The following is a 142872-nucleotide window of genomic DNA, read 5'->3' as shown; positions in this document are numbered from 1 at the left end:
ATGTTTGAAATCTTTCATCTCTTTGGACAATCATGTTCCTCACTAGTACACGATCAGCTCAAGCCAACCTCCTGATCTTTCCTCCAGGCAGCCTTGATCATAGTCCTCTCTCTCTCTCTCTCTGTTTGACAAGAACAAGAGCTATCTACTTCAAAACTTATAATATTATTTTAATCTCCACGCAATTCCTCACCACATGAACCACCTTGCAGGTGGGGTAGATCAAGCGAATGTCAGATCAAACAACAGTCCAACTTCATGACAATGACAGTGAAATATATATGCATATACATAACGATAATGAAATGAGGATGAGACTAGGTACTAAAAATAGATTTTTGTGATTAGTTAATTTTAATAAAATGATTATTTATAATTAAAATTAATTGTGAATAATCTTTTAATTGTAATAAATTAGTCACAAAAATTCATTTTTATTATAATAAGGTTACGTTTAAAAGTTGAACTCAATTCAATTTGTTATTATAATTTTTTTAAATTTTAATATAAAATATAATAAATAATTTAATTTTTTTAAATCTTACAAAACTAATAATATTAAAAAATAATATTTTAACAATATTAAATCATCTCAACTCAACTCAATTCAACTCAGTTCAACATCTAAACGCAGGTATCATTTGACGTAATAAGTATCTCATCTCATCTTATCTCATCAATATAATTTTTTAAATTTTTACATAAAATATAATAAATAATTTAATTTTTTTTAAATCTCAATTTAACATTTTCAAATCACAAAATAATAATAATACTAAAAAATAATATTCTAATAATATTTTTTTTAACTTTTATCTTTTATTTAAAATCATTTCATCCCATCTATAAAACCAAACCAACCCTAAATGCATGCACTCATGTCAATTAATTGAAAAGCAATGCTACACAACCTCCACACACCATATTTTTTAAAATTTTTAAATTTTTTAATATTTTTTTTGAGTTTATTTTTTTAAAAACTAATGCAATTCTTCTATTTATTATTCATATATTAAATATTTAATCAAAGAAAAAAAATAATAAAAATTAAAAAAAATATGATGTGCAAGATTATATGAATAATAAAAGATTGCGTATATTTTTTCTTAATTGAGTTCATGGTGACTTTTCTTTCATTCCACTAAAAAGAAACCTAAAGTTTTTCCTTCCAATATTAAATAAAAATGGGCATGCCAAACATCATCATGAGGACTTTAAGGTAGACAAGTCGGGCCAGTCTCTTATGTAAGTAAATGGTTGTGTGCATTGCACAGGAGCTTGTGGCTTAATTTTGGTCGTTGATTTTCAACGTCTAGTACATTTTTTTCCTGGTCTACATTTTACTATGTAAACTAGCTGTATTAATGGCTGGTTCTGTCTCCGGTATTTTGGACGATTAGATTTTTCCGTTGACCCCGTGGCTACTACGGTATGTATGGTACATGCACCCGCTGACTTGGCTAGTATTCGGTCCAATCAAAATTTCACACGACCATGTGGCTCCCCTCTCTCTTTTCCTGTGCCTAGACCCAAATAATGTGAATACATTCTGACCCAAGTCATAATACAACCTTATAAGCTCGAAAAAGAAAACCACCTTGAGCCCAAATAAAAAACAACTCTCTAAGCCCAAGTAAGAGTGAACTCCCTTGTCAAGCTCTTTTGAAATCAAAAACCACCTCCATGAGCCAACCCCAATTTGGCAAAACATAGAGAGGTAGGATCAATGCTCCGACATCATTGGTACAACCTATTGGATATATGCAGACTACATGAAGTTATTGGCCCTGAATTTTAATTCGAGAAGCTCACAAAGAACCAATCTTTTATACATGCTATGTAGGCAAGTTTGGATTGGAGGGGGTTTCGTCTCTATCAAAGATTTTTCTAATCTCATCAGATATTTAGAATTGGGCTTTATTACTTATCATCTCTACGTACTATATATTATACTTATTTTTTCTAATTTTTGTATTTCTCCTAAACTAATTAAGTTCTTCTACTCACATACACTACATATTTGATAAAAAAAAAAATTAAAAATAAAAAAATCATATATAGTGTGTAGTATAAAAATGATGAGTATAATTTTTTTCAAAATTTCATAATCATTGAAAATTCAAAATATAATTTTAAAAAATAATATTTAAACAAAAAAAAGGGCAGGGTGTCCATGACCATCGCGACCTGATATGCGGCTAGATCAGATTGTGGCCATTTTTAGGTTTTGAGGTGTTTGATGAATAGTAAAAAAAATAGTTTTTTTAATAACAAATTATTGATGCTGAAAAAATCACACAAGAAGCCAGGAAGAAAGAATTATTCCCGGCCCACTGAGTCGATTGGACTTTGATTGGTGTTGTTTGGAGCCTCCGACAATATTCCAATGCAACTATACGATCCAAGTGTTCTAGTACGACTGTACGGAGACCGTGCGTTCCGTTGTGGCTTTAATAAACATGCTGATTCGTTTAATTAATTAGAAAGTAAGATGTTAAACGCCAGTAAAGTTGCTGGTCATGTTTAGAAGTCCAATTAGTAATTTCAGTTAACTTGACATCAATTATTTTATTAAGCCTTAGTCATGCATAGTGGTTTTAAACCTCAAAACTCGTTAAAGTTATAAGCTGATTTGTCAAAATGTTTAGTGATATATATAAAAGTAATGCTATATATCACTCTCTCATATCACTTTCATTTTATTATCTAAAATGTGATACATTTATCATCATTAGATAATAAATTAGAATGATCTAATAACTGATCATCCAATAATAATAAATGTATCACAATTTATATAATGGGGTAAAAATAAAATGAGAGCGAGTGTGCACGGTGTATAGAATTTTCATATATATATATATATTTAGTTAATTTCAAATCTTATGATTACTGCATATATATATATATATGTATGTATATATATCATCTTGTGTACACAGCTCATGGTGTGTGCGTAAATTGTAAAACATTAATCGAGTTAAAACATGTGTGTAGGTTAATTAAATCAATGGATCTGCCACCTTTTCACCTGCATGTATGTAACATGTCATCCTTATCACCACCACCCTGAACCCCCCTCCAATATCTCCCGTACTAGTACCACCTCCTCTCCTTCCGGATCCTAGCTACCACCACGACCCCCACGGTGTTATTCATGCCCAGCACTAGCTTCTAGGGTATAGCCTCTTATAACAGGCCGGGTGGACTCGGAATATCATTATGAAAATAATTTTTTGGGCGAAAAATTAGTTTTTTATATAAAGTTTGACTCATATAAACAGTACCACACTACAAGAAACAGCGCCTTTCCCGGTGCCTAAATTCGCTGCTAATAATGCATAAAATCGCTGCAAATGCTTATTTGCAGCGATTTATGCTGCGTCGGCAGTCCGTCGCAGTTGTTGCCCTTTTAAAAAATTTGTCAGCGAAATGAAAAATTCGTCGCCAAAAATTTTTATTCGCAGCGATTTTTTCCCCCGCAAATATACTTAATTTCGCCGCAAATAATGATTGAATTTCACTCTTCTATCGCTGCGAAAAAGTATTTGCAGCACTTTAGATTGTTGCGAATACCCAAATAATCGCCGTAAATAGCGCATATTTTTGTTGCAGCGATTTTACAAACGCTGCAAATAGTGGCCCCAAACTTATTTGCGGCGACTATGTTTCGCTGCTAACACTTATTAGCATCGACTTTTAGGCGCCGCAAAAAACCTCGTCATATGACTTTGTTTTTGGCGTCCAACTATGTTCGCCGCAGATGAGGAATATTTCTTTTTGCAACGAAATAATAATCGCCGCAAAAAATCGTTTTGATTGTTAGATTGCTTTGATGTCCACTCTTGTTCGCTGCAAAAAAACTTTTTTCATTAGATTAAATCTTTTTGCGGCGAATTTTAAATCGCCGCAAAAGAGATTTTGAACCTAAAATATGCAGTATACGTACAGAATGCAAAATTTGTAGTGGGTACCTAATTCCCTGCTCCAACTGATTCACAACATTACCAAATAGTACTTTAATCCAATACTTGTAAGCATAAAATGTTGTACATTAATATATATAAATTCAAGTTCTCATCCAATACATCATCAATACATCATACCCTTTAAGGTTACTATAAACTGGCATATGGTGCATTAATGGAAGGCAATAATGTCTTACAAATGGGAGCAGCTAATGTCTCTTACAATTTTAATCATGAACAAACATATCACTTGCATCCACAATCCAAGTGATACAAGTATAAACAAATATCAAAAATATGCTTGCTTGGGTGGTGTTCATCCGCAACTTCGAGATATCGATCGTTGATGATTTGCGATGACTTGTATATTGAGGGGCAAAGATCGATCCAGCTGTCTGGAACAGGATTATCGCCGCAAATTTAGATTTATGCCTTCTACATTCACTCCACAAAAGAAATATCCATAAAATGAAAATCTGCAATTAATATAAAAACAAATGGTGTACATGAACAAATAATGGGGCAATTAATAGGAAATCTGCAGTGGAGTACACTGCCTTCTACATTATATAATTTTTTTAAAGCATAAAACTCACACGATTTCTTGGTAGAAATTATGTAAAACCTATTAATACATTCTAAACCAAAAGAGGAAAAAATCCATGATTTCTTTTCCATCTAGCTAGCTAGCTACCTAATAGAAATATATATTGTTAATCTAATTAAAAAAGGTATTAAAATGGAAGTATATATATGTATTCAAGATGATTATGATCTGTATTAGATCATGTGGTACATTATATTTGCATATACCACATGCATAAAAAAAAATATGATTCCAAATGTGCACGGGTTGTTTATGAAAACTTATTAAACTATCAAGCTGCCATCTACAATTTGAGTACAAGGCACGAATGAACATCAACTATCAAGCTGCTGAGAGTAATAAAAACTATCAAGCTCTACTCTAAAACAAGTAAACAACATAACTAAATTTAAGAAGAAAAGACTACATGTAGTGATGGTATTACCTATCCAGAAGCCTCGTATGATCTGAAGTTACTTCATGCTTTTGAAGGAATTTCTCCATTAATTCTACGAACATCCTATTAAACATAAACAAAGTTAGGTTTGACACCCACCACACTTATACATCCATCATAAAGTTCCCAACTCTTGAAAACTATAACATAATTTAAGGCCTAATTTGCAATCAAAGTACATATCAATACTCATCCCAAGCATGCTGAGTAAAAACCATCCCAGGCTCAGAGTCTAAGTCAAAACCTCTATATGCGTCTAAATGTCTAGGCTCAACAGGTACGCAATGGGATATGGGGGTAAACGTATAAGTAATTCACCGGTAGATATACAAGTGTTGATGTCTGTTCTGGTAATTTTTTACAGGATACCATCAAGTACCTTAAAATCTATTCGGTGGCGTAGCTCACGTCCAGGATATGTGCATAGTCCGAAGTATGTGTCACCACCATGATCAGTACCCTGTGCACATTTTGCATAATGCAAAATGTTAATGGATCATCTTTTAGCAAGTCTAAAACATACAAAGATACATGCATGACAGATAAGCAGAAGGAAATGGCTTAAAATACACAAACGTTCTGCATATATGATTCGGACTATGCATCTTTCATTTTTCGCTTCTAATTTACAGATGATTGAGTTAAGAAAGTTTGAAGATCTTTTACTTTTTCTTCTTTTAAGTCTTCTTTTCAACCAAAAGAGAAATGATACTTGGACGGTATATAAAATGACAAGTTATTTCGTTATCCCATTTATCATAGACTTTATAACTCAAAATATACTTTTCTGACTAACCTCTTGATATATAAAAGCGGACAAGTGACTGGAACTACTTAAAATAGAATCAGACAAGTGTCCAAAGGACATCAATTATTCTAAAAACTTAAACTTAAATTAACACAACTCCAACAATACATATCAAGCTAACACAAATTGGCACCACCTTGCCTTTATATGTGCAGCCAGAATCTGCACATGGAGCCCAGAAACTGAAACAAATGTTTTGAGTTTCCTAGGACTCAAAACAGATGTTTCATAGGGAAGACAAACTGCTATTTAGAGGTTAAAGAATCAATAATCATAAAAGTTTAAACTTTTATGAACTCAGCCCCTCAAGGTCTATCAAGTTAAGACACTAACCGAACATACGAAAATGGCAGATATGGGCTTCTATTTCTACCATTTGAATACTTTTAAAAAATTGAAACAGGGATTCTAAGTCTTACGGCAGCTCAAGTGGCTGCAAATAGACTAAGGCCTTTAGGAAGTGGTCCTCCAAACAGATTCCCAGAGTTTAAGTCATATTGCAGTATTGTCATTGCAAACTACCAAAAATAGAAGCCCATTCCAAACTACTTATTTTTACAATGTGATAAAACACAAACGGCCTAATTTGAAATTTGTATGTAACCCTTCATACACTAATTTGAAACGGGAACCAAACATACCGTTCATACTACAATCCCCACCTATAGCATACCATAACTAATTTGTGTACATAAAGTAGGCCTATCTATACTTGAGCAGAAGCACAAATTGGGAACTCGTATATAATGTATAAAAATTACATGAAATTCATATCATTTGTATAGAAGTCCATAGTAGAAGTAAATCGCATAGGGGAATGAAGACATCACCTGCTTGTAGACCTTCCGTGAATTTGTAGTTCAAATTCAAATTCTCTAAGTTCATTACTTCTAGCGTAAGACGACCCCACCCATGAGATACCATGTACATCCAATATGGTATGAATTAGCCTGTACAACAAGCAACCAAATGTTGTTAAGCATGCCAGTACTACACCCAATCGATATGTATAGTGAAAGCATTAAAGCGTAGATACTTACATGTTTGACTCATGTAAGTATGAGGCCTAACATCATCTCATAATTTTTGGTACATATTATCATACCTATTCCTTTGGATATAACTTGGGCCAATACATATGCTTTCCCAACCTAGCTTGCTCCCACAAAACATATACATATAACCTCCCATTGGATATATATTCTATATATATCTTGTCAATCCACCATCTTAGGCCAAAAATGCACCACAAAATACCACAAAAAAAATTCCCATATTTTTTTACAAAAAATATCCTCACTGAGTCTCTCGAACAGACTCAATGAGGGACGGGTTCGCAGCTAAGATGGCCCTCAACATACGATCGGTTTCATTTTGTTTCTCCATCATAACCTCCATGTTTGCCTTCATTGACGCCATCTCACTCTTGGAAGCTTCAGCCTCTTTCTTATGTTTTTCAATCAAAGCTATATACTCTTTCTCTCGTGCCAAGGAGTGTTTTCTTGTAGACTCGGGGATCACCATCTCTCCCAGTCCTCTTGCATAACCCGGTCGATGCCCAAGTACCTCTCTGAATACACCCGCTGCTGCTTCATCAGTTCGTTTGTCTGGTTCTAAATTATCCAGCTTTCCTACCATATCCTTCTGCAATATGACATAATGAACCGATTATGAACTTATATGTCCTAATAATGCATTTTTATGATTCAATCTGATAAATATGTATTCCGTCATTGCATTTAACATACAAAATTTATGCTATAATATACTCACATAAATGTCTTCGGTAGTAGGTGTCACAAATTTATCTTTCTTCTTGGACCAGTGGGTTTCCTTGTAGAAGTCCACCAAATTTGCATTTTCAGCACGCTACATGTGTGTGGTACGTGTGCATGTAACATATTCAATCAGATAATATATTACATATGGCATGGAGAGGTTAATCACTACTAAATGACTATCCAAACAAATGCTAAACAAAAATTCTTGATCATATATGAGAGAAAGCATGGGGATATAGCATACCCCTTTCGTGAAAATCTACATCCTAAATTTAACATTATGTTAGTGTGTGGTTGCCATGACATGAGCTTTCAAACCTTGTACCTTTTGTTCTAGCATCCTCACAAAGGATTTGCGACCAGTTGTGTGGTTAATTTTCAGCATCCTTCTATTGTCCCGATTTTTACTTGCTATTTTCTGTCATTGAAAACCAGCATTTTAAGCAAAAGTACATATAGTAATAAATATCCCATGAAAAGTCTGGGTTTAATGATTGAACACGCAGAATGCATACCTGGAAGGCCTCGCTACCCCATCGTTCACAGAGCTTAAACCATACTAGGGGGTGACCAAACTAGTCCCAGTCGCCAATGCCTCGTCATGGCTGCCATATGACATATATATGGCATGTAGTTGGTGGTGGAAGGCATTAAAGCGCTTACGAAGCTGTTTAGTCACAGCCAATTGATGGTTCTCTAAGTCCCAATCCAATTCAAAATCACCCTGCATAGCCCATTAAAATTTAGGGTGATCACTTGTGAATTATATATAGTATAAATTTTTAATGATCAACATCAAAGTATAAAAGTCTTACCCGAACACGATCGATTAATTCATCCTTATGCTCTTGGGGTACATCACTCCATCTTGGGTAGCTCATGTTGCAGTGATGTTTAATGATCCAGCTTAAACGTGTTGTAAACATGTTTGCATTCTCGCAACATGGTGCTGTTTCTCCACTATTTATCTTCAACAACACTTTTCCATGCTTACGTAATTTTTCAAATTCAGTACACTTCGCCGGCCCGCGACCACGTCTCGTATGTGCCTGGTTGGATACAGGCACAAGCGGGACATCCTCACCTGTATGACATAATCACAATAAGGTTGCGTTAGGGGTCTCATTTGTTTAAAGCAATCTTACACAACAACGATATAGCCCATTAAATTCACCTCGTATATCATTGTCAACTATACTGATCTGATTACTTTGAAGAGGATCTGGTTGTTCCCTCGGGGAGGGTTCTCTGTTTGCCTCTGTCTCCAGACATGGGTTCGCACAAGGAGTCTCCAATGGAGGGCTTGGAGGTTGCGTTTCATCATCTGAACTAGCGTCTCCAATGCGGACTCCACGTGGCCTGCGTGCACTACATCTGTACAACATACCAGTCCTGGGACGGGTTCCTCGTACACTGGGCAATGATCTACCTGGGCCGTTTATGCTTCTCATTAACTCCATGGGTTGAGATGAGATTATGATGGATTTTGCCTTGAACACTAACCAAAAGTCTCCTATTTCCGTCTACCTGAGATTCAACAATAGCAAACGTTAATTACATGAAGCTATTTAGAGGAAACATAACCATAGCAACCATGCAATAAGATAATGCATTAAAATGTCAATTTGTGAAACTATATATATTTGCATGAAGTACCCTCATTAATACTGCTATTTCAGGGTCCACGAAAAAACCCAATGAAAAAGTTAGAAAAATTTATAATAAAGTGCAGTTTGCAACCCAGCATACGATCCAATCCATGAAGGCTGCCTCTTTCAACTGATGCGCTGTTCACCTGGTTTCCAATGGTTGGCAGATGCCTATTCTGACTCCGTTTCTTCATCGGTGGATAGGTCCTCTTCATCTGAATATTCCCAATCACCATAACCATCTCCGGAACCAGATGGAACCATTCCATCATCAATAAAGTCTGTTGAATGTCTAGGCTCACCACCAACTGCCATATGGCCTCGTGCATCAATGTGGATAGGTTCTATATCAGTCCTACTAAGTGGAGTAGTTGATACTGGATATGCATCACAATGTAAAAGTGGATAATCATATGATGGCTCATTTTCTTGATATACATCATCCTCACTTGATTCGTCATCAATATCATCTTGAACCCTTGGCATTGGTGGAATGTCATACACATTCCTATTATTATACTTCTGCACAACATACCAGTTCCCCTTCGACCTTATATCTCTAATGTAAAAACACTGGGAAGCCTGGCATGCCAACACAAATGGTTCATTCTTATACCAAGTTCTGTCCATGTTGACACTAGTTATATGATCGTCAACTCGTACCCCACGCTTCTTATCACTAACATCAAACCAATCACAGCTGAACAAGTACACTCGACGACCTCCCATGTAGTGTAACTCCACAACATCATTAAGAACACCATAAAAGTCTAAATTATTAGTATCTTCGTCACCAGTTACCAACACTCCTGAATTTTGTGATCACCGGCGAAGTTCAAGCTGCTTCGTATGGAACCGTTTACCATTTATAATGCAGGCAGCATATGATGCAACCCAAGGGTCAGGACCACAAGCTAACGCATACAAATCAGCGGACACCCGTGGTGGGTTTCCCGTACGTTGGTCTTGAACCTACACAAATAGCGACCCAAAAATTTTGAACTTATACTTTCAAGTACATACTCAAAAGCAAGGTCGGGTTAATTATAAGTAGATAGAATATACCCCAATTGCTAACTTACACGTTGCTTGAACCAAGTTGGAAACTCAGTTTGATGCGTACGATCGACAGAATTTGGATTTGACAACCTACATTTCTCATAGTGCTCCCTGCATTTGGAGAACACAATCAGCCAATCAATATTAGTTAGTTACGTAAAGTCTACGAGATAGTAGTAGGTCGTTTCGAAAAAGCACAAAGGAAGTCATGATTGCTTACTCGAGATAAGGTCCAATCTCGATACAGTTGTTAAGCACGTACCATATGGCTGAGGTGCGGAGTTTATCTTGTAATTGCACATTACGAGCTATACCCAATGGACGAAGTCTTTGGTTGAAAACTTTGAAACCATCTATAGTATCCTCTTCTCCACCATCAATGTTGCGGTCCGCTCGATTAAACTTCGTTTCAACATCTTGGAGATACATGGAGCAAAATGTCAAACACTCGATGTGAATGTAGGCTTCCGCTATTGAACCTTCTGGACGGGCTTTATTCTTAACATACCGCTTGAATTTGCCAAGATATCTTTCGAACGGATACATCCACCGATATTGAATTGGACCCCCGAGTATGGCCTCACCCGGTAAATGGACAGCTAGGTGGACCATAATATCGAAAAAAGAAGGAGGAAATATCATCTCTAATTTGTATAGAATGGTGACGATATCAAGTTGAAGCTGGGATAAGCGATTCACATCCAGGTTTCGGGCGCACAACTCTTTGAAGAAACTGCTAAGTTCAGTCAATGCCAATGCAATATCACTCCTTAAGAACCCCCCAACAACAATAGGAAGCAATCGTTGCAAGAAAACATGATGGTCATGGCTTTTGAGGCCAGTGATTTTGCAATCACGTACAGATACGCAATGTGTGACATTGGAGGCAAACCCATCTGGAAATTTAACCCCAGCGAGCCACTCACAGAATTTATTCCTTTCATCTCCATGTAATGTGTACAATGCACGTGGCATTGTAACACGTCCACCTTCAGACTTAAGATGCAATTCTTTTCTGAAGCCCAAGTTCTCCAAGTCACGCCGAGAATTTATATTATCTTTTGTTTTGCCAGGAATGTCCATTAAAGTGCCCAATAAGCTATCGGAAATGTTCTTCTCAACATGCATAACATCTAGATTATGTCGAAGCCGCAACATTGACCAATAAGGTAGTTTGAAAAATATGCTTTTCTTTGTCCAGTTCAACTGTTCTGCAGGGCGTTTTCTCTTCCCACAAGATTTTCTAAATTGGACATCTCCAAGCATTTGTAGTTGAGTTAAGAGACCTGCTTCTTCAACCCAATTTGGTGGCATGCGATAATCTTCTTTACCGTTGAACAACCCTTTCCTCGTCCTCCAAATGTGACCTGCCGGTAAGAGACGTCGATGTCCCATATAACACTGTTTTCTACCATACTTCAACCAAATAGAATCTGTGCTTGCATTGCAAGAGGGACATGCCAATTTCCCTTTTGTTGACCACCCAGAAAGATTTTCATATGCAGGGAAATCATTAATTGTCCACAATAAGGCAGCATGCAACATGAACATTTCCTTTGTAGAAGCATCATATGTAGGTACCCCATGTTCCCAGAGTTCAAGCAACTCATCAATTAACGGCTGCAAATACACATCAATGTCATTCCCTGGTGATTTTGGACCAGGGATAATGAGTGATGTCATGAAGAACTGGTCTTTCATGCATAACCACGGCGGCAAGTTATACGGGACAAGAATCACTGGCCAAATGCTATACGGTTTTGCTAGGTTGTTGAAGGGATTGAAGCTGTCGCTTGCCAGACCGAGCCTAACATTGCGAGCATCCCTAGCAAACCAACAATGGGCTTGATCAAATGTCTTCCAGGACTGAGAGTCAGCAGGATGTCTCATACTAGTCTCATCGGGTACCCGCTGCTCTTTATGCCATCTCATATCACACGCAATCTTGTCTGTCACAAAGAGACGCTGCAATCTTGGCTTCAAAGGAAAATGCCGAAGCACTTTTTGTGGGATCACTCGTGACCCATGTGTATTTGGCATCCAAAGCGAAGCCTTACATATAGGGCACTCGTTAAGATCAGCATATTCCTTCCAGAATAAAATGCAGTCGTTTGGGCATGCGTGTATTTTGTGGTACTTGAAATCCAACCCTCGCTCCAATGACCTTGCCTCCTCATATGAACTAGGCAATTTAGCATCAGGAAAGGCAGACCGTAGAAGGCTTATGAGCATATCAAAAGACTTGATTGACCATCCACCAAGCGTTTTAATATGTAACAACTTCACAACGAATGAGAGCTTTGAGAATTTAGTGCAGCCGTCGAAAAGAGGACGTCGAGCATCCTGTAATAGTTGGTCAAAAGTTGAGTTTGGGGAGGGATGTGGTATTGATGGCTGAGTTGACGATGTAGTGTTGTCTTCAGGTGCATCTCCGAATGTGCCTGCTCAGATGTCATCTAACATACGGTCCATGTCATCAATGTACTTCTCTTCAACTCCAACCCCGGGATCGGTGTCGTCGTCAATGATGGGGAGTGTTTCCTCCTCCCCATGAAATATCCACTGAGTGTAATTTGGATTGATCCCTTTTATGAATAAGTGAGACTCCACCTCAAATATAGGCAAGAAGTGGTTATTACAGCATATACGGCAGGGACACCGAATGCGATCACTTTCCTCACAATGGTTTTGTGCCATTGTGAGGAAATTTTTAACCCCTTCAGCATATGCAGGTGATACAAGTCTATCACCCAAATTCATCCAGCTTTTGTCCATCTAAATAAAAAGAAGACTCGTCAAATTCTGCTATTCGTCTCGGTGAAGGATGATATGATAGGTTATTACGATATTCTATATACATATGAGATAAGAAAGTGTAAAGAGGGATTTATGAGGTACTGAAAATCACCGCTGGATTTAGCACGAGGAAGTGATCATGAATGTGGCGTTCAGACTTCTTACATCAATACATATTAATATTAATTTATGATATGACACAAATATCAAACCCATAATATTTTTAACAGTCTTGTAACCTAACATGATCATCATGAACTAGTAGATATGCATCAAACTCAACATGACATATAAGTTGATAGATACATATATATAACCACAAGATTAATATTCAGGACCTAGAAAGATAACGCAATCAAACTCACCCACATGATCATCAATATCAATGATCTATATATTAACAATTAATATTATTGGGCTTGATCATCATAGGCATCTAGTACGTACTAGTATTGACATTCGACCCATAATTCATTTTTATAATGGATCGATGAACTTCTCCATGTTCAGACCTTTGCCAGTGATTAAAATATAAATGTGCTTTATTTACATCCTTAATATCGACTATTTTAGTAGTGTTGTCCAAATTTTTGATGATTCTATGCCTATGTATATATATTTTAAGAGAACTTCGAAAAAAATATCCATTTAACTAATTATTATTGAGTTATATTTAATTAGGAGGACAAAATTAAAGAACAGAACGATTAATACTTGAACCCCCACCTCCTTTTCCTATGTACCATTAATCCCTAGCTTTATTGAATCATTTTCCACCCAAAACCTACAAATTAATTTGGGATGAAACCAGAATGATAAGTTTATCTTATCATCTGCTTATACGTAAATCAGATCGGGTTATGTCGCACTGCTAGCTTGAGCTCTTTATTGTATGAGGGGGGGAGGTATTGTGAATGATTAACTATTAATAAGTAGCTTTGGAGTAAGAACACTAGTACTGCATCATACTTACTAAGGTTTTAGGGTCTCATATATATATATATATATATATATATATATATATATATATCAGAGTAAATCCAAACACATGGCACAAAATATTCCGTCTAGAGTTTATTAATATACTTCATTGTTCCTTAAGCATTAATGAGATGCTTAAGGAACAATGAAAAACATAGAAAGCTAGAAAAAGGAAAAGAGGAGGAGGAAATTTTGCTAGAGAAGATCTTCTAAATCTTTCTAAGGTTTTGATGGGCTCATATAGATTTGTTTGGATTTTCTTTACTTTAATTTGGTATCCATATATGGGTAGGCAAATAAATCGTGAAGATTGCTAAATGGTCATCTTGCCATTTTAGTAAATAATGGTTCTTACTTGAATTATTCTATTCTCAAGCTAATTTGGTGTTCCCTAGATCCTTTTTCTACTGAACCCTTAGATCAAAGGACTGTGTAAATTGAAACTCACACAAGATGCAATTAGAGCCATAGATTTGTAGGGTAGGGGAGGTATTGAACTTTATGCAAACTTATATAATGAATGTGTGGCTAATAACTGCATTTTTATGGCTAAATAATAATGAACATTATAAAGAATTGAAAGTCATGGGTGCCATCAGTATGCAGGAAGATGGAGAGAGAAAGAGAGAGAGATGGAGAGAGAGAGAGAGAGAGAGAGATTCGGTGGAGAGATAAAAGTTTCATAACTAGTCCTTTCTTTCTTTCTTTCTTAATCATGAATTGAACCTAAACCCGAAATTCACAAAATATCAATTATTATCAGCAGGTCCATATTAATTAATTAGGATATAATGCTGAAATTTGGATTCATAGCCCATCGAAGAAAAAGATATATAATACATACAGACTAATCAATTTATATACTGCATGTTTGACCATAAATAAAGAAAGTGTGTGGGAACAATGAGACTCCATCAAACATAAAGTTTAAGCAAACATAAATTTTAAAATTGTGATTTAAAATCTTTACAAAATTTTTAGAGAATATTAATGATGACTACAACTAAAAATACTTTATTTATCTTCTTCTATGTTTTAAATGTGTTTAAAAATAAATATTATTTTTCAAATAAACCTCCTTAAGAATTGACATTTTCTCTAGCTAGCAAAATATTATATGAAATAAAATTACATGAAAAATAATATTAGTTTGCTTGAAAATATGAAGTTTTGTTCATAGCCTTGAGGGCCAGGCCGCCCCCCTCGCCTCCCCGGCCCTTGGCTTTGTCGACCATGCTAGCCGGTATATACGCGGTACATAAGATTTAAAAATAAAAAAGGAAAGGACATTGAGTTGCCTCAAGGTGCATTAATGTACGTACAATGTTGTTTTTCTTAAGACATATTTTGTTCATAGTAAATTAATTGTGTGCATCAGGTTACAACAGATCTGATTTGTAGATCTTCTTGATTATATATATAAATCATGAAGCTAATAATATCTTCTCTTATATAGAATACGTACTTTTTAACTACATTTAATTTGCACAAACGAAGTTAGGCAGCTTGAATACTCCAAATTAAATAACTATTAATTAATTACCAATATATTAGAGGAATTAATCTCTTTCTAAAGAAAAACACGTTATACACATTCTAACGATCGATTTTGAAGCAAATAATTATTTGTAGCTTTTCATGTGATTCACAATCATCATGATCATGATCATTAATATTGTTACTAGTAACAGTAGCCTTTTCATGTGACCTCATGAACCTCTCGCTAAAGATAAAGTACTACTGGTACTAAGTTGGTAGTCTGTGATAATGGGCATGAGTTTCATGATGTCCTCATAATTAGCATGATCATGCATAACTTCTTATCTATCATATTACGTATATACTTCTAAGTTATTCTCGCTATTCAAACCCAACTTACAGGCCACCAGCTCATCAGGGCGCTTTGGCAAATATCAAAAGTTGTTAATACATTGTAAAGTTAGGAATAATACTACTAATTATAATAATCATCCATTAATTATCTGATATCATGTAATTAGAGAATGAAGAATAGATGATGTTCATTGAGGATCAGATGATGGACAAAATTTTTCTAAGCACTCTTATTCAAACATTGGCAGCATGAGCATATCAATCATCAAACAATTGTTATTCAATCAAAAACTTGTTATTCACGAATTCGTGAATAACAATTAAATAGAAGTGCAAAAAACAAGTGGTCCATGTATTTGGATTCCTATACTCATCAATTAAATATAAGAAACTTGATCAACAATTTCTAGGTAGTTTTAAAAGAAAGAGAATAAAAAAATAGCACAACCTAAACATCATAATCATGCTTTTTAACTCCACTACAACTCCATTTAATCCCAATACTTCAACGCAATCCATTTCCATCCAAACTTCAAACATTAACACCAAACATCTCATTATAATGCATTTATGTAGCATTTAACAAAGTCAAACATAATTATGCAATTACAAACTATTTCTACGCTCATAAGACAAATACTAGTATAACCAAAGAGTAAATATTAAATCTGTCCATTACAATCTGAAATTACTCTTGAAACCTAGGTTGGAAATTCATCAACAATTCATCATCCATCATCCAACCAAATGTTGGAAATTTTAACCCATTTCATGCAGGCATATCCAAACAAATGCTGCTTTAATAACTAAAAAAAAAAATTCATTGGGTTTAATTTGTTGTGCCCGTAACCCAGGCACTCGGAATGAAGTTTGCCAGAGTCGAAGAAACCCAAACACTTGCTCCCGCTCGGGATTGTCAAATGTGTGTGCAAAAGGAAACCTAAGCATAAATATTATAGCAAAACAACCCCATTTCTAATTGACCCAAACGATTTCATTAAGAACCATGAAGAGCTAGAACAGAGTAAATTACCTTGGGAAATCGACTCCAGCTGAGTGGATCAGGAGATGAATGGGACGGAAAATAGACTCCAACCCACTTTGATTCAGGGTCGACGATGATGAAGAACAAAGCCTTAGGGTGCGAAAAAATGAGACTTTTTTCACTGGTGTCGACTCCGCATAAACTGACAAAGATGCCAATTAGTGGGTTTTCGATGGGGCGGAGTCGCGTACATCGCTTACGCGAGACTCACTGGACTGGAGCAGTGCCGATGTTAGTGGTTTCATTCGGTGGAAGTTGATTAGAGGAAATTTTGTGTGGGCGGTGAGTAATCTGCAGCTAGAGAGAAATGGAGAAGATGAAAGTTGGGGACGATATGTGTGAAATCGGGATTTGGGGGAAATGTTTTACTTTTCTGGGGTGTTGGCGCCGAGGATCTAAAATGACTATTGCAGCGATTATGTTGGACGACAAAAGGTTTTTACCTTTTGCGGCGGTTAAATTCGCTGCTATTATCTTCAAAATCGCAGCATAAAATCCATATTTATTTGCAGCGAATTTTATGCGCTGCAAAAAGTTTAAATTCGCTGCAAAAAATAAAATTAAAACCGCGCCCCTTCGAAGCAGCGTCGAACTGAAAATCGCCGTGAATAAATGATTATTGCGGCGATATTATTTCCAGCAGACAAAAAATCGCCGCAATAGACCTTTTTTCTTGTAGTGCCATAAGTTTTTTCTTTTACGAGTTTCTGAAAATTTTTGGGGCAAACTGTGAGTACTATCACAATATATAGACGATGATGAGGAGCAAGTTCATGAAGTACTTGTTTATTTGTAGGTGTGCGTACCGCTGATTCTGTTCAAATTGGGAACGCTAGGTTATGAACCGGGAGAAATCGGGCCTTCCACTTATTCTCAAGGCCATCAAAATACCAGTTGAGGTAATTGTCATCCCAGACGTTCAACTTCCTAATTAAGTGAGCTTCGCAAGCTCATCATGTGATCATTTGCACACGTCCTATGCACATCTATTGTTTACATGAGCTTGTTAATTATCACATCATGTATACATACATACATACATACATATATAGTTCGGTCATGTGCGATTTTTCATAAATTGTCGTTTGCTCATGTACTGCACGCATGCACTGTAAGTTTAGTGAATTGAAAGCTGATTGCTTGTAACGACTAATTAACGAGTTGAGTTTGTTCAAAATAACTCGACGAGACATTGAGATCAGCTGCATGCATATCTTTGCAATATTATGAAGTAAATAAAGGCCAAGACGCCAAGTATATATATAATTTTGGGTTTACTACACGGCCAGCAGTACTTGTACTATATATATATATATATAAAATATATATATTAATTACGCTTTACTTGTTATTTATTAGTCATGATCATGAAAAGGATGTTTAGTTATAGATAATTGGATAGTGTTTAATTTCGTTGATGAGATATACAGATCTCTTGTTTGACCGTATATAATATATATATATATACCTATATACCTATAGGACTTGCATAAATAAATCAAATGCCATTTAAATTGTTTACCACGACCTACACAACTTATAATTAACAGCTGATCTGTACGTAGATGCCTTAATTTTCACTCAAAATTTGTCATTTTCCAGTCACCATAGGAAGCCATGCGCCATCCATTCACACTCCCGGCCCATGTCCTCGAATCACCACCTCCGCCTCTTTTGACGCCATCCAATGCGGCACATTAATTAATCAAACTTGCTACCCAACTCAACCATATCAATATTGCAAATATGTTCTCTTATTAGTGTCATCTTTTTATGAAACTCCAACCACATCGTCTGATCTTTGCTTTCCATGCTAATATTGCATCCCGCATGAGTCTCTTCTGTTGTTTATCCGAGAGTCATTTGTTTTGTGCCTCCCTCATATATACTCATATTAGAGAAACCTTTTAGTAAACAATTAAGGCACTTCTCATGTTTTTCTCGTCGTTGTTTTAATATGGGAATCATTCCCGCATGAACTTGTAACTCTTACCATTAATTATATACTTTAAAAAGATGTTCCCATCGATAGCGATAGGCAACAAGAAGAAAGATATATATTAAGATAGTGGTCATTCTAGAAGCCCAATATTTATGCTGTATTAAAAAATCTGGGGAGAAAAAAATGTTATCTGCTCTAAATTGCTAAGAAAGGCGTACTTGTGATAAGGAAATAACCAAACCGAGAGAGAGAGAGAGAGAGATCACAACGGTACAAATTATGAAACTTCCAAGAAAATCTTACATCCAAACATATCCTAAGTATTCTCATCTTATTTTACAATATTACATTCAATTATAGGATTTGCAATTGAATTCTTCGATCCAGCGGGATTTGCAGTAGAATGATCACTAGAATAGAGAGAGAGAGAGAGAGAGAGAGAGATCACAATGGTACAAATTATGAAACTTCCAAGAAAATCTTACATCCAAACATACCCTTAAGTTTCTTATCTTATTTTACTCATGACATTACTTCAATTATAGGATTTGCAGTTGAAATATTCTTCGGTACTCCAGCGGGAGTTGCAGTAGAATGATGATTCATTGATGATCAGCATGTGGGCATCATTCAGTTAAGCAAACAATTTAGATTATTGACGTCAAATCTGTACATGTAATTGAATATACATACAAAGCTACACGCCAAAAGAAAACGACTAGTTAATTTTTTTAGTCCACTGTTAATTTCATACGGAGGGAGGCATCAAGCTAGGCGCAAGCTGAGGTTGGCACCTTATCATGCCTTTCTGGGGCCCGGCCTAAGGAGTGTTATTAAAAAAAGAGTGAAACATATAAAAGCATGCAATATAATATCATGTCAACTTGGAATACTGTTGCAAGCTGTAGTAATATATATGTAGGTTAATTGGTTCTTTAAATAGTTCAATGTGGAAAAGGGTTCGAATTACGCAATATGCATGTTTTTCTTTACTTCATCAATACCCATTGACAGATAATTAATTAGGTGAATCTTGAAAACAAAAACAAACAAAAAAAAAACTCATGATTGGGTCATGCCAACCTCATGATCATCAGCTAATTGCCTTGATGCCTTCCCCCGAATGAAATTAGCAGTGGACTAAAAAAAAGTCCTTTTCTTTTGGCGTGTAGTTTTTCTCTTATATATATATATATATATATATAATATTTGAGATCAATCGATGAATCATAATTCTGTTGAATTCAATTCAATTGCGAATCCCGGTGCAGAGGAAGAATTAATCAACTCATGCAAATCCTATCATTGAAGTAATATTGGAAGTGAAATAAGATAAAGAATAATATTACTTAAGGATATGTTTGGATGCAAGATTTTCTTTAAAGTTTTGGAAACTTTTGAGAACAAAAATTTTTAAAGAAAAGTTGTATGCATGGAGTTTTATCAGAGTGATAGAAACCATTAAAATTATGTTTGGATTGAGAAATTAAGTTGTTCGGATATTTTTTTTTATTATTATTGGTATTAAAAAGTGAGGAAGCTTATTGAAAATATGAAGAGAATATTAATTTTTTTGTGAGACGGGCCGGCTTTTTTTCTTTTGGTTCTATAAACATTGGTTTTTTTTTTTTTTTTTTCATCAAAGAAAATGTAAGAAGCTAAGCTAGCTTTGGTAATTGAGATTATTTGCATATATATGACCTTAATTAGTTTCAACCGATGTTCATGAGTAGTAGTTACCGTGTGGTACTACTCTTGGTTGAATAATAACTGCATGATCATCTGACCAATCATCCAATTAGAACCCAGATCAGGAAAAAGATCATAACTTTATGAGAAACGTAATGAATAAAAAGTTCACCACGGAATATATAGAGGTTACAAAATTGGAATCGCATGCGACATGATGTGATAAGGATTCAGTACGTAGTTCTTATTTGGCGGCCTCAAATATTTTAAGGACGACATGAGACTATATGATAAATGATTCTCATTTATCTCTCACAGAAACATATATATGATACTGATAGTAACTCTGATTGTGATCCTTCAGTTTGACTTTATCATGTCTATATATATGCAATTTGGTATTATTTTTTAAGGACTCAAATGAGCTAATTATAATTAGGCTGGAGAGAGATATATATATATATATATATATATATATATATTTTAAACGTGTTCATATATACTTTTTACTTTTTAGATGGGTTGGCGCCACATGGCGGTTGATCAGACCAACCAATAACATGATATCGTACGTATAACAAAATGTCATCAAGTTTTGGAAGGAAATTTAAGATAATTCAGATCGGTTGAAGCATTTTATTCATAATTTTATAAATTATATATAGACATGACATCAATTGCAGTAGTACTATAATTTAAAAATGATCTCTTCCATCCCTTTCAAAAATTAAAAAAAAAAAAGAAAAATTATTATCCATCAGTAGTACTTAATCCTATATATATATATATATATATGTATATATATATATAATAAGTAACATATAATTTATATATACACCGACGAGCACAACTTGAATTGATATTGATAACTTACATGCGTAGTGTCTGAAGTTGGACTAACTAGGAAGCTAAAGAGTCTTGAGCCCGACCAGTACAAATAGTGCCCATCATGCATCTGCTTTGTACGTCCACCTTAAGTAGTACTGATCTCTTCAAAATCTCTTCCCAAACTATCTTTAAAGATGAGTTACCCGTATTACTCTCCACCACCACCATCTACGCCACCCCCTCCACCGCCTTCAGCGGTCCCATGTAACCCCCCGCCACCACCGCCGCCAAGCCCATCACACAATCAGTATGGCCAACCCAAGACACCGCCACCACCTCGCCACCGCCACCACCACCATGGCCATCCCAAGCCACCGCCACCACCTCACCACCACCACCACGGCCATCCCAAGCAGCCACCACCAACTCCAACGGTCAACCAACCTCCGACTCCCAATCAAGCACCGCCACCTCATCCCATAGGTCCTCCAACTCCTACAATCAGTCCGGTTTCACCACCAAGATCACAACCAATTGCACCAGTACCACCTTCACATCATGTATTTCCACCGCCAACACCGAATAATGGCCCAACCCCAACGCCCCCACCAGACGTTGCAGCATCTCCGCCAACAGGCCCAACCCCCTCAAACGGTTCTGTTCCGCCACCAAAACCGCACACTGCTCCAGCTCCAGCACCGCAACGAACTCTAGCTCCTCCAACTCCCAGTACTGTGGCAACGCCCCCGCAGCTTGTATCTCCACCAAGTCCCACCATTAGTCCAGTTTCATCCCCAAACTCACCACCACCGCATAAGCCACCACCATCACCATGGCCAACAAATTATGGTCCAACTCCGCAACCAATATTACCTCCAACTACAGCAGCACCACCACGACCATATTCCCGGCCACCCACTCCCCAACCTGGCGAGTTCCCGCCAGTCTTTGGGCCTTCTCCTTTTAACTCTGTCCCACCGTCGTCAGAAATTGGGTCACCGCCGTCCGGAGGCAACCACACAACTATTATCGTTGCCTGTGTCTCCGTAGGCGGTGTGCTCTTCCTTGCATTCCTCTTAGTTGGTCTCCTCTGCTTGGCAAAAAAGAAGAAGAAGCCAGTGATGGTTCCTACAGCCGCTTATGTTGAAGAACACGAAGAAGTTCGTGAAACCGCCGCAACAGGTCCATTTGGAGAGCAAACTGTAACAATGTCAGTAGAGGACGATGTAGAAATTCATGAAGTAGTGGGTACAGGTGCTGCTATTGGTTTGCATGGAACTGCTGGAGGAGGCCCTATGTATGGAGAAGGGGTGCATGGCCATGGCGTTCCCCCTTATACTCCAAGCTAGTACCAAAAATATTGGCGCTAAAGCTGTCTTCATCGTCTAGTCTTCTCCATTCACCTGTTCGTTTGTCTGTTTATTTGTTTGTTTGTTGGGCTGAGATATCATTCATTTACTTGGCCTCCGAACCCCCTCCCCGCTAAGGAAAGCTCTTTTATTTTATTTTTCTGTATTTTTTTTTTCTTATTAATTCATGTGGAGTACTGGATTGGAATAACGAATGGAGATGTTGAAATTAATGACAGTGCGCGTTATGATACTCACCTCGCAAACTCAGAGACGATTATATGCGCGGAGAGATATTACTTTCTTATTCTTATCTAGCATACTTTCTCATAAAAGATCCATTATATTAATATTAGAATTTGGGATAAAAAAAAAAATTAGAATTCCACGAAAAAATATTAATTTAACGCTATAAAAATTTTCTGCCCGTATTTATTTCTTCCTATATTTTAAAATTGATTTGCATCAGTCCAGTCGCGGCGAGTACACAAAGGCTGCAAACATGACTTTTTGGGGTGGTGATATAGTCTATAATCTCAATTGAGAAATAATAATTGAATTAAAAAAAGGGAATAAATATGGAAAAAATTAATTAATTTTTAAAAATAAATTTTATTTTTTTTCAACTGTATAACATTTTTACACTTTACGATTATTTACTAATCACAATTATCGCGGTCAAGGGGCGAAGCCAAAATCCCAACCCCTCCCGAAAAGTCAAAAAAATTCACGAGCAGCCCCCTCCCAAGAAAAGGAAAAAAAAAAAAGTTTCTGCTGGGTATATTCCTTGCTAGCTGATAATGGCAACGTTCACAAGGTGGCCTCTTTACTTTTTAAATATAAAATCTAAATAATTTAATCTTGTTTTAAAAAATAAATTAGTTTCTACGTGACAGTTTATAATGCTATATGTTTTCGTTTAACGTTGGGACGAAAATAAGTTAACCGAGCGGCGAGAGACTTCTTTGCAATGAACTTTTGGTAGAAAAAAATAAAATTATAAAAATATAATTTTACTGATTTATTGGTAAGATAATTTGACGCTTTTACGAGAGAATACGATCATTGACTAAATGTGGATTCGTGTGGAACTATTGTATGTTTACGGATGTTATTATCTGTCACGCAATTATTTGATTGGTGCGGTCAGTCAATGGAAAATTATTAGTAGAAAAGAAAAGAAAAAGCACATGCGCGACAAATACAGCACTGTATGATCTCGTTTTGCGGGTCATGCTGTACTTTGTTTTTATTTGGCTGTGGGTTCCTACTACCACAGTACCATGAATAGTTAGCGTGGAAATGTGCAAAACTTACGAGAAAAATATTCTCACAACATATATTATAAATATTATAAAATAAAATATTCTTATAAAATAATGTCACTTTTATAAAATATTTTATTAAATTATCTTTCATTTTAAAATATAATTATATAATATATGGTAAAAAAGAACGTGTATTTATAATTTTTTCTATATTTATGGTATCACACATTTATGACAATTATGGGAAGGTTTAGTAATGTTTAAACAATACTAAAATAGTACTACTAACCATTATTGGGTCTCTCGAATTAATAAATTAGAGAAAACCAGGTCCAACATAAAGACACAAGACGTGAGAGTACTTTTAGGGTTTTTATGGACCGCTTCATTTTATTAATAATGGATGGTTGCTATCCTTCTAAGATACTTTCACATTTGATAAATTATATTCTCAAATCCATGTGTAGAACGTATTTAGTAATTTGATTAAAATAAATAAGTTTTAAATTTTTAAATTTTATAAATCAAATATTATAACTTAAAATACGTGATTATTTTCGTACCAAAGGATTGAATGGATTTTAAATACAATTCAATCTCAATTTAGTTCCGAAGGAGTGTAAATGTAAAAATAGTAGCACGTGACTACAAACAGCAACGGACGTTATTATAGTGGCCGCCGCGCCGGGCCGAAGTAATTAGCATTGGGACTAGCGTAGTCATTTAAGTGGGCTGAGAAACAGTAACTGTCCAGTAGGGGCCCAAGTATATACCATCGTAAAGATATCATCATGGGCTTGGTCGTGGGCTATCTAGCTCGCCCTGTAAATTAGAGCGCACTAGATTTCCGAGTTCCAGCCCAATTAAAGGAGCAAGAAAAAGCATTGAACAATAAAAATAAAAACAAAAAAACTTGCTCTCCCTCCCTCGTTGTCTCTTCTTTAAATTTAAAAAATTTCTCGAGATAAGTCTTTTTTTTTTTTTTTTTCTCTGAAAAGTGATTGTTGGGTAACTATTTTTTTGTAATATTTTTACGTATAAAATGCGAATACATCGTTCCACACAATATTATTACACATATATATAGTTTGATGGACCAAAGTATATAGTGCTTCAAATTCAATCTTAATTAATTACGTCAAATTTACAAGACCGGCCATGTGCATGAGTGTTTCTAAAAACAGTTTTATTAATTGGAGAACACAAGTAGCACGCACGTGATGGTCTGATCATGTATATTAATACTGGTGGTCCGAATTTCCATACCGCGTGGTCCATGATCAGTAATCATCAATGCAGAAATGAGAAAGACAGGAAGTATTGTCGTTACCATATGTGTTGTCGAAATATTAATGAGATGCATGCATGTAACGTAGTTGCATTCCTTGATCGTAATAGTGCCCGATTACAACCATTAATAATGCTAATTAGACGAACAAGCTAGGCGGCTACATTGAGTTGTTGCTTTTGCATAATAAATGCACTTATTGATTTCATACTAATCAATATATATCTCCTTATATTTAAAAGCCGTTATAACCGTGAATAATAATGAATAATATAATATAAACAGTGATTCGTATTTTAAGCTTTTCTTCTTACACCTTGCGCGTCCCTCTCTCCATCCTCGTCCCTCCTCAAAGCAAAATCACAGTAAAATCACCACAAAAATACCACAAAATCAAAAAATACCACACAAATCACCAAATCAACGCACACGTTTCACACAAATCAGGATCTTCGGCTGGAGCTTGGGAAGGAAGGAGAGTCCGTGAGAGAGAATGGGCATGCATGAGGGGTAGATCGGGGCCATGGGTGGTTGTGGTAGGTCGATGGTGGCCAGAGGAGGCTCATGACGGTGGTTGGACACCGTGGGTGGCGGCGCACGGAGGTGGAAGTGGGAGAATCCGTGCGTGAGGGAGGTGGACTTCTTGGGGGCAAACGGCAGGGAGATGGAGGCCGAGCTCGCTGGAGGGGGATGCCCGGTGGGAGGAGAGACTACCGTGGAGGTGGTGGTGTCGGAGGATGGCGCACGACGGCGCACCAACATCAAGCCCATTCGGGTTGTGCACAACCGAGAGAGAGGAAGAGAGAGCGTGAGAGAGAGAGACCAGTGTGGGGGGACTCGCCGAAGTGAGGTAGTGTCGGTGGAAGGGGCGGTGAGACTCACCAGCGCATGGCGGCGCCGGGCTGGACAGAGGAAGAATCGGCTTGGAGAGGGGGCAGCATACCGCGTACGCGTGAGCTGAGGGAGGAGAGAGAGAAGGGAGGGAAAAGTGAGGGAGAAGGAAGAGGGTCTGGGTATTTAACCCAATCCCTTCGTCTTTGAGTCTTCAAAACGATCTAACGGTAGAAGATTAAAATATTAATTTAAAAATACGTAAACATTAATTTAATTAAAATACTGAAAAAAATTAAAGTAAAATATTATTTAAACTAACACACGGGAAGATTTAGATTTGATAAAGTGTGGAAAAATGCTGTGAAAAAAATCAGAAAACAGAACCCAAGAGAGCACAACCGTAATAGCAAGTCATACTGGGGCATAAATAATTAAAATTTTTAATATAATTTAAATTTCGTAATATTCTAAATTAATTAAAATGAGTTAAATAAAATAATTTTCTACCATTATAATATTTTTGGAGTTTTCAAAATAGAAGACATATTTTAATGATGAAAAAATGTGAGAATAATATAGAAATAAAATACTGTATTTTTTTAGTACTCCCTAAGTGATTGAGTAGTATGGTTGAATTCTACAATTCATATATTTTGCTAAGAAAACTATTTCTAAAATATCTAAAATCTTTTAATTTTCATATCACTCATATTATTGTAATATTTATTTTTGCAATATTTGTAGGAGTTTTTGTAGCTTTACATATAGACTGCTACTTTGGAGGAATTGACTCATAATTTTATGATTGGGTTCTTTTTCGTTTCCTAACTATAATGTATTTTTCTCTATTGATACATATTCTTTTGCACTCCAATAAAATTAATTCAGAATTTTCTATTCTCTGACTAAGATCATGTTTTGGTTTCGCTATTTTTAAATTTCATTTTACCACTCCCCGTTTTTTATTTTCTTCGATTGGATTGCTTCGATTTTTATAATGAAGTATTATCATTATCACTTAGATTTTTTGCATCTCTTTTTACTTTTTAGGTGTAGAAACTGAGTTCATAAAAGATTTTCTATATATTACTTATTTTGTTTATGATTACGGTTTTTTTTTTTTTTTATATAACACAAAATATATTTATATTTTACAAAACAATTTATTTTTCATTCAACCGGATAAATGTGCCTCTCACATTGCCCAACTGCTAGAATATATATACATATATATCATGCATCGATCGCGCGTCATGAGTAGTACTGATCGATGGATGCATATATATAGGCCGATGAGAGTAATTAATCCCACTAGTACTCTCGTCCATTTCCGTCGATCGGTGATCTTATATATGTGACAAGACATGATCATCAAGTGGCCAAGAAAAAAACAGAGAGGTTTGGAACTTGAAGAGACGTGTTCAATGCATGCTAATTAATTGTTTTCCCACACGTTTCCATTTTGACTATATATATATATACTAGTAAAGGGCAAACACGTGCATTGCACGTGTGCCCAGTTGTGAGAATATAAAAAATATTTTAAAAAATAATATTTATGAAATCTAAAAATATGTAATAATAAAAAATAAGTTAATACATAAAATTATAAAATCTAATTGTTTTGTTTATATCTTATAATTGTTATTCATTATAAAAATAATCATATATATAATTTGTAGAGTATTCATGATTATAATATAAAAATTTATATGAACATATTTATAATTACACAATGTTCTATTGTAGAAAAAAAAGTGATTATTGGAACAAAAGCATTATCATTATAATTACAGATAAAAAGTAAAAGTTATCTCATAATTACATATGAAATTTTTATAGCTATACATTATAATAATTGGAAGTCTAGAAGAAACTCTCTGAAATAGTTATTCTGCTGTCTCAGGTATGTCATTGACAGATAATATGTTAAGTTTGTTTTGACGCAGCTTCCCAAATTCATTCATAGATGCACCTAAAACAATCATTCACTGTTTATTTTGAATCTTATTTGTAATGTTCTCTATGTACGAACGATCGTCCTGTAATGACAAAAACATATAAAAAATAATTTGTTAAATTTATTAAATGTGTCTAAAAGTATAAATCTTACCTGCTCTGCATGTTGTACAATATCTGTTGTTGTACAATCAAGAATTCGTTCCACTGTAGGTTCAAAGGCTACTACTGCGATCGAGCTACTGTCATCAAATGCCTCTAAATAGACACGAGATCTAGGAATAATAAATAAGTTATTATCTCTTGGTATTAGCAAATAGTATTTTATAATTATAATGTAAAATTTGTTAACTTGAAAATATCACGATGAGTATTTACCTTGGTTGTGCAGTTGTTAGTTCTTTACAATTATAGCATAAAAACTCTTTATCTTTCTCGTATCCAATGGTTTTACTACAGTTTGCACATGATAAGTAAAAAAATGGTTGATGCAGATCGGATATTGTAAATTTCCCTTTAACCAGAAATGTTGATCGCTGCATTAAAATTGACAATTAAATATATAAAAAAATTTAATATTATCATGTTAATAGAAACTAATAAATAATTAATATTCTAAGTTCAAACATATGAACTGTTTAAATTGACAACACAAAAATTACAAATGTAAATCACATATCATCAAGCTGACTTCGATCATATATGTATTAAATATATAAATAAAAGTTTAGTATTATTATATTAATTGAATCATAAGAAACAATTAATATTTTAAATTTAATCACATGCATTTTTTCAAATTGACAACATATATTTAAGAAGTTTTTATCTTTTATCTCTACCTAATTCTAAACAATTTTTAATCTTTAAATTCCAAATTCATAATAGTTAATTTAGAAAAATGCACTGTTTGAAATTTACAACACACAATTCAGAAATTCTTATCTTCCATCTCCATTTTATCCCGACCAACTTCCAATCTCCAGATTTTTTTCAAATCCACAATATCTAATATAGAAACATGCATTGTTTCAAATCCATAAGACACAATTGAGAAATTTCTATCTTCCATCTCTATTTCATCTCAACCAACCTTTAATGTCGATATTTTTTTAAATCTATAAGACACAATTGAGAAATTTCTATCTTTCATCTCCATTTCATCCCAACCAACCTCCAATCTCCATATTTTTTCAAATTCACAATACACAGTTTAGAAACATGTACTGTTTGAAATTTACAACACACAAATCATATTAATTGAATCATAAGAAACAACCTCCAATCTCCATATTTTATTCCGGCCAACCTCCAATCTCCATATTTTTTTCAAATCTATAATATCTAATATAGAAACATGCATTGTTTCAAATCCATAAGACACAATTGTGAAATTTCCATCTTTCATCTCAATTTCATCCTAACCAACCTGCAATATTCATATTTTTTGAAATCCATAAGACACAATTGAGAAATTTCTATCCTCCATCTCCATTTCATCCCAACCAACCTCCAATCTCCATATTTTTTCAAATCCACAATACACAATTTAGAAACATGTACTGTTTGAAATTCGTAACACACAAATCAAAACTTCGCATCATGCATCTCTATTTCATCCCGACCAATCTCCAATCTCCAAATTTGAAAAAAACATAAGAAATTTAAAGAAGTGAAAAAGATAATTTTTTATAACAAATAAGATATGATTTTAAGCAATAAAATTATACCGTCATTGCTGGTATGGACTTTAAGGCTTCGGCAATTTCTGATATTTTTATTAATGGATTGGTAGAACTGCCTGAAGTTGACGCGCCTGTTCTATTCAAATTTTTGGCAATTATTTCTTCAAGTAACGAATTGTTTTTTGTTGCCCTGAACATTTGAATTAATAGATAAAGTCAAACATTTAAATAAGAAGAAATATATATTAAATATAATAAATCAAGTTAAGCATATAATTTACCATGTACGTAATGAAATGGCAGATGCAAGAAAGGGTTGAATAGTGAAAACACTTGTAGGTCGCGATGATAATGATAAGCCTACATTATAGACATGTATAAATAAATATATAAATGTAAGATAAATAATTAATAAGAATGTTGATATTAAGAAAAAAATACCATTATACAAAGAGACTCTGATTTTTGTCCCAAGAATAATTGGCTTTTGCATAATAACATTACAAATTTCAGGGCATTCATCATGAATAAATTTGTTCCACATTGCCAAACGTAGAACCTTTAAACTACAAAAAATAAAAACAATGTTAGATTCACAATAATAAGAATATTATAAGATATTAAAGTAAAAATTTTATCAATACAAAATGTATATATTCATACCTTGAATCGATCACATATATGTCTTGTACTAATGATTTTCCATGGCTTGTGTTAACCTCTCTTAGTGCATTTGTGTTAATTGCTATTGCCAAAATATCTAATTTATAAACTTCTCATTATTATTATTTTGTAATAACAGAAACATATAAAGATATTGATATATTTATATAATACGTACCTACTTCGGCATCTGTATCCTTGTACATATCAAGTTGATTTAAAGGAACAATATTATAATCTGGTGGTTTAAGCGATGATTCGTCGTATTCAATATTTTTGACAATGGTTCGAGAATTAATTATCCACTGAAGCTCATATGCCTCCCTTTTATGTCTTGCATCTAATGGTTTGACGAAGGCATTAGCAATGTAGTAGGATTGATATACATTCAGCGTGTCATCACGTAAGTCAATGTCTTTTCCAAAAATGACTGCTTGCACACGATTTCCCTATAAAAATATAAAAATGAAATTTATTTATTTAATTTTAAATCACAATAAAACAATGATAAGTAATGAAATGGACTTTTTTCATACCTCAACATCCATGAGTACCAAATTTTGATATTTTGTAGGAGAATTTTGAGCTGCACGTTTTGGTGACTTCTCAGCAACAATCATTTTTATTTTCCAGTTTCTGGTATTTTGAGTGATATCTTTAACAGATTTATAGATGGTCCGCATGTTTACTGCAAATAAAACTGAGAAAATTAAGAAATGTTAATACATAACATAAAATCTATAATATTAATAAAACAAATGAGCAAGTTTATAAATAATAATGACGTTAAAAGGATATAAACACTTACATTATGTCACAATGAATTTATTAATTTCAAGAAATTTCTATATACAATATTTTTTGTATAATTTATTTCACAAACAGTACTTGATGTTGGTCTTATAAGCAATTTTACTGAATCGGAAGTTCTAGCTCTCGATAGTGCAACATACAATTGGCCATGTGAGAAAACAGGCTCAGGTAAATATATTCCAACATAATTTAATGTTTGTCCTTGTGATTTATTTATTGTCATTGCAAAACTTAATCTAATAGGAAATTGTGTTCTTTTAAATGGGAAGCCATTAGCTTCATTTGTTTCTGGTAAAAATGGAATTCTAGGTATAAAAACCCTTTTACCACTGTAGTGGCCAGATGAAATTTGTGCATTAATCATATTACGACTAAAATTACAACATGTCAACCGTGTTCCATTACATAAACCTTCTGAAGAATTAATATTTCTAAGTAACATAATAGGACAATTTTTCTTAAGTAACAATTCATGCGGTGGTAATCCGTTCGGTGTTAATGTATTTAAAAAATCTTCCATAATTCCCTGTTCAGATACATCAACTGTCTCATCAAAACTATAATAACGTACTATATCGCCAGGGAACCTGTCAATGAGAATAGCATTTATTTCGTCGACTGATCGATTTTTTGGAGTTAGTACAGCCCGATTTGCCATCTCTGTTAAATTGTTTGAATAGTTTGACATATTTCCATAAACAGTGTCTAACAAAGAATTTAAAGATTCAACCTCGTTGTTATAACGGATAATCATTTTTTCTGGAATCTTGATATTTTCATCGATTGTTATTGGAGCATTGCCATTGCCAACTTCGATTAGATATTGTGAGAAATTAGGATCTAATCTAGCTCTCATATTTTCTGTTAATTTGATTTTTTTCAAGATAGACAATATGTAAGAAGAAACCAAACTTGCGTCAATTTGTTGTTCTTTTGTACTCTTACGAATTACAGGTAATACCTGCCGAAAGTCTCCACCAAAAACAATAACTTTGCCACCAAAAGGGAGATCTATATCATTTATGTCTCGTAACATTTTGTCCAATACTTCTATGGAATATTTTGTAGACATAGGTGCTTCATCCCATATAATCAACTTTGCAAGACGTAACATTTAGCAAGACTTCCTTGTTTAATGACATTACAAGTGCTATCTTTATCTGCATTTAATGGAATCTTAAATCTTGAGTGTGCTGTTCGTCCCCCAGGTAAGATTGATGCAGCAACACCCGACGATGCAGTTGCAAGTGCTATCATATTTTTTGATCTGATTGTAGCTAAAAGTGCTTTGTACAAAAAGGTTTTACCAGTACCAGCAGGACCGTCAATGAAAAATGCAGTAGATTCATTTGACAATATGGTTTGTAGTATCAAATCATAAGCGTTCTTTTGTTCGGAATTTAAAGAATTTGATGCAAGTAAGTCTTCTTTTGGAATTGTGACAGTTCGCTCGTCATCAATTTCTCTATTGATAAATTCTTCGACATTGTAAAATATATCAACAGGAGCAAAATGATACATATTTATATTTTTTCCCATAGATTCAAGTGTGGAAGCAATATTTTGCAAAACCATTCTTCTAACATTTTCTAATGGTATGTTTGTTGCAAGAAAATCTGTAGACATTTCTTTTTCAAATCGTTCCCAGAGTTGTTTTGGATTTGTAGGATTGCAATATGCTAAAATTGTTGAGAAAAGGCGTCTTAAACTATTTGGTATTTGATATAGACAGGCTTCTTCTAAACAATCTTCTAGACTGCTATCTTTATCTAACAAACCATGTGAAGAAGCTGCTTCGCGATATGTTGGTAGGACAATGTTATTAACTGTTCTTAGTTTTTCAAACGATGTTGGTCCTCTTATATGATTTAATAGTATTCGTAAATAATATCTTTCGCCTTCAAATGGATTAGCTGTAATAATTCGACCTATAACAGTTTTCTTCTTTCTTGGAGTCCAGATTTTATATTCTGGATTCCAAACAAATTTTTCTGGAAATTCTCTATATAACAAATTTCGTGCATTTTTGTCGATTTGATTTCTATAAACAAATTGTGTTAACATTGATCTATTCGATAGACCTGAGTTTAAGACAGTGTTTAGATTTTGATGTGCACGAAAAGATATTAAATGTTGATTCTCAAGATGTAAATGCAAACTATAAACGGATGGATACATTTCATTAAGTGTGAAACTATATATCCTCCACATTGCTTCCGGTGGAGTAATCCATCTACCTGTTTGAAATTGTTTAATTTCATCAATTTGTTCATTATTTTCTTCATTCATAATATTGAAAGCAATGCGATCATGTCCTTTATAGATATATTTATATAAATATTTAACAGCTTTAATTGTAGAACAGATCTCAACGTTAATATGACAGTTGTATTTGGAAAGAAGGTATGAATTGTACGGAACGACCCATCGATTGTCTAAATTTTGTCCTCTAATTTTAGCAGTGATTCCGTTGTTACGACGCCTATACAATGGAAAACAATCTGTTCCAACAGTTGTTGTATGTGCAAATTCTTTAGGATATTGATTTTTACAAATGCCATTTTTTTCATACATACATTGGTTGGATTCAATATTCCACAAGGACCATGCATCATATGTTTAACTACAGTCTTATACAAGTGTAAATTACTTGTTCTATCAGGTATTTCTGCTGAAACAGTTTCATCAAAAGTTTCAGGGGTATAAATTTTTCAATCTCTCTGAAGTATAATTAGGAAATGAACATGTGGTAAACCTCTTTTTTGATGTTCAATAGTGTAAACATAGGCTGCAATTTTGCCAAAAATTTGTTGTTTGAACAAATCAATTTTTAGGTCTTCTAATTTTGCTCTAAGATTCTTGCGATTAAATCAGGACGATTTTGAACATCTTCATGTGGATTTAGTTGTTCTAAAATTTCATTCTAATTTGGATTGCATGTCATAGTTAAGAAAATGTCAGGTTTGCCGAAATGTTGAACTAAAGCCATTGCTTCCAATAAAAGATGAAGGTAAGATAATGCGTTTTTCAATTTTGGAAGCATTAGTTTCTCCAATCGAAATACTATCTACAATGCCTTGATATACATCTGATCTAATTTCATGTTGTTTTGAACGAAAATAATCTAATCTTGATGTTTCTATCTTAATGTACATGTCAACAATAAATTGTTGTAACAAACGACCAGATAATAATAAAATTGATCTATATGTATCTCTCATTTGTAGTCTAAAACAATAGTATTCTCGACAAGAAACTGTAGGCAATTTCTTCCTTTTTTCCATGACTATTTGTTCAATCCGAAGAAATTCTTCTGCGCTATTTGAATGTTCAATATGATGGGATTCTAATGTTTGGGTGTTTAATGATGTCGTTCCTCTTTCGATTTTCTTGATTCCTTGATGCCAACCCGAATCACCGAAAGGAAATAGTAGTGGATATTGTAACGGATCATAACAACCAAAATAATATTGAACAATATGACTACCACCTGTTTGGTTGAAGACAATAATATCTCTGCCTTTTTGTTCAGTAGATGTGTCAATTTCTATCCATATAGATACAACTTGTGATACTGAGGGAGCATTATAAACACGCTGGTCTAAATCATCATTTGATCTTATACGAATTATATGGTTTTCAAGATTTGGAATGTTGTTGAGCATTCGGAAGAAGTGACAGTATGAATTAACATTAAGTATAGTCATCAACTTAGCAATGATAGAAGCATCCAATCTTTCTGCATTGTCTATACGGTTGTTTAGCTCATCTTCAGTGTCATAGAAATACAATTATAAATATGAAGGATGTCCATCTTCAGGGATTAAATTGTTAATGTAGTGATATATTTGTCCTTGAACTCTAAATGTGTAAATTCCTCTGTTCCTTCTACATAAGTCTGTATCAAATTTAACTCCAAAAGACGTGAAAGCAAATTTATTATTGTATGTACGTGCATATGTACAGAAATTTTCGGACTCAGTCGAATCAGAAGTAAACAATTGATAAAGCTCGTCTGAAGTTTGATTACAAGTCAACGCTATTGTCCCGTCAGCACAACAGAAGCCATTTGGCTCATGATAAAATCTTCTTGCTCCACAATATTGACATGAAATAACTGATGGTAGATGATTTGGCTCCAAAAATATGGTTTTCAATACTTGTCTAAAACAAGTATTCCTTGTTGGAACACTGACAATACTGTTAGAAATAGAAGTCCTTAGCCTTTCCAGACCAGATCTATTTCTATTCATAGTATCATCAAAACAGTGAGTGTTTGAAGAAGATCCAATTTCTCTTATAGAAACAATTTCATCATCCCTTTTGTCTTATTTTGATTTCTCTTATTTTGATTTTCTTTCAGCTCAGCATACTTTTGTCTCTTCTTTCAACGTATTTCTTCTTTCTTCTCCTCTGATTGAGTACCGTACCAAGATTTTTTTGGAACATGTTCTTCATATTCTTCATAATATAATTTTAAAGAATGTTAGATACAAATTAATTAAAAAAATCTTAATACAAATTGAATTTTTTTAAATAAGATTAACCTACCAGTTGGCATTTTTATGACAAGATAGGAATATCACAGCAATGTTACGAACTAATAAGAAAGCAATAACAATTTGTCAAACATGTAAATATAAAAAGCACATAAAGAAGATTCGAAAAAATAAATAGTACAATATTCTCTGTAGAAATAAATGCATTAAATATTATAAAATATAAAAATAACATTTATTTGTATAAACAATATTAATAAATACCTGGAGATAGGGGCAAATAAAAGGTTAGTGGAAATAGAGCCAAACAACGAACAGCAAGACAAGCATAAAGTGATAAAATCAAAGTGTCTGTTATAAAGAAATATATTATATAAAATCACATAATTATTTTAATAATACATTGTACTTTGTTAAATAAACTGCACTAATATATTAGAATATAATCTATTAATATTTTTTTATTTAAATTCAATTATAACAAGTGATTATGTAACCGTCACAAACATAAACAACTATATAATAAGACAAATTTGTAAGATTGGAAGATAGAGGGATTGGGTGAGCTTACAATCATCTTATTTTTAAACTACTTTTTTTTCTTTTTCTTCTATTTTTTTTTTGGAATTATAAATAGACAGATTTATGTTTATATTTTTAGATTTTTTTTTTTGTTTACAATAAATATTATATACAGGATCTGCATAATGTTTATAACTATAATACAATAACTTACAAGAACCAAGTCACAACTTTGAAAAGTATGCGGCCGACTTTTATAATCATCGAGCATCCCAACGTAGTTATCAAAGTAACTAAATGGATTTTGTTCTTGATCTTTGCCGTGCCTATTCACATTATAGTTCGACATGTTGGTTGAATGAATAACCATATATATTTTAGATGTGAAGCGTATTTTGAAGTGTATGATAAGGTTATATAACTATTTATTCAGTCAATCTGTTAAACTTTGGTATGAATAGGCATGACGAAAAATAGGAACAAAACTCATTCAGCTGCTCTGATAGCTAGGTTGGGATGTTCGACAATCATAAAAGTCGGCCGTATACTTCTCAAAGTTGTGACCTGGTTATTGTAGGTTTTTGTATTATAGTTATAAATATCATGCAAATCATGTGTATAATATTTATTGTAAACAATAAAAAAATTTTAAAAATATAGACATAAATTTATCTATTTATACTTAAAATTTCTATGTTATGGTTATCAAGTAGTTAATCTGAATCCTAAGTTGAATTCTGAGATGTTAATATTATTTTTTAGACATAAAGTTACGCTAACATATTAAAATATAATTTGTTAATATTTTTTATTTAAATTCAATTATAATAAGTGACTAACTAACTGTCAGGAAAAAAAAAACTACATAACAGCAATAAAATTTGTGAGATCACAAATAAAAAATGTGTAATATCCTAAATTTTTTTTCTTTTGTTTCTATATATATATATATATATTCTATAGTTTTTATTCGTATAACAATAGTTGTTAAATAAGTTTTAAATAATTTAATCATATATTTATTTAACACATGAAAACATATGAAAAATTGATTACTCATCAATCCACAAAAAACAACAAAACAATAACCTAGATTTATATAATTTCTTAATTTTAAATATTAGAGAATAGAGTTTCATTTATATTTTAAGTTTTTATTTTTTATCATAAAAAATTAACATTTGTTATGTACAAAATATTGATAATCACAACATATAAATCTTTACTATAAATGGAATACATATTTATGTTTATGTTTTTAAAACTTATTTTCTTATTTACAATACATATCATAGACATGATTTGTATAATGTTTATAATTATAATATAACAATAATAAAGAACAATAAATGAAGAACAAGAACAAAAAAACCTGTAAAAAAAAAATTATAATAGACTATATATTTTTATATCATGAAGTTTTATAATTATATTAGTAAAATTTATATGGATAATTTTATTAATAATATTAATTTTATTAGTTTTTTATTTTTTTGTTCAATTAAAGGCCCAAAAGAAAAAAGAGGAAGAAAATCAGCCCACAAGCCCAGCCGAATCAGCATCCCAAGTGACCCAAAACGGCGCCGTTTTCAGCACACTCCATAACACCCATCCCAGACTTAGAACGGCGTTGTTTTTACAAAGAGGAAACCCTAAGTCTACGAGCAGACATATAAATACATCCTTATCAGTTTTGCGTTTTCATTTCCGCCGCTCTCCAGATACTTCTTCTCCTCTCTCTCGTTCTCTTTCTTTTTCTCACCTTTCTTCTTCTCAGTTTCTTTCCGTCTACACTTTCTTTTATTCTCTTATCTTCTTCTCAACAAAAGAACAAGATATGCCTAAAAAATTTTAACTTTCTCTCGTCTATGGATCTGATCTTGATTTTTTATTTTTTATTTTTTTCTTTCTTTGCATGTCAGTACAATATATCCAAGGGCCTATTCTGGATTTCCATCAGAAGGTGAGGCTGCAAGCGAGAAAAGGAACTTCATTGCGACATGGTCTGCAGGTTTTTTTTTTTTCCTGCAAATGGTTTTATTTTTTTGGCTTTTCCGTTTCTCCATTTTTTTCTCTATAGATCTGAACAGATCTTCACATATTTGAAAAGCTCCTGTTCAGATATGAATGGTCTATTTTTTTGGGTTTATCTTTATAGATCTAAAATAGATCTGAGCGGGTTTGTTTTGTTTTTTGTTTTCGTGTTCAGATCTGAGTGAGCTCATTCTGTTCTTCCCTATTTTTTTATTTTTTCATTTTATTTTTTTCTGTTTGACCTTTATTTTGTTTATTTTTTCTATATTTTCTGTTATGCTTGTAAAAGTTTTGATTTTTTTGTTCTGATTTTATCTAAATTTTTATTTCAGGATGATTCCGCTCTTCTCTATTCTTTCTTTGTTTTGTTTCTCTCTTTTTCTGGCGCTTTTTTCTTTCCATAAATCTCAACAGATGTTCGAATCTTTCAAGATATTGTCTTCAGATTTCATTGTAATTTTTTTTTCTCCTAATTAGTCTTTATTTTATTTTACTTTTTTCTGTTTGATCTTTATCTTGTTTATTTTTTCTATATTTTCTGTTGTGCTTGTTAAAGTTTTGATTTTTTTGTTCTGTTTTGTAAAGATTTGCATCTACGTATGCCAACGTTTTTAATGCTTGGAAATTTTTATGTTTGATACATATTTAACATACCTATTACATGTTATGAGTTTTGGCTTAAATCTTTAGATTTTTAAGTATTAAGTCTGGAAATACTTAAAAAGAAAGTGTAAGATATTCAACCAAAAAATTCTCAACATGTTATTTATATGTGTTTTACGTATATGTCTTTTATGTTATGTATATGCATGTTATCAATGTAAAACTAACTGTCATGATGTTATGTGTCTACATTAGAAATCATGTTATGAGTTTTGGCTTAAACTTTTGGAAAATGTAGAGCTAATTCTGTGACGATGTTATGTGTCTACAATATAATTTATGTTATGAGTTTTGGCTTAAAACTTTTGGAATTTGAAGTGTTTAGTTTGGAAATACTTAAAAAAAAAGTGTAGAATATTCAACCCGAGAACTGTTGACATGTTATTTATATCTCTCTTACGTATATCTCTTTTATGTTATGTATATGCATATTATGAATATGAAAGTAATTCTGTCCTGATCTTATGAGTCTACAATATAATTTTGCTAAACTGTAATTAATCCTTTCTATAATCATAAAAGACATAAATTTTTTTTTACATCCATAACTATTTACTATTTTATGAAAGCAAAAAAAAAAATTCATAAAAAAAAAAGTGTAGAATATTCAACCCGAAAATTGATGACATGTTATTTATATCTCTCTTACGTATATCTCTTTTATGTTATGTATATGCATATTATGAATATGAAAGTAATTCTGTCCTGATCTTATGAGTCTACAATATAATTTTGCTAAACTGTAATTAATCCTTTCCATAATCATGAAAGACATAAATATTTTTTCACATCCATAACTATTTACCATTTTATGAAAGCAAAAAAAAAATTCATAATTAATAAAACATAAAACCAAACGAAGAGCATACCGAATTTAATTTGAAATCCGAAAGGCAAGCAACAAACTCTGATAGCAAATTGTAAATTCAGAAGCAAGAAGTAGATTTTGGTAATTTAGAGCAACGAGAAGAGTAGAAAATGTGACGGTGACAATTGCTTTTATAGTAAACCACAAGCGGTGGAAAAAAAATAAAATATTGAATTTGATAACAGCTTGGAAAGCGGTGGGAAACTTGAAGAAGTAAATCGGCAAAACAGGATAACAACAAAAATAAATCGACAAAAAATAGTGTGCGGCAAAAATGTAAAATCCAGAACGTACGAGAGTAGAGATTAAAATGGAAAAGAAACGTAAACATATTTAAAACAGGATAATAACGAAAATAATTGGGCAAAATTCACTCGGCAAAATCAGAAACTACGAATTTAAAATATATAGATGGTGTAGGATAAAATTAGAAAAAATAGTGTACGACAACTGTCAAAAAAGTGAAATCCAGAACGTACGAGAATAGAGATCAAAATGAAAAAGAAATGTAAACATATTTAAAACAGGATAATAACAAAATTAATTGGGCAAAATTCAGATACAGTACGAACGTAAAATATATAGATGGTGAAGGATAAAATCAGAAAAAATAGTGTACAACAGCTGCTTATTGCCGTTTATTACATATAAGATATAAGACTTAGATTTAATGATCTAATAATTTTGGTGCGTACGTGTCTCTTACTCTCTGGTTTGTGTGTCATCGATCGAGAGTCCTAGCTAGCTAATTTAATTCGCGTGTCTTTTAGTTTTCAGTCTTGATCTAATATTCTATTTTATTCTTTATATAACTAATTGGTTTGTCATTTGTGTCGGGTTTCTATTTTGTTTACACATAAATATTTGTCTATTTCACGCGTTTAATTAATTATTATATTGAACAATGGTAGTTGGTTTCATCAATATTTTGCCCCGTCAAATTTAATGTTCATGTATTTAATTTTTTTAATGATTAAGGAATAAATTACATAAAAATAAATTTACGAACTGATTTAGTTTGATAGAGTACTTCATATTGTAAAATTATTTTTATTGTAAAATAAATCTAATGGATCATATAAATTCACATAAGTTTATAAATTTATTTTTATATATTCTCTCTGTGTATATAACACTTCTTTTAATAAAATTGTATTTTTTTTTTAAATATTTAAAGATTTTTTTTTTTTAAAAGTACAATTTTACTAATAATAATTTGAGGAGCAAAATATGAGAAGCTAGCAGCACCCTTATCAGATGAGTTTCCGGTTTGTGATTTTTATTTTCGTGGGAGTCGTGCCGAGGTTGTTGTAAGAACATGATGCAAGTAGCAGCTTCTGTCTCTCGTGTATTTAAATTAAGAAAAATAATTTATATATAATATTTTTTACAACACTTTACATAACTATATTTTAAACAAGAGATATTTTTATAAAGCATCTTATAAAAGTAACATAATTTTATAAAAATATTTTTATTTTATAATATTATTATACAATATATTATATAATATATTGTATATATATCATTACTCTTAAATTAAAAGTAAGCCTATTTTAGTAAAAGTTGGTGAGTTGATAATTGTTTTGTCAACATTTTTGCAAGCACGTGTTTGAAAGAGTTCCAAAGATTGTCTCGAGCTAGCTGATGAACATGAATTGTCTAATGATCTGAGCTTTTAACGATTTATCAATTATTGTACTTAGGAATGGATCTAAAAGTGGTGTACGCGTGGGTATTGTTTAGTGGTTATTCGACTCATCCTGATAGCAACGAATTAATATCCCGATCGATCGATCGATCGATCGGTTGCCAACATACATAAAATATAAGTGGTGTTGCGCAATGACACCTACATGACAAACCAAAATTAAACAATCTGCGATGGATCATGATGATTAGTCTTGAAACATATGTACCACACATTTTGGCACACTCGGCCAGCTAATTTCATCAAGTAGGTACTATTATTATTAATCATCATGTTGTCACCCAAGTATAGTAACTAAACAATTGTGCATATAAAACATAATTAATTAATGTATATTAATTGAAATAGATATCATGGGTACGTAATATTTATAACATTTTAAGAAAATCAAAACCGGGTCCCTCTAGGCCCCATATATAGCCTCTGATCAAGTAGTAGTACTGTATCAAAACAATATGTAATTTGGGACTGTCAGATTCTAAAAAATAAATGATTAGTTTCGATATATATATATATATATATATACAAGATTAAATATTTATACATATTTGGATCCAATTAAATGATATATACCAATTTCATTCAAATAGTTATTATCCTATATATATATATATATAGCTATATATTATTATATAGATCAAGTAGTCACTGATGAAAGTAATCGACAATAATAAACCTGTCTACCGTCTGATCACCTAAAAGACCAAGAAGAAGATATAGATATATATAACAATGCACTAGCGTCTGACCCTTTTAAAATTCAGAATACCCATTAATTAATATACACATGACGTACATGATGACCCATTAATATATACATGATATATATATATATATATTGATATATTCAAAGAAATGTGTTTTTTTTTTTTAAGGTAATTAAGAAATGTGTTGATATATATGAATACACACGCGGAATATTAAATGAAGATCAGAATTACTGATGAATGATTCCATGGCTAATTAATGATCAGAATACGAGAATTAAGAATAATTGCTAGCTATATACTCCTAAATTCTCTGCGTCGGAAAAGGTCATTAAATCGCCGCCCGTTTTTAGTTGTTTCTGATCATGATGATGATCTAGTCCCGTGCAGACGTGGGAACTTAATTTGTTTCTCGATCGTAGACTTTTTTCCTAGGATGCAGCACGATCAACTAATAATATCCCGAGACGAGACCATCATGAGTACGATTCTATGTGGGATATATAACAAGACCCATGCAATTATAAGTAGCTAGGAAAAATAACACTAGTGGAATGCATGGATCTATCTTTCTATAAATGTCAGTCTTTAGCTCAGTACCACTACAAATGATCATAGTACGTTCCACATACGTCGATCTATCCTCTTTGAATGCATGCATGTGCGGAGTACTGTTTATGCCTTTTTTAATCCGGTATCTTAGTTTGGATGACTACTCATGAATTAAAGATGGGTGAGATTTTATATGGTTAATTTGCCACTGTGGCTTACGTCTGTCAATATATGGGTTTGGGAGTAAAACTTGCTATAAATGAGGTTTAATTAATAGAGTACTCAAGTTTCTGTTACTAGTACTCTATGTTAGTATGTTACAGCGGAAGAATAAGAGAACAAATGCTTTTTTCTTTGTCGAGGGTTTGTGCATTTTCAGAATTAGTCAGGACGTTGTTCTGGACACCTAGTGTCAACAAAAAATAAAAAAATAAAAAATAAAAAAAATTAAATTAATGAATGTGAAGTCTCTAAATCCTTTTTTGTCTTGTATTTATTGTGTTTCTCCAATCTCATCAGCCTTGTTCTTATTTCAACGAAGCGAAAGAGAGTGCTTAATTTTTATATTATTAATTTGATCCTATCTAAAAAATTTAATACCAACATTAATATGATCATTTTCATGAATGTAAATAAATAAAAAAGTTTATATTATAATTTATTTAATATTTCAGCCATATGTATTTGACTAGTAATAACCTCCACCCGATCGAGACATATATACATCGACAGATGCTATCCAGCTTGCTTTTCTCGTCCCAATTATTTATCTATGACTGTGAGTCGCACACAGTACTGACCCATACACGAGAAAGATGGAGGGAGCGAAGGAGGGGCAATTTTACGATTCCATGGAGCCCAAGGATCAAGGTAAACCCGCCATGAAGAAACTTCTTCTCATACTCAACTGCATCCTATTATCCATAGGCAACTGCGGCGGCCCACTGATAATGCGTCTTTATTTCATCCATGGAGGCAAGCGAGTGTGGCTCTCGAGCTGGCTCGAAACCGGTGGCTTTCCGATCATCCTCCTTCCCCTCGCGTTCGTATACTTCCAACGCCGCGCCACCAAAGGGTCGGGAACCGAGCACTTCTTCATGAAGCCACCTCTGTTCCTTGCCGCCGCCTTCATAGGAATCATCACCGGCTTGGACGACTACCTCTATGCCTACGGAGTGGCACGCCTTCCCGTTTCGACCTCCGCTCTGATAATCGCCAGTCAGCTCGCTTTCACAGCGGGCTTCGCTTTTCTTCTGGTGAAGCAGAAGTTCACCTCGTACTCGATCAACGCGGTGTTTTTGCTGACCGTTGGAGCGGCGGTCTTGGCTTTGCACACGAGTAATGACCGTCCGAAAGGCGAATCGAATAAGGAGTATCTTGCAGGGTTTTTAATGACGCTGGGAGCAGCGGCGCTGTATGGGTTTCTGCTGCCGTTGGTGGAGCTGACGTATAAGAAAACGAAGCAGGAGATGACATATTCGCTGGTGATGGAGATTCAGATGGTGATGTCTTTCTTTGCCACTCTTTTCTGCACAGTAGGGATGCTGATCAACAACGACTTCAAGGTACGTACGTATGTACATATATAGCTTCTCGCCGGCGAAATTACAGTCGGAAATGACTGAAAATACGATATATCTAATTCCCTTGTTAATTAATTGAGTCAGAAATTGGGTTTGCAGTAAGTCCCAAATTAATTGCTACATATTCATCAGCCAATAATCCTTCTTAATTGTGTCAGAAATTATGTTTGCAGTACATGTCCCAATTAATTGCTACATATTCAATGATTCATCATCAGCCAATAATGAAAGATCACTGCATGCTGCATGCTCTGATGTTCGGGGATGAATTTAGGGGCCGTCGCCGCCATTTTCTTTTTTTTTTTTTTTTTTTTGGAAAGAAAAATCCTCTTTTCCTCGGTTCCGAAATTATAAAAATATTATTCTTAACCTCCTAAAAAAATTAAAATAAACTCTTTGGACTTTGAGTACCCAAAAGTATATGGTAATCTTTTCTTTCTTAGAAAAAAAATTCAGTTACTTGTGTTAAAATTCAAAATATAATATGGTAAACTCTTAGGTTTATGTTAAAATTCAAAATCCAACCCCAAATCTTATAAAAAAAAAAAAGTTAATATATCTATATATAGACAAAGTTACTTATCATGACCTTATTAATCATTATCTTCTCATTATCGCATGATAAGATATATATTAAATGTTTTTTTGACATGTATAAATAATAATAAGAGGATAAATAAATTAATGATAAGTACCATTACTTGCAAACAAATTTACATAATATATGAGAATGTTTATTACTACAAACGTGTGTCATATGTCTCTAAGTTGATAAGTTTATTTATAACATTTTAGTATGTTGAAACTTTTGTATTAGATATATAAAAGTACTACTACAACATAATAACTTTTGATGTTAAATTATAATTTTTCTTCAAATACGTACAAGATACTTCAGATTATATACGTTTTTTGTTCATGTATTTATGTAAGCATGAAGTTATAAGATTATGATAATTATTCCGGTCGAGGTGTACATCATGTTTTGTAAACCAGAGATTTCCTATTTATAATGGATTAAGCCATGCACGGGAGGGAGCATGAGTACTCGAAAATTAGCAACTTAATTGATTTAATTTAGCAAGGTGGAAAAAACACTAGATGATGATGAAGTATCTTATTTGATTTGTTGTAGGCAATACCGAGAGAGGCAAAGGCATTCGGACTCGGGGAAACGAAGTACTATGTGGTGATGGTTTGGAGTGCAATTATTTGGCAGACATTCTTCTTGGGAGCAATAGGAGTAATCTTTTGTGCCTCGTCTTTACTCTCCGGTGTTATAATTGCTGTTCTACTCCCTGTGACAGAGATCCTAGCAGTCCTTTTCTACCAAGAGAAATTTCAAGCTGAAAAAGGAGTTGCTTTGGTGCTTTCTCTTTGGGGATTTGCTTCATTCTTTTATGGAGAGATGAAACACAGCAAGAAAAAGAAGAAGCAAACCCCAGAAGCAGAGATGTCTAAAATTCCTGGTCCATGATTACCCTCCGCACCCCCCAAAAAAAAAAACAAAATGTTGTTACATATCTATCTTAATTTTCCCTGGTGGGGTACATGATTTAATATTAAAGTTTGAATATAAGCAAGGCGGTGGCCGGCTTATTCAAATAGGATAATTTCATTTGCCAAAGCTAGCTAGCTCTATATATATATATATATATATATATATATTTTTGGCTTTCATGCAGAAACCTTAAGAAGGCGACGTTCAATATGTCCTATATATATGTTTTTATCTCTTCAGAATAGTAGTCAATGTATATCGATAGCATGATTAAGAAATATAATTTAGTTTTTAATATTGCCTCCCTGTTCAAATAGATGCGTCAAAATATTACTATTAAGAGCACTAATTAATTTTGTTTTGGTTTTTGTCCATTTGTTTTCTGTTCTAGAAGCTGCTCCCACTACTTTTGATATAGTTATAAGCAGTCATTTTCCTCCTTTGTCGTCGGTTCCTTCTTTGTCCCGCCCGCCCCATTATGTATCCTAAGTGCTGCGGGAGAAGATCAGTCGAAAGAGCCATCTTTTACGGAAAGGACAAAAGGCAAACGGTAAACGATAAGAAGAAAACTGCAGACCTTTTATACAAGAAAAGTAAATAAATCGTATATACATATGTATGAAAAAGATGCTATGCTCCTTCCCAATTATCATTATTTATCATTCGTGACACGGTATCAAATAATTGATAAATAAATAAAAATTAAAAACTAATTATGTAATAATTTAATATCATATTAAAAAATAGTAAAATGATAATAATTAGAATGCCAATGAATAACACATTTATATATATGTGTGCGCGCTGAATGCTCGATTGGAGGCCCAAGCCACATCTAAGCTTATGCTTCAAAAAAACTAGTCAATGATACAATTAGAGCACTATTAAAACCATTATAAAAAAAAATTAAAAAAAAAAAAAAAAAAAACAAGAACTTTTTATTCTCAGGTAATGCGAAATCTCATACACCACCTATCTCCATCATTTATATATAAGTCACTATAGGATATCACAATCTCTCTCCTTTAAATTCCCGACGTCCTCGTTGGGCTAATTCATCGTAGGTGGCATGGCTCAAGTCCCACATTTATGGTTGGGATAAACTCTGATACCATTTGTGATGTCCCAAAGGAGGCACAAGCCACATCTAGGCCTATACTACAAAAGGTCAATGATACAATTAGAGTCTCATTAAAACTATTATAAAGAACAAAAATTTTTCCTCTCCAAACAATGTGAGATTTCATATACCACCTATCTTTATGAGTTTTTTAGTCAACATAGGGTGTCACATATCTATTGTACACAACTACTTTTCCAACATTGCCTATTTAAAGGTAAATAAATACATAAATAAAACGAGTGTTTCATACTAGTGTTACCAAGTATTGAAAAATGATCAACTTACAACTTTTTTATAATTATTTTATAACTCTATATAAATTGAAAATATTTCGGTATATAATTGCATTGCTTAATTATAAAATGGGTTGTAAAATAATTATTAAAAAAATTATAAATGTATCATTATTTATCATCCAAATAATGGTTTTTTTTTTTTTTTTGGTGGAGCGGGGTTGGTAATGCCAAAGATTGTCAGCAGATCCTTGGCAGGGGAAAATCTGTGATCCAAAGCAACCAACAAATACAAGTCCATAGCAATACAAAACAATCATGCACAACCATCATACATTCACTCACAAATTCGAAGTTGATATCAGTATTGTGCAGAAAGAATCAACAATGTGCATATCGAGGAAAATACAGTGTACAGAGAGTACAACTTACAATATAAGGCTAATAACTGCAGTAGTCACCCTAATAGTAAAGGAAAGCAAGGTATGATGAAATCACACTCCAAAAACTTGCCTAGTTATAGGACAGGCATAACGAGAAAAATAGTTACTGGTGGACCCAATATTGGCAGCAGCATAATTTAAAGAGCACCATTGAAGTTGAGAACCTAGGTCAATGATAAGTCATTCTTTAAGGAACGACTAGTAAGGAACTGTGATATATAAGGAAGGGAATTTTGATGAACAAACAAAAAAAGCAACCATCTTAAAAATCCAGAAGCATAGTCGAGCGGCTTAAACAATTTACCAAGGCATTGTCAATCTCCCCACATTAACTAGCCACGGTTTGTCTTAAATGCCATTTGAGCCACCTTTCATGTACAAAAAGTAGTTCACACATTTGGCAAAGAAGAACTTATGCTTCTCCAGAAGGGCTGAGAGATACTTCCAGAGCTTCTAAAAATGGCTTGTCCATCTATAGCATAAAAAAGAGACACCAGTCTCCAATTAATGAGACGACCTGGAAATCCCCTATATATCAAACCAACTTGGACTTCCAAAAACCAGCACTTCTAACCGGTAGTACCCTTAACAAAAATTTGCCTAAAGGCATATTGCTGAAAGCAGGTTCTTAATTCAAGATTAGAAGCCATTATGTTGCACGCCAATGCTCGTCTCACTTAGCTGAAAATAACTGAAAAGTACCATCAAGGCTGATAGTAATAGGGCTGTACAGACACCGATGGGACCAACTGTCACCGATGCGGACTGGCCGCCAGAGTTTGGAATAGGCCAAAACCGGTCTGCTGGCAGTATAAATTTAATGAAACCGACGCCAGCCAGTTCAATCCCAGTTTGAACCAAACCCAAACAGCCAAACCAACCGATTATATATATTATATATATCTCTTATGTAAAACGTTTACATAAAAAAATTAAAATGAAACGATGTTGTTTGGTTTAATACACCAAACGGCGTCATTTGGTTTTAGGGTTTAATACCCTCACTCCCCCCCCCCCCCCCTCCCTCCCCTCTCCTTCTTCTTCTCCCTCACGCCGTTTGGCTTTAGGGTTCTCAAACTCTCTCTCACCTCTCACGTACAGTCGTTGCCGCTGCGAGTCTCTCCTCTCTCATGCCGTGCAACCTCTCCCTCCAACAACTGACGGCATCCATCTCGCCCTCTCTCTCACAGAGCGTAGCTCTCATCCGTTAGGCGTTAACCTCTCCTCCCTCCCTTTCCCTCTCCTCTGTCACTCATCTCGCTTGAGCTCTCTCATCTCACCGCCCATGGAAAAATCTGGGACTTCAAGTGGTTTATTGTATTGAGTTAATGGTTTTGTAACTTTATTTTGTGGATTTGTTGGTGTCTGGTGAATCGGTGGTGATGGAAAACCGAGCTTGTCCATTTTTTGTGTCTGGTGATGGAAAACCGATTCCCAAACCACCGAACCAATCGGTACCGACCGTCAGGTTCCGGCTGGTTCTCTTTCTCCCTATCGGCCTGTTTCAGTCGGGAATAGTACATTTACTCCTTGTCAGTGTGGTTTCGGTTTTGGACCAAAACTGCACCAATACCTTCGGTTTTCAGCCCCAGATAGTAAGGTCTCAAAGTCCAAGGTTCAATAATCCTTTTTTTCATGCCAACCACTAAATCTTTTATTCACACCAACTTAGAGAGAGAGAGAGAGAGAGAGAGAGAGGAATGTTGAAAAATGCCGTTCCAAGGCAAAAAAAAAAAGTCACATTAGTCAAAGTTAAGCTTCAGGATTGAGCTATGAAAAGGGAGACTTTTCAATAGATAAGAAAACTAGTGTATTTGAAAAGGAAGACCACAAAATAACTATAGATGAGCTTTATTATTATAAAAGATAACTCGTTCTATACAACAATATAATGAGCATACAAGGATTGGATTAAAACCAAAAATATGCCAATGAATTGAGAACGGGAACAAAAGTTGTGTAGTGAATGATTGTGTACCTTCAATCAACAAAACTCCAAAAGGATAACGCCAGATACATCCATCAAATCATCTTGAATCAGCATTCAGCCCATGATTTTCTTCAGGAATAGAAGGATCAACATGATTAGAGATAGTTCGAGCATAAACCTACGACCCGTTATACGCTCAAGAATTTGCTGCCACCTGTAAGTTCAACCAGTAGATAGCTGCTGATAAAGCCTGTTATCCATTTCAGGATCCTCATTACATTCAGAAGAGTGACAAAAGGAACCGACAATCTCCACTCAGGCATGCACCCAACTGATCTTTGGTACCAAGTAATGATAATTAATTTCTGAATGCAATCTAATTGCTTCCAAGTCTATCATACTACATATAACTTTCTACTATGCAGCAATATAGCCCATCTTTTGAAGAGACAATGTTCATTTTCACAAACGACACCCATTGAACTGTGTGTTTTTCATCACAGAATCACAAGTCAAACTATAAAACTATAACATGTATTGGTGGTGCAAATTTCTCATTTTTCTGTTATTTTTTTTTCTTTTGGATGCCAAAGATCTAGACCTAACACCCCACATCTTTACAACCTAAGAAACAGTATATGTGCACGAGACATTGTGTTTTCCTAAGTACCATTGATGTCAAACAATTATTCATGCATTGGTTCATCACTGACAACTGGTTCAAAATTGTCATCCCCTATGACACAAAGCAGTATAAGATGGGAGCATCTTAAAATTTGCAGTAAGCAATGCAAGATACCCACAATCGTGGTTAATGCATACAATAATATTACACCTAGACTTAGTTTACAAAAGAAAATTTACACTTGGGTACCAGAGTTCACAAGAAGGAATAGCATCTAACCACCACATGGGTAACTACAAATAAAACACTCACCAATTTCCTTCAGTAGAGTTACTGTTTGCATAACTTATCTCCTCCTGTGCAAATTCTTCAAGTATGGCACGTTGGCGTTCATTTAGAACACTAAGAAATAGAAAATGAAACAGCACAAAAGTGAGTTGATATAGCTCACCTTCAAAAGAAATCACAGGAAAGAGAATAAATAAGTTTGACAATAAATTTCTCTTAATTATGGAATTGTGAATGTGAAGAAAAACAAATCAGCCATTGCAAAGGGTTCAGTATGTGACAGTCCTCCAATTGGGCGATAATATTCATAAAGACATTAAGAAGCTCAAGTGATAAGCATCCGGCTTGCATGACATTGGTAAACTCCAATGGAACCAAATCATTGAAAGCATATGATCCAATGGCTCAGATGGGAACCTAGACTAAACAAGATTAAAAATAACGAAGAGAAGGGTAGAAGGCGTGACAAAAGAAAACACAGTACCCCTCATACAATCAGCCGCATAATAATAATCTCCTTTCTTTTTCCATTTTTCTTTATTCAGAACAAATGGCACCTCAAAGCTAATAACATTCACAAGTGAATCAAAGTAGAGGCAATATTCAAGGGGAAGACAGGTAGAAACAAGAAGCTCATTCTGGTTGAACTTGGTACTTATTTGGCAATCCCGACCTTAGTCACCTTAAACATATTAGCTCAAGATTGAGCAGATAGCAGCTCGATTGTGGCTTAGAAATTTGTCGATGCCCATTTTCACACCTCTTCAAATTATTAAGAATAAGAAACTGATAACAGTAGAAGATGACAAATCCTATCTGTGTTAAGAATCTTTTTTCCAGGAGACATCTCTGTTGCAACTAAGAGATTATTTTCTTAAAAAGGCAGTTGGAACTTATTCTCGTAGGATCACTTCAACTGTGAGATTTATGTCAACTGTATTCTTAGCAGGTCCCCGGATCACCAAAAGGATTAAATTTGCTCATTAAGTTTAATTTTCCAAGACAGAGTTGCAAAAACACCATGATAGATCAGTCACCCTGATCACCAAAAACACCATTGTCATCTGTGGGTAAGAGCACTGGCATAAATCACTACCAACAGTATAACTGTAGAGAAAACCAAAAAGACGATCTAATAATTTAGCTAAACTTGTAACACATGTAAGAGTAAGAAGCCTACGTGGGGAAGTTAACACGGAAGCGCACATACTGATCTCCATGGCTTACAAGAAAACCATGCTTTGGCAGTCCTGCACTAACTTAACAGTATAAGCATATTTGGAGGAGAAACAAATACCAAGGGAAACTTAAGACAGGTGATAGTGAAAAGGCCATTATTACAGTATAAGCATACTTTTTTTGGGGGGTGGGAGGGGAGGGGGGTTGGGGAAGAAGAAGAATATTGGTATACCTTTGCCTCTTAGTACCAGAAGTTGTCCTGGCTGAACTGCTTTTGGTATCTGAGAAGGCCGTTATTTCAGTGCATGAAAAGTCAGTGTCAGACCGAGCAAGGAGATTGTGTGCACCACCAAATGCGACATGGAATCTTTTTTATATGAAAAAATATTATTTTGTGCGACTAAAAGTCTGAACTTACTGAAGCATTGACCTCCAACAACATATCAGAGTCTTAAGGTGGCAAATATAAAAGTTCCAGTATAAACCAGAAGGACTATCTTCCTTCTGTGTATTTTTGCTTTGGGTGGAATTGAGAAGTGGAGATTCCAGTGTTTTGTCTACATCCGGTTCCTCAAACCTCACTATAACTTATCATGAGCACGCTTGAGCAAAACTTTCCCCACCACTTAGCCAGAATCAGAGTTCTTTTTATCCGACCACATTTTCCCTTCAAGGACAGTCAGTGACTGAAAGGAGAAAATACATATTTCTTATGAACTCTCTACATTTTTTTTCCGGCTTTTGAAACTATAACACCAGAGATTCTGGTGTTGTGTCTACATTTGGTTCCTCAAACTCGTTGCCAGGATCAAGATCACATGATATCAGATTCATGAACATGCTTAAGCTAAAGGTTTGACTGGGCATGGGCATGCCTTCACTGTGTTTCTTTAAAAATACAACTTAAGCCATGTCTTGGCAGATACAATTGCTCATTACTAGCATATCAAAAGCCAACCGGATTCATTGGAAAATAGAAAGGAAAGTGACATTATGGTAACAAGAAAAAAAATAAGAATACACAAGATAGAAGTATTACTTTAACTTGCACCTTCCCGGATAAAGTTTGAACATCAACTGTGCCACCAAGAATAGCCTGTAAAAAGTTCAAACTTAAAATTTGAAGACTGCGCTACTTTTTTGTGCATGATTATATAACATCATGCAAATAAGTTGTTAATAGATTGTGAAGTTCGTATTTTTAAATGCCAAGTTTAGAGGGCAAATCAAGTCTTCAATAACCCTACCCCTCAAACACCTGAATAGACTTTTTTTATAAGAATTTATTAACCCACATAATTAGGTATAGCCCAAGTACACAGGAAGTATACAAGAGAAACACCTGAATAGATTAAGGCTAAACTATATTTGTAGCCCCTGAAGCATAGAGTAGGTTCGATTTAGTCTCTAAATTTTACAAATTCTTCATCCCTGAAGTTTTAAAATTTGAATATATTTAAATCGGTTCCATAAAATTGATGATGCCATCACAAAATTGATGATGTGGTAAACTTTGAAACAAGCCACCCCTTCAAATTTCATGATGGATGGTCATTAATTTGGATGGAACCTCTAGATTGCTAATAATTAAGACGTTCAAGGATGAAATCATTTTAAAATTTAGGGGCCAAATTGGAATTTCTCCTATACTTCAAGGATTGAAAGCATTAGTCATAACAACTAATAAATAAATAAAGACCACAACACTAGTGCAAAATCTTGAAAGTTTCAAAAGAGCATTTCTTGTAAACCACAGACCACATAAGTGTGACAAACTACTCAAGTAAAGATTCATTTCTCACTTGCGTAAAGCTAATATTAGAATCCACATAAATGTCTGCACCATCTCTAGTGAAGACAGGATCTTCAGCAACCTAATTTACCAAAACAACAGAAAGTTCAGAAGGAAGCATCCCAAAGCAGCAAATCATGGTTACTTCTACTATAGACACAAGCCATGTAACAAAGAAGCCTTCTTTTAACCATTTCAAGTAAATTCATATTTTATGCTTTTAGATATAGATGTATACAGCCATTCCAAGGAAGCAAGTTTTGAAAAGAAAAGCTATTGCACATCGAAGATAGCCACCACTTATGAGATTAGAGTGTAATATATAATATAACTCTTTTAATTTAATAAATAAGGCAGTTTTGTTCAAAGCACAAAAGGGTGCAACCCATGCACCCAAGAACACAATAAGTATGAAATAAGAAATAACCTACTATTTTCCTGGAGTAGCATCTGTTATCCCAATGCAAGGAGGCTTCAGTTGCAGAACATTTGCCAATTTCAAAATCAGCATGCCCCAATTGAATGTAAATTTTATAAAAGCAGCCCAAGATTAAGGAATCAAGATGTTCTCTATGTTCTTCAACAAGTTGTATTCTTTCAGATGGAGAAGCAGAGGTGATGATATAATATGTTGGATCCAGTCTAAAAGACGTAAATTTGATGTTAAATCCTATTTCAATGTGCTCATTCCTTCAATTGGCTCTTCATTTCCTTGGAAGTGTATTTGGAGAAACAATGCACCTTCAAAGGTTGCTTTTTTTGTTTGGTTGGAAACACTAGGGAAGATCCTAACCACTGATAATCTGAAAAAGAGGCACATTGCTGTACATGTGTAAGTAACATGGGGAAAGCATTGATCACCTTTTGATACATTGTGAGTTGCTAAGGAGTTATGGGCAGCAATATTCAGTACTTTTGGGATTGAGTGGGTTATGCCCAACGAGTGGAATTGTTGGCATGTTGGCAGAATACCTTTGGAGACCATAGAAATTCATGTGTTTGGAAGATGGCCCCTCTATGCTTAATGTGGTGTATTTGGGAAGAAGGCAAAGCTCAAACTTTTGGAGGCCAAGAAAGGATGGGTCTGAGTAAATAGCTATTAACTTCAACACCCTCTATATTTGTATGGCTGCTCACCACAACTTTGTATCTCTCAGTTTTTAAGACATCAAAGACTTCTGCTCTTTTTCTTCTTGTTAGTTGGGTGTTTCCTTTGTATACACCCTATGAAAAGACTTCTTCAACCCCTTAACGCTTTTAATAAATGCATTAATAACTATTTTTTTTTAAAACCCAACTAAGGTGAAGATGAATTGAAAGAACATATTGTACGCAGCAGTCCTCCAAACATAAGAGAAACAGAAATTTTAATTTGAACACGAGAGGAATTTTCATGAAATGTAGAAAACTAGAGAAACAGAAGCTATTGTACACAGTCCTCCAAACATTAAGAGAATTGAACATAATGAATTTTAATCTGAACACCCTCTCGCAATCTTCAAAGGTCCTAGCATTATGTTTCTACCAAATATACTTCTGCATCCAACACAAAAGAAGTATCACCTACACTTCTAAATTGCTAAGACTACCGAGTGGATTTCCCCAACAAGCCATCAAATCTCCCACCTGCTGGGCAGACCAACTCAATCAAAAAAGTAAAGAATATTAATACCCATAACTTCATAGCCACCTTGAAATGCAGTAGAAGATGATCTATACTTTTTCCGTCATGCTTACACGTGCAAAACCATTCTATCACAACATTTCCCCTCCTCAAGTTATCCACCAACAGAGGAGTGGTCGCTGTTTCGACAATAGCGAACGCTTGGTGGATGGGATTAGGGCTTTCTTTTTTCATTCTTTATTGCTTTGGGCTATGGTTATTGTAATGGATGGGTTTAGTCCCAATGACTTCCGTGCTGTTTTTCAGCTTTAGCTTGTAATTAGGTATTTTCTCTTGTATACTTCCAGTGTACTTGGGCTATATGCCTAATTACATGGTCTCAATATATTTCTTACTTATCAAAAAAAAAAGTTATCCACCATCAGAATCTTCCCTCAGACAGTCATCCAAACAAAAAATGCTTCTCTCAACAGCACCTTATTCTCCAAATATTCTTCTAAGGGAAGGAAAGAGCAACTTGGGGGAAGAGAGCAGAGTGGAAAGACTTGAGCTCGAAAGCCCATCTTTTGGAAGGGATCCAACATTTTAGCATCACCATCTCCTCCCAACCTAAAAGAGTGAAAATGAAGAGATCAACTCCACCTCCCAATCATGCTCTGATCTAATCAAAGTAAAATTCCACTGGATTTATCATCAGAGATATGCAAATGTTCAGCTATCAACGTCTCCTTACACCAAGAGATGCTAAACAATGACGGGAAAGCTATTGTTAAAAGCTAATCCCCACGACACACATTGTGCTCGAATATGATCTTAGATCCATCACCCACCTTTAATCTAACACAAGTGAAATCCCCCACCCCCTCCTAATATTTATCCACACCCCAATCCTAAAGGGCACACTAACCTCATTTGAAGAGCATCCTCATTGCATACTACCATATTTGACTTCAACCACCAATCTCCACAAAGCTACTCTCTCTCCATGGCATAATGCCATAACCACAAACTCAAAATATTGGGCTTATATGATATGATAGATTGTTAGGATACCCAACTGGAAAAGTAGAGCAGGATTCATGAGTTTTTTATCCTTTTCCCCTCTCTTTTTCAAACAAAATTTATATGCTGCCTCCCACCACTGCCACAACCTAGAAACTTTAATGAACCTTCGCTAATTTAGCATCATAGAAATTGATAAAAAAAAATTGAAATCACATAAGGTTTTTATAAAATTGAAATCATAACTGTTTTTTTTATTAGTACATGTAATAACTAAAACTTTAAATATAAAATTTAAGTAAAACTCTGCCTTTATTTTAATAAATAAGCTGCCAGCTTGACTTCCTCTTCCTCCACTACCAGCTCCTGGTATACGAATGGTATCTCCAGCGTCCACACCTAAGACATTTTGAAAAAATAGTGCCGTTATAGATAAACAGATGGAAATCTACCAATAAGATATGTATGCAGCAGTTCCTAGTCACTAGACATACATTACATGAACAAAAACTATGTTTTTTAGTAAGGACTTTTTATGTTTTTCTCTTCTTGTCACCCTGAAAGTACTTCAAATACAGTTTCAAACCAAACTCCTATATGGTCCACAGTCATATCGCTTATCAATTTTTCAAAATTTGCATTATGTACACCTTGCATTCATGTCGAACACAGAATCAATCCCTGGTCATAAAGGAAATTCAATCGTGTAATACTAAATAACATATAATTAAAACAAAATTGCACCAAAAACCATGTATCCTCTTGAAATGATTATCCCAATTACATCAGCATGTAGAGTGTAGACGTCAGGAAAATGCGTTGGGCCAACCTCATAAAAATAAATGTTTCTGATTATTACTTAATGACATAATATATTACTATCTCTTCGCAACCTCTTCTTCTCTCTTCCACATTTTGTCTTGTACGAATTAGACATAGGATTCACCACGCCCCTATGCCAACTCAGCTACTTCTTTAGGCGATTTCATAAAACATAACCTATTTGCAATCCCCCCCCCCCCCCCCCCCCCCCCCCCCCCCCCCCCCCCCCCCCCCCCCCCTTCTTCCTTCCCTCCCTGCCATTTGTTTGGTAAGAATTAGACTGAAGGATTCACCACACTCCTATGCCAACTCAGCTACATCTTTATGTGATTTCATGCAAGAGAAAAGTCTTGGAACAACCTGCTGGAATTGTAACTTTAACCTCCTTAACACCTTCAACTACCCCTGATCCTTTACATGACATACAGTAGTCCTGTTCCAGATAAATAGAAAAGGCAATATTATATCGTTTGCTTATATCAAGAAAATAAATCTTGACAAAGTTATTCAGTGAAGTTCACACCAGACCTTAATAATTTGGCCAGACCCTTTACAAGTGCCACACCTTGATGTAAATGGAGGAATTGTAACCTGGTTGATTATGTATTTTCGATTAGAAATGAAAGAAATATTAAAACTAATAACCCACTACAAGAATAGGCAAATGAAATTATCCAACATGAGTCCTTTCAGAATGATCTATCAACTAACAATCATCAGTGCAGATCTTCAAAGCACTTACTCTCCCTATGCCTCCACAAGTTGGACAAACTTTTATCTCGGCATCAAGTGGATAGCCACGCCCATCTGCATCATGAGATAGACAAAAGGACAAAGAAAAGCAATAATTTATACCAGGAAAATTATAAGAGCAAAGCCTGCTTTACTTTAAATATGTCAATTAAACAAATCAGGCAATTTACATATTCAACTGTTCATAACTGGCAAAAAGTCTTATAATAAAAATAGGCAATAGTTAGCTTTTCATTAATAACCAAAGATGATGGTGGTATTGACCAAAATAAAGCTAATATGATAGTTTGACTTAGGTTGAGCCCATTACGCCCGACATGGCGAATGTATTCCAAGAGTTTTCTTTCTCACTCTCTTGATGTGCTTCCTCTACTGCTATTAGAAGAAAAGGATGTAACCCCAACTAGTTGGATGGCCAAAGCCATGGCAAGTGCAAAGGAGTTCCTAGATTAGCAGCACATAAAAAGACTAAATTGTACAGTTATAAAAGGCGCATTTTCTGCAAGGGTCACACAATATGATGCAAAGAAAATATGAGTTTACTCACGGCAAAAATCACAGGGCACAAATGCATCAAAGGACAGATTTTTTGTGCATCCTTTTGCAGCTTCAGAAAAGGAGAGTGACAACTCAACCTAACAAATTTCAAACAGATTAAAACAACCATGTTTCACCAAGGTAATATGGGAGACTATTCTTATATAGTTATATAACAATTGGAACCGAAGGCAAAACAAGTTCACCTGGATATCAGACGCAAAACGATCAGTCTCATGTTCAAAGATCTGAAGGCATAAAAAAGACTGTAAGTATATTCCTGGCAATAGACTGCATTAATTTTGAAGTTTATGAAAAACTACCTCGGAAAATATTTTATGGAATGAATCAGAGAAATGAGTTCGGTAAGCATATCTAAACCCATCTGCACCACCACCAGCATATTCTACATTTTCTGAACCTTGGGTGTGCTTCTTTATTAGAAATTAAGAGAGATGAATCTGGTTAGATTGAGAAGCTTAAATGGGAGACAAATACTTTGAAATGCAGGAATGTGAAATATTCAAAACTCAAATTAGCACAAACCACTGGATGGATGCCAGATGATGAATGCATAACCCAGATAATAACCACAAAAACTAACAATAGACATCAAATACCATAATAATCTAAAAGATACGAAAGAAGTAAGCCATTACCCTGTCATATTGTGCCCTCTTTTCAGGATCTTGTAAAGTCTGAGATTCACCACAACCAAACGGTGAACGAGATTACCAACTATATGAAAAACTAAGGCAATTTAAAATCCATTAAAATTTTGATACTTTCAATAATAGCGTAGAATGGGCCGCCCAAACACCACTACAAACCTCGTAGGCTTCTCTAATCTCTTGAAATTTCCTCTTGGCAGAAGGGTTATTCTTATTTGCATCCGGATGGTACTTCTTTGCAAGCTGCATAGTAGAATGAAAATCAGCAACTTGAACAGAGGATGATACCATGATTGTTACAAGCAGGTGCATTAGCCAAAACATCAATGGCTTATACAATGACCTAAAATGTGTGTTAAAAATTAAAATTCAGTCTGCCAAATATCAAACTTGTATTAATACCTGTCAGGGTACAACCTAGTGGTCAAAGGAAGGGTTTGGTATAAGTTGTAGGCTCAAATATCCTAGGTTTGATTCTACACCAGAAATTCTCCTGGATTACCTTTTGCACGGTTTTAGTGGGTGGAGTCGTGTCTCCGGGGATTCCTTGGAGAGGTCCCATGTCATCAAAAAGAAAGTATTAGTCACATTCATACTACTAAAGAACCCATGTCATCTTCCTTAAATCTCCCACGAGCTAAACTACAAAAACAAAATGTATCCCATGGTTATTCCACTAATATGCCCCAATATTTCTTCCTACCATTACCATAAGTTCTGATGAGAAACTAATCCAAAAACTACACAGACCTGCACTTTGTTAACCCTTCATTAAAAACAACAGACCTAATTAACGCTATTGTACCATGTAGGAAGTTAACGCTAAGACGTCTAAAACTCTTGCAAGAATAAATTGGTCCAAATTTGACCCTGGTGACAAATGTTCCAAGATTACAAGGTTGATCTCACTTTTACTCCCCCCTATGGAGGATAATACATTCTATAGGCCAACATCTAACAACTAAATTTCACACTATCTTCGTTGCAAGTGCCATTCTATTCTTTTTTTAACCACAGCACACTGTTCTATAATCTAACGAGCCAGATATCAGGCAGTAACCACCTCACAACACAAGCAACAGTTGTTAATTTAGCATCGCATAGCACATAGATGCAAACAATACCTTAATTATCTCAACAGCATTTTTTTTAGAGGCATCTCAACAGAATTTTTTGTATATGAACAGAGTAATCAAGATCAAACAAAGGCAGCTACAATGATAGGTAAAGATAGGAACATGAAAAAATAAATTAGCTTCTTGACGTGATTTGTGTGAAGGCCCAATTTTGACACACAATATAGCTGATATACACATTGCAAATAACATAAATTAATTGAAAATTATAAGACATGGCATTTCATGAATTCAAAAATGCCCGTACCGAATGGAATGCTTTTTTAATTTCATCTCGACTAGCATTTTCAGGAACACCAAGAATTTCATAGTAGTTTCGTTCAGCCGAAGAAGGAAATCCTGGAAATAAGGGGTAACAAAGGAATAAATAAAACGGCTCCGATCGGTTAAAAAAGTTTCACGGGATAAAATCATTAAGAGAAGGAGAAGGAATGGAAAACCTGTGGCATGAATATAACGAATTCCCAACGGCAGCCTCGCAGTTGCATAATCAACAGGTCTCCCAGAAAGAAAACCAAATCTGTGCAAAGCTGATTGAAAAACGCATAAACCAAAGATATTATTAATTAGACGTACAAGGAAGCGTAACCTGGCAATAAGAAGTACGACACTGAGACAACAACAAAAAAAACCCCAAAAACGCAAGAGGCCAAGAGCAAAGCTCATCACAGAGGATTTTTGTAAGCAAGGCTTATGTTGGCGACGAAGAGAAATACCTTGTGGGCGCAATTCAGAGAACCTTCCAAGGAAGTCTTGATCCTTAGCCGCAGATGCGAGCAAATGCCGCCGATACTTCAAAATAAATTCACCGAATTAAATACCGACAATGGCAGAGGTAACAACGTCTAATTGAATAAAGAGATTTTCAGTTGTACGGACTATTTACCAGTCTTAACCAACTGAATCTTCCCATTTGAAGATGAAATTACCACCGAGATTGTGATTTAAGAGTCAAAGTTTTCGAGTAATCGTCTTTGATTAAACCTGTAAAATATGAGAGAAAAGCTCGTTGTATTTCAGCGCAAGAAAAAAGAATAATCGGAGAGCTGACGACCGACGGTAAGGAATTGATTCGTCGGTTCCACACAGTGGACCCAGAAATCCTTGGTCCTGGGGTTTAGGGTTTTATGTAACGGTTGCGTACTGAAGCTTAAAACGGTGCCATTTCCCTCTTTGTCCTTTTATATGAGGGTAATTTACAAAATAAACCCTTCCATTTCACCTAATGTTCTGGACTAATTTATGTCGTTGAAGAGATCCTGACCGTCAAATTCTTCAGACCCACACAAACGGAAGGCCCAGATCCCGTGCCACACACGACGGCTCGACTATACTCTGTACATAGTACTCCACGAAAACTCACGGGAAGGAGAGCACCGGTGAAAAGTCTGAAACAGCTGGCTTTCTATGGCGGACCGCTCGCTCTTCGCCAGTCTTAAACGGTAAGACCAACCAGTTCGTATCTCTCTCTATTTCTCTCCCTGAAATATCTTTTCAGTTCTGAAAAACTGTATTGAACGCAGCATCAAACATCAATTGGGAGCAACAATTCAGTGGAGAGCGATATGCTCCCGCTCATCGCCGCTTGCACGATATGCCAGCGGCAAGGGCGACCTTAAGAGCGATATTTTGAAACTGAAACCCCCCAGAGGGAACGCCACCTCCTTGCTTCAAAATCATTTGGACCAGGGCCATAAGCTCTCGCTCTCGGAACTTCGACGCATCACCAGACAACTCCTGAAATATAAGCGCTATCACCACGCCCTTCAGGTCCCAGCTTCCTCTTAACACTGACTTCTTAAACTTTTTTGTTGTCCTTATTTTAATCAATTCTGCCCTTACGTCTTGGTTATATATTATCAGTCAATAAAAAAATCGAATTGATTTGGTTTTTGTTTCAAAATTAATTCCATAATGTTTCAATTCCAAGTATAGGTGGTGATGAATTCACTAATAATGATGATGGTTATTGTTTTCCATAGGTAGTTCTTGGCATAATATAGATGGTGTTTGTTTAATACTACAGATCTTGACATGGATAGAAACACAGAACAGTTTCCGAGTTTCACCGGCCGATCATGCTGTAAAAGTGGATTTAATCATCAAAGTGCATGGTCTAAGAGAGGCTGAAGACTATTTTACACGTTTAACTGATACTGCTTCACGGAAAGCTTCCTGTCTCCCTCTTCTTCATGGTTATGTCAAAGAGAGGGACACTGAAAAGGCAGAGCTTCTAATGGTGAAGCTGAATAAATTGGGGCTCATTGTGAGCCCTCGTGCTTTCAATGAAATGATGAAATTGTATATGGCCACATCTCAAGGAAAGAAAGTGCCCCTTGTGATCCAGCAAATGAAGTGGAACAATATACCTCGAAATGTTCTGTCCTACAACCTTTGGATGGTTGCGTGTGGTGAGGTATCGGGGGTCTCTTCGGCGGAAATGGTTTACGAAGAAATAGTGAATGATAAGACCGTACAAGTAGGATGGAGCACCCTTTCTACTTTAGCTAATGTTTACATAAAAGCAGGGCTTTTTGACAAAGCTATTTTGGTCCTCAAGAATGCTGAAAAGAAGCTATCTACATGTAACCGCCTTGGTTATTTCTTCCTCATTACACTGTATGCCTCTTTGAACAATAAGGAGGGAGTTTTGAGGTTGTGGGAAGGTAGTAAGGCAGTAGGTGGGAGAATCACATGCGCCAATTATATGTGTGTACTATCATGTATGGTAAAGCTGGGCGATCTTGTAGGGGCCGAAAGAATTTTTGTGGAATGGGAATCTAGTTGCCAGAGTTATGACATTAGAGTCTCCAATGTTCTTCTAGGTGCTTACGTACGGAGTGGAAAGATAGACAAAGCTGAGTCATTACATCTCCGCACATTGGAGAGAGGCGGACGTCCAAATTATAAGACATGGGAGATACTCACAGAGGGATGGGTGAAAAGCCAAAACATGGAAAAAGCCATTAAGGCCGTGAAGAAAGGGTTTGCCATGTTGAAGCATTGTGATTGGAGGCCATCACACGATATTCTAATGGCCATGGTAGAACATTTTGAGGAGCATGGAAATCTTGAAGATGCCAATTGGTTCATTAGGCTTATCCATCGTTTTGGTCTTGCGAGTTTACCTTCTTATAAATCATTGCTCAGAATGCACCTTTGTGCTAGGAGACATGCTTCTGACATCCTTAAAATGATGGAAAAGGACAAAATTGAGATGGATGATGAGACTTATGCCCTTGTTCAAGCATTAAATGTGAAGTAAAATCCTTTTTATGGATCAAGTCCTAAAGGCTTCTTGGAAAGATGCGGGATGTAGTTTCTTCTTTTTGAGGGAACAGATTTGGGCCAGATTTCAGGCCTCCCCGGCAACATTACATGCTAGCTCAGTTGGTGGAGCTGTTGTAGCGAGTTTTTGACTTTGGCTTCCCCTTTTAGCGATAGTTGCCAAATGCTCTTGTAGTTCGGCCTGCCTTGCCTTCTTTTGAAGCAGCAATATCCCAGCCACTAATAACGGCTTGGCTCTTTGTTCGACCAGAATTAATATAATAAGACTAGTTGGGACTGTTTCTGGACTGAAAAGCTTTTCTCTTTTGGGATCGAAGATACAAGGGAGGAAGACTTGATGCGGAAAAGACATACAGCTGAAGATTCACTGGAAGAGGAAAGTATAACAGCTTATGAATGACATGCGAGGTCCCTTTATTTGCTGAGATTTGTTCTTTATTGTCTAGGTGAAGTAAATGTGTTTGATGCTGAAGGTCATTTAGAGTGCCCTGGTTATATGTGCAACAAAATTCGTGTAGATGTTGGAAGACAGATGCTACCTTGGCACTTTTTCTAGGGGAGAATCTGACAATCAACAGAAAATACATTTGAACTACTAGTTTTATATATTGCCTGTGGTCATTTTGTTGTATTTCAGCGTTGCATTTGTTGTTACAAGACATACAAGATATTATTGCCAAGTAATTTTAAAAATCTTATTCATCAAGTTTTGCCACTCGTGCATGCGTGATACTGAGATCAAGATTACACATTGTTGCATGCGATCTACCGACAATCATTCAGAGGCCATATGCAGGGACCGACCTTTAAAGCTTGTGCTCAGACATTTTTAGAGAAATAATATATAAGAGTGCACGCAGATAGAAAGATTTCAAGTTGATGCAGCAGTCAAAATTTGTGAAGGCCCTTGATGTGCTCTAGCAATTTATCTTGAGGTGGCATGCATTCCTTAATAATAGGTCTCTACATCAGACTATTTCCAAGTAATTTTGCAAATTTGTCATCAAGTTTTGCAACACGTTTACATGCATATGATACTGAGATCAAGATTACACATTATTGCATGCATGGGATCTACGGAAAATCATTCAGACGCCATATGATAAGTAATATCTAAGAATAATTGTGCTCAAAGATAGAAAGACTTCAAGTTGATGCAGAAGTCAAAATTTTGTGAAAGCCCTTGTTGTGCTCTAGCAATTTGTCCAGAGGTGGCATGCATTCCTTGACAACAGGAACCTCAAGAAAATCTTTGAACCAAGCACTGAGTACAGGCATGGTCTCTGCATCAATCAAGTTTATGCCCACGATTTCCCCAGTCATTTGAGCCCAACATCCAAGCCAACCGGCAGCAATATCCAGAAACCCTATTGTTTCACCTCCAAAGAAATGCTTCCCCTCGAGACCACTTTCTAGTGCCTTGAAAATCTCCCGAACTTCTTTTGCAGCTCTCTCTTGTTCCTCCCCCTTTGTGGTGAACACAGTCATGAGTGTTGGCACGCACTGAAAGAGCAGATTCACTAACGTTTTGGAGTTTGAAACATGAATTTTATATCATATGCACAAAAGTGGGATATAATATCATATGCAAAAAAGCCTAGAAAATTGAATTTTGCCGATACTGAGAGGTAGTTTATTTTAATGCGAGCATCAAAATTTCTTTTGCCTATTTCGTTTTATAAATGCATGAACATATTTGTGGCGGTGGAATAGCATCTCCTCTTACCTTGTCATCGGTGAATTTAGCCCATAGCCGTGCTTTGGCCCTTTCGTACGGATGTTGTGGAAGCAGAGGATTTTGTTTCCAAACCTCATCGATATATTCAATGATTACAAGTGACTCTGCCAAAGGTTTACCATGATGAACAAGGACTGGAATCTTTTTATGAACAGGGTTGTACTGCAAGAGCAAGGGACTCTTGTTTGAGAGATCCTCTTCCACGTACTGGTACTCAATCCCTTTCAGCTTCAAAGCCCACTTTACTCTAATGGTACAAGGGCTCCCCCAAAACCCGAGCAACGTCAGAGTCTTGAGCCATCCTTTATTTTTTAAATTTCAACAGTTCCTTCCACTTATTTATGCTTTGTTTCTCAATATCAGATTTATCAACCAACCAAGCTGGCTGGTGGCGTTTTGAAACATCATGGTAGTAAAATTTGACCGGCAACCAACAGACCCACCTGTTTGGACTCTAGGAGGATCGGAAACAGTGACTTGGCACGTCCAAACCAATCACTCTCTTTAGTTGTCCCGTCTTGTCTCATCATCTCATTATTACAATTTTTTCAAATTTATATATAAAAGATAATAAATAATTCAACTTTTTAAAATTTTAAAATAATAATAATATTATAATTGTGAAGGACAAAATACTCAGTCTGCTGAAGATTAGACCCAACTCACCAAGCCACACTAGAGAACAAAATAGAGAAGAAGGGAGTAGAAGACAAGAGTGACTATAGGTGCAAATGAGGGTGTCAAAAGGGAGTGGAAATGGAAAGGATGCTCAGACACGCCAAGTGTCAAACCTGACCTTTGCTGACAGACACGCAAAGGGACCAGTCACCTCTTGGCAGGCAGACACGCGCAATAGAGAGTCAGATAAAAGCAAAGGACCAGAGACCAAGGGGCATATCTTCTTCTTCTTCTTCAACCTCTCGAGGAAAACATCTTCTCCAGCGGGAAGAGCTCCAGTTCCTTTATACAGTGAGTAATGAGAGACCATAAAATTGTAAACAAATATATCATAATAGATTTTTCCTCCTCAAACGCCCGTAGACATAGGCAACATGTTGAACCACGTAAATTTATGTGTTATATTCTCTTATTTTCTCTACACTTGTTTTACATTCACCGTCATGAACGTACACATCGATATTGTACTGTCGCATTGGAACACTGTTCGAAGCTCCAAATAACACTGATCAATGCCCAAGTCGACCAGTGGGCCGAAAATGACTCTTTCTCTTCTTCTGGTTTGTTGTGCGATTTTTTCTGCATCAACATTAATAATGTTTTATTTAATTTTTATATCAAATCATCTGATCTCAACTCACTATTTAAAAAGCACCTAAATAATCGTCCAACCAATCATCGACCAAGTGGGAACAACTTTTTTATAAAATAAGCCGGAAGAAAAGTCTGAAATGCATGTGACTCTTCTTTCAGTCCAATCTGTGAAAGTAATTATCAGATAGTGACTTATACACGGAAGATTATGGCCACACGATGATTTTCCAAATCCACTCGCTACAACTTTCCGTGATTTTTTTCCCCAGTCTAAAGATACCTCCGATTCAACAATAAACATCCTAGTTTAATGACGAGCCTCCGGAGTCCAAAAAAGTTGCACCCCAGAATCCAGATGGAAAATTATGTCTAAGATCAGCAATTAAGTAAGTCTAAATGTTAAACTGAGTTGAGTTAAATTGAATTGTTGAGATGATAAAATATTATTAGAATATTATTTTTTATTATTATTATTATTTTAAGATTTGAAAAAGTTGAATTGTTTATTATATTTTGTATTGGAATTTGAAAAAGTTGTAATGATGAGTTGAGATAAGTTGAGATGTATTTACTTTCCAAACAAAGCCTAACAGTCCCCAAATGCGCATCACTTTCTTTAGGAACAGAATTTGTGGTTTCTTCTCCGACTAATTTTAGCCTGGTAATATATACAGTTATTGAATGTGCACTCTCTGTATGATATTTTTAAAAAGAAGTGAATGTCACTATTAAAATAATAATTTTTTTATATAAATTTTAAATTTATCTAATTTAAAAAAAATATATACAAAATGACTACACAATCAAAGACTGCAAATATGAACTCTTTTAAAAAATTCCATCACGAATTGAATCCTGGGAAAACACAAAGTTATGTTATTATCTACTTCACATGACAATAAAAATAGGATAGTGATAGAGTTAGTACCTTATTACTATCAATTTACTATTTACATGTATTTGAAATTTTTTTATTTTTTTTATTATTTTCTTTTAAGTAATTTTTTAACATCTTTAATCATTAAGAAAAAATTAAAAAAATATATATAATTTTATTAATAGTCACTTTCTTAACCATTAAATAAAATAAAAAAATTAAAAAATAAAGTTAAATACAAAATAATAATAAATAAATAATAAAAAAATAATAATCCTATCATTTCTCATAAAAATAACCGATTAGCATTAATAGTCAATTTCGACAATAACGAGGATATTGACAGCACTAACATGGTCGCCGCCGATGATGGACCGGGCATGTACGCACTTACGGCTACCCACACGTGCTAACAAAGACGTAAACAACAACAATTGCCCACAAACATCGACAAACATGAAGATACAGTACGACATATAAGAGGGTCCATTCAAAGCCGCGCTCCCTAGTAAATTAAAGACCACTTCGCTCTATTCACAAACAAACGATAATCTGATAATATTCAGGTTGTATTTGGATGTTAAACTAAATTAAGTTAAGATAATAAAATATTATTAAAATATTATTTTTTAATATTATTATTATTTTAAAATTTAAAAAAATTAAATTATTTATTATATTTTATATTAAAATTTAAAAAAATTGTAATGATAAATTAAGATGAATTAAGAGGAGTTTAAATTCCAAACGTACCCTCAATAATCGTACACACATTTTTTAATTTAGTCATATCATTATCGTCTAACTCGTCACAGAATATATTATCATTTGCTTAGTTAATCATCTAAGCATGAAAACACGTTGATAATATTCAATAGTAGGATATATAACAAATTTGAAAGATAAATCTTCATGGATTCAAGTATACGTAGGGATAGTCAGAATAAGCAACTCATGTTTTACAAATATAAAACCAAGGATATGATAGTTCTTAAGTTCCTTATACATGCGGAGGTTGAAGTGGAATTTGATTAGTCTCGTATGGAAGTTGATGACAAAAATGTAAGGAGGTTTTTTAACTTTTGAGAGTTTATATTTGAGAAAAGGTTTTGCTATATACCAATCATTATTCATTTCTATACTCAGCACTTGACAAATTTTTTTTTTTTTATAAGATTTGAGGTGTTTTTCATAGAGTATGGGGTGTGGGATAGTGAATCTTCGTTTGAATTCAGAGGTGGGTTGAGATAAGTTGAGATAATTTTAGATTAGTTGAATAAAATATTGTTATAATGTTATTTTTAATATTATTATTATTTTAGAATTTGAAAAAATTGAATTTTTTATTATATTTTGTGTGGAAATTTAAAAAAATTATAATAATGAGATGAGATAGGTTGATGTAAGTTTTAAATCCAAACAATACGTGTACAGACAAATCATGTGTTGAAGTATTACGAAAATAGAAAATGATAAGATCACTACCTTTCTACTACCCATTTATTTCTATTTTTATATATTTTTTTATTTTATTTAATGGTTAAGAAATTGACTATTAGTAAAATTATATATTTTTTAATTTTTTCTTAATGATTAAAGATGTTAAAAAAAATACTTAAAAATAATAATAAAAAAATTTCAAATATAATATAAGTAATAAATGAGCAGTGAATCAGTTGTAAGGGTATCATTACCTTATAAAAAATAGTATATTAAACGAATGAGTTTGATCAACTCACAGGTAACACAAATTGACTCAAAAATCGCTACTAAACCGGATCAATTTGGAATTCGTGTTAAATTTAGCAAACTCGATTACTAATCATATTTCTTATCTACTAAGCAATAACAATTAGCAAACTTACCTCTAACTAAGACATCTAACTAAGTATTCTTAAAAGAGTAGATCATGTGATAAAAGAATGAATGATACGTTGCTTTCACTTTATCGTAAGTGATTATTACTTTACTATCATCTATCTATTATTTTTTTGTATTTAATTTTGTATTTAATTTTTAATTTTTAATTTTACTTAATAATTAAGAAAGTAATTTTTAGTAAAATTATATATTTTATTAATCAAGTTTATTTTTACTAATTTAAATTGACATAATATCTCTATAAAATAAAAGATATTTTACGATAATAATTAGAACCATTTTCTGCAACCTTTCACCCACGTGTCATAAGACTACACGCGTCAGTAGCTCTGTGTGGATTTCCCCAAGTGCCAGATCCCGGCACTCTGTTGTTACCGCACCCAATCATCGGAGTTTTGGCTTAAATAAAGGACACGCGGGTTACGTAAATACTAAATAGCCAGCCAAAGTACCATACCCCTAAAAAAGACCCATCTCCGTCTCACTCTCTATCTGTACTACCCTGTCGGATATTTCTAGGGTTTCTCTCTTCATCGCTTCGGATTCGCCTATTTCATTTCCGATTATCTCTATCAATCTGAGGTTTCTATATCTTTTAGATCTCGTGGATCCTATCTATGATTCTGGTTTCTGAAAGTCACAAGGAGCATTGGCTCTGGGCCAAGGTTTGTTCTTTTCCCTGATACTTTGGTCACCCTTGATTTCTTTGCCAAATATTCGTAGATTAGTCGGACAGCTATTGTAAATCGGCGTGTTTTTTAATATACGTTCTGTTATTTACCGTGAAAGCGCAATAAATTCCAAGAAACTATATTGTGTTATCCAACCCAAATAAAAGTGCAATTCGAACAAAATAAAAGTGAGTTCTTTTAATTTTCCACTTTCTAGAGAACTTATCACCGTGTTTTGAGTTTTCTTCTATGGAAATTTTGGATGATATATGGAGATATAATTATCGTTCTTATGATCTTTTTCTTCAGCGTTTTCTGAAACAAATGGTATGATTATCTAAGGCTCAATTTCGCTGATCGATTTTTTCTTTCTTTCTTTTTTTTTTGGTCAGGGAAAGGACCCATAATCTGTTCACCAGAACAAGAAAGAAGAAGAAAAGTAGGGTGTATTTGTTCAACAAAAATAGATTTTTTGTTGATTTTTGGAACTCCGATGTAGTAAGGGGATAGTTTTAGATAATAGTGTCAGTTACTCCGACTTAATGAGGAAGAAGAGGAAAGGTAGCGAAACTGATGCGAGCTCAAATTTACCTGCCAATTTAACATCAACACATGATTCACAACCATCGAATTTTACCTCTCATTTTTCGCTAGAAGATTTTACGAGGTTGAACAAGAGGTGCAAAGAAGATGGTGATATTGAATCCATTGTTTCTTGTAAAAGCAGGCTCGCAGGTATTGCCACTGCTCCACCATGTGGGACTTCGTCTTTGGTCCCATCAGGGAGAGGTCTAAAGAGGAAGATAGGTTGTTTAGATGTTGCCACTCAAATGGGCAGGAAGAATAAGATTGAGGATGATTATGTTTTGGGTGCCACAATCGGGCAAGGCAAGTTTGGGTCTGTTTGTTTTTGTCAATCTAGGTTTAGTGGAGTAGAATATGCATGCAAGACTTTGCGAAAGGGTGAGGAAACAGTTCACAGGGAGGTAGAGATAATGCAGCACTTGTCTGGTCATCCTGGGGTTGTGACATTGCAGGCTGTGTATGAGGAGTCTGACTGTTTTCATCTTGTGATGGAGCTGTGCTCCGGGGGATGTTTGATCAATCAGATGGCCCAAGAGGTTCAGTATTTGGAGCAGCATGCAGCCAATATTTTCAAGGAAGTGATGTTGGTTATCAAATATTGTCATGATATGGGAGTTGTGCATAGAGATGTAAAACCTGAGAATATTCTTCTAACAACTTTAGGAAAGATAAAGCTTGCTGATTTTGGCCTGGCCACAAGAATTTATAACGGTAAGTTTTGAATACCTGCTCTGAAGAGCTGTTTATTTTGTTCCCTTTTAGTTAATTTCTTCACCTGAATATGTAAAATTATTTCTTATTTTAGTGTTTTCAATTAAATGATTTTTACTTATTAAAATAGAAATTCTTCACCTAAATATGTACTATGTAGCATCTCGGGCATATAGCTTGAATGATAGTATCTTTCTAAATGCTACACACCTATATAAAAAATTTATGCTTCTTAACCAAATAAAAAATTTCTAAATGTGTCCATATCAGCAACTGATATCCCAAACACATGAAAACATAGAGGTTGAGGGTGGGGCGAAGGAGTTTATGATAATAGATAAGTCATAAAATACTAGTCAAAAGAGATTGCCTCAGCTGTGTTCGGATCATTGGCAATCATACTGGATTGTGGTGGAATTCAAAGAAGACGTTGGTATTTTAAGTTCGAAAACATGTGGCTGAAAACAAAAGGTTTTATGGATAGGGTCAGACAGCGGTGGTCATCTTACCAAACCAGGGTACTCGCAGTTTTATGTTTGCGAGTAAATTGAAAGCTCTAAAACAAGACTTAAAAGCTTTGGAATCGGCAGCCTTTTGGGTACATTGGGGAACACAATAAATGCAAGAAAAGGGAGATTTAGGAGCTGGAAAGGGTACAAGAGTCTAGGACCTTAACACATGAGGAATTAGCTCTAAAGTTAGTGCTGGTTGCAGATCTTGAGAGGATCGTTCTATTAGAAGAGATTTCGTGGCAGCAAAAGTCGAGAGCGTTATGGTTGAAGGAAGGTGACCGTTGTACTAAGTTTTTCCATAGGGTAGGCAATTCTCACAAGAGATCTAATAATATTGAGTCGTTGAAGATTGATGGGGTAGAATGTAAGGATGAGCAGAGGATTAATGATCATGTAGTTGGGTTTTTTGAACAGTTACTTATTGAGCAAGAGGGTTGGGGGCCTAAGCTCGATGGGCTAGTATATGACGCTATTGGGTCTATGGATGGCATCCGCTTGGAGAGACCTTTTGAAGAGGTTGAGGTTTTTGAAGTGGTGAGGAAAATGACTAAAGATAAGGCTCTGGTCTTGATGGGTTTTATATGGATTTCTTTCAAGCATGCTGGGTTGTATTAAAGGATGATCTCATGAAGGTGTTTCCTAGCTTTGATACTGAAAACGGTTGGGGTTTCGGAGATTAGGGAGTTTCGACCCATTAGTCTTGTAAATGGGGTATACAAGATCCTTTCCAAGGTACTTGCGAATCGCCTTAGTGAGGTAGTGGGAAAGATAATCTCAAAGCCTCGAAATGCTTTTGTAAATGATAGACATATTTTAGATGCGGTCCTTGTTGCAAATGAATGTCTGGACAGTAAATTGAAAACTAGCATTGCAGGGATTATATGCAAGTTAGACATGGAGAAGGTGTATGATTTTGGGATTTTCTACTCGATCTTCTTGGGAGGTGTGGTTTTGGGGAGAGATGGAGATCATGGATTCGTTGGTGTATATCTACAATGAATTTCTTAGTTCTGATAAATGGAAGCCCAACAGGTTTTTTTTACAGCACACGAGGTCTAAGACAAGGCAATCCGTTATCTCCATTACTCTTTGTTATTGAAATGGAGGCTTTGAGCATAATGACCTCAGCCTTGGTCACTAATGGGCATGTAACTGGTTACTCGATTAGATTCCCGGGTGATGGACTTATTAATATTTCGCATTTATTGTTTGCAAATGACACTCTTATCTTCTGTGAGGCTGGCCATAATCAAGTACCAAGTTTTGAAGGCCCTTCTACTTTGTTTTGAAGCAGCTACTGGGTTGAAAGTGAACCTGGAAAAATCAGAAATGGTGCCTATTGGAGGTGTTCAGCATATAAGACAGTTGGCTAATATTTTGGGGTGTAAGATTGCCTCACTCCCTATGACATATCTTGGTGTTCCGTTGGGGGCCGTCTCGAGAGTGGCTTCATTATGGGATACAGTGATTGAGAAAGTAGAACGTCGACTAGCAGGTTGGAAGAGAATGTACCTGTCAAAAGGTGATAGGATTACTCTGTCAACAGGTTTGATACTTGGTGTGGTAACTGTGCTTTAAAGGACCTATTTCTAGCTCTCTTCAGGGTTGCAAGTGCCAAGGATGTCTCAGTGGCGGAAGTCATGGTGATAGTGGGAGAACAGATACAGTGGAACATCAATTTTAGCCCTGCAGCTCATGATTGGGAATTGGACAGTTTCGCAGCTTTTTTCAGCCTCTTGTATTCACTCAAACCGAGTAACCAGCGTGCTGATTTATTGTAGTGGATATCTATAGGTAAAGGTTTGTTCTTGGTTTGCTCGTTTTATAATTCCTTGACACAAGAGCTTCCAACTCAGTTCCCCTGGAAAAAGGATTTGGAGACATAAGGCACCTCTCAAAGCAGCATTTTTTGTGTGGATCGCTTCCTTGGGCAAGATCCTCACAACGGATAATTTGAGGAGACAGAGGGTGATCATCGCAGATTGGTATTGTATGTGTAGGAACGAGGGTGAATTAGTGGACCATCTTCTACTACATTGTGAGGTAGCTCGAAGGATATGGAATGAGGTATTTAGTAGGCTAGACTTGGGTTGGGTTATGCTCGAGACAGTAGTGGCGATGTTGGCTAGTTGGACAGACATGAGAGGTAATCAATAGATCAAGGTTGTATGGAAGATGCTTCCTATTTGCATCATGTGGTGGGTGTGGCGGGAGCGCAATGAACGGACGTTTGAGGAAAAAGAGAGATCGATGGAGGAACTTAAAGCTTTCTTCTTTAGAACTTTTTGTACTTGAGCCATTGCCATTAATTTTAATGGCCAAGATTTTCATGATTTCCTTGTATCTATTGCTCCTACGTAGTTAGGGCATTCTTTGTACTGAACATGGCTTTTGCCTATTTTTTTATTAATATAATTATAAAATAAAATAAAATACTAATCAAGGAAGGGAAGGTTATCCCCATTTTGTACCTTTCATTTACCGTTTGAATAAATGAAGTATTAGGATTTTGTGTGGCTCCGATCATTTGTGTCATGTCCTGTTTGTGTAACAAGAGCAAGAAAAAACGTTAAAAAAAACCGGATGGCATCAATTTGAGATTCTAAAAAGAATGGTTTGATTCTTTTTCTATGATGTGCCTGGTTATAATATTGGTTTGTATACGAAAAAAATATTCTACAAAAATGAGCATATGTTTATAATTCTTTTTAAGTACCACTTATATTGATGGTGCTGTGTTCTATCCTCCAGCGGGTAGTTTTTTTTTTTTTTTTTTTTTTTCGTGCTTAAACGTGACCAAGCAATTAGTAGATTTCCTTGGTTTTCTTGGAATTAAAATTGCCTCTCATATACATTGCTTGGGTATCTGTGAAAGCTTTGTCAGCTTGCTGATGAAATTGAGACCATTACAATAATGCAGGCCAGAGCTTGACTGGATTAGCGGGAAGTCCAGCTTATGTTGCCCCAGAAGTTCTATTTGGAAAGTACTCTGAGAAGGTCGATATTTGGAGTGCTGGTGTCCTCCTCCATGCTCTCTTGGTTGGTGTTCTTCCGTTTCGTGGACATTCCAAAGAAGTGATTTTTGAAGCAATTAAGAATGACAACCTTGATTTCCACAGTGGGGTATGGGAGTCAATATCAAAACCTGCACGGGATCTGATTGGTAGAATGTTAACAAGGGATGTTTCAGTGAGGATAAATGCAGATGAAGTATTAAGTAAGTTTGTGATGCTATGTTTTTTAGACATTAATCATAGGAAACTTTTTAATTTGGTCTATGCTAACTGCTCTATTTATCTTTTCCCTTTTACCTTTTATATGGGAATAATCTGCAAAATATTGGCTATTTTGCAAAATGTTGTAAAACAAAGTTTCTCCAAATGCTTTTTCTGTTTCTTTCTTTGATGTGCATTGCTGGTCAGTCCATCACCAAAGGTCGTGTTATAGATCTGCTTGCCTTGGCCCATATTCTTTTATTTGCTTCTTAGTGTTAACATTTTAACATACTTGAGAAGGTCTTGTTTATGTGTTTCTAAATAATTTGTAATACCTAGTCTGTTTTTGGACTGAATGATGGCCAACTTCCGGATGTGTCATGATTCTTCTGAAATTAATTTTCTATTTACTGAGATTCAAATTGGTGTTGCTTCAGGGCATCCATGGTTATTGTTCTACACATCGACAACACCCAAGACTCTACCCCTGAAATTGAGATCAAAGAACCATATAGGAGCATCTAGCCAGCAACGTGTCGTTGCAACTGGATTAATGACACCTGGATTGAAGTCAGAAGGAAATAGGATATGTAGTGGCTCTCTTAGTGAGGGTTCAAGTCCTCTCTCATCATTTGAAAGTTGCAGATCAGAGGATCAGGATGATCTTGGTTTGGTTGATGCCCTTGCCACCGCAATCTCACATGTTAGGATTTCCGGACCAAAGAGGACTAGACTCTGTAGTTCTACAGGCCCGATTGAGCAGCAGATTTCATCTAACATTAAGGCTAACAATCTTTGCAAAGCATTTTGATGCTGCCGAGACAGTGACACCACTGATATCACCATCTCCGATAGTCCAATGTTTTTATCATGGGGATTTCAAATTAACATGACTTGGTATCAAAGATGATAGAAGTTGAGGTAACCAGATCAAAATCACAACTTCGGTGTTGATCCTCATCCATACTAGTTTGAGATTCATTGTTTCTAATTTGACTTAATAATGTTTCTAATATACGAACTGACACACTGAATGTACAGGGTATGTAAATTAGATTTGTCGTGTTCAATTATTTGATTTGTTCTTGCGGAGTGGGCAAAATACAGTAGTTTGTTTTTCCCGCTTTGTTAAAAATTGTATTAGTTCTCTACTTAAAAAAAAAATATGGGTGTACTTCTTGCACTAAAGATGATCTCAAGGTGGTTGATGTGTTATGGGTTTTCAATGGTGGGAAGTTACATTTTTCACCCACAAATTATCACATGTTTTCAATACTGTGTCCACAATTATCAATAAGTTTGGATTCACGCTTCAAACTGCCTATAATTTTTAAGTTGCGCTTTCGGATATGAGTTAATTGACAAGATGACAACGTCTCGGAAAGTGCAAAAAATTGATGTGCGAAAAATATAGTGCCAGCTTCCAATCAGTATTATCTGTATCCCAGTGTTTATTAGACTTTCATAGCGGCAAAGACCTTGTTATTCTGAGTAACTCTTGCTGCCATTTGCCTTCATGTGTGTAATAGATCTTGAAATTTGGAATTTCAACGCATCTGTATGTCCGTGTCTTGCTCCCCCACTTGCGTTTGTTTAATGCTGGATACATTCGAAGTGTACCACCGTTAATGGCGGATCCCAACACACATCTCTAAACAACGTTCTCTCCCAACATTGTCCTTCATAGGAACCGTTGACCAAAGTAGAGAATTCGATATTTTGTTTCTTATATTTGTTTTTAACTTCATTATTGTCTATGCCAAGTACGTGGAATAATAAATTTATGCTAGCGATATCAATTGCAGACCATTTCAAGTCGCAAACACCAAAATGTAACCCACTCCCCACCAAAATAAGAACTAGATAAAGAGCAACTACTTTTGTTTAATTCTTTTGGAATCCCAATTTCGAGACTCCCAACTTTTTTGTCACTCACTTTGAGCTAGCTGATGGATGGGGAAAGAGTCTTCCGGAATCCGCAGTGTTCATGAAGGGCTTGACCTTTGTGTCAGACACTTACTATGACCATGTAAATTTATGGCATGTAGTGTGCGCTGTGGCTCCATTTGTTGGTTGGTCCATCAAAAATGGCTGCTTGAGACCAACAAGATGGGTGCTGTTTCATTGGGGTGAGCTCAGGCATAGAATGGGATCATGGCTTCAGAACCTAATGCAAGCAAACTTTAGGGAAGTTCCGGTTGAAGAACTCAAGAATGGTGATGGACCTTACTGTTTCGAGAAGGCGGTGGTGATGAGGCATAATTTGGGGAGCATGGGGAAGGAGAAGAGGCTTCAGGTTTTCGATTTATTGAGATGTAAAGCAAGGGGTTTTTGCAGCATAAACCCGGTAGGGAAAGAGAAGTCAATGAAAAAGGGGAGCCAATCATATGGCTAACTTTGCTAATGAGGAGAGGTTCGAGATCATTCAAGAATGCAACTGCAGTGATCGACATATTCGCAAGGGAGTGTGCGAGGGTGGAGGGATGCTTGCTGAAGGTAGCTCAGTCTCTATGACCAGGTTTGTCTTCTCTTTTTTGTAGGCTCTTACATGTTTCATTTTCTGCCCTTTCAGCTAATGATCGACTTAGAAAGAAACAAATCATGATGTCAATAGCGAAACTACTTGAGTGATAATCCTCTTATTAAGCAAAATAATATCAATATATAGAGAGACCTGAAGTAATGGCATAAACAAAAGCTAGATGGCAATTGGTGCAAGTACCAAACGATCTTCTGAGAAATATGTCAAAAACTGATGTTTCATTCAGGTGAGAGTTATGAGTTACACCGACATCGTTGCATTGCCTCATGGAGCTCAGCTAACAAATATGCTCTTCGTGGATAGAAGTAGCAGCATAATGGAATTTTTCCCCAAAGGATGGTTGGAACACGCAGGCATAGGCCGGTATGCACATCACTGGATGGCAGATCTATCTGGAATGAAACACCTGGGTGCCTGGTGGGAACCAAAGGGTGAAAAGCAATGCCCATTTCCCCAACAAGGTCCGAGCTGCTTTGACTTCTACAAAAATGGCCGAGTTGGTCACAACGAAACCTTCTTTGCAGAGTGGACAAGAACCGTACTCAAACAAGTCAGACTGAGCAAGTTGGATCAAGCCACCAAGATTGCACCACTGAAATCAAGTTCTCGTCTTTGCTAGTTGTCATTTCCCGTCTTGCAGACTTGAAGAGTACTCAATTGTGACATTGGTTTCTTTTGGTTTAGAGATCAAGCGATTCCTTCTATGCGAAAAATATAGACACGATTGAAAGAATGATAAAAATCATTTTTCAGCATTAGACACAACCGAGAAAAAGTAGAGTAAATTTTACCGATAAAACATAATTTGTTATCAGCTGCCATTGCACGACTAAAGAGAGACGCTTACAAATGGATAAGTGAACAATTTCTTTTATATGAAGACCATGTCTCAAAAAACCAGGCACACGGATACTACCATCAAATTCAATAAGAACTAATTTAACCTCTCTCTTTTTTACATCTAAAATTAGTGTTCTAAAAAACAAGTAAAAGATGTCACGCCTTTCAAGTCCCAAGACCATGTCAAAAGGCTTTACAACAGAACCAGCGTATAAACCCTTCATTGGAAGTTCTTTGATGGGGCAATTCCACAGCAGGACCGCTGATCATCATTTTCTGGACATCTTGGACCAGAGGTAAACCACGAAGAAGCAGATTAGAGCAAAAACAACCACATGAACAATATGATTTCCGCCATTCTGGATGATGCTTTTGTTCAGTCTCCTCAGATTGTTCTTGACCCCTGCTTGCGCTTTGATTACTGTCAATTGCTGCAATGAACCAGATTAAGGAATGACTCGAAACGTTTTTCTAACTTTTTTCTGTCGGGAAGAAAATGAATGCAAAATGCTACCATCTACTTAATGGCAAAAGCAAACATGAAATTCCAAAGATGTATCAGAAACAAGTTAATCCAAAAACTTATTTGTTTTTCTTGAAGATAGAGACTAACTACACATGGTAAAATAGCACGCAATTCTCATCAGTTTAATTATTTTGTATAGCCGTAATAGCAAAACACACTTTTTGGTAATCATAACAATTACTGTTAAATTTCTTCTTCCTATCAATTATCTCCAAAGTTACAAACCTTAGATAATAGATGCCTGCACTTATTTTAAACAGTTTTGCATCCTGATTTGCTGATATTAAGAATATTATCTAATAGCCTCGTTCAATTCAAAAACTAACTAATTAAAGTAATAGTTCCTCAACAGAATTCAGTATATCCTCACAGTAACAACTAAGAGCTGACCACAAATCATAAGGAACTGTTGTGTGAAAAGGAATTTGAATTTAATGATGTACCAGCTGATTGAGAAAATCTTGTTGAAATCTTGCTTCTGTCCCTATTTCCTCGGCAACCTGCACCACAATACTAGAAATTAAGAGACACACAAAATAAAATCTAAAAACTGAACAATCAGATTGCTGAGGTTAATCAAAACAAAACTGTATATACCAACAATAAACTTTTTTTTTTTTTTATAAGTAATAAGATATTTCATTACCAACAATAAACTGCAAGCAAACAAAACAATTATTGGAGGAAAAACATGCAATGAGAAGTATAATGAGTTATAGCAACAAATCTCATACTTCATTCTAACAGGTTGATTAGACACAACACCAATTTAAGGTTAATCTCTGAACAAACACAATTTGAGAAGGTAGGTGGTCAACACCACATTTAGATGAGTCAGAAATCAACATTGATCGAGAAAGCATGGAATGAATAACGTGTGGAGACCTACCATTCAAGAAGATAGTTTTTCAAACATAGGAAGTATTGAAGAGTTTTGAGGCATTACTTTTAAATCGGAAAGAGAGAATCTCATTAATGCAATATTACCATAATCTAACATTTAAAACTAGAAATCTGTAACAACATTCTAAAAAAACATGCATATTTATAATTGTAATGAGTTCAACCTACAGAATGAAGCTACCACGAGAGAAGCATTTCAAACCCTCAAATACTTGCTAACGTGGAAGTAACCACAAAACTAAATGAGTTCGTCATTTACTTTTAGGTGGTGCAGTGAAAATGCTAAAAAGATGCGGATGTTCATAATTAGTGCTCTTTGTACCCCTCAGTGAAAATTTCATTCCTCATAGTAGTGCGCATGGCACTTAGAAGACCCCGACAAAACAGGAATTCTTGGTGGTTGCAATAACTTGGGAACAAGCAATTACAAAGAGCAAATACAACTTGTAAAATTCGGATATACACATAGATATCCAACTTGTCCCCTAATAAACATTATTAACCCTTTTATTTTTGTTGTATCTATTTGTTTCCTTTCACAATCTCAATCAATGTCTTTTATGCACCCAATTTCATAAATGATTCAGAAAAAGCATATAAAAAAAGTTCAGAAATTTGAAAATGGAGGGTCATACATGTCTTAATTTTCTGACTTGGCTACGGAGACCCGTGATCTCGTCGTCGAAATCTGCGTGCATCGGATCGATCCGTAACTGAATTTCATCAGAACTAGCCACCGGTCTCGTGCTAAGGCCCTCTCTGCAAACCCAAAAATGCATAGCAAAGGATGAAAACCCTGCAATATGACTGTCCACTCTTGCGAAACAACCGGACCCAAAATTTCAAAAGTAGAGAAGCATCAAGTGGAAATCAAAGCACCTTGATCGGTAAGGGGCAGCACCGCCGTGAAAAGAACCGCCAGTATTGGACGCCATGGAAGGAGAAGAAGAGGTAGAAGCGAAAAATGGGAAATCCAAAAACGAAGAGAGGACGGCAGAATGGAATCGCGGGCGTGAAATTCAATCAAATAACGCCAGCGAATTCAGGAGACGCTTTGATAATGGAAGGGCGGGCCTCGCTGCTAATGCTACGCGATTTGGGCGACTTGGAAATTTACCTTACGGAAACTGTCGACGAATGATGATGTTGTCGGAAGAGAAATCCACCTTTGGTTTTCAAGATTAAATCAAAAGTTAAAAGGAAACAATTAAAAAATAACTTCTTTATTATTAAGATATATATAAGTTGTCAGCTTAACATTATTCTTTCATTTTACGACACCCGTTTCAAATCTTGTGGTTGTGGACGCACTACTCGGATCGGTTGGGTCAGCCGACTCAGCCCGCAAGGACGTGTTTCACATAATAGTCAATACATACAATTTAAACAAGGCTAAGATCTTAGATAAAAATTTAAAATTAAATAAAATATTATTTTTTAATATTATTATTATTTTAAAATTTTAAAAAATTAAATTATTTATAATATTTTATATAAAAAATTTGAAAATATTTTAATAATAAGATAAGATGAAATTATTCCTGTATTTAAACGAGATCTAAATATAGAATTCTCAATTTTTTTAAAAAATTTTTATTATTATCAGTTTAGGTTTTGCTATATTAATGAGATTCATTCATGTGGTTGTCTATTTAAATATATATATATATATATATAATTATTTAAAATATTATCATATTAACAAATGCAATTAAAAATGATAAAATCTAAAATAATTCTTTTTACATTTAATCAAAATATGTTGTCTCTTTCGTACTAAATCAAAATCAAAACAATTTTCACAAAATGAAGAAGAGTTACGAAAGTTTTTCCTCGAATATTTTTCAATGGATGTCACCACCTTTTCAAATCTAAACAAAATTATATCTCAAAATCTTTATCAATCCATGCGTATTTTTAAGAGATTCCCTCACAAAATCTCCAAATAATAACTAAGTTTTTTTAAAACTTATAGAATTTTTCAAGAAGATCTCATACCCAAACATAATGCATTGGCTAATTAGTAACATTTAATTATATCATCAAAATTATTTATATAATATCGAATTCTTCATGATATGTTATAAATAGAATATATCTATATTTTAAAATATTTAAATCAATTTAAGTTTTGTATAGAAACGTGATTTTTATGCTTTTGAATCGATGCGTCGGAAAAAGTCAACATCTTCGAGGTGTCTGTAGAAAGTATAAGAGAACGCGGCTTCGTTAATATCAACGCGTGACGATTGCTTTGCACTTGGGGATCCCTTCCCTTCTCAACCACCCTATCCGTAGGATTAAGGGTTGTTTGCAAAAAAATAAATTAAATGCTACATAGGCTTGATGTGCGGAGGTTGAGGAATAGTAGGGTTGTATAGAAGAACTCTTGGTAAATATGGCTTCAGATCAGATAATTTAATTTCAAGATTTCTCTTAATTGTTTTCCCAATCATCACTCAAATATAACTATTTTTAATTTTTAATTTTCCATCTAATTATTAGGAGTGCAATCGGGACTGAAAATTTCGGTCTATCATTTTTGTCAGACATAATCATTAACTATCAGTCCATTTGGTTTGGTTCGGTCTATAAACATTTTTTCCTCTTTTTAACTTTTTTTGACAGAAAAAATTAATACATAAAATTAATAAAATTAACATCAAATGACCATTTTAACATATGGTTAATAAATATTAAATAATTTCATTATATATATGATCAATGATGACCCCTTGGATAAAAATTACACAAATAACTTATACAACTACTATATAAAATAATATTTTATATGTAATATTAAAATATATATATATATATATACACACACACATATTCGGTTGGTCTCAGTCCGGTTCAAAAAAACCATATCTTGAGATCGACCAATAAGACTATGGGTCATTTCCAATCCAGACCGATAGTCATACACCTCTACTAATCAATATAACTTTCCAAAATTTTCAAACAAAATATAAAAAATAATATTACTTTTTCAAACTTCAAAGCAAAAATATATTAAAAATTAATATTCTAATCATTTTTTAAATTTATAATATTTTTTATTCAATTTTTTTCTCTCATTTTCTAAAACTCAATAAAATATTTTAATTCAAACTATTTCACTAATATTCATAAAATTCTCAGTTCATCTCTTCTACAAACATCTCCTAAGAGTCATCTTCAAAAATCGATTTTTGATATGTCATGCTTAAGGGGTTGGTGTCCATTATGGACATAGTTTTTACGAGGTGTTTGATTTGCTTTTCCGAACTTTTTCTAAGAAAAATGTTTGATTTGGATAGAAATTTTATACAATTAAGTTTATAAAGTGACATGTTTTAATTTAATTCATCGGAATGTAAAATTATTTTTTATTATGAAATAAATCTGATATATGATAGTAAGACTAGTTAATTTATAAACTTTTTTGTATAAAATTTATCTTTATAAAATTATTTTTCTTTATTGATAATAAAACACTTTCATAGATTTTTGTCTGGGTCGCTATCTCGGCGTATCGCGTTTCTCATGTGGCTAGTGATTGAGAGAAATGCGAACTTCTCTTTCCTGAATCCTAGTCCCTTTTTTTATTGAATTATATTTTATAATATTAAATTAAGTGAAAGGTTTAGTTTATAATTATTAATTATATAGCTCATAAAAAAAATAAAAAAATTATAAACTGATCAGTAATATATTAAATTATGAAAAATGATAGAGTTACTATTTTATGACTATCCTTAAATTATCGAGTTATTTTTATTTATATTAATTTATAATTTTCAATTTGTATGAAATTTTTTATAAATTTAAAACTTATCTTGTCGTGAGTCAACATGGGAGAAATTTGAAGCCAACTTTAAATAAATATAAATATTTTTTAATTTTTAATTTTTAATTTTTTCATATAATCAACTTAGAAGTGTAATCAGTCCGGTCCAGGAGAGGTCAAGGACCGAAAATTTAGGTCCATCATTTTTGCTGGACTGAACTGTTAGCTATCAGTGTATTTGATCTGATTCGATCCATGAACTTTTTTTTTTTGCCAAAAAAAATTAATACAAAAAATAAATTAAAATAGTAAAATTAATATTAAATGATCTTTTTAATATTTTATATATGATTAATGAATATTAAATAATTTAATTGTATATATGGTCAATAGTGATCTCTTAGATGAAAATTACATAATTAACTTATACAATTACTATATAAAATAATATATTATATATAATATTTAAATATATATATACACATTCAATCGGTCTCGATCTAGTCAGGTCAAAAAAAATCACATATCGAGACCGACTAATAAGATTATTGGTCCGATAGTCTTACACTCCTACTAATCATTATAACTTTTCAAAATTTTCAAACAAAATACAAAATATAATATTACTTTTTCAAAATTCAAAACAAAAATATACAAACAAATTATATTATAATAATATTTAAAATTTTATGATATTTTTATTCAACATTTTCTCTCTTATTTTTCAAAATCTAATAAAATATTTTAATTCAAACTATTTTACCAATATTCATAAAATTCTCAATTCATCTTATCTACAAGCATCTCCCAAGAGTCATCTTCAAAAATCAATTTTTTGTATGTCATGGTTAAGGGGTTGGTGTCCACTATAGACGTAGTTTTACGAGGTGTTTGATTTGCTTTTCCGAACTATTTCTAAGAAATATGTTTGATTTGGACAGAAAATTTATACAATTAAGTTTATAAATTGACATGTCTTAATATCACATATCAGATATATTTTATAATAAAAATAATTTTACATTCTAAACATTGAAATATGTCAATTTATAAACTTGTTTGTATAAAATTTATCTGTATAAAAGTATTTCTCTTTATTGATAATAAAACACTTTCATAGATCTTACTTAGAATAAAGCTATAAATTAGTTATTTTTATTTTTATACCTTTTTAACAATCAAAGTCCAAATGGTTTTGGGTGAATTGGTTGAGTACTATGAGTTTTGCGCTTTCAATAGAAATTCATGGCATTTCTTCGCTTAAAAACGAAAATATATCTTTTGGTCAGATTTAGCCTTTAATATTTTGTTTAAAATCGCAAATTATTAATGTTCGTATCTATATATATTTTCTCAAATAAATCCCATAGCAATATTTATTTTATTCAAGAGATGTTGTGGGATCAAATATATATATATATATATATATATATAATTTTTCCTTTTAACTCAACTAATCACTCGAATTATGTATGCCCTGCTATAAAAATAAAGAGATTTTATAAAAATAAATTTACAAATTAACATAATTTCATATGATACGTTAAATCTATTTTATAAAACAAGTAATTTTATAATCCAGCGTACAAAACTAATTTTATTTTTGTGGAATATTTTTACGATTAAATCATTTTTCTTTTCATTTATATGAATTTTATCTAGTTTGAACTTATGACTTCTGATTTAATAATTGCTGTAGAAATAAAATATCAAGTTATTCGCTACTTTTTATCACGTGAAATTGAATTTTATAATGATTTAAAGGAATTTTAATAATAAAGTTGAATAATGATTGTTAAATAAAACTTAGATAAATCTCAAATGATCTGTACTGTAATATATTAAATTATAAATTTCAATTTTTATGAAGTTTTTTTATAAATTTTAAAGTTGTCGTGAGTCAACGTGGGAGAACTTTGATGCGAACTTCTAATACATATTCCATGTAGCCTGCGTGTAGGCCGCCGTCACGAGTGACGAGCCCCCTCACTTTTTCAAGGCGGCCGTTTCGAAGCTTCCCGTTTTATGGGAGCCCTCCCAATTCTCCGTGTCGTCGGGGTTTTAAATTCAGCCGAACAGCCAGACACTTACCACCACCCTCCCACAAACCAGCCGATACGAAGAAAACGTTGTCCGGATTTTAAGGTAAGTCACAGAAGAGAAACAATCGATCGAGAAATATTAAGATGGGAAGCGACGCCGAGACGGTGAGGAAGCCCAGGTTTCTGTGCCTCCATGGATTCAGAACAAGCGGAGAGATTATCAAGAAACAGCTGAACATGAAGTGGCCCGATTCCGTGCTCCGAAAGATCGACCTCGTATTCGCCGACGCTCCTTTCCCGTCCCAAGGCAAATCCGAAGTCGAAGGAATTTTTGATCCTCCTTATTACGAGTGGTTCCAATTCAATAAGGTCTGTCTTTCTTTACCACTTTTTATCTGATTTCTGTTTCTAGTAAAATTTTGGTTCTAAGGTAGTCCGAATCCGGGTCGGATAAGCAACTATCACGATTCCTGAAGAAAGTCTTATACTTCTTTCTCACAGGAATTTACGGAGTACACGAACTTCGACGAGTGTCTTGCCTACATCGAAGATTTCATGATTAAGCACGGACCATTTGATGGTCTCCTCGGTTTTTCTCAGGTACAAAAGTCCAACTAAAATTCCCTCTTTATAAAAATGCAACAAACTTTAATTCCTATGCTTATCGTCTTAGAATTCCTTTCCAACAGAGATCCTCTCCAATTTGCATCATATCTCATTTCTTCGAATTAAAAACAAAAAGAAGATCTGAATTCATTTGTTTCATATTCAATGGAGAGAGGTATTTTTCAATCGTTTAAAGTCTTATGAAGCAGCGATTATTTTTGATAGGGGGCGATACTGTCGGCTGCGCTGCCAGGGCTGCAAGCGCAGGTACGTGGACAGCGGCGGTTCATAGGAAGTTTGTATGTTGTCCTTCGAGTATATTGACACATGGAAATCGAGATCTGATTTGGTAGGAGGGCTGTGGGTTTTGACTTTCTTATTGCAGGGCGTAGCGCTGACTAAGGTTGCTAAAATAAAGTTTCTCATAATTATCGGGGGCGCCAAGTTTAGATCGCCATCCGTGTCTGACAAAGCATATGCGTCTCCTATTCAATGCTCCTCCCTCCACTTTCTAGGTACTTTGCTTCACGTTTATTCTACCCACCCACTGCCTATATAACGCGCGCGTATATATATATATATATATATATATATATATATAATAGTGCTAGATATTTGAGATGTGTAAACTCTACAAGCTCTATTTAAAGAAAAATTAGACTCACCATTAAAAAAAATCATGTGTATCTTAAATTTATCTATTTTTATTTTATAAAAATATAAGAGATTTGCACACTTTAAAATTATATGTATCATTATTCTTATTTATTTATGGCTTTTTCTAACGGCTAGATATGTGATATAAAATCTCTAGGAAATAATATGATTATTGATAAGCAGATAGAATCGTAGATCCTCGTTAATATGCCATTTATTTTATGTGTAGTAAGATGTTAGACTTAGGTGAGCATGCATGTTGATAATCCCGAACATAGATGTGGGTGGAAACATCGTTTTAGGCTTTGACTTTTACCAATTCAAAACCACTTTTTTATTTTTTTTATTGGTTATCTATTATCCATGCTTCACCCGGGAGACGCTGAAATTAACTACGTTGTTGCAGGAGAGACAGATTACTTGAAGCAATATGGAATGGAACTGTTGGAATGCTGTGTAGACCCTGTAGTGATTCATCATCCCAAGGGCCATACAATACCCAGACTCGGTAATTTGCTTTAAATCTCTCTGCTTGCTGTCTCTTCCCACAATGCTGCAGGCTGGCGCAATGTGTGTGCGAGCTTCTAAAAAACTTCTCTTTTTATATGTCAGATGAGAAGGCTAAGCAGACTGTGGAGACTTTCCTCGAGAGGATTCAAAAGATGTTGTCTGAGAATGAAGAAGAGTCGTGAATATATTATATGCTTATTCGAGGAGGCTTTGCCGGCATAAGAAAATCTACCCTCTTTTTTTGTTCCTCCCTCTCTATCTCTTTAATGTCTTCGGGGCTAATTCTGATTCATATACGTGTTTTACCTTCAAATAATTGATTCATGGTATACAGGGAAAAGGCCCCCAAAACTTCAATTGTTTTCCTTTTTTTTTTAGGTAATAACATTACAAAGTCCGCAAGATTGTTAGAAAATATTGATATAAAGGTTCATGTGTGTGAAATCATAGTTATAACATCATCTCGCTGATGTTTTGTTGAAATGCATCTCTCTCTGTATCATCAGATCTACTAATCAGCCTCTCTTAACATCATTCTTACAACTTACGGACCCACGGTGGTGCCTTTTCAACAGCCAAGACAGCGTGTTTTCTATTTTTCTTAGATCAAAAGCGAACCTTGCATTTGCAATGGAGGTTAAGGGATGACAATCGAGAGAGAGAGAGAACAAGAGAAAATACAAGTTTTAAATGGGTTGTAGAGTTCGTATCCACTGTGTAAAGACCCCAAGGAATACATGTTTCTCAATGATTACGATCCAAGACAGCAACTCTATTCACAGGGAAAATAACAGACGATAGTTGAAACTCATAATGAACATTTGGATAAATGTAATTTAAAACTAAAACTGGGTTTCTTATCTAATGATCCTTTTTTTTTCATCAAGTTTATTTATGTTTCCAAAATAAACACCTTCGATTGTTTAATTCGAATTAAATAGTCCAATTTTAGAAATTAGATAGAGATGCATCGTGTGAACTCAACCACATGATTTATGACTATCCGCAAAATATTTTCGAGCAATGCAAACTCTAAGCGGACATTGTTCAATATGGATAGAAAGTTGAAGCTCATGATTTAGTTGAAGGAACCGGATCAGCAAAAAGTAAATAAAATGTCGAAAGCACTTATTGTTATTTAGACAATGAGAAATTTTATTTATCAATTACTATTCATTCCCGCACTCTCACATCAATAATTTTTTTTTCTTAAAATATGAGAGTATTTTTTATAAAATATTAAATATAGAATAATGAAGAGTGACCAATGAGAGAATTTTATTTTAAACCATACATGAGGCTTGAGGGAGACATGGTGGACGCACATTCAAAGTCACAAAGGAAAGCATAATCACATACAAAGGAAAGAAGGATGTGGAATTTGGCACGCAACAGCCGAATAATGAAATGCCTGTCTATCGCTCCCCACTCGTCATTCCCTCCCATTTTTAATCCTTCTAACCTTCGCAATCCTTCTCGCTTTCCCCATAGTCCTCTCTCCAAACTCTCCCCCTTCAGCCCATCTCTCTCTCTTTCTCTTTCTCCCTCTCTTGTACTTCCCTCATATCTAACTACCAATTCAACTGCCAACAAGTCAACCCGACTCTCTGCTCAGGGTTTTTTCCTTCCAAGTTCCAGTCTTGCAATTCGTTCCTTTTGTTCGAAGGGAAGTGGAAGAATGGGGGACAGAGTGATTCAAAATCCGGACTCTATATCGTACTTGGGGCAGCGAGAAGCCGCCGAGATCGATGAGCTCCTCATGGGTCCTCTCGGGTTTAGCGTCGATCAGCTCATGGTCATTCTCTAATCACCGATTTATTATCCAATTTTTCTTCTTCTGTCATTTTATGTTTTCGTTTCGTGTTGAAGCCTTCGACTTTATATCCGTTTTTTGCTGAGAATTATTTTGGTTTGTGCAATTAGGAATTGGCTGGTTTGAGCGTGGCCACTTCCATAGCAGAGGTAAGGTTTTAGGAACCTGCCTCCAGGTTTTGTATGTGTTAGGGTACTGATGAGGAGTGCCATGGAAGAAAGTACTGTAGCTTCCATCTTCATCATCTTCCTGTGTTACATACCATTTCAATACTCTGTCATTGTTTTACGGTTTTTACTGCAGTGAGTTCTTAACAGTATGAGGCTTTTCTTTCTGTAAAATCCCAAATGCGTTTCGTTTTGGACAGGTTTACAAAGCAGGTGAATACAACCGTGTTCTCGCTATTTGCGGTCCTGGGAACAATGGTGGTGATGGTCTCGTGGCTGCACGTCATCTGCATCACTTTGGTTACAAACCGGTTGTTTGCTATCCAAAGCGTACTCCGAAGCCTCTTTATTCTGGTTTGGTTACGCAGGTATTGATAGTTCCGTTATTTCTATCTTTAAATTTTTGGTGTGGGTTTGCCAGAAAGTTATCTTATTTGATGTAAGTAATTTTGTAGATCGAATCACTGTCAATCCCTTTCTTGTCAGTGGAAGATCTGCCTTCAGACTTGTCAAAGGACTTTGACATTCTAGTAGACGCAATGTTTGGGTTCTCATTCCATGGTAATTTCTCCTTTTCTGTTTTGGTGTTTTCTGACTTTTATGTGTAATGTTTATAGGTACTATGCATTACTGGCATTTGAGCTTTTATGGCTCGTATTTGTAGTATGGATGTTATTTAGGACAAGAAAAACCGTAATAAATTCAACTTGCTTCTATTTCTTCGAGAAGTTAATAGCTCATATACATAAAAGCCCTCAACACGTTTCTGTTACATTGCTTCTTTTGTAGTTTAGGCTCCATTTTGCAAATGATTACAGGCTGACGATTGCTGTTTTGCATTTTTGGAAGCTTCACATCTAGTGTTTTAAATTATTGAACACAAGTAGCTTTTAATCCTTTAGGTACCCCAAGGCCGCCTTTTGATGATCTCATCCAAAGACTGGTTTCTTTACGACATTATGATCAAGCGAGCCAAAAATCCCCTGTTATTGTCTCTGTAGACATTCCATCTGGGTGGCATGTCGAAGAGGGAGACATGGGTGGCGAAGGCATTAAGCCTGATATGTTGGTATGTTTCTTATGAAAAACTCGGTCACTTGTGCTATTGCATGTGAAAATGTTTTTAGTAAATTGCACGCATATATCGAATAAACTTTGTAATGCAAAATTTGGTATGTTTCTAGGTTTCTTTGACTGCTCCAAAGTTGTGTGCAAAGAAGTTTTGTGGTCCACACCACTTTCTAGGTGGTAGATTTGTCCCACCATCTATTGTAGACAAATATAATCTTTGTCTTCCACCATATCCTGGAACTGCAATGTGTGTCAGGATTGGAAAGCCTCCAAAAGTTGATATATCAGCACTCAGAGAGAACTATATTTCTCCAGAACTCCTCGAGGAACGGGTGGAGGCTGATCCTATTCATCAGGTAATAGTTCAAGAAAAGCAGCATTGCTGATCGTAAGGTATTGATATATTTTTTTAATGTTGGTGGTTTTGAGCCAAATGATTACTTGATTATACATGAGAACAAACATTTTTGCAATGTTTTTGTCACAATCAATTGAAAAACTCATTGGTCACGTAAAAAATAAGCTGTTCATTATCTTGCAGTTTCACAAATGGTTTGACGATGCAGTGGCTGCTGGCTTGAGAGAACCAAATGCAATGGCATTGTCAACTGTTGGGAAGCAAGGAAAACCGTAATAATTGCTTCTTTTGCTATTTGGCTTGTTTCATCGCTATCAAATGTGTTTATAATTTTCCCAAGTACCTTATCACCCTGTTGGAAATTGATTTACACAGGAACCTAAATTTCAATGCTTCAAAATTGAAGAATGTGTCATATTCGTTACTCCTTGCCATTCAAATTCAACACACTTGCTCATATATCAAGAAGTAATATATATTGTATAACATGCGTGTAGGTCGAGTTAGCCATCATCTTTCACTATTCCGCCATTTTTTCCTCATCAGAATATTTCATTCTGAAGATAATAGGGGTGGCCCAGTTATGCTCATATGCTTGACAGCCAGTTAATATTTTCACTTTGAGATTTGTTTTTGGGCCTTTGAGTTGAAGGAATTAGCTTCTGAACTGATTTATTGAAGAAAAATCTAAATTTTTGTTCGTTTATTGATGATTTGGTGCAGCTGCTGCCTGCACACACCCCCACACACCCACACATCGTCAGTCTTCTTGGATTTTTCCAAAGAAATGGATATGAGGATTTGATGACTATCAGCAAGTGGCATGCACAGTTTTATTGTTTTGAACGTTCATTTTAATTTTTAGTTCATATGTGGAACTTTGTTTACCTTTTATAATGGACTATTCTTTGTCTTACTACTACAGGTCATCACGAATGGTACTGCTAAAAGGAATTGATAAGGACGGTTTTGTCTGGTCTGTGTTAATCTGCTACTGCTGTGGCACTGCATACATCTGGCAATGGTTTCCTGTGAAATCTTGTTTTTCTTATGTTACTGCTGTTACTAAATGCAGGTACACAAATTATGAAAGTCGAAAGGGCTGCGAATTATCTGATAATTCCAATGCATCACTGCTTTTCTATTGGGAAGGTCTTAATCGACAGGTAACTTGACCTCCCAGTTGTTAGAATAAGGTCTTCGGTGCAACCCCATAGTAGAATATGGGACAGTGATGGCTTTCCTGTTCTCCAGGTGGCTGTCCTCATGTTGTTATGAGCCTGAAATAGTGGGTATTGGTTCAATTTAGTGCTCTAAATGCGGTGGATTTGGTGGTTCATTAAACCTCAGATGGTAGGTGGAGGATTAGTATCAGAGTAACATACTTGTTGAGAGAGAGATAATTGAAAGAAATGTTACGAAGCTTTTAAGCGGTGCCAGTGACATCTTTTTGAACAGCAGTGCAGCAACTGCATGATAAACTATACTAGACTGCATGCAGATGTTCCCGTGATTAATCTACATTTATGTACACCTGAAGAGGGTGATGAAACTCAATTGCTAGAATAATTAAAAATCAGCTCACTTAATGTGATTAGTGACAAATAACTGTATCATGATGCCAACGCCTGGTCACACACAACAAAAAATACAAACCTAAGGTTAATCACAGGAATTTTTGTCTCAGCATCTGAGGCATTTGTGAGGAAACTGCCTCGCCACACCATACATCCAGGTCTCAATGTTTATGAATCATGAAATCTGCACCTTTCCTTTGCAATTAGTTAATGTTTGAAATTTACATAATGAATGCTTATGGGGATTAAATCTGTGGCATTTTGAAACATTATAGCTGATCTGTATGGGGGCCATGCTACTTAATATTTACCTATCTGAAATTTCCATAAAAGGGTAATTGAGCTAACATTTGCACTACGAAGACATAATGCATCATCATGTTTCCTGGTTGAAGACCAAATTTAACATCAACTTTGATTTCTAGGTGAGGGTTGAAGGCTCTGTGCAGAAAGTTTCTGATGAGGAATCTGAGCAGTACTTTCATAGTCGTCCTCGAGGAAGTCAGCTTGGAGCAATAGTTAGCAAGCAGGTTTATTTCACCTCTTTATAATTTATTGAATACCAGCTTTACCGTAAACATGAAGCATGTGCAATATTTTTTTCTTAAAAAGAGACTGATGCACATATGGTGTAATAATTTCAGAAACACTTAAACTGTATACAACAACAGTTTTTTTTTTTTTTTTTGAAAATTTTAGTATCATTATCCTTCCGTTGTGACTCTTTGTTATATTTATACGTTTCTTCATTTTCCCTTTTAAGTCAATTGAAATTTAGAGTTATTAAAATGGTATGGGAGATGCTTGTTATTATGGCTTCAAGGTGTTCTGGTAAAAGTGGGAGTCTTAAAATGAGTAAGACTCAAACTAAATTTAAAAAAGTAATAATAATGAGCAGAAAGTAAAAAAAGGATGGTGGGTAGGTCAGTCGGTTAAGGAGGTCATTTGTAAGAGTTTCAGAGTAATCAAACTTGGGGGGGAGGGGTCATTTGAGAAACTTTAGATTGTTTAAGAATGATGATATTTTCCTATTCTGCCATTTTCTTCTGGAATTATTTGACTGTGAAATTTCTTTTTCCTCCAAGTATTGAACATCTGTGCATGAACATTTGATACCAGTTTCTTGCTTTCTTCAGAGTACTGTAGTGCCTGGAAGGCATGTTCTACACCAACAATATAAGGAACTAGAGGAAAAATTTTCTGACGGGTAAGTTTTCTTTTCTCTTTGTACTTGTGTGTGTTGAGAAAAGTAAGTGGAGCAGGGAGTGGCTGAAGAATGGCAAGATTGTTTGAATATCTAATTTTTAATTCTTGATAATTTGGCTTATGCACGGATTCTGCTAATGACACTTGATCTAAATCCTTCAGATGATGGACTCTTGACTTGGTCTATTATGCAGTAACTAGAAATCTTCTTGTTTTAGTTCTGCAGAAGTATGATTCCAAAACCTAAACACTGGGGTGGATACAGGCTTCAACCAGAGCTGTTTGAGTTTTGGCAAGGGCAGCAGTCCCGCTTGCATGACAGGTGGTTTTCATCCCATTTTTGAAAGGTGGCTTTTATTCTTTTATTCTTGCTGCAATTTCAGTGATTGGCCTGTGATGAATGAATGGAGCTGGTTTGGGCCAAAGTCGGTATAATTCTGGTTGATGGATGCAGGGTTTGAACCTTAAAACTTTGGATTGAAGCTACATGTATTGAATTCTTTATCTGTTTCATATCCTATGTTTTTTTTTTACAAGTAATGAAGGAATCTATTGATTAACATAGTTTACTGCTTGTTTGTTTTATTTTGAATATTGGGAACTCATGTTGTAGCGCAACTTATTTAAGAAATTTGCGTTGACATATTTTGGAATGTGTCTCAAAGATTCTTTGGAAACTTCTATGGATTCAGAACATTTATAACTATGATTCTCATCGTTATTATTCTTCTATCTTCTTGGTAGGTTGCTGTACTCTCCTAGGGAGGTTGATGGACAGCGTGTGTGGTATATCGAGCGACTGGCTCCCTGATTATATGTTCAATATCTTTGCTGCGAATCAACTGTAAGCGATGTGCATTTGCACTGATATCAATGGGCATTGAGAGGGTACATTTGTATCCGAGAGTGATAGATTTTAATGCATAGTCTGATTCTAAAATCTACAGAGGAGAACAATTTAGTGAATCACACAGATTGATTCTTGCATATGTTGTGATTTTCATACAGAATCATCTTAAAGGTGAGAAATGCTTAGAATCTTTAGTGCATGGTTTGAGTGTTCTACCATATTTCGGTACTGCTCCTGAATGGTATAAAATATATGTGGATCAAGAGTTGAAATAAAACCAAATATTTTGGTACCTGAGTGTTTCTTAGCCACCACACCATTGTGGTACAACATCAATCTAAACAAAATCTAACATACAAGTTGTCATTTAAAAAAAAAAAAAAAAAGGTTATCACATACCGTAAGTTTTGTAGCTCAACCCCACAATCCTTTCCTCTCCATCTAGTGCCTACAATTGTACGGCCATGTTATCTGTTCTTCATGATCTCCCTCTTTTTCCTCTGTACAAAATTGGAAATTTATATAGCTAAACAGGCCTAAACTCAATTGTATTTCAACCCAACGTGCCTTTTTACTGTTGATCCAGCACCTTTGCTTCTAAAGCAATTTCACTATTTGTTTTGCATGATTGTCAGATAACGACTTTTTGAAAATCCTCTTGCTTGAAGGTTTGAGTGGGAGCTCTGTCTCTCTCTCTCTCTCGATGCTGGATGTCCATCGAACACTGCCATGTTTCTTTAGGGGCTTGGTGGCAGTTACGTAAAAGACAAGGCTTTTTAATCACAAGGCTGTGACACTATTTACTGTAGGTTGCTTTTATGAGTGGATCAAAAGTTCACTTGTTATATTCAATATTTAGATGATTACTTCGGCGCTTGCCGTTAAACCCAAAATTCATCATTAAAAACACCATCTGGGAAGGAGGCCGTCTCTCTAATCAAGGTGAACTTTGCTCTCTCTCTCTCTCTCTCTGTCTCTCTCTGGTGTATCGCTAGTTCTCTTCGAGCTTTGGGGTTTCTTTTAATTTTTATGGATGATTCTTAATATTAATGGTGGTTGTGTTGAAAGAGGGTGTCTATCATGACCAAAACGGGCTCCACCATGAAAAATATCAGGAAATTCTTTTTAATGTTCTTTGACCAGCTGAAGCTGAAACCTGAAGCACTACTTTTTTATTTTTAGCTCTGAAAGGCCAAGTTGATGGTGGGTGACCACCCCACTTTCTTTTGAAAGTGTGGTTTTCCTACTTAAATGAGTGGAATATCAAAGAATTCAGATGTCCAGTGTGGGGAAAAAAAAAAAAAAAAAAAAAAAAAAGAGCCAAAAATCAAGAGACACTGCAGGTACACATCACCCATGAGAGATCCCAGGGATGAAGTAGATGAGGCGGAAATTTTTTAGTTCTAAAGGAGAAATGATTAGTAGATTCCCCCCCTCTCTCTTTCAAATCATGCATCTAAAAAGGCCTATGACCCATAATCGCTTTGGAGCCTCTGCTTTATTAATTCCACCAGTGGGCAAAGCTGTTTGATCCAAACCCACGAGTTGGTAGCATTTGCATTTCGGATTACACAATCTAATCTTAATATATCTATCTACTTGAACTTCATTGACCCTTTTTTCTATAAATAATAAGAGCCTATCTCTGACAGCCACTGAATGGATGTTGACCAAACTGCCCAATTTTGGGTGCAAGTGGCCACCTCCCCAAACAACTCGAGGAGCTCTAAAGAGTGTTGTAATTGCTAAATGCACTTTGTATTATTATGCATGAAATCACTTTCACGAATATTACTTTTGACTGATTGAGCAAATTTCAAAGTCAAGCACCTCATGAATAATCTTATCCGTTGCTCCTTTTTTCTCACATGAAACAAACATACTAAGCTCCTACAAGATACAAGTTTTTATTTATTTTTTTATTAACATCTTTATTTTATTTTATCTCAATGACTCGAACCTCTTTGGTCAAAATGAATGATACTTTGCTTCAAACTTTTTTGCAAGAAAATGGTTTCTTATAACTTGGTTCCAGAGGAGCCAAAGGCCGATTGACATAACCTTCAATTTTTAAAATGAAGGTTTGGAGTTTGAAACTTGTTTTTTCTAAATGTAAAAAAAAAAAAAAAAAAAAAAAAAAAAAAACTTGGGTCCAGAGTAATGGAATTGACCTTGGGAAGAAGAAGAAGAAAAAGAAAGAAGTGGCAACGCCCTAATCATCATTGGAGATTGGGACAATTCTTGAGCTATGGATCTAGAACCTTTCTATATGCCTTTTTGAATGTGCAAGAACACCTAAAGTGGGTTTGATCTAAATCTTCTAGATGGAAATAATGGTGTCCCTAATAAACAGAGAAGAAAAAGAAATATAAATGGAGAAAGGGTGAGTAGTGAGGACCCCCCACCTCTGCCATATAAATTGGGCACGCAGGCAATCTATCTAATGGAAACTCGAAACAGTGTTCATGATAGAGATAGAAACAGTGTTCATGATAGAGAAAGTTCACTCTGTTATGACCTTTTGAACGAGCTTAAATAACACCCATCTTTCAAATGATATATTTATGATCATTTGACCCAATTCCTGTGTTTTCGTCGGAAATTGATGGGGAGGGACCTCTTACATTAGTACTACAGTCTACACTCCACGCCCATTTTCACAGGTTTATTAATGTCTTTTTATCAGACATGGATTACATCTTTCTTCTTCTCTCTTTTTTTTTTTTTTTTTTTTGGTTAATTTTGATTGGTCACAAATAGCATGAAAACAAAATAATAATACAAACAGGAAAAATATATAAAATTGCATGATAGATATATGAGTTGTTAGTCGTGTTGAATACGTGGCAGGGAAGTTCTCCTGCCATTGAATAGCTAGCTTTGTTGCATGAAAAAGAGAACCAATAATTCAAAGATTTAGTTGAACCAAAGCATTCTTTCTTGCATCGAGATTGTAAAATCGCTTACATGTGGGGCGATTGTGGCCATTGGCCAATGCCTTTCTCATTTCTTTAGTGTGACAGATTTGACACTTCTTTTTAACCATGCTTGATGGGATAAGTCCCCATGGATGTTTGACCAAACTTCGAAAAATCCAAATTGAAATCACATTCAAAATCGAGTTAGGACCCAATTTACTGAATCCAACAAGTTAACTTGTTTAATGAGATGATTGATGATAAGAGTTTGCATAGAATATTTTAGTATTAATTAAAAATATATAAAAAGAACGTGAGATCAATTCAAGATTCCAGATAATGAAATTATGTATTGACATGAAGTGTCATCTTTTTCATTGTTTAATAAATATCTTTTAATCATAAGGCCATAGTAATTATAGTATATTAGTCATCGTCACAAATCTAATACAAAACACTTATTCATCTCTTAAACAAAATAAAGCAAAGAGCTTCGTATCTATTTGTTTGTTTTTTTTTTAATTTTTATATTATTTTTATTGAACAAAAGTATGAAAAAAAATTAAGATATGTTCAATTTCTATCACGAGTTCGGATTCAATTTATCTTGACTTACTATCCGTTTATTTGTTTTGTACTGCTAAATTATTCAAAAGATTAGTCAGGACAAATAACTTTAGATATCTTGCCAATTAAAAACGAAAATTGTTTAAAACAAGAATAATCAACTCAAAAAATTGACCTTGATGACACTTCTTTCGAATATTTATTGAAACAAAAAGAGAACATAGTTCTGACATTTTGATGATAATCTCGATTCACTTTGTCAAATTCTCTGCAATTTGTAATAATGCATGAGGAATATATCATGTGATCTTCAAGTGTCAATCAATCTAACATGAAATGTAGCCACTTAATTTGACATTTGAGAATGGTCTTAAAGACTGATACGGGCAATCCAAACTCTAGCTGTTTTAGAAAAATTCAAGGATGTCTTAGTCACTTGTAATGTTATCTTCTTGATTTAGGAATCAAAGAGGGAGAGGGAGGAATGGAAGATCCTACCACTTCCATCCAAATGGAGTCAAATATATTAGGTTAATGTCCAAACCAAGTTGTTTGTCTTTTACGTGACTTTTTAGAACGCCATGTTTGGCAACAGTGTCTGTCTTAGGACTTATAAACACTCTATTATTGCCATTTCTCATTTATAATCTATGTAGCCAGGCTAAATTGTCGGCAAAGCAAGCTTAATGCCACGACAACATATGTGTGTGTGTATATATATATATATATAGATTAACTTAAATAAAAGATAAGATTAAAAAAATCAGCTCCATGATCGGATCCGATTGTGATGTGCAGAGTTGTGTGCGTGTACTATCAAGATTTAAATTAATTAGAGCGATGCTTCCAACTGAATTTTAATGCCCATACGCAAAGAAATTTGCAACACTAAAGAAAGCGAAGATCAATCCTGGAAAGAGTGCTGGGGGAAAGTGTGCAAACATATTCTAAAAAAAAAAAAAAAACAGAGTGAATTTAATTAAGTGGCGAAGCAGATGGAGAGGGCACTTTAGTGGTTGACCTCGTGCTTAGTTCAGCCATGAATGTGCTTAACAGACAAAAGTAGAGAAGAAACCCAAAACCCTTTTGGCTTCACCGATTTTTTTTTTTTTTTAATAAAAAACAAAATATTTTTCTCCCACCACTTTGATCACCCACTGGACTGGCACCACCTACCTGCAGAACTAGTTGGTTTTCGTTGTTTGTTCCCTTGGACGCTAGCTTCTTATCATCTCTGCATCTACAGTCTACACTAATATTTTAAAATAACAATAGACATAACCATTAATTAAATTACTTTTATTTTTATTTTTGTAAAATTTTTAATTTGAACAAGGGCATTAATGTATGCCACCTCCCATACCGTACACGTGGCCCACATACTCAATGATCAGGTGGTGGGACAGGACTTTTGAGATTGGTCTTAACCAATCAAACACCAAAGAGGCTTAACTTTTGTCACTGCAACATATTATTATGATATATGTGCTTAGTAAACAGTATAATGCATGTGCTAACCAAACGGGGGTTGATGTGCTTACTCATTCAGGACCACATAATTTTATCTAAGAAATGATGGGATTGATTTGTCAAGTAGGTAAGATAGGTCCATCAAATGGGTCGTTTAGTATCAAACGGCTAAGATTTGAGAGAGATGCAGATCGTCGTCCTTGTGTAAGGTCATTATCAATATTTTCAAAAATCATTTTTTAAAAAAAAAAAAACACTTTTTATAAGGGGGACAGGGATGGTTGCCCCCAAAAAGAAAAATTAAAAAAAAAAAAAAAAAAAAAAAAAAAAAAGGCAAACTCCAAAAGATATAATTAAAAAGCAGAGGCTATCATTCATTAGCAATGGTCATCCAAGCGACTATTCCCACCGTAAGCAATATGGATAAGCTAGGCTACGGTACTCAAACTCAATGTTCTTTTATCGTTTCTGTTGAATCCACACCCCTCCTTATCCTGCACTGGCCCTCTTCCGATGTAAAACGACCCAAATGGATCCTCCGAGAGAGAGAGAGAGATGCCCAATTGCCCTAAGACAAATGACAAGAAGAAAAAAAAAACGTTGGCATTGGTCCACTTGTTTTACAGATCAACAAATGGATCGACAAGAAAGAAAGCCGAAGCTTTGCTTCCCATCACTTATTCAATTGCACAGTCAGATCCCACTCTGATGATAAGCTTGCTTTTTACCATCCTGCCAGAGAGAATACCAACAAATAAGGCAGAAAAGATTTCTATCATAATAATGAGCGAGCAAGAGAGAGAGAATAGAGAGAGTCTCATTGGTGGACTTGGCTGCTTTATAACGCAAGCGCAGGGGTTGTGACAAGTCATCAAACCATAGGCCCCACCCCCCCAAACCTATATCAACGTATAGATGAGATGAAGTCAGTACGCAACTCAGAAATACAATGCCGCAGCTAATAAGAGCAAGTAGAACCCCTCCCTGAACATGTCCCCATTATCAGATGGGAAATGGATTCAGTAACTAAATGACGGTACAGTTGGAAGAGCTCCTCCAAGGATCTGAAAGAACATCAGGAATATTCAAAGCCAAAAGATGATTGGGAATTTGGGATTCTACTGGTTATGTAAATTGGGATCCCCTGACGGTGGAATCCTGTAGGCTGTAACGTGTACTTCTACTACACTTTCCACACATCATTAATGGGTCTCACTGTCAATTGGTCATTCCACACATAGATATATTAATATATATATATATATATGTATGTATGTATGTGACATATGGTCCATGCAGATTTTGGCATTTATTTCCCATCTCACATTTGCTAACAAAAACAATAATAAATTCAACAGTCAGGTGCTACAACACATCTGAAAAAAACAAGCACTTGGAAAGAGAAAGAGATGCATTAGCCTGGGCATTTAGTTCTCAGCAGCTACAGCTTAAACTAGCTACCATTTGAATCACAAAATAAACAGATTTAAGTTTTCTCGAGAGTGAACACTAGCTCCTGCTTCTCTACTGGTGGCATGGAAGATAAGTTCGAAATTTCACCTTTCTGAATCTCCATTTCTTCAAGACCCATCTCCATCTCCTCATAAATAGTACTATCCACGTTTAAACTCTCATATTTTAAATTATCAATGTAGCTTGAAAACCCCTCCCAGCCTGACAACCGCTCCCCCCTTCTCCTCTTCTGGCAGCCTTTGTTTATGATAAAACGAATGTGAAAGCAAAAGAAACGTAAAATTTGAGAAGCGTACCAATAGAACATTATTGGACAGCCCAATACCTCGCTTCTGTTATGGATGCTTTTGCAACTGCTCAAGCCAGGAACAGCAGTTGTTCACTCATATTTGTCTGACAGACGATGGTTGCAGGGACCTCCTTGCGGGTCATATAAAAGCCACCCGCCATCTTCAATTTTCCCACAAAAATGTTTTTAGCTTGCTTGGTAGCCACCAAACAGCCGAATCAACTTCTTCTATTGCAAGATGGTCACAAATCCTGGGGCATCATCCCTGGGGCCTTCAAGAGACCGATACATGTACAATATGTCAACAGTCTCATCTGTGTGCTCGATAGCATCATCCCTGATTACTTCCACCACCAGGCGGGGCAATGCTCGAGCAATCTCCTGACAACCTTGGGGAGATAACCTGCATGAAGACATCCAAAGGAACCTCATGTTGTAATAGTGATGCAAACCAGAACGCAAAGCTGCATCCCCAAATGGGCTATCCCTGATCTCAAGCTTCTGCAGTCTAGGGCAGCCCTCTAGCACATATTTAAGCCCCATGTCACTGTCTCCAGCAAAAGCAACTGACAGGGTACGAACCAGTTTCCCATATTTTCCAATATAACTGAAAGCACGATCGGTCAGTAAACCAGATACAGCAAGCCTAGTTAGCTTCTTACAGTTCATAACAATGGCTCCAAAACCTTCATCCATGGGTTCACCGGTCACACGGTCCGGGCGATGTCGCCCCATTATACAGAGACGGAACACCTCAAGATCTGGGCAATTCCTTGACATGGCTATCACTGCCGCATTTGTCATATGCTGGCAGAAATACAAAATCGATTGTAATTTTCTACAGCCCTCAGAAATTGCTTGGAGGCCCACGTCAGAAACAGGGCCCTCATTATCCTCCCGAGCGTCAAAAGGGAAAACACGAAGCTCACGCAAGTCCTTGCAGGTTGAAGCCACAGCTTGAAGTCCTTCATCACATATTGAATCAAGGACCTGCATTATGGAAGCAGAAATAAGCTTCACAAGCCAAACCACGATCACAATTAGAACATAATTACAAAAATAAACTTACCCAGAAAATCTGGAGTTTGTGGCAGTGAAATATGACTAATTTGAGTTGATCTGCATTAATATACGCATAGCTGAAATTCAGGGAGGTAAGATTAGCACAGACTGGGTGCATGGCTGGTAAGTAATCTGGCAAGATTTCCCTGAATCCCGAGAGACAAACTAAGGATCTGCAAGCAGCAAAGGCAGTGAAAAAGTCGGGTTCTTGTTCACCCTGAGCCATGCCCTCTGATGCACTAAAAGAGCCAGTTCCAAGGTGTGTGAGCTGCGGAGAACGTACCATCAGGCGATATAACTGCCCAATCGAAACAAAGCGATTCAACCTAAGCTTCTTCAAGGATGGCGACCTAGCCACCAGCCTCTCCAATGCATCAAAATTTATTGGACATTCTACGCAATCGAAGATCAGTGACTCCAGACAGGTCGCTCCACTCTCCGGAAAACAAGCAATCCAATCAACCTCATCATCCGTGACCTCGGATTCGATCAGATCAAGGACTTTCAGTTGTCTGAAGAAAGTTAAATGACAAGATTACATATAACATCATGTATAGTTACTTGGCTTTTCCATCCAAAATACACCAACATTTTCTTAGTAACTCTATCTCGTTCTTGTTACGTACAAGTTAGGGTTCGCTTACTATAATTAGTAAAGAATACCATAAATCTCGAAACGCATCAAGACTATAAAACCATACCAAATCCATCAAACAGATCTACCCGTTTCTCCCCCAAAAAGTAAAATTAAAAGCAAAAGAAATAGAACCAAAAAGAGGGAGAAAAAACCCTAAAAATACATTACAAAAAGTAGCAAATTTCTCTAATCAGTATACACGGCCCAGAGATCGTATATAGGTTTATCCTCAGATAGATCTAATAGCTTGTGGGGAACAGAGGAAAAGGAGGTACCTGCACTTGCTGGCGATGACGGCGAGGCCACTGGTACCGAAGCCGTCGCAGCAGACGAGGACGAGCTCTTTGAAGGAGGGGAAGGACTCGGCAAGTAGGGCCAGATCGTCGTGCGTGACGGACATGCGCTTTAGGTAAACCTTCTCTAGCCAGGGATAGGCAGACGCCATGGCCGTCACCCAAGGGGCGAAGTGAGCCCCCCAATCGGGCGGCATCAGGTTGAAGTCCGCGAACCTCGGCCTTCCCTTGATGGAGACGGACCGGACCCGGGTGAACCGGGCCGTGGCCCGCCGTGGCGAGACCGAGTAGCAGTTTCCGATGAAGAGGTCGGATCGGGTGAGCGCCTCCACGCGCCACCACGACCTGCATACCAATGAGGCCGCGTTACGGTCCCGCCGGGAGCTGAGGAACTGGAGCACGTTTTCGAGCACGTTCTCGAGCACTTGGTCCGGGTAGGGGGCCTGAAACTCCATGGAACTGGGACCGGGTCCCGGCACAGGAGCCCCAGAACCGGACACTCCGCTGCAGTTCCGGGTCTTGTTGGAGGACTCGGCGATGTCCGCCCCGCGAAGATCCAAGGGAGGGGACCGATCGTCGTCTTCGGACATTTCCGTCCGGTCCTTTCTCATAGGAAGGAACGACTCTGGCTCGCTCACTCCCTGATCTGGGTTTTGGCGAGATAAAAGCTTAATTTAATCAGATCGCAAGCTTTTGGTAACAGAGAGAGAGAGAGAGAGGTTGGGGGATGCTCAACCGGGAAGTAGGAAGGAAGGAAGGACACTGCGTCGCAACAGTGAGCTTTATTCCTACATGAATTTTATATCTATCTAATACTCCTTATATTGTACCATACTAAATGTTAAAAAAAAAAAAAAAAAAGAAAAAGAGGAGAGAGAGAGAAGGAAAGAAGAAATGTTAGAAAGTTGAGGAGGAAGCCCCTATATTCTTGGGTTATTCTGCAAATACCCCGACTAAAGTTATCCAGAAATATACGTATAGTTAAACCACCACCTCCCTCCTCAAGCACTGATTATCATTATTAAGTTTTCTTTTATGGCATGATTGTCCAAATCAATAAACTATGTATTGTCTCTGCCTCACTTTTTCTAAGTAGGGAGCGTTTCCATTCCATGTTGTCATTGAAATTTGAATCTACTATTCTTAAACAGGACTTAAATGTAATTGGAAAATCTTTACTTTCCCAACTCCATGTCTTTTGTAAACATTAAAGAATAATATTAACAAAACCATGTATTGATCTTAAGAGGGAATGTGGGGGCAAGCAATTTATAATTTTATTAACACCTCCTTACTCCCTTGCTTACAATTATCTCAAGCATGATTTATACACTTTCACACCTATGAAATATCACATCGATTTGCAAAATAACTTGTTTCTCGTGTTATGTATGGATTTTGTAATGTCTTGTTATATTAATACGATGCCAAAGTACATAAGTACGGATGGGCAATCCTCAAACTGAGATTGAATTACAAAATGCGTATCAATGGATCATTGGATTGGAGTGAAGGATATTTTTATTTTTATTTTTATTTGTATTTATCTATTTTTTGGGATGACCTTTCCGGAGTTCAATCATCAATGGGTAAAAATGTTAATTACTACATAAGAAGTGGACTTTTCAACCAAAAAAAAAAAAAGACTAAAAACAGAAAAGGGTGCAATTTACATAGAAATCCTTGATTTTGCTTTTATATATTTACGGATTTGCATAGGGAAGTGAGAAGCACGGTCCAATTAGAAAGGAGTAAACTGTCAACAACACTCGGCAGAGGCTCTCTCACACTCACAGTCAGTCAGTCACTCACATGACATGGGATTTAGCAGGCCATCTTAAACGTTACCTTCACGCGCTGAATAGTTCTTCAGAAACACATTCTACTTAATTTTTTTTTTTTTTCTAAGTTTTTTACATTTTACACTTAACGGCGGCCTGAAACTTGCCATCGACAAGAGAAGCACTTGGAGCGGGTGCCAAGTTGTTTTTTACACCGGTTAATAACAACATGCCACGCATAAATTTCAATAATATTGTGATTATTACTTTTTAAGTTGACACCCAATACCAAAACTTCTACAATTTTATCTTCTCTATCCTCCCCCATGTCGGCCTCCTCTCCTACCTCTCTTTGAAAAAAATTGTCTCGTTGGCCTTCAAGAATTTGAAAAATCTGAGGTTATATAAATTTTGTTCAAACAATGATTTATGTTTTGTTGCTTAGAAAATGTGAAAAATAATGACCATTTGATTCAAAATAATTTGATAAATATGAAATCAGTGGTTAGATAAATGTTGTTTGGTAAATGAGAAAATTGTAATTTCAAAACCCCCTTTCAAAGAAAGATTCTGATTTCGAAAACCCCTTGCAAAAAAAATTTTTGATTTCTGTTTTCGAATAAACCTTTTTACCGTCAAGCTCTACACCATGAAAAAAATATAGAAAAAAACAATGATTAGAGAGACCAAACACAAAAAATTTTACCAGGTTGATGTAGCACACCTTATAGAAATTAAATAGAAGCATAAAATAAGAGGAAAAGTAGTCTTGGCATTACGTGCAGACAAAAAACATTATCTCTTTGTCAAAAAGAATAGCATTTACGCCGGTTCATATTTAGTTTGGAATACTATAGTTCACAAGTTACACTTAGTGTCATTTAATCCAAATAACCTAAAAAAATTACCATGGAAGATACACAAGTTCGTTGTAATCGATGAGTTCCAACTAGCCACTACCCGATCAAACGAGAAGAGCAAAACAGGAAGAGCAAAAACACATTCCGGCTAGCCACAATGGGAAAGAAGAAACGGAAGAACATAACGAAAAAAAAAGAAACGTAGAATCCGGGAGAGGATAAGCATAAGAGAGGAAGAATCGGGAGGGAGTATAAGGGAGAGAAGTCAGAAGAGGGAATCGAAATGGGTGCCTCTCAAACAAGAGAGAAATGAAAAGTCTTAAGGTGTTTTACAAGAAGATGTGGTTCATTGTAAGACAAATACACTTGCCACATGTTGTATTTCTATTGGCCAGTGTGAATATAAGTTAGACAATCGACTGTTTCTGAGCTTTTCTCCATTGACAATTTGGCATTAAACCAAAAAAAAAAACTACAGTCATAAATGAATTGTATAAAAATAATCTCATAAATTGGTGTGAATTCATGTGATCTATTGAATCTACTTTATTTACAATTTGACAAATCACATTAAGTCACATCAGTTTGTGAAGTTCTTTTTGTTTAATCACTTTGTGACTACAGTATTTGTTAAAAAGAAAAAAAATGCTAAACATAGAATAAAGATAAGATAAAAGAAATATCATTTTTGAATTAACCCATGGACATAGGAGGAATAAATACACTTTTGGATGTGCAATTTTTTTTTTTTTATTATTATTGAAAAAAATGTGGTCAACTTAAAAAAAAAAAAAAACAATTGTGCAAAATTTTTACACCTCAAAACTATATTAATCATTTCCTTAAAAACATATGTTGATCTTCCTTTCCCTTTATAATTTTTTTCAAAGCAAAAGGAAGGATTGAGTATTGAATCGTGTTAATGTAAAGATTGAAAGACGAGCCTATGGACTATACCTCATCGGCTATGTGAAGAACAGACTCCCCTTGTAGCTACTATAACCAAAAAAATATGTGTATATACCTCACATGAATCCAATCATTATAGTTCATTTTCTTTGGTATATATTTAGTTTTTTCTTCTTCATTTTGTGCGTGTCTGTAAATAAATGAGTATAATCTAACCTGCACCTTAATGTGTTGCAAAAAAAAAATGAATATTTATGTCGAATTATTTATAATAGAAATAACTAGTTGTGATGATAATAAACTCAATTTAACATGAAATAATTATTTTTATATGAAATAACTAACAACAAATAAGTAGTTTACTTGTGATAATGCATTAACGGTCGATCTAAGATTAAACAATTCAAATAAAAAAAAACAGTGAAAGAGGTTTTTAAGTTAAAAAAAAAAATGAGTGGTATGCGAAGTTTGTTCATATAGAATGTAATGCAGTGGCTCATCAATTAGATTTAGAAGTACAGGGTGGTCAATGCTGTATAGAAGAAGGTTCCTTATTCTATTCATGGTCTTGTGTTGGAAGATGAGCATTGTAATTTTTCATATTAACGAGCAGCGTATAACATTCATGTTTAAAAAAAAAAAAAATCAAATACATTAAGGAAATGTTTAGATAGTGAGTTGAAAAGAGATAAGTTAAGATGAAAGTTGAAAGTTGAAAGTTGAAAGTTGAATAAAACATTGTTAGAATACTATTTTTTAATATTATTATTGTTTTGAGATTTGAAAAAGTTGAATTACTTATTTTATTTTGTGTGAAAATTTAAAAATTTGTAATGATTAGATGAGATGAATTAAAAGACCTTTTGTATCCAAAACCGACCTAATAGAGTTAATTATTTAGATCAAATCTCATATCTAGTGGCCAAAGTCAAGCGTAAAAAAAGCTTGGGGTCATTTTCCTTATGATTTGTGTACGAGTGGAAAGACACGCTAGCCGTGTTTTTGTTTTAATTCATGGGAGGAATTAACGATTGATTAAAATTGAAGGAGACGTATTGGATTCCAAAGTGATAAGATGATGCATTCGAGTAGTCGTAATTGTTTGGAGAATATTATATAAACTACAAATTCAAAGGAGTTAAGAGGTATTTTTTTTTAGAACCAATATTTAATTATTCCACAATCGTGACTTGGCTATTACTCATGCTCACTCTTCTCTGATCTCTCCAAGCATCATGCACGTCCGTACGGTCTTTCCCCGTTAGATCTTCGGTGTTGATTTGACGCTCGTTTGCAGATTCACACCATGAGATAATTCATATTGGATAAAAAGGACGGCGCTACGTACACCGCTCCCAACGGGAGCTATCGTTAGGTATGATTAATTTTGTATCTTTTTTGTTTTTTTTATATGTATTTTTTAATATTTTTTAAAAATACAAAATTATAATATTATTAAAAAATATTTTCTTAATTATTAAATAAAAATAAAAAATTACAGCAATAAATAATAAGCGATAAAAACGAGAGATGAGAGTATCATTTTCTAACTATTTAATCGGTAAAAATATGCATTGTTTACATTAGACGATAAATAAAAAATATTATTTATTCAACACAGAAGTATTTTGTTCGTTTTATTAAATAATGATATTTACACAACTATTTATATACGACTTATTTTACAACTAACAAATGGGACAATATCACTTCATTAAAATATAAAAATTTTATTATTCAAATTTCAAATTTTATATAACCATCGTATATTTAAAATAAAATTGTAAAAAAGTGTTTATTTTTAAAATTACTTCTATTTTAAATCTTCTGCAAACGAAGCGTTCCTTTTTATACCTCATACGTACATATACGGATCCAAATCTTATTTAACTTTTATGAATATGCATTTTACCCATACTCGCATTTTTCTATTAGCATTTCATTTTTCCCATTATCTCATATGTCATGGCCGATGATTTGTAAGAGATGAAAAAAAAAAAGCCGGTGAACTGAAAAATCGAACTGGTCTGACTCAATTCTATCCGATATGGGTTTCATGTTTTTAAAAACTGGTTGAAATCGATCTAGTTCCAATTTTTCTTTTTGTAATACCAGACTTGATTGATTCATATATATATATATATAATTTTTTTATATGATTTTTTGCATTATATATAATTTTTATATATAATATTTATGATCATATATAAAATAATTTTATATTATATGCTAAATTGCCAATTAGCATAACATTAAATTTTTAAATCCTATTATTCATGTATAATAAGAATCTAATAACATAAAATTAATATAACATTTTATTTAACATTATCATTAAAAATTTTAATTTTATAACATAAAATTTTAATTTTTAACATGAACATTTGATCATATGTTATTAATATAAACTATATATATATTAAGGATAAATACGTTTTATGGCATGATAAATTATAATATATTTTTTTTGATAAATACATTTATATACATTTGATCATATACACTCATATAAAAAGAGTATGTAACCATCACATTATCAATTATAATATATATTTATATACTTTCGATCATATACACTTATATAAAAAGTATATGTAACCATCATATTATCACTAACATATATATATATATATATATATACACACGTAACCAAGCATATTATCACTAACATATATAACCAAATATATAAATAAGTTAGACATTATCATATTATCACTAACATATATAATAAAATACTATATCACCAAAAAAATCGGACCGAATCGATAAAATCGAAAGTACCGGTTTAGGGGTATAACCGATGCGATATTGGTTTTCAAATCTTAAGACCGGTATATATCGGTTTGGTTCTAAAATATATCCAAAACCGGACCGAACCGGATCGGCTACACCTCTAAAATTTGTATGGTGAAATATATACGTATATAGTAAATATAATATATATATATATATATGTATATATATATATATATATATATATATATATGGCAACCATGATTTTGCCATAAAATCTTGTCCATTAATCGTTCATACTCCAATAATAGTAAAAGAACATAGTTTTGACCAAATATTCTTTTCTTATAGAGCTACAATATTCTGACATACAAGTGGCCGTTTAGTTCATATAACTTTATTAAACAAAAAATCATGCGAAAATAATTTCAGAATAACTCAAACGGGAGATGAGGAGCTGCATGCATGCCAATTCAAAAGGAAATCGTCATGAAATGACCACATTGCAAGTGAATCCGCATCATGATCATGGTGTGGTAAAGATACCATATACTTAATTCAACCAACTATCAGGGACGCGTTGAATCTAACAAATTATATAGAATCTGATATATTTTCTGCATGGGTGTTAAGGAAGTGAAAGAAAATAGAAAATAGAACAAATCATGGAATTTAGAATATATTTTTGTTTGAGAAGTATTACCGCCACAAAAAAGATATCGCACATTCATTAATATAACTTCATATGATCATGCATTAAATATACTTTATAGTAAAATTATATTTACAATCTAAAATATCATATCTTACTTTTGTGTAATCCTTTAATTATTTCATTTTTATTTTTTTGCCAATAGTAATAAGGTCTACATAGGGCCACCTGGGCTTGGATGCCGGTGTTTCCGACTTTTGTGTTCACATGCATGCACACGAATATTTCATTAAGGCGTCGCGTGTGTGTGTGTGTATATATATATATATAGCTTTGAGACAGGAGAAAAAAAAGATTTTAAGGGTGCAACATAACATCTCGATCGAGGAGAATCTTTAAACAACAATAATGAGACACAAGCTAGTTGAGATGTTGTTGTCGTTGTTTTTGTTTTTGTGTTTTTTTAGCTTTTCCTAAGCAGCCACTTGCATATTGTTGGCTACCTTATTTTTCCATATTAGTTGATTTTGGCCTTCAAAACCCAAAATCTATAAATGTGAAGAATGATTGCAAAATGTAACATGGATTTTTTAGTAATTTCAAATTTATGTCCATGTCAAATACTTGACTCAAGAACCTATTTGGATGGAAGAAAGGGAAATGATTGGGAGGTGTTCAACAAAATTGTCCATTTTGTTGAGCGGTGAGCAACAAAATTGGCAAAACGCCAACTTTATGTATTTATTGGATACAAAACTAGCTAGACATTAACGAAATAGTTCGGTCAGTTTTTTCGGTCAAAACAGTATTTTTACACTTCCTACATTAGTGATGGGATAAGTGGTTGAGACAGTGTTGAGCCATATGAGCATCCGCATCTAAATCCCTAAAAATAGGGTTGTAACTAAATTCTCTTTTTAAGAAATCTGTAAAAATGTGCCTACATCCGCTCCCCAAGTCATAGGATTGAAACAATTGTTACGGTTGTTCCTATATTTGGGGAGCAATCATAATATTCTCAAATATTTTTGCTTATGTTTATAATTTAACATCTACTCCTCACGATTAATATTAGATAAAGTTATGAATTGTATAAATACCGCAAACTCATTTTGAAAAAGAGTTGAATCTATTATTAAAAAATTAATTTATTCATTGAGACCATATATTTATTCAATTTTTTCAAAAAGAGTGTGTGGCGTCTGCATATTCTATAACTGCAAATATCATTTATCCCTCCTCATACTTAACTTTTTATTCATCATATAAATAATAAATAGTAATATTAAATGAACTGGATAACAATTAGGAGATGAGATTATAGTTTTAAATTTTATTCCGTTTCAGTTAGAATTTTCAGTTTCGGTGTAATATCCGGTACACTATTTATTCCTCATCGTTCCGCTTTGCTCTAAATTTTGGCCCGTTTTGGCCATTCCGGTCAAATTCTAACCATTTCGACTTGAATTTCCATGCCGGATCATATTCCGTTCCAGACTATTTTAATGGCAATTTTGTAATTTTTTTGTGTTTAGATGACATTTTTAAAATTTTAAATCTACATAGTATTCAATTAATTCTAGAATATAAAATGTATTTATATAATGTTAATTTTTTTATAACTTTATATATGTCTCTCCATTCTCTATTTTTTAAAATATAATTACTTTTAATAATTTTTCTATTCTTTTTTTTTTGTCTTTTTTTTTTTTTTTTGTGTCTCAGCTTAGTTTATGATTTTTTCTACGTATATTCATTTTATAAATTGTCAATTATTTCATATATATATATATATATACACACACATATATGATACATACTTACATATACATGTATTTATCATATTAGTTATTGGTTTATATATAATATAGTTAATTTGGAAACGATACATGAAAACACAATGATATCGAAATATCTCAGTTCTAGTACTTAAACCGAAATAATTGAACGGGATTTAAAACATTGGATGAGATGTATGGTATTTTTTCTAATTGATTTACAAAGATAAAATTATGGGCTTATAATTCAGCTGTCTAGTACTGAGATGTAAAGACACACCAGCAGCGATTATTCTTGATTTGTTATGGCAAATTGTATTTCGGTTATATAAAGTGAATTGGATTTATTACTATATTATATACTATTATTATTATTATTATTTAAAAAAATAAAGCGGGAATAAAGACTATAAACTATAAAGTCTAATGTTTTCTTCGACCATGATATATTTGTACTTTGCATATTTTGACGGCAAATTTAACGCACGTTATAAAGTACAGGTATTAAGTGCGAAGGAAAAAAGTACAACTTTTTACAAAATTGGACTCAGATCGTACTAAAAGTTTGCTAAAACCAATGAATAGCTGAGTTTTTTTTTGTTAAGATTAAAGACCATTTGTCTCGGTTTATGCTGGCATTGGAGTCATCTCGTCTCGTTTAGGTGGTGAGTTAAAATGAAAAAAATTAAAAATTAAATAAAATATTATTTTTTAATAATATTATTATTTTAAAAATTAAAAAGTTAAATTATTTATTATATTTTATATAAAAGTTTAAAAAAATTATAATTATTAGATAAAATATTTTTACTATATAAACTCACGTTAAAGTATTTTGATTATCCAATAAATAATAGTCGGGTCTTACAAAACAATTTCTTTTTAGTACCCAAAAGACAAAAGTAGTACTTCCAGTCTCCAGACTCTCTAAAAAAGTTCATTCTTTTACCCAAAAAGTTCTCACTGCATATGAATTCAAAGAAAAAGTAAATTCTGTAATTATGTGAAAAGGAGAGCTCAAAATTATGATGGGAACTGTTCAGAATTTATTTAATTATTTTCTGTGTTTATGTATTTGTAAAAAAGAAGAAGAAAGTAATAGTTAATACAGTCAATTAGCACTTTATGTATGAGGTCAGGTGTGACTTATCTATCTAGCACTGGAAAAATACAAAGCAGAATCATGGAGACGGCAGTGGTCCAACCGTCCAAGTTCATATTTTTGGGTCTTTTCATTGGGCTCATAAGTTGGTGATAATGTGCTGCCCCAAGGGCAATCACTGTATATATTTCCTCTGCTGCATCTTCTATGCGTTGTTTTTAGGTTTTGAGGTATTTTTAAATATTTTATGAATAATAATAAAAAAAATAACGAAAAGTAATGATAGAATAGTAAATAATAATAAAAAATAAATAAATAATAATAATAAAATAATAAATAATAGTGATATATTTTGAGAATACCTAATATAATCTTAATATTCCCCACTAGTCAGTCACACATATTTCTTCTAAATTGTTTTTTTATGAGTAAATATAGATGAAAAAAATAAAGGTATATATACTCGTAAAAATTAAATCAAATTAAAGGAGAAGATTCTTGTTGCACTTTTTAAGTTTGTTTTTTTTTTTTCCCCATTTCCGAAACTAATCATTTTTTAATGTTGTTTTTGGACAACAAAAATCAAACTAGAGGGGGAGTAAAAGTAAGTGATCTCTCTCTCTCTCTGCGTCAGAAGCAGATATCCAACTTGTGCCCTCCACTACTTTGTGTTCGTGTAGATTGTTTATTGTTTGCCTCAATTGTGGGATTGAGAATCTGGATTTAGCTCAAAACAGTACTAAATAACCTAAAAGAATATCTTTTAAATTACAGATATATAACAGAACGCCATAAGTATAGGAATTTCCCCTCTCTCTCTCTCTCTCTCTCTCTCTCTCTCTCTATAATATATATGTATAATCATCTTTTTTTTAAAAAATAAATATGTTAAGCATCACCTTTTAAATATAGCATCATTCAGAGCACTCTCAATGAATTTTTTATCCTATCTTTTAAAATATATCACAAAAATTAATTTTTTCTATTTTACATACTGACTTTTAATGTCATTTATCAGCTTATCTATTTTTTCTTTATATAATTTAAATATTATACTTTTTAATATTTTTTATTCATTTCAAATATGTTCTCTAATTATCAATAATACTTCATTCTTTTGATATTTGCAATACATTTCCATATACAATATCATATAATTATGCTTTATTTTAAATTAATTCAAATTTATAAACTAAACCAAAATATAAATTAATTTTTTTTTAAAAATATTATATAATAAAAATATTGTCAAAGCAATGGAGTTGTTGCACGTCTACAAGGATATACAAACCGATTAGAATCATATGCAGTTTAGTTTGTTATTTATTTATTTATTTTTATTATCTCAGTCATATGCAACTTTTTTTTTATTCAAATGCAGCTTGCTTTTATATATATATAGACCGAATATTGGAGTCACCCAGAGGAAAGCATGGGAATAAGAGAGAGAGAGAAAGGCGCGTGAAATGAAAATAAAAAATCTGAAAAGAAATGAGAAAAATCAGCCAATGAAGAGAGGGAAATTAATTTAAAATATTTACAGTAATGAATAGTATTATCTACATGTAACAAAACTACTATAGCAAAATCTAAAATAAAGATGATATAAAACATCCATTAGAACTCATTTTTATACAAATTTGTTTATATTTTAAAGACAACTGTATTTTACAACATCTATTAGGAGTGCTCTGAGTGACTAACGGTCACTTCCCTGTAAACTGGGATTACAGATTGACAACACAATTTTACACAGAGGTGAGCAGATGATGAAGCTACAAAGCTAGCTTGGCGTTGGGAATCCATGAGTTTTCCACAATGGTAAAAAAATAAAAAAATAAAAAATAAGAAAAAGTTGGGAAAGTAGAACAAATGCAGAGTTGCTTTATTTAACGCATTCCTTTTTGGGGCATAGCCTTTTTAGCTATGCAAGTAAAAGACACCAAGATATGCGCAAATGGGACACTGGTTTGCAGAGTAATTGCCGTATATGTTCCCTAATCGGGGAAATTTTTGGAAGAAACTTGCTCAAACTAAAGTTGAAATCACAGGTATTTTGTATGCGTGTTTCCTATATGCATGCATTGGCTCTAGCTGACCTCTGCTATAATTATTGGTGGCACACTGGGTGGGTTTGGCTGCATTTAAAATCTGCAGAGCTTAGGTTTTGTTTGTATTTTTCTAGACTATAGGAGGCCAGGAGAGAGGTGGCTGGATTCTGGAAAGCTCCATGAAAGGCCACTTCTTGGCTAAAAGAAGGGTGTGGAAAATGCACAAAGCTACTTGGGAAAGTAAAGAATATCTATACATTTTGGAGAAACGTCTTTCGGTCCCTCTGCCCACCATTTGATATTGAAATCTGAGGGCCCATAGATTTTATCATGTCATTGTCCATAAATATTTATTGCAAGTAGGAGCCAAGGATTGAATAGGACATGGGCTTTCTACGCTCTCTCTCTCTCTAGGCTCGGTGATTCTCTGCCACTTGATAAGTTCATCTATATGTCTGAACTGAGAGAAAGAAAAAGGTGCTTGGTTATAGTTTGAGATGTGAGCCTTTCATTAGTAAAGAAAGAATAATTATTTTCATTAGTTATTATTGAGTATCTCACATCTTATTAAAAAAAAAATGTCAGGTATGAGATGTATAAATAAATAATAACTGATGTATAGCAAAATCTATAAAAAAATGCATGCACGCCGTATTGTGCCATTTTGCTTTTTCCAATCGTTTTGCAAACTTACAAAGTCTCGCAAGATAAATTATTATTGTATATCTGTTTATTAAAGCATCAAACATATTATTATTAATATGAAGAAATCTATCCCATTAATTAGCATAAAATATTTTTGATTTTTGAGTTTTCTCTCTATATTTGATGTTTTTCATGGTGAATTATGTGTTTATACTCTTCCTTGTAAGTAGCATAGCTTCACTCATGCACTACTTAGACTTTTTAAAGGAATATTTGGATTGAAGTTGAATGAAAAAAGAGAGATGCTCTATACAACACACAATTCACATAATATAATTTGATTTACAAAATTTAAAATTTATCTTTTTTAAATTAAATTCTATTATTTGGATGATGTATGATGTAGATGTCTTAAAACAGAGTTATTGATGAAATAAACATTGCCATTTTCTAGCTTGATATAAATAAATGAAAATATCATCTGAATCTTAGAAACGTTTTTTAATGAGCCCAAGTCTAATGGGCTTAGATAAAACCGGAGGAATGATCGTTCAAGGCCAGGAAAGCAAACTAGACCGACTCAAGTTGGGCTCTAAAGATCCAGTGCAGTCTACTTCCGTTTTTATAATTTCGGAATAGTTAACGGCAACAAATCAACTTGGTCCTACGCTTGACGATTTGACGCTTTTCACCCCACTGTCAATAGATTCAAAGATTCTTCCCTCTTTGCAATTCTCGGAATTCCCGATCCTTCTTTCAGCTTTCGATATCCACACACAATAATTTCCTCGACGGAACAAGCATGAGCGCCGATCAAACCCACCCCGCTGGTACAAACATGAGCGCCGATCAAACCCACCAGGCCACACCATCGGGGTCCGATCTCAAACACAACTCCACACACTCCGGTGACTACGCTCCCTACCCTAAGCTCGGCCCAGACGACGTCCAGCCCCCTCCGATTGAGGACTGGAGTGACGTGCCAATGGGTTCCCAACCGAAACCTCAACAGCAAACGCAAGCGCCGCTTGAGAATCCCGTGCACGCTGAAGCCAGGGCTCCGGTAACCGCTGACGCCGCCACCACGATGCCGCCAGAATCGAATCCCTACATCTCTGCGGCTCCGGCGCCGGAACCATCTTCCGCCGTCAAGAGTGAGTGGCTTCCTCAGATTTACGGTTCGATTATTTTATAAAATTGAGGAATTTCAAAGTTGATAATGATTCTGTGTGGGTTTTTTAAGTAGTTGTGGAACTTTTTGTGATAAGGTTAATGATTGTCAGATAAAATGGACTCGGTGAAAGATGTTCTCGGTAAGTTGGGGAAGAAGGCGGTCGAGGCCACCAAGAAGGCCGAGGATCTCGCTGGGAACATGTGGCAGCACCGTGAGTATTACTTTGAATGCTATGAACTCTATGATCCGTGTTCCTCGTTCATGATTCATTCTGTCTAAGATGCCGTTGAAGTTATTTTTGTGCTCCAAGTAGTTGAAGTATCAATACTAGGTGGTGGTTGTGATCCAAGTAGTTGTATCATCAATGCCTTTTAGTTGTGAATTTGTGATGCATGTAACGTTAGTTAGGTACTCAAGCATGCATCCTGTGTACTTAGGCTATGCCTTCTTTTCTAATAAAGAAAAATTCTTGATTACCTATATAAAAAAAAAGTTTGTAATGCATATAACGAGCTTTTCTTTGATCAGTGAAAACCGGACCTAGTTTTGCGGACGCTGCTGTCGGAAGAATTGCTCAAAGTACAAAAGTCCTGGCAGAAGGTGGTTATGAGAAGATTTTTCGACAAAATTTTGAGACTGCTCCGGAGGAGAAGCTTCTAAAGACTTATGCATGCTATCTATCCACATCTGCTGGACCAGTAATGGGAGTTCTGTATCTGTCCACAGCAAAACTTGCATTTTGTAGCGATAATCCACTCTCTTACGAAGCTGGTGAACAGACTCAGTGGAGCTATTATAAGGTGTACTGTTCTTTATGCTTGTCAGCTTTTTGATTAATTGCAACCTTAAGAGCTAATAACATCATCCTATCACGTTTTTTTTTTTTAATGATGACATCATCCTATCATGTATTTTTTTTTTTTTATGACTATATGATTTTTATATCTTGATTTGTGAATTTTCGTGATCTGTTGTTCTAGGATTTCTATTACCTAATGGTTTATATACATGAACACCCTCTTTTTATTTTGTATTGCTTGATAATTACTTGAATTTGAGTGGAACCTTTCAATTTCTCAAGTTTTTTAACGGTAGTTTGCCCATTTAAATTACCAAATTGCTTGTTTGATGGTTAATGTTCAACATGCAATACTAGACTTCGAGCATTCTCCATAGTGGTTCTTTTTGCCTCCTTTGCCCGTTCTCTTACTTGCATTAACATGTGGTGGTTCTTGAAAACTCGAGATAGTTATTATACTGCTGTGTAACGTGAATCCATCGAAGAAAAGATGTTATTGTTCTGTCATGTCTCCTCCTGTACTGTGAGGGAGTTAGGTTTATGAGTAATAATAGAGTTGAAAAGAAAGAGGTAATGCACTTTCTAATCGAAAGCTGTGAATGACTGGAGAAATTTAGTGATTAAAAAATCAGTCATCTTTTTGGATTGAATAGAGTTGTTGATTGTAGAAAGTTATGAATGACTCAAGATTTGAATTTATATTGATGTCAGTGAGAATCACCCCAAAAGAAGTGATTTCGTTATTCCTCTGATTTATTTTGATCATTAAATAAGAATTATATATATAGAATGCTAGGCTAGCTATTTATGTTTAACAATATAAGGAAATATCTTTAGAGATTACTTATATATAAAAAAAAATATCTTTAGAGGTATATTCTTGTTTAAAGGAACGAATGGAGTAAGAGTACCCCCTAAGTTTTTCCAGATAAATATATATATTTTAAAACGAATGAGATCAATTTTATTAAAGAGAAAAGGGATGTTATCCCTGTATACAGGAAGTATACACGAACTTACTCAACAACAAAGGGGGTTTTCCCAGCGAAAGGATTTATAAGTGGGTAGTGGGGACGGTAGAAGGCTTAAAGGCTTCTTGAAAATGCTAAAGAATGACATTACTGTCATAGATGCAAAAAAGTGACCGTTGCACTGTAAATATGTTGGGACAACAACAAATTTTAACAAAGAAAAGAAGAGATAGAATAGCTATATGTTAGAAAAATACAAAATGCCACAGAAGACGTACTTTTATTTATTTTGATCAGTAAATAAGAATTATATATATAGAATGCTAGGCTAGCTATTTATGTTTAACAATATAAGGAAAAGAATGCAGATATCATCGTGAATGAATAAGTGAAACCTAGTAAGCAAAATCACAGAAACTACTCTCAATTGTAATTTAAATGTACCTTGATACATTGCTTGGAATACTTTTTTAAGAGAAAAAAGAAAGATAAGAGCGGGAGGAGATGCATCTGCTTTACCAAATATACGAAGGTTATCCAGGACATTTATTTTTTTGATAAGTAGGTTATCCAGGACATTTATGAGACCCGAGAGAAGTAATCTTGCTATAAAATGTTCTCTTGCAACCTGTGCCCAGCAGTAGCTAGTCAATCTGCTTCCTTAGTTGCTTTAATTACTTTTGGTCAATCTGCCCATGATTAGATATAGGACCAAGTTTTTACCTACTCTCTCTTAGCAGGCAATCGTGAATGTTTGGTTTGTTTAAGTATTTGTTTACTAGCTTTTATTCTTTGATTTTCTCTTCAATGGATTAAAGATATTGGCGTTCATGCCTTCCCTTTTGCATAAATAGGTGGTTATTCCATTACATCAGCTGAGGGCTGTGAATCCTTCAACAAGTAAAGTCAAGGCTGGGGAAAAATACATACAGGTTATCTCTGTTGACAACCATGAATTTTGGTTTATGGGCTTTTTACACTATGATAGTGCCATGAAAAATCTTCAAGGAGCCTTGCACAGCCCCACAGCCTATGATGAACAAGGGCCAAACTTTTGAACATGTCGCAGAAGGAACAACTTATTACCAACAAGTTGATGTAGAAAAAAAAAAAGCCTGTCCAGAATATGGGATGTCTAAGCTAAAATTATGTATTTTATATGCTGCCGGGTGTTCCCTGGTGTTGGGACTCATTTATTTCGATCGTAGTTTTGGTGACATATTTGGCGTGATGAAAAGTATAGTCCATTTGAAAATGATTGAGTTCTGAATTCTGATAAAGGTGACTCTACTATTGCAATATTGTTTAAATTCACATCATCAGATATTCTTCCTTTTTAATTTATATCTTATTGTTTCTTGGTTGATCATTCTTCTTTTGGCCTTTTATTTTCTTCGTAATGAGATGCAATTTGTAATCACCAGTACGTTCAGTGACATGTTCTAAAAACAGTGTCTAAACTGGGGACATGTTTGTCTTCCGCCTCCGGCTTCTGCTATGATTTTTTTTCCCCAGATAATGACATCAATCTAGTTAGCTGCAGCAATACAATACATTTAAAATGATTGACAATCCTACAGAGTTTGGGTTGTCTTGGAGTGTGGCGGCTGTGGACAATTCTCGATTGGAGCTGCATCCAAAAAAGAGTGTCTTGGTGTTTCTGTTTGATTCTGAAATTTCACTGTTTTTGCACTCTTATCTTAATGCATGAAAAATTAATCGTCACTCATTTTCAAAGAAGGTTGACTCATTCATTTAAAAAAAAAAAAAAAAAAAACCCTGTAGAGGTCCGTCCACAGTGCTCATGGACAATATCTAATGACGTTGATTATTTATCTCTTTCCGAGCTTTGAAAGTATTTAGAACAGAAAATTATTGTATAAAAAAATACCTTATTCTCAAATAATACCACTTTAGTCATTAACCCAAGTCGAAAATGGGGTGAAAAAAAGGAATTAAATAGAGCAAACGTACATGAAAAAATCCTGAACATTTTAAGTTGGGCTTGAATATTAGGTGATATGATAATAATAAGCTATAACTTAAGAGGGCAGTGTTAGATATTAGATACAAGTAAAACCAATCCTGAAGTAGTACTTAAGCTATATAAGCATGTCTGGATCTTAGCCAACCTAGGATGAAAATGACTCTGATTCGGAATTATCTTGAAATAACCTGTCAAATGCATGATAGGTTCTGGCATTTCCATAATAGTCTGTCAAATCAAGCTGACCCATTTTTGGAACCTCATCTAACAGATTAGTGAAGACGACATTTCGTCCCCTAAATTGCCATAACAGATTATCCACAACAGTTTTGTTGTGGATACAGTTCAGAGAATATGTCATCCAAATTCCAAGGCGTTTGATATATTTTCCCCCTACCATGAAAATTAAGCTTGAAAAATGCCCCCATACCTTGTTGCACCCAGACCTTAAATGCCATGGAGGAAACAAAATCATTCGGCAGACACTTCATTAGTTCGATGGGGCTTTCTATCTAAAAAAAAAAAAAAGCCCTTTAGTACCGTTATTATATGGACCCCAATTCCGTTAAGTTTTAGGCGCCGCTAAAAACCTCAAGTAGAGATAAGAATAAATATATATATATATTTCTCTCAAATTTTTGTTAAAATTTAACTCTAAGTATAAGAGAAATAAATATATAAAATAATTTCTACGATATTTATTAATACCTATATAGATTTTTAAAATAATATTAAATATTTAATAAATATTATATGATCTACTTCTTAAAACTTGAAGTTTAAATAAGAATTTGTAAAAAATAAAATAAAAAATGATCCAAGACCAAGACAAACAAATCCTAGCATAAGCCCCAAGAAAATGGGGTTCCCCGAGAGGGAAGACGGAGTGCTCTAATTTCAAACCTTTATGAGGAATCGAGGATCAGCACCGATGTTCCTATATATCAAAATAGTCCTTTAATTTGGACCAATGTTGTACTAATTGTCTGGGCCCAGGAAGATCTGAAAGACGATTTGAACGATGATAAGCTTCAACTCAGGACTGGCCCATATTTCTGTATGAAATTAAGACACTGCAGTGTATCGAGCAGGTCTACAACAAAAAAAGTAAATAAAAAAAGTATCGGACCAAAATTCTAGCTGCTATATCCAAACTAGCATAATCAATAATATCAGACGAATTTAAAGATCATACGATCAATACATAAACATATAATCTTATATTTCAGGTTAATTAATTTCTTTTACATTTTGTAATTTATCTTCACTAATTTTTTAGACCAAAATGATTAATTAGCTAGAAGCAAGATATGAACCTAGACTAATGATACACTTATGAATGTTTTACAATCAGCCAATATATAGAAGCTGCATGTCATTTCATTATAAATAAATTTTAATTTTATAAAATTACCGTTCATTTAATATGAAATTATAAAATAATTATAAAGCAGTCGTAAGTATATATATATATATATATATATATATATATTATTTTCCATGAAACTAATATGTTTTAAAAATTAACCTATTATGTAGATCTAAAAAAGATAAGAGGCCATGAAGTTGGGACATCCATAGAAAATTAATAAAGTTATTATAATTTACAGAACAGCCTCAAAAGCTAGAAAAACACAAGTAGCTAAAATCTGATAAATTTTATTATTTAGAAGAAGATCGCATCATGATATGACGTTGCATGCCAGAAAATTAGGAAAATAGGGAGTATGTACGTATGAATAGAGGCACGCATCAGATAATGAGGATCAATGCAATTAATGAACGTCGGTGGATTGAAGGGAGGGGAGCCCCACATCATGTAGAAAGTGCAGCAGAATAAATAAAGATAGCAAGAAGGCTGAAGCCAGCCAGCCTTATGAGATAGATGGAAGCTGTAGCATTAAGCTGAGAGATGCGAGAGTTGAGCTTTCCCGACAAGCTGCTAATTCACAACTTTCTTTTTAGATACACTAATTATATGCATTACTACTTGACTTTCTCCAACATCAACCTCTCCACTTTGCTGTTTTTCAGTTTCTGTCCACACATGTCTCTCTCTCTCTGTATATCATTTTCTTAATTATAGGTTAATTTGACTGACCCCAAAACCCCACCCCTCTCTCTTTTTATTAATCTTTAATTTGATGGAGGGGTAGGTCAAGCTAGCTAGGTAAGGCAATTAGTACTGTTGAAGAAAATTAATTAGCAATGATTTCTTAATTCCTAAATATATATATATATATATATATATATATATGTGCTGGTCATGGAGGTCCAAATGAAATTTGGAATATAACTGTTTGCCCACATGGCGGATGCGGGCATACCCCCACCCTTCTTGGACTGGCTGATGGGGATTGACATTGTTGATTGTTTGGTACCTATTGAGAATGGCTGTCGCAGAAAATGATAAGGATATAACTATTTTCAAAACCCTTTATACAACAATAATATTTTTAAAGAAATGATACTAATTTTATAAAGTTATAAGTTATGAAATTGTCATCATTTTACAGATATAATGCATCTATATTATAATGTGGTTGTGCTTCTATTATATATATATATATATTAGTACTCAGCCCAAAATGTATTCGGGGAGAATACGTACCAACGTCCCTAGATGTGACCTTCCATGCATATATATATAACAACTTAATCTTTACATCATGTGGGGGCCTGCCGGGGATCAGTCACGTACGTACTACGTACGTAGTTAATTAGAAGAAAATTAGCTTCTGATCAAGAATATTAATGGGCATGCAGCGGCTTTTTTTTTCCAAACAGCTAGTTAATTTAGTATTTTAGGCGCGCACACATAGATATGGGGTTCGAAACAAAGTGGCGATCGAGACCTATTGAAAATAGGATCGAAGAGAGAACTAATAAAATTGTGAATTTTTTAATTTTTTAAAAGTTGTATTGGTTTAATTAATTTGTTTGTTCTAAATCAAGATATGATCGTGATCAATATTGTTTTAGTGCATGTGAAGATGTTTGAATTGAAAGTAGGGAAACTTGAAAAACTTTTGATTTCCAAACATGACCCAATTACGCGTTCATGAACGTCGTTTTTAATCAATATCCTAGATAGTGAGTTTTAATGATCAGTATCTTCCATATTATAGATAAGCTATGACGTTGTTAGAATCTATATAGAATTAAAGCACGTTAAAAACTATTTTATCATGATTAATTTATTGTTCCTGCGACATCTAATCTCAAATTCAAACTGATCCATGCAAACTTCTGCTGTTAATTAGTTACACCACATTTTTTCTAAAGGGTTTTGTTAGGTACAAGCAATTTAGCAAACCAAACTGCCCACTAACACTCATATAATTTTTTTTTATTATAAAAATAAATAAAAGAATGCCTTACATTTAACATTAATGGTGTGCGTTTGGTTCGCGAAATTACTTGCAAAAAGATTTTTATAAGAAATACTATAAATTAGAATCCTTACAACACACAATATCTCTACTTAATAAATATATAATTTGTTATTTTTATTTTTCTATTTAAACATACAGTATATATTAAAATATTAAAATAGAAGAGAAAAATAACTAATTATATATTACTTAAGTGGAGGGGTGTGATAGAAAGGAATTTATCTATATATTATGTGTGTGAGAGAAAGGGAGAGAGGAAAATTAGCAATTAATTGAGGACGAGGTACTGTTACAACCTAACACACAAGAAATATAAAAGAAAGGAATGGTGTATCCCCATGTCCGTGGCCCAGTCCAGTTTACACACTACTGGTATTTCTTATCCACCTTATCCCTCTGCTGGGTACATCTGTCTCCCTCCCGACTTAATCCGTGATTTCGAACTCGAAGCCTCCAGAACGCAAATGGAGGTTGAGGGTAATTAATGTCACATAGAGAGAGAGAGAGAGAGAGAGAGAGAGAGGGAGTAAAAGTAAAAGCTGAAGCGGTGAAGTGGAGAGAAAGGAGGAGAAGACGACAGATGTGAATAGGTACACACAAAAATTGCAGCTTTGCGTTGCATGCAACCCACGTTTTGATTCGGTTTTTGGAATTCTCTTGATTCACGATCACATTCATGACGATAATGATGATAACGATCTATTATGATGAAACGGTACAAAAATACAATTCGTGAGTACTGCAATTCTATATTAATCTTCTCCATGTTAGATCACTGTAGATTAAGAGGCAACTGACTCTACATGGTGCTGCGCGAAATATTCTGGATCTCCACTACGCCAACTCCATGCGCGCATTAGAGATCAAGTTAGAATTTAACCTAGTTTGAACAAAATGGCTCATCCTGAGCAACAATATGTGTATAACCAAGACACAATAAATCATCAACCATCCCCTATGCTGATCGGAACAAGAAAATTAAACTAGGAAAAAACAAAACACTATGTGTATATATAAACTAAAAACTCAAAACGAAAACGGGAATTAATAATGATCAGAAAGAACCCTAGCTATTTAGATCTCGAGTGAATTTACAGTACCATTTTCAATTCCACTCTCTCATGAACGCGGAACCAATATTCTTGAGAATTAGGGTTTCTTTCCCAGAGTGTGCTTATTGTTGTGCATCCATACTTTTAGGACATTCCGTTGCACGCCGGTGTCGGCGCAAAACTGCTCAACCGCAGCCTCATCGTGCTTCTGAATCCTCCACCCCAGGCTCTCCGCAAACGCGAGCATCTTCTCCCTCTGCTCTTGGGTAAACTTGGTCCTAAACCTCTTCTTCGACCCAGAACTCCCACCGCCACCGCCACTGCTACTAGGGTTTGACATGTCCTCTCCTTCCCTGCTGTGAGCACCCCCACCTCCACCAGAAGCTGCCGGCAACGCCAACGGGTGCCTGTGATGCTGAGAAGGCGTCGTTAAGCGGAGGTGGTACCCCGTCTGTGGAGGTGGAGGTGCCGACCGATAGTAGGGGGAGATTTGGTGATGGTGGTGGTACAACACCGCTTCTGATGACCCGTTCGTCTCCTTACGATGGAAATTGCGGTGGCAGTTACAGGCGGCGCATTTGAGGGCGTCGAGGGTTCCTTCGTCGCCAGCGGCCAGGAACTCGCCGCAACCATCTACGGCATGCCCGCCTATGCTCACGGCGTGGTTCTTCAAGCATTCTCTGTACCTAATCGTCGTGTTCCCAGCCCCGGTCCTGATCCCCTCTCCGACGCTGGACCCCATTTTTGGCCTTGCCGAGTTACTGACCGATTCGTACCCTGGCGGTGGAGTTGGAATCTCCATCATATCATCTTCTTGTTCTTCGTGCTCGTCGAATTCCATTATCTCCTTTTCGTCTCTCTCTTCCTGATTGTGGTGGGGGAAGATCTATACTTTCCCGGTCACTGAGAAAATCGAGCAGCAATAACTATCAACGAATATCACCAAAAAAACAATCGGCTTTCTTGATATTAAGACTTGTAAATTAAAAACAATTAATTTATTTTTCAAAGCTTCTAAGCTTGGAGGAGGAGGAGATAAGAGGGGGACGAGAGTGTGGCCATCAATTTCCTGCAGGGAAGAGGTGTCTTTACTCGCAGAAAGGCTTCTAATACTTTTCATTTGTGAAAATCCATATTTATTAAGCTCTATTTTTACCCTTCTCCATCCTTCTCTTCTACTTCTTATGTTAAAAAATTGGGTTTACAGTTTATGCCTGCTGGTAAGTTAAACTTCTGCTTCTGCGTACGTAGTTTTCTTTTTTGTTTTTGTTTTATTTTTTGTTTTATTTTTGTGGTAGTGGGAGGAGGGTTTTAATTTTTAGGTTTATAATGACCTTTGGCATTGCATGTAATTGCTCTTTTGGCGTTTTGCAGGTTACGCAATCACTATTGTCTAGTACTTCTTTTTCCTCTTTTGAGCTGGAAAATTCCATTTTCACTCGCGCGCGGTGAGAATCTTACTTCTCGGTAACAGCAGACAACAAATGAAAGACAAAGAGCTGCTTACCAAAAAAAAAAAAAACAGAGAAAGAGCTACATGAGCATGCGTAGTCAAATTAATAAATGACTCAAGGTGTATTTTCAGGCACAATTTTTCTTGACAGATCATTTTTTTTTAAATCCACACGTAAATGTTAATTTTATATGATCATGTAAATGTAAATCTCAAATATATATTTGAAAAAACAGGCTCGCGCGCACACACACACACACAAAAGTTCCTGCAAAAAACTAGCTAGTTAGCTATCTCGCTTATCGCAAAGTTATATATGATCGAGAATAAACACGAACTCATCAGAGCACTTTTTAGGCCCAATCATTTGTTTCGTGTCCAAGAACATATGATCAAACGGTACCAAATGTCCTCCAATTCCTATACCATACCACAAATAGGACAATGCATGGTTACTAACCGACACCTTAATCTACCGCTGCATCTCCCAACTGTTGGATCGAGCGGATGAATTTCCACTACATATGGAACAACAGAAAGCTGCGCTCAATCGCATCAACCCAAGTAGCATATATGAACAATGGTACGTAGAGAAGATCATGATGTGACACGAAAACAACGCCCATTGAAAACCTTAGCCCTTAGTCAATTGGATTGGTGAATGATCGATCTTTCGGAATATATGTTCAAGCTTATCCTCTTCCAGGCCAATTATCATATCATTTCTAGTTTTGGCCAAGAATCCATATATCGATGATCTTCTCGCTCGCGTTTATATATATATATATATATAAATTTATTGTGTGAGATCTATTTATTTATCATGTATATATATCAACTTCTCGAAAAAAAGAAAATTAAGTCCAGTACTAGACAGTAATTAAGCCTAGCTACATCAGGATCGGTATCAATTTATATCTACAAATAGTACTAGCTAGCTTTCGAATTTAATATATTTTTCGACAATCAAATGGATGGATTTGGTGGACAAATTTCACTAGGCTTGCCGCCGGTCAATTAGAAATCTACAGGACACGTGGTAGGAGGTGCAGTTGATGACAAAAATGATGAGAGACAGCTGCTTCAACGTCCTGCACTGCAGCCGCAGTAAGTCATGCATGAGAGAACTACAAACGAAGGACACGGATTTTACATCGGAGAAATCAAGTTGTCGGCACTTATGGGATCTAGCTGACTACGTAGGCGCGTGCCCTCCATCTCCGACATTAAGTAGTCTCTGCCGTCGTCAACTGACTCAACTCCATGTCTCCATAGTCCATCCATCCATCCAACATGGCTCAATTTACAGCTACTTTGACTTTCATGTTCCGATACAAATGGATCGATAGCACTCGACCTATTTGTAAATATCGGTCGAATTAAACACATATAACTTGTATACAAGAGCCACAAAGTGTTGAGTTCAAACCTGACTGCAAATGTACATATACACAGGGAGGCCTTGATCAAGTTCACCTGGATAGAACTGATCAACCCATTCTATATCTTTATTAAAAGCAAAGATCAAATAAAATAATAATTAAACGCAGTACACGTTTGAGTCTTAGCTTATATTTTCAAACTCTTTTCGATGTTTCCTAGAGGTATCTTTAATAGTACGACGTTGTGATATTAAGGTCGTAGTAGTAATCCAACACACTTGAAATATTAATTATACTGATCGTGTATATATATATATATATATAAAACGTGGGTTGCATTACGTCCACACGTACAGATCACTAGACGATGAGACGCAGTGTCATGAGATTCCCTCTCTGGAGCTGTGATCAGACCCCATCCCGGCCACAACCTAGAAGCCAGGTAGGCCCAGCTCCGGCCTCCTCCTTCTCTCGATCGGGTTAGCTAGCTAGCGACTACGGCTTCCCTCTTTTGAAGCCATGCCCTAACCCCACTGTACCTATCGTTACGTCTGTCATTTTCATGTCAGCTGGCGGGAAACTGTCTTAAGAGTGACAAACCAATTCAGATCTCTTTCTCGCCGATGGAGCCTGAGAATGGGAAAGGTGGTGGTGAGTCGTGACTATGGTCATCAGGTGTGATCCCTGTCTGTCTATTCTCTTTTTTGTGTATTCAATTTCCCCGACTAATTCGTTTGCAATTTTGTATTTTAACAGTTGAGTTTTTACTATTTTTGCTTTAGAAAGATAGATTCCTTCTTATTCTTTTTTTTTTTCAAATTTTTTTGGTATGCATTGGTGAGGGGAGATAGGGATCAAGCCTAAGAGGGAGAGAATTGCGGGGAAAGGGAGACAGGCGTGGCCATGACAGTACCAGAAAAGAAATCGTCAGAGGGAAGGGGGACCAAGCTTTTATTTCCATTTCGTATGCTTTTGGCAGCCTTTTCTCGTATTAATTGTTTTTCTGTGTTGTAAATATTTGCATCTTAGGTTTTTTTAACAGGGCACTGCTACCTGAGCGCTTTTCAAAAATTTTCATTTCACATTTTATAACAAAAAAAATTAGATATGAATGCGAGAATAAATAGTGATTAATAAGTAGATTTTTTCTCTAAACAAAAGTTTAGGGTAAATTTATTTTTAAATTTTTGAAATATTTCTTTTTTAAAAAAATTATAAATTTATTAAAAAATACTTTCTAACAATGGGCTTAACGAGACGGATCAAATTGAATGAAAGAGTTTTGTTACTCATCATTCTTATACATTAGACATCATATTTTTTTAATTTTATTTTTCTTAAACTTATTGAACTCTTATATTCATCATCTATATACCTCTTATTTGATAAGAAAAAAAAAAGTATGATGTGTGAGAATAATGAATAAAAGTTTTCTGAAACAAAACCAAGGCCCGCATCCCATATTCCATGTAATAAAGATAACCAAGCTTGTACGACTCCCCCCGAATATTATGGGTAGAAACCAATTAGGTATTGTGATATATTTCGTGTTTCTTATAGACGTTGAAGAATTACTGACACTAGTTGCTGTTAACCGAACAAAACAAAGGTGTCGATATATTTTGTTCGATTGGTAGAAGACCGTTTCCGAACGGGGGAGCATGTCGTGCCAAAACAAAACAAGAAACCGGGAAAGCCATCGAGACCCAGCCCTTTGGCAATGAATACGGACCACATATAAATCTTTAACCCAATAAAAAACAAACATGCTCAACCTGCTAATTTACTGTCCCACCGAAGTGGTCCAACTTAAATCAGGTCATGGCAGCCTTAACCTTTATTGCTCTTTGGAGCTCATCTTTTTATGATGGGGCCACGGAGTCAGGGAGAGATCAGACCACCTTTGAGATCTCCTTCAAACTAACGGCCTGTGTATTTCTCTGTCCATGCTATGGTTAATAATCCAGATCATTCTATTTTTTTTTTTTTTTTTTTTATCAAATTAGATGGTCCAATATTGTAAAATGTTCTTATAGGGTTTATTTTTTCAGAATAAAAAGTCCATATAGATAATATTTAGTTTGAATAGTGAGATGAGATGAGATGAATAAAATCTTATTAGAATATTATATTTTTAATATTATTATTATTTAAAAATTTAAAAAAATTAAATTATTTATTATATTTTATATAAAAATTTTAGAAAAATGTAATAACGAGATCAGATTAGACGGTATTTAAATCCAAACCAGCCCTACAAGCTTTACAAAAGATGTTTATCGATCTTTAGAATTGGACCGTCCAATTCAGTCAAAGAATACCTCTATTCGTTACTGTAGCTCTTAGTTTTTCCTTTCATCGAGAATTGGGCCCAGGTAGACCCAACTCGTTCGTCATCTTTCAAGATTCGAGCTTCTAAATAGAACTCTCAGCCCAATATTATGTCACACGGCGTTTAGACCTACAGATCTGTCGAAAATTGCACGAGTTAGGCCCATTTTGTTTATGTGTAATTATCATACACGATCTAGAGTTTATATTTCTATATTCGACTGTCCGAGGTTTGTTGTCTATGACCAGGCATTTAGAATTCATATATATATATATATATATATATATATATTTTTTTTTACGAAAATTACATTCCAAATATCAAATTTCAATGTCATTAGTTAACCTGTTTGCTTTTCTTAACAAACTCATCTTCGATACTAAGTATAAGAGTCAAATCAGCCGCCTATAGTTTAGTATCGAGATAAGATTGAAAATCAACTCAAGAGATAAAGTCAATAAGAGATAATACAAGTTGACTCAGATTCCTAAAAGAAAAAAGACTCAGACTCCTAAAAGAAAAAAATTTCATAAGGCAAGTTGAACTCAATCACTCAAAGAAAATAGATATCTATATAAGACGGATATATTTACAGACTCTCCACAAAAGCTCCCTACGCCAAACTCCACCACACATAGCGACTCTAAAGAATCTTCCCTAAATTTCTTGATTGTATTGAGAGATACGTGAGGTCATGAGAGATTATAAAATCATAAATTGTAATGGACTTTGCCTCCAAACAACCCATGTACGCAGACATTATGTCAAACCACATAAATTACTGAGTCTCTCTTTGTTTGTTTCTATTTGTTTATTTGCTATTTATTTTATGGATAAACGCAAAAAGTATCGTATCGACGCCCGAATCACCATTGTGGGTTGGGGATCATTATTTCCTCACTTCCGGCCTGTTATGCAATTTTAGGTAGGGGTGCTAACCGCCCTACAGGGCGGGGGCACCCCTTCCCCGCACTCCGCCCCGCATGGGGCGGGGTGTGGGGTTTTCACCCCGTCCCCCGCGTGCCCAGGTGGGCGGGTGCGGGGCGGATTCCCAATCTACCCCGCCTATTTTTACTTTAAAAAAAAACACTACATTTCTTTTATTTAAAAATTATTTATAAGTGTAAAAGTAATTAAAAATACATTTTTAGATCCAAATTATAAATTTAAATTTTATAAATATGACTATAATTTAAAAATTATGTAATTTTTAAATTTGCTAGTGCATATTTTGTGTAAATTGTAGTGTATTAGTTTTTAAACTATGTAGTTTTTAAATTTACTAATGTATATTTTGTGAACAAGTCTAACAAATTATAATATTTATTTATATATACACAATTTGTAAAATATAAATATATATTTATGTTTATATATATGTATATAATATATATATATTTATATAAATGGGGGCGAGGGTGAGGCGGGGGAAATGCGGGGCGGGGTTGGGCCCTCCCCGTCACCTGCCCCCGCTAGGGGCCCTAGATGTGAGGCAGGGGCCCCGCCTCCGCAAGGGCGGAGGCCTCATTTAGATAGTGAGATGAGATGAGATTATCTGTGAATAATAGTAAAATAGTTTGTAAATAATAGTGAAATATTTGAGTTAATATGTTTTATGAGATTTTGGAAAATGAGGAAGAACATTTTGAATAAAAATTTTATAAAATTAAAATATTGTTAGAATATAATTTTTATCTTAAGATTTGAAAAAGTTGAATTATTTTTTGTTTGTAAGTTTAGAAAAATTTTAATGATTAAATAATAATTTAATAAAAAAAATTAAAAATTATTTATATTTATGATATTTGAATATTAAAATGGGATGAGATGGCATGCAAAAGACATGAATCAGAAGGATTGGAAAACAGAAAGGAAAGGGAACCAACCAAAACAAAGACAAAAGTTAGAAAAAGATGCCGTTGTCATGATTTGAAGAACAAGGACATGTGATAAAATAAATAATACTTGTCAATCGTTGAGAACCGCCCGTTCCCTCGCACAAGAACTGCCAACTTACACATAAAACGGTAAGACTTTAATAACTCTGTGCCAAGCATCAGTGATTGCAATGCATGCAACTTACATAGTGGAAATTAATTACGTGGGACAGTAATATGGTGACGTGCCCGCTTGTTTGTCATGTGAAAAAGAAATCATCTGAATGCCTCCAAATACCTTCAATGTAGGGTTGAAAAACGATACTATCAGCAAAACCAAAACTGCACCGATAGTTTTGTAGATCTATGATGCTGATCGAAATTGGCCGATAGGGAGGGAGAGAATCAGCTGGAAGGAATCTTATGGTCGGTGCTAATCGGTTTGATGGTTGGTTCGTCGGTAATTATTCATTCCCAAATTCACATCACAAATTCAAAATAAATCAACTCAAAATTTACAAAAACAAAAATGCAAAACAAACCAACTCAAAATTCACAAAAACAAAAATGCATAACAAATCAATTTGAAAATCACAATAATATCACAAATTAAAACAAACAAACAAAAATAATAGACCTTGAGTTGCAGAGACATTGGAAACAACAGAGAGATAAGAGAAGGTTGGTGATGTGTGGGTTTAACGAACAGAGGGTGGTAGCGATGTGGGGGTCTACATGGCTGGGGGCAGCAATTTCATTTTTGTTAAGGGGAAGCGAGACAGAGAAATTGAGAATCAGGAGGGAGCTGGGTGTCTGGGAGGGAAGTGGAACAACTGGAAGAAGAAGAAAGGGTGGTGGGGGGGGGGGGGGGGGGGGAGGGTGGTGGGGGGGCTTTTCGCTTAAATTAAACGGCGTCATTTTGCTTTATTTTTTCATAAACTTCATGTCCAAAACAATACTGTTTCACTTAATTAAGTGAAATGATGTCGTTTCATATATAAAAAATATACATATATCTACTATCAGTAGGTTCAGTGGTTTGACATTGGTTCAAACTGGGACCAAACTACTTGACGTCGATTTTAGCAAATTCCTACCGCCGGTCGACTGGTTCTCCACTGGTTTCGATCGATTCCTGACTTAGGCAGCTAGTTCTTATCGGTGATGGCTGGTCTAGTCGGTTTCTATACACCCCTGCTTCTATGCTCTTTTATAAGATATAATATCTTATATCTTATAAAAGAGCATAATAGAAAAGAAAATGATATTATGCTCCATCATTTTGTCCTATCATTTTGATTGCTCATGTATTTAATTTTTTTTGGCTTAATGGTTAAAAAAGTGATTATTAGTGTATTAATGTATTTTTTAAAAATATTTAAAGATATTTAAAAAATGTGAAAAAAATAAAAAAAAAGGTGGCATTTTAGTTTAGGGGCAAGCCCAGCGATGACGCATAGTAGCAGTCCCTTAAAAGAAATACTTATCAATCAATAACTCATTAAAGCTGCGTTTGAATGTTGAACTGAGTTCAGCTGAGTTGAGTTCTTTATAAATAGTAATGAGTTGAGTAGTAAAGAGAATTATGTAGGACCCATCTAAACTAAGTTTAAAGTGCGTTTGGATGTTAAGATGAGTTTAATACTTTTTATGAGAAATTAAAAAAGGTCGTGGGTCCCACGTATTAAAATATTTTAAGTTGAAAAAAGTTGTGGGTCTCATATCTAAGAAGGTTTTGAGTTGAGATGAGTTTAATAATTTGACAGTTGAGTATTTAGATGTTAGACTCAGTTTAAAATTAGATTGAACTCAATTGAGTTTAGTAACAAAACAAAGCCTAAATCTAATTCTAACAAAATCTAAGTACTCACTAAATATTTTGAATGGTTCAAAAGCGTACAACTCAAAAGCAAAATGTAGGAGACAAACCCATGAAATTACAGAAGCAATAAAACATGATGAAATGGTACAACATATGAGGTTTTGGTCCAACATATAAATCTTGATACATGATTTTGATGACCTGATATATGATCCGATTCTTAAAATGAAAATTTGAATTTGAAATCCCATTCCCTTGTATAAAAAAATAAAATAAAACAAACCGTATAGATTTTATTTAAAAGCAAGTTGGATCGACCTCGACTCGCCCGTAAGACATGACGCCATTTGCAGTGCAACGACGTCGAGACAACTTACTCTTGTCAATACAACGAAACGAGAGATAGTTCGTATGGGAGTTGTAAATTCTGATCATCAATTCTTAAGTGCATTTATATTATATGGAAAGTTGAAACCAATGGTTTCTCGAGCATGATGTTTTCGGACTCCTCATCCAAACCAATCACCAACTTGGACATGTCGATTCCTGTCGAAGTCTCAGGAATATTATTCCGTCCAAACTCAAACAAAAAGCCTCTACTCTTGTTGTACTGTACCAGGCGTGGACTTTGCAAGACTCCCATGGACCTTGACTTGCTCAGCTTCACCACTGGCATTTTCACTGCCATTCCTGGCTTCATTCTACCCGACACACGTCGATTTGCGCTCAAGTTTGAATCCGACTCCGCATTTGTTTCGCTGTAATAACCCACCGATTTCGATCTAACCATACGGTCACCGACCGAACCGGTTGGTTCACTCCCATAATCTGCACCCGGAACACTGGATACTTTCCTGTTTCGTCTACTTCCGAGTTTCGTAACCTTCACAACATCTTCACTCATGTCGTACGTTTCCCACTTCATCAACGATCGAGTAGTGTTGTCGACGCACGTGACTCGTTGCCTCAAGTTTTTCCAGATCGGTGGCGTGTGGACCTTCTTGGCGACGATTTTCAAGCACTCCACCACCTCCGCCATATCCGGACGTTTTTCCGCGCTTGATCGAACGCACCTGGCGGCGAGCACCGCAAGATGTCGGATCACTGCTAGATCAGACGGAGTACTGATCCGGTAGTCACAGATCCCGGAGAATTCGCCGTGCTTAATCAACGGCACGGCCCAGTCGACCACCGATGGCGGACTGTAATTAACATCGATGGCGTGCCTGCCGCTGATGATCTCCAAGAGCAAGATCCCAAAGCTGAACACGTCGCTCTTGGTGCTCAGATCTCCCGGCGCTAGATAGCCAGGGTCGAGGTACCCTAAAGTTCCCGCCGGAGGAGTGCACTTTATTCGCACGTCTTCCACGTGTCCCCTCAGGGCCAATCCGAAATCTCCCAACCTCGCGTTCCTGTTCTCATCGATTAAGACGTTCGAGGACTTTATATCTCGGTGAATAACCGGAGGATTCGACGAGTGAAGCGCCAGGACCGCTTTTGCTATCTGAACCGCGAACCGCACCCGCCGTGTCCAACCTGGCGGTGACCTGGAGGTCGAGTGTAAGAGATCGTAGAGGGAACCGTTGGGCATGTACTCGACGACAAGCAGTTTCCTGTTGCTGGAGTCCGAACAGAATCCCAACAGGTTCACAAGCCGAGGGTGTTGTACCCTGGAGAGTATCTCAATCTCGTTCTCTGCGGGGCTGGTACAGTTGCAACAATTAGTGCAGTTGCTGTTGTGGTACTGATGATTTTGGAAGCTTGTCGTTGTTGTTGAGGGATTAAGAAGCTTCGTCCTTTTGACGGCAGCGACGAGCTTGCCATCGTCGAGGACGGCTTTATAGACACTCCCATGGCTGCCTTTGCCCAAGAAGCACTCCGCTGAGAAGCCATCGGTGGCGGCAACTAACTCGGAGTGCAAAAACTGTCTGATTTGCACCGCCTTACTGTGTTTGCGAGTTCGGGTTCTTGGTCTGTTCTTGACAGCGGAATAGTAGGAGTCGCAGATGGCTATGGCGGAATCTGCATTGCAAGAGAGATAGCCCATGCTTAATTAATTAGTTGTCTCTGGGCGGATGGCTATTGGGTATGAAGGTGGGTCTCGGAGAGACGAAAAAAATACAGAAATCGATTAGAGAGTAAATAAAGAAAGAGATAGAAAGACAGGTGGTAAACGTGGTTGTGGTGGTGGAGAAGGAGGTGGTGGAAAAGGAGAGCGGCTAAAGCCATTACTACAAAGGTTGGTGGAATTGTGGTCGCTAAAGTCGCATCGCTGATTTACAGCTTGGGCAAGATGTGAAATCAAAGCTTTGAAATTGAAAACTTAATGGTTTTTACATGCAAAAGCGTGCAACTTTGGGCAGGAATTCCCCTTCTTTTTCTCTTCTCTTTCTCGGGTTTGGGTTGGTCTAAAGAACTAATGGGGTCCATGATGCACTACACACACTGACATCGTTACTTGCAATTTCTTCTTTATTTTTAATGCCTCAATATTCGCATTTGCGTAAAGATATTTCAGCACGGAGAATATTATGTAATATAATAAATTAGAGGCAATGATTTATGGATTATTAAGATCACTATGAGGAGTCAGTGTCCGATTCGGTCCGAAATTTGTAAACTTCAGAATCGGATCGAATTTCCCGTCCACATATTTTGAGACTGAGATCGATCAATCCAAAATTTGATCCGGATCAAATTTTGAATCCGGTCAATCTCGCCAATCTAGACCGAATTATTTACAGCTCTACTCGAAGCTTTAAAAACTTCCTGAATAGCTTGACAAAATGCCCCGATAAGGCTAATGCCTTTTTTTTTCATATAAATATTTTTTATATTCTTAAACGTTTTTTTAATTTATAATATCTTTAAAAAATACTTAATTACTAATTAAAAAAAAATATCAGTAGAAATACTTAGATCCAAAATTGAGACTCAAAGCATTTCTCTTCTGAATTTTGACTCTAAAGCCATTTAAATCGAGAAATAATTTATATAAATTTTAAATAAATAAATTTTATACAAATTTTTATAAAAAATTAGACTTCACTTATAACAAAATGTAAAAAATTATTCTTTATGAATGAAATCTATTTGAAAAAAATTAACTTGTCTATTTCAATTTCGTACCATTACTCATTTGGATCACCACTGGTACAGTAACTTGGACTCTCGCTCTCTCTGTGTGTGAAATGCAGACAACGGGAGCAGACAATGGGATCCAGCAAATGGTTAGAAGAAGTTGGTCGATTGGATTCCATGTATTTTCAACCAACCTATGACAATCGAGAGAGTAGATATAGATTCTAGAAGTGGAGTGATGTGGGGTCCTGGGCTGGCATATATGGAGCACAGCGAGTAGCGAATAGCATGGCTCCAACTCAATTAGTAACCCAGACTGATTCATTGGTATGCGTCTGCAATAGGCATAGGCTATAGCCTCCCATCATTTATTTCAAATTTTGTAAACAATTCCCTCGTTGTTTTTATTGTAAAGTATTTTTGTATACAATATCCTCACGCAATTCTTTTCTGACCCTGTTTTTTCCTTGTTTTGAAATTTGACTCTGAGATTCACCCTGCCCCAAAAAATGATTGTCAAATAGTGTTTGGCCTTTAGTTTGAAGGAGATCTCAAAGTTAAGCAATGACCACCAAATAATATGATTATATATACACAAAAAGGCATCGTTAATTACATAATTGATTAGCATGAGCCCCTCTTTAAAATCCATGTGTCCTTGGGCGGGCTGTGACTCCAGACTTGTGTCGAGTCTCGACCTTAAACAAACACCCTTGTGAACATATTCAAAGAATCAAATGAAATGGGTGATCGTGGAGGAAAGGACACATAATAAATAATGAATAACTAACTCTAATTCCAGAAATGGATAGATATTAGCGTTTGAAAATTCCCTTCAATCACGAGAGAAAGTGAAGATATGACCAGAATTATAAACTAAAATTGGCTGCCCAATCAAAACAATTAAAAATTCAGCAAGTCGGCCCCATGCTTGCAGAAATTAAGGGGGTTTAACACTTTCGAGGCAAGTTTAATTTGTCCAACTTTAGTCGATCGAAGTTGTTAGTTTGGCCTTCTATTTTATACCTACCTAACCTGCTCTACTTGCGGACAACTCTTTCTGTTGTGAATGGGATTATTAAGATTTCTTCTATTCTCATTCTTAGTATTTCAAGAGAAAAGAGGTTTATAATTGTGAATTGTATAACTTTTACATAATTATTTTAAAAAAAAATAAATAAAATATGGAATTTATATAAAACAAAAAAAATTTAATTTTTTAATAGTGGACTCCACTCTTTTTCAAAATGATTACAATTTACGTAATTCACTATTGTATATAAAATTACTCTTTTATTAATTTATAAAGATTTAATATTGCTTTATTTGATATTGTAAATAGTATAATTGGGTCACAAACTGTATATTTCTCTTTAAATTATAAAAAATATATACATAAAAAATTACAGAGCGGTTTGAAAATATAAATAATAGTGAGAGGCATATGTGAAAATTAATAATGTTTTTACTTTTTTTGCCAAAAAATTAGAAACTTAGGTTTAAGTTCTGAAATTAAAAAAAAAAAATGAAAGGGGAAAACTCGAGACGTCAAATCGATTCAAAGAATGACACCAATTTTCCTAAATTTAATGAAAGTAATATTTATGGTGACTAGTGATCGGTCTATTAAGACATTTATACAGGATGTAATATTAATTAATTATAACTCACAATCATCAAGTATTAATGTTCCTAATGATGATTTGTTTGGGCTTATTGGTTAGAAAATCTATTTATCATACCTTCTTTTAACATAATTGACATAAAAACATTGATATTTTAATTTTTTTAAAAATTATAATAATCTTGCTACAAGTGATGTCCTAACACATGCGTAATAAATTTTTATTTTATTAAATAATGCCAAGCCTCTTTTGAATTCAAGAGCACTGATCGTGGATGCCAAGTGGAAGCGGCCCGTTGAGCTACCCCTCGTTCGTTGTGTCCCTGTCAGTTCTAGCTGTTTCAGCTTTAGTTTCGTTTTGATTATGCATGTCACATGAGATAAAAATTAAAAATTAAATTATTTATTATATTTTATATAAAAATTTAAAAAAATTATAACGTTAATACGAGATGAAATAATTTGATTTATAAATATGTGATTTTTTTTTTTCATTTTGATGCCCACCATTTTTTTTTTTCCTTTTTTACCACGGTTTTCCAAACTAAAAAGCAGAAAACTTAGCAAAAAGAAGAGTGCTGTTGGAAAATTATTTTCAAGTTTCATTTATAACAATCAAATCTGTTTCTATCATTAATTCTCGGTACCAAATTATAACTTGAAAGATTTGGGACACTATTTTTGTTAATCAATTTGCACAAAAAATAAAAGAGAAATATTTTAGACATAAATATATTACATAAATATAAATTTATAAACTGACGTGATTTGTTATAATATTTTAAATTATAAAATTATTTTTATTATAAAATATATTTAATAAATTATATAAAATCACCTCAATATATAAGTATAATCGCATTATGTGTATAGCACTCACTCACATAGAATCAGTGAGACGAAAATGAATTTTCTATTGAGGTTTGAATCTGCGAGTGCAAACCACGACAAAAAGGCTTTTTTTAAAAGCACAAAAATTGAATGACATTGACTTTTGTGTTTCAGATTTTTCTCTTTGTTCAATGGGATGATACTGCTTGAACTGTTGCTTTCTTTATTCTTTAGGAAAGGTGAACTGAAGTTTACATAATGATGGTGGGCAGTGGGCCCTACTAGCATTGAGTGGTATTTGCATGTAGAACTTCGTTCTCAAGATCAAATTCTTGATGTTAAAGAAAGAGCATATTATATGGTATAATATATGTTTATCATGTTGCCCAATCTCGTATTTTATTTACCTTAATCTTGTATATCTTATAAGTAGAGATAAACGAGATTTTATGGCTTAAAATGGGATGAATATATAAAGTGCGTCTGTAGTATTTATTGAACTTCATTAAAGTATAAGACTTCTTTTATATATCTATCTATTTCTAAATATACAATAATGAAAATACGAATCCGAACTTAAAAAGATGAATCCGTTTGGTTCATAAACACATCTTAACTCATTTCAATTTATTATTATAATTTTTTTAAATTTCAATATAAAATATAATAAATAATTTAACTTTTTTAAATTTTTAAATATATTAAAAAATAATATTCTAATAATATTTTATTATTTCAATTCAATTCAATTCAATTTAATTTAATATCCAAACACTGCGAAAACAACGCAAGAGGGCCCAAAGGCTGACCAGGCCTGCATGATAAGCTTGCCCAAACGTTGTTAGTTGTAGTGTCTCTAGGCTTTAAAGACTGCAACTTGAAAGTTATGGGCCTGTAATCGATCTGACAATATACCCATATCTCTCTTCCTAACTTCAAAACAGTATGATCAGGGAGGAAAGGAAAAATATTTATCTTAATATTATTTTAATTAATTTATCACACTTTAGACAATTTTTTATACTAATCATTGAAACTAAGATACACTCAAAATGCGTCATATTATTATTGAATATTATTGAAAATAACAAAATATATAAGAAAGAATAATATTGCTTAATATATAAATATATATAACACAAATTCGAGTTTTAATTAGAGTAACATATCTTAATATTCGGTAGGAATATATGGTAAAAAAAAAAAAAAAAAAGGGATCGATGTTTGTAATTATGGAGACCTCTTGTCTTCTTTTCTCCTTTTCACTAATGATTTTTCAACGTATATTGGAATACATATGGTAGCAATGTTGATAAACTTGATGAGAAAAGTAGCATGCACGTAAGTGCGGTGGGGTCCAAGCATTAATGAGAATTTCCAATTGGTCTATGATTTCACAAAATGCTCCTCATACTCGACAGTGCGTGTGGACCTATATACATTTATCATGTCCCTTTCTTCTCTTATCTCAATACTCAAATAGTATTAGATGGTGGATCATTTATCCCATGAATACACCAAGGACTAAGTACACTGACATTATGGGTGTGACAAGACTAGTAGATATATACGTGTGTCAAAACACCTAGAGACGTGATATCTTACAATTACGTGGATTTCACTGATTATTTTGCTAATCATCCTCTTATGTCTCACTCCTTTCTTTCCATCGTGGTATTCTGATATTCTCCATCTTTATGGCAATTATCTACGCCTCTCTCTCTCTCTCTCTCTCTAATAATATATAACCTTATAAATTTATTTCTTTTTTCCCTTTTTGTTGTTCTAATTTTATCTTAAAAACACTCTGTCAGCTTCTTTGGATTTTCAAAATAATGCCTTACAAACAAAGTCCCTAACAAACTTGTAACGTTTAGAAATTTTAAAATGGGATCTACACAATCAAAATGGAAAAGCATGCAGCATAAATATCGATCAACAGGAAATTAATATGTACGCACGAGTTCTTGGAGAAATCACAGACTTTCAATCAATGTTTTAAATTCTGTTTCTAATCATTTCGGTTTAAGTATTGGAATGAAATATTTTGATTCCGGTATATCATTTTAAGATTAATTATATATTATATATAAATATTTATATGTATATTTAAACTAACAATTAATAGAATAAATACATATATATGTAAGTGTGGATCATGTATATGTATATATATGGAAGAATTGAATATTTATAAAATGAATATACGTTGAAAAAATTACAAACTTGAGTTGAGACACAAAAACAAAGAAAAAAGATAAAATAATAGAGAAATTATAAAAAATAATGATATTTAAAAAAAAAAAAAAAGAGAATGAGGGGACATTTAAAGTTAAAAAAGAATTAAAATTATATAAATACATTTTATATTTTAGAATTAATTAAATACTATTTAGATTTAAAATTTACAAAAAATGTCATTCAAGCACAAGAAAACTGCAAAAAGGCCCAAAACGAAATAGGGATTGGAATGGCTGGAATTTGACCGGAATGGCATGAACGGAACGGAATTTAGAACAAAACAAAACAAAGAGGTATAGAATACCGGATATTAAACCAGAACAAAAAATTCCGATCGGAATGGAATAAAATTTAAAATTATGTTTTAAATACGAATTCTTAGCCAAGTGCAGTAAGCAAAATTTAAATATGGAATTTATAACTTTGAACTCAACTACAATAACAAAAATAGATCTTCTCCAACCATGTACGTAGGATCGACATGATCGAGATCAATGCAAAAGGAAGTAAGAAGTGGAGCCACTAATTTTATACAATGTCCCATCTAGGTTTTGGGATTTAAGTTAATCACAAGGAGGCCCAACTGCATTAATATATATATATATATATATATATATAATGAATCTTATTTATTTATTTTGATTCATCAATTTTGTTTAAAAAGCACTAAAACTTGTAGAAGTATCTAGATGCATGATGGATCAAGTAGCTAGCTAGGTTGCACTAAGATAGTGGTTTGCTATTCTCGGATTAGCTAAGGATAATGACCTTTAGCCTATGAGGTTCAAGATGTTTCTTACCAATTCAACTTATTCTTGAAATATCTATGGTCTTCTTGTACGTGCTTTGTTTATTTATTTATTTCCGGTAATATTAGGCAGATTATTGAACCAACTTTCTGATTTTTTTCCCGGGAATCCGAGAAGTCTTGCAATCTATTAAAAAAGTTGGACATATTCTTGTAGCATAATAATAATAATGTTTAATTAATATTAATATTAATATTTATACAAATATAAACATCTCATCACTCTCTGTGATTGTGGGACAAAGTTAGAAGTTGACCTCGATCTCAGCCATGATCTCGTGGTGCGCGAAAGTTGTTATTTAAAGTTCGTGTTTGCGTGTGTATATTTATATATATTAGATTTTTTTAAGCCAATATAATAAGAAAGAATAGTGCTACGTGTATGTATATTTATATTTATAATTTTATTTATAAAATTTATTTTGTTAATTTTTTTTTTAAATCTAAAATTTCAAATTTTACGATTTTCAACAAATTATCAACTGATACATAGATAAATAAATTTTTTATAAATTTTTTTAAATATATTTAATATTTTTTAACCAGTAAATTGT

The 142872-nt window shown here is 34.6% G+C and overlaps 14 protein-coding genes and 1 long non-coding RNA gene across 27 annotated transcripts; 7 read left to right on the top strand and 8 right to left on the bottom strand.

Annotated features, from left to right (window-relative positions):
• Nucleotides 1–7425: 7425 nt before the first annotated feature.
• Nucleotides 7426–8658, bottom strand: LOC121260848. Its single transcript, XR_005939799.1, has 3 exons — nt 8416–8658; nt 7593–7688; nt 7426–7460 (listed from the first exon to the last, which is right to left on the bottom strand). It is a non-coding gene; the product is annotated as an uncharacterized LOC121260848 (long non-coding RNA).
• Nucleotides 8659–10071: 1413 nt separating this feature from the next.
• On the bottom strand, nt 10072–12540 carry LOC121260281. Its single transcript, XM_041162106.1, has 3 exons — nt 10529–12540; nt 10332–10419; nt 10072–10221 (listed from the first exon to the last, which is right to left on the bottom strand). The coding sequence occupies exons 1-3, from the start codon at nt 12538–12540 to the stop codon at nt 10072–10074; spliced, it is 2250 nt and encodes a 749-aa protein (XP_041018040.1).
• Nucleotides 12541–21485: 8945 nt separating this feature from the next.
• Nucleotides 21486–23024, top strand: LOC121259193 (protein TRACHEARY ELEMENT DIFFERENTIATION-RELATED 7A-like). Of its 2 annotated transcripts, none has more exons than XM_041160699.1 (3): nt 21486–21746; nt 21885–22063; nt 22238–23024. In XM_041160699.1, exons 1-3 carry the CDS (start codon nt 21617–21619, stop codon nt 22769–22771), a joined length of 843 nt encoding a protein of 280 aa, XP_041016633.1. In that variant the 5' UTR covers nt 21486–21616; the 3' UTR covers nt 22772–23024. The 2 variants fall into 2 exon arrangements, with proteins under 2 accessions (XP_041016633.1, XP_041016632.1); XM_041160698.1 differs by having other exon boundaries at nt 21885–22068; nt 22243–23024.
• Nucleotides 23025–43592: 20568 nt separating this feature from the next.
• LOC121259345 (purine permease 3) lies at nt 43593–45907 on the top strand. The gene is made up of 2 exons (XM_041160898.1): nt 43593–44402; nt 45556–45907. The coding sequence occupies exons 1-2, from the start codon at nt 43653–43655 to the stop codon at nt 45895–45897; spliced, it is 1092 nt and encodes a 363-aa protein (XP_041016832.1). The 5' UTR covers nt 43593–43652; the 3' UTR covers nt 45898–45907.
• A 1015-nt stretch (nt 45908–46922) lies between these two features.
• Nucleotides 46923–61236, bottom strand: LOC121259343 (chaperone protein dnaJ 1, mitochondrial). 10 transcript variants are annotated; one of them, XR_005939570.1, is made up of 20 exons: nt 60966–61236; nt 60796–60871; nt 60520–60609; nt 60327–60418; nt 59103–59186; nt 58932–58970; nt 58596–58706; nt 58479–58520; nt 58283–58370; nt 57725–57789; nt 57511–57573; nt 57343–57415; nt 56471–56559; nt 53545–53616; nt 52782–52838; nt 51975–52023; nt 51744–51813; nt 50588–50677; nt 49699–49864; nt 46923–47079 (listed from the first exon to the last, which is right to left on the bottom strand). XR_005939570.1 is itself a non-coding variant. In XM_041160893.1 (19 exons), exons 1-19 carry the CDS (start codon nt 60990–60992, stop codon nt 49873–49875), a joined length of 1305 nt encoding a protein of 434 aa, XP_041016827.1. In that variant the 5' UTR covers nt 60993–61236; the 3' UTR covers nt 49562–49872. The 10 variants fall into 10 exon arrangements, 7 of the variants coding, with proteins under 7 accessions (XP_041016827.1, XP_041016825.1, XP_041016826.1 ...); XR_005939569.1 differs by having other exon boundaries at nt 46923–47074; XR_005939571.1 differs by lacking the exon at nt 46923–47079 and adding an exon at nt 47820–48401.
• Nucleotides 61237–61359: 123 nt separating this feature from the next.
• Nucleotides 61360–64073, top strand: LOC121259342 (pentatricopeptide repeat-containing protein At5g27460). The gene is made up of 3 exons (XM_041160890.1): nt 61360–61521; nt 61603–61849; nt 62106–64073. Exons 1-3 carry the CDS (start codon nt 61487–61489, stop codon nt 63342–63344), a joined length of 1521 nt encoding a protein of 506 aa, XP_041016824.1. The 5' UTR covers nt 61360–61486; the 3' UTR covers nt 63345–64073.
• A 268-nt stretch (nt 64074–64341) lies between these two features.
• On the bottom strand, nt 64342–66093 carry LOC121260280 (glutathione transferase GST 23-like). The gene is made up of 3 exons (XM_041162105.1): nt 65897–66093; nt 65094–65418; nt 64342–64870 (listed from the first exon to the last, which is right to left on the bottom strand). Exons 1-3 carry the CDS (start codon nt 66091–66093, stop codon nt 64514–64516), a joined length of 879 nt encoding a protein of 292 aa, XP_041018039.1. The 3' UTR covers nt 64342–64513.
• A 3472-nt stretch (nt 66094–69565) lies between these two features.
• Nucleotides 69566–76017, top strand: LOC121260351 (serine/threonine-protein kinase PEPKR2). Its single transcript, XM_041162188.1, has 4 exons — nt 69566–69800; nt 70199–71102; nt 74535–74831; nt 75267–76017. The coding sequence occupies exons 2-4, from the start codon at nt 70349–70351 to the stop codon at nt 75638–75640; spliced, it is 1425 nt and encodes a 474-aa protein (XP_041018122.1). The 5' UTR covers nt 69566–69800; nt 70199–70348; the 3' UTR covers nt 75641–76017.
• A 2208-nt stretch (nt 76018–78225) lies between these two features.
• Nucleotides 78226–80851, bottom strand: LOC121260871 (bet1-like protein At4g14600). The gene is made up of 4 exons (XM_041162926.1): nt 80520–80851; nt 80276–80399; nt 79181–79237; nt 78226–78642 (listed from the first exon to the last, which is right to left on the bottom strand). Exons 1-4 carry the CDS (start codon nt 80573–80575, stop codon nt 78481–78483), a joined length of 399 nt encoding a protein of 132 aa, XP_041018860.1. The 5' UTR covers nt 80576–80851; the 3' UTR covers nt 78226–78480.
• Nucleotides 80852–85380: 4529 nt separating this feature from the next.
• On the top strand, nt 85381–87710 carry LOC121259791 (esterase CG5412-like). Its single transcript, XM_041161542.1, has 6 exons — nt 85381–85823; nt 85956–86054; nt 86286–86327; nt 86446–86575; nt 87124–87225; nt 87330–87710. The coding sequence occupies exons 1-6, from the start codon at nt 85599–85601 to the stop codon at nt 87407–87409; spliced, it is 678 nt and encodes a 225-aa protein (XP_041017476.1). The 5' UTR covers nt 85381–85598; the 3' UTR covers nt 87410–87710.
• Nucleotides 87711–88571: 861 nt separating this feature from the next.
• On the top strand, nt 88572–94468 carry LOC121259790 (pyridoxine/pyridoxamine 5'-phosphate oxidase 1, chloroplastic). 2 transcript variants are annotated; one of them, XM_041161540.1, is made up of 13 exons: nt 88572–89022; nt 89151–89189; nt 89408–89575; nt 89663–89768; nt 90110–90276; nt 90392–90634; nt 90820–90908; nt 91562–91612; nt 91712–91802; nt 92639–92743; nt 93350–93420; nt 93646–93741; nt 94164–94468. In XM_041161540.1, exons 1-13 carry the CDS (start codon nt 88600–88602, stop codon nt 94228–94230), a joined length of 1716 nt encoding a protein of 571 aa, XP_041017474.1. In that variant the 5' UTR covers nt 88572–88599; the 3' UTR covers nt 94231–94468. The 2 variants fall into 2 exon arrangements, with proteins under 2 accessions (XP_041017474.1, XP_041017475.1); XM_041161541.1 differs by having other exon boundaries at nt 93646–93766.
• Nucleotides 94469–100511: 6043 nt separating this feature from the next.
• LOC121260565 (transport inhibitor response 1-like protein) lies at nt 100512–103803 on the bottom strand. Its single transcript, XM_041162499.1, has 3 exons — nt 102961–103803; nt 102056–102560; nt 100512–101976 (listed from the first exon to the last, which is right to left on the bottom strand). Exons 1-3 carry the CDS (start codon nt 103587–103589, stop codon nt 101215–101217), a joined length of 1896 nt encoding a protein of 631 aa, XP_041018433.1. The 5' UTR covers nt 103590–103803; the 3' UTR covers nt 100512–101214.
• A 12341-nt stretch (nt 103804–116144) lies between these two features.
• Nucleotides 116145–119773, top strand: LOC121260568 (GEM-like protein 1). 2 transcript variants are annotated; one of them, XM_041162502.1, is made up of 4 exons: nt 116145–116643; nt 116773–116874; nt 117192–117463; nt 119242–119356. In XM_041162502.1, exons 1-4 carry the CDS (start codon nt 116292–116294, stop codon nt 119281–119283), a joined length of 768 nt encoding a protein of 255 aa, XP_041018436.1. In that variant the 5' UTR covers nt 116145–116291; the 3' UTR covers nt 119284–119356. The 2 variants fall into 2 exon arrangements, with proteins under 2 accessions (XP_041018436.1, XP_041018435.1); XM_041162501.1 differs by having other exon boundaries at nt 116146–116643; nt 119288–119773.
• Nucleotides 119774–124752: 4979 nt separating this feature from the next.
• On the bottom strand, nt 124753–126021 carry LOC121260569 (zinc-finger homeodomain protein 2). The gene has a single exon (XM_041162503.1). It carries the CDS (start codon nt 125706–125708, stop codon nt 124965–124967), a length of 744 nt encoding a protein of 247 aa, XP_041018437.1. The 5' UTR covers nt 125709–126021; the 3' UTR covers nt 124753–124964.
• Nucleotides 126022–134006: 7985 nt separating this feature from the next.
• On the bottom strand, nt 134007–136313 carry LOC121260566 (serine/threonine-protein kinase-like protein At3g51990). Its single transcript, XM_041162500.1, has one exon. The coding sequence runs from the start codon at nt 135778–135780 to the stop codon at nt 134185–134187; it is 1596 nt and encodes a 531-aa protein (XP_041018434.1). The 5' UTR covers nt 135781–136313; the 3' UTR covers nt 134007–134184.
• Between the last annotated feature and the right edge of the window lie 6559 nt (nt 136314–142872).

The sequence above is a fragment of the Juglans microcarpa x Juglans regia genome, chromosome 4D (assembly GCF_004785595.1).
Source record: "Juglans microcarpa x Juglans regia isolate MS1-56 chromosome 4D, Jm3101_v1.0, whole genome shotgun sequence".
NCBI classification, from domain to species: Eukaryota; Viridiplantae; Streptophyta; class Magnoliopsida; order Fagales; family Juglandaceae; genus Juglans; species Juglans microcarpa x Juglans regia.
This window is presented reverse-complemented; position numbering and strand designations above follow the sequence as displayed.

Excerpts from the sequence above, each read along its gene's own strand:
- LOC121260281 (XM_041162106.1), bottom strand. The coding sequence starts at position 12,540 with ATGCTCATAAGCCTTCTACGGTCTGCCTTTCCTGATGCTAAATTGCCT. Across the intron at positions 10,420-10,528 it reads GAGATTGGACCTTATCTCGA|GGAGCACTATGAGAAATGTA; the intron begins GTAAGCAATCAT and ends CTCCAAATGCAG. Across the intron at positions 10,222-10,331 it reads CAACTTGGTTCAAGCAACGT|GTTCAAGACCAACGTACGGG; the intron begins GTAAGTTAGCAA and ends CTATTTGTGTAG.
- LOC121259193 (XM_041160699.1), top strand. The coding sequence starts at position 21,617 with ATGAGTTACCCGTATTACTCTCCACCACCACCATCTACGCCACCCCCT. Across the intron at positions 21,747-21,884 it reads TCAGTATGGCCAACCCAAGA|CACCGCCACCTCATCCCATA; the intron begins CACCGCCACCAC and ends CTCCCAATCAAG. Across the intron at positions 22,064-22,237 it reads CATCTCCGCCAACAGGCCCA|AAGCCACCACCATCACCATG; the intron begins ACCCCCTCAAAC and ends CCACCACCGCAT.
- LOC121259345 (XM_041160898.1), top strand. The coding sequence starts at position 43,653 with ATGGAGGGAGCGAAGGAGGGGCAATTTTACGATTCCATGGAGCCCAAG. Across the intron at positions 44,403-45,555 it reads TGATCAACAACGACTTCAAG|GCAATACCGAGAGAGGCAAA; the intron begins GTACGTACGTAT and ends GATTTGTTGTAG.
- LOC121259343 (XM_041160891.1), bottom strand. The coding sequence starts at position 60,992 with ATGGGAAGATTCAGTTGGTTAAGACTG. Across the intron at positions 60,872-60,965 it reads GATTCAGTTGGTTAAGACTG|TATCGGCGGCATTTGCTCGC; the intron begins GTAAATAGTCCG and ends TTTATTTTGAAG. Across the intron at positions 57,416-57,510 it reads GGTCTGGCCAAATTATTAAG|GACTACTGTATGTCATGTAA; the intron begins GTCTGGTGTGAA and ends TATCTGGAACAG.
- LOC121259342 (XM_041160890.1), top strand. The coding sequence starts at position 61,487 with ATGGCGGACCGCTCGCTCTTCGCCAGTCTTAAACG. Across the intron at positions 61,522-61,602 it reads CTCTTCGCCAGTCTTAAACG|CATCAAACATCAATTGGGAG; the intron begins GTAAGACCAACC and ends TATTGAACGCAG. Across the intron at positions 61,850-62,105 it reads GCTATCACCACGCCCTTCAG|ATCTTGACATGGATAGAAAC; the intron begins GTCCCAGCTTCC and ends TTAATACTACAG.
- LOC121260280 (XM_041162105.1), bottom strand. The coding sequence starts at position 66,093 with ATGGTCTCTCATTACTCACTGTATAAAGGAACTGGAGCTCTTCCCGCT. Across the intron at positions 65,419-65,896 it reads TGTCTGTCAGCAAAGGTCAG|AAAAAATAAAGGATGGCTCA; the intron begins GTTTGACACTTG and ends CTGTTGAAATTT. Across the intron at positions 64,871-65,093 it reads CTAAATTCACCGATGACAAG|TGCGTGCCAACACTCATGAC; the intron begins GTAAGAGGAGAT and ends CTGCTCTTTCAG.
- LOC121260351 (XM_041162188.1), top strand. The coding sequence starts at position 70,349 with ATGAGGAAGAAGAGGAAAGGTAGCGAAACTGATGCGAGCTCAAATTTA. Across the intron at positions 71,103-74,534 it reads GGCCACAAGAATTTATAACG|GCCAGAGCTTGACTGGATTA; the intron begins GTAAGTTTTGAA and ends ACAATAATGCAG. Across the intron at positions 74,832-75,266 it reads AAATGCAGATGAAGTATTAA|GGCATCCATGGTTATTGTTC; the intron begins GTAAGTTTGTGA and ends GTGTTGCTTCAG.
- LOC121260871 (XM_041162926.1), bottom strand. The coding sequence starts at position 80,575 with ATGGCGTCCAATACTGGCGGTTCTTTTCACGGCGGTGCTGCCCCTTAC. Across the intron at positions 80,400-80,519 it reads GCTGCCCCTTACCGATCAAG|AGAGGGCCTTAGCACGAGAC; the intron begins GTGCTTTGATTT and ends TTGGGTTTGCAG. Across the intron at positions 78,643-79,180 it reads AAGATTTTCTCAATCAGCTG|CAATTGACAGTAATCAAAGC; the intron begins GTACATCATTAA and ends GGTTCATTGCAG.
- LOC121259791 (XM_041161542.1), top strand. The coding sequence starts at position 85,599 with ATGGGAAGCGACGCCGAGACGGTGAGGAAGCCCAGGTTTCTGTGCCTC. Across the intron at positions 85,824-85,955 it reads AGTGGTTCCAATTCAATAAG|GAATTTACGGAGTACACGAA; the intron begins GTCTGTCTTTCT and ends TCTTTCTCACAG. Across the intron at positions 86,328-86,445 it reads TGCCAGGGCTGCAAGCGCAG|GGCGTAGCGCTGACTAAGGT; the intron begins GTACGTGGACAG and ends TTCTTATTGCAG.
- LOC121259790 (XM_041161540.1), top strand. The coding sequence starts at position 88,600 with ATGTGGAATTTGGCACGCAACAGCCGAATAATGAAATGCCTGTCTATC. Across the intron at positions 90,277-90,391 it reads GCATTAAGCCTGATATGTTG|GTTTCTTTGACTGCTCCAAA; the intron begins GTATGTTTCTTA and ends GTATGTTTCTAG. Across the intron at positions 92,744-93,349 it reads GAGCAATAGTTAGCAAGCAG|AGTACTGTAGTGCCTGGAAG; the intron begins GTTTATTTCACC and ends TGCTTTCTTCAG.
- LOC121260565 (XM_041162499.1), bottom strand. The coding sequence starts at position 103,589 with ATGAGAAAGGACCGGACGGAAATGTCCGAAGACGACGATCGGTCCCCT. Across the intron at positions 102,561-102,960 it reads GTCATCGCCAGCAAGTGCAG|ACAACTGAAAGTCCTTGATC; the intron begins GTACCTCCTTTT and ends AACTTTCTTCAG. Across the intron at positions 101,977-102,055 it reads ACAAACTCCAGATTTTCTGG|GTCCTTGATTCAATATGTGA; the intron begins GTAAGTTTATTT and ends TCCATAATGCAG.
- LOC121260568 (XM_041162501.1), top strand. The coding sequence starts at position 116,292 with ATGAGCGCCGATCAAACCCACCCCGCTGGTACAAACATGAGCGCCGAT. Across the intron at positions 116,644-116,772 it reads ACCATCTTCCGCCGTCAAGA|ATAAAATGGACTCGGTGAAA; the intron begins GTGAGTGGCTTC and ends AATGATTGTCAG. Across the intron at positions 117,464-119,287 it reads CTCAGTGGAGCTATTATAAG|GTGGTTATTCCATTACATCA; the intron begins GTGTACTGTTCT and ends TTGCATAAATAG.
- LOC121260569 (XM_041162503.1), bottom strand. The coding sequence starts at position 125,708 with ATGGAATTCGACGAGCACGAAGAACAAGAAGATGATATGATGGAGATT.
- LOC121260566 (XM_041162500.1), bottom strand. The coding sequence starts at position 135,780 with ATGGGCTATCTCTCTTGCAATGCAGATTCCGCCATAGCCATCTGCGAC.